This window comes from Malus sylvestris, chromosome 16 (genome assembly GCF_916048215.2).
Source record: "Malus sylvestris chromosome 16, drMalSylv7.2, whole genome shotgun sequence".
NCBI lineage: Eukaryota > Viridiplantae > Streptophyta > Magnoliopsida > Rosales > Rosaceae > Malus > Malus sylvestris.
In genome coordinates this window covers 7,643,161-7,765,056 of record NC_062275.1, presented here as the reverse complement: position 1 = coordinate 7,765,056, position 121,896 = coordinate 7,643,161, and the positions used below count along the sequence as shown (strand labels likewise).

The 121,896-nt window shown below is 38.8% G+C and overlaps 2 protein-coding genes, 10 long non-coding RNA genes and 3 pseudogenes across 22 annotated transcripts; 4 read left to right on the top strand and 11 right to left on the bottom strand.

The window, feature by feature from the left end:
* Positions 1-3,191: 3,191 nt before the first annotated feature.
* LOC126608766 (uncharacterized) lies at positions 3,192-5,579 on the bottom strand. Of its 2 annotated transcripts, none has more exons than XR_007617958.1 (4): positions 5,196-5,579; positions 5,020-5,116; positions 4,351-4,411; positions 3,192-3,425 (listed from the first exon to the last, which is right to left on the bottom strand). It is a non-coding gene; the product is annotated as an uncharacterized LOC126608766 (long non-coding RNA). The 2 variants fall into 2 exon arrangements; XR_007617959.1 differs by having other exon boundaries at positions 3,192-3,394; positions 5,196-5,578.
* A 751-nt stretch (positions 5,580-6,330) lies between these two features.
* LOC126608778 (uncharacterized) lies at positions 6,331-7,598 on the bottom strand. The gene is made up of 2 exons (XR_007617974.1): positions 7,040-7,598; positions 6,331-6,719 (listed from the first exon to the last, which is right to left on the bottom strand). It is a non-coding gene; the product is annotated as an uncharacterized LOC126608778 (long non-coding RNA).
* Positions 7,599-25,346: 17,748 nt separating this feature from the next.
* Positions 25,347-26,017, bottom strand: LOC126608767 (uncharacterized). Its single transcript, XR_007617960.1, has 4 exons — positions 25,947-26,017; positions 25,786-25,857; positions 25,581-25,652; positions 25,347-25,488 (listed from the first exon to the last, which is right to left on the bottom strand). It is a non-coding gene; the product is annotated as an uncharacterized LOC126608767 (long non-coding RNA).
* A 4,442-nt stretch (positions 26,018-30,459) lies between these two features.
* On the bottom strand, positions 30,460-32,186 carry LOC126608771 (uncharacterized). Its single transcript, XR_007617965.1, has 4 exons — positions 31,987-32,186; positions 31,633-31,764; positions 31,450-31,494; positions 30,460-31,365 (listed from the first exon to the last, which is right to left on the bottom strand). It is a non-coding gene; the product is annotated as an uncharacterized LOC126608771 (long non-coding RNA).
* Positions 32,187-33,548: 1,362 nt separating this feature from the next.
* On the bottom strand, positions 33,549-35,112 carry LOC126607878 (NADH dehydrogenase [ubiquinone] flavoprotein 1, mitochondrial-like; annotated as a pseudogene).
* Positions 35,113-49,702: 14,590 nt separating this feature from the next.
* LOC126608773 (uncharacterized) lies at positions 49,703-52,063 on the top strand. The gene is made up of 5 exons (XR_007617969.1): positions 49,703-49,908; positions 50,010-50,078; positions 50,189-50,259; positions 50,850-50,909; positions 51,948-52,063. It is a non-coding gene; the product is annotated as an uncharacterized LOC126608773 (long non-coding RNA).
* A 411-nt stretch (positions 52,064-52,474) lies between these two features.
* LOC126608779 (uncharacterized) lies at positions 52,475-54,355 on the bottom strand. The gene is made up of 2 exons (XR_007617975.1): positions 53,570-54,355; positions 52,475-52,721 (listed from the first exon to the last, which is right to left on the bottom strand). It is a non-coding gene; the product is annotated as an uncharacterized LOC126608779 (long non-coding RNA).
* Positions 54,356-55,132: 777 nt separating this feature from the next.
* Positions 55,133-57,090, bottom strand: LOC126608770 (uncharacterized). The gene is made up of 2 exons (XR_007617964.1): positions 56,957-57,090; positions 55,133-55,593 (listed from the first exon to the last, which is right to left on the bottom strand). It is a non-coding gene; the product is annotated as an uncharacterized LOC126608770 (long non-coding RNA).
* An 11-nt stretch (positions 57,091-57,101) lies between these two features.
* Positions 57,102-58,340, bottom strand: LOC126608774 (uncharacterized). Its single transcript, XR_007617970.1, has 3 exons — positions 57,487-58,340; positions 57,326-57,397; positions 57,102-57,192 (listed from the first exon to the last, which is right to left on the bottom strand). It is a non-coding gene; the product is annotated as an uncharacterized LOC126608774 (long non-coding RNA).
* Positions 58,341-59,424: 1,084 nt separating this feature from the next.
* On the bottom strand, positions 59,425-60,919 carry LOC126608777 (uncharacterized). Of its 2 annotated transcripts, none has more exons than XR_007617973.1 (5): positions 60,767-60,919; positions 60,291-60,480; positions 60,088-60,162; positions 59,832-59,975; positions 59,425-59,670 (listed from the first exon to the last, which is right to left on the bottom strand). It is a non-coding gene; the product is annotated as an uncharacterized LOC126608777 (long non-coding RNA). The 2 variants fall into 2 exon arrangements; XR_007617972.1 differs by having other exon boundaries at positions 60,088-60,157.
* A 24,132-nt stretch (positions 60,920-85,051) lies between these two features.
* Positions 85,052-85,582, bottom strand: LOC126608763 (uncharacterized). The gene has a single exon (XM_050276767.1). The coding sequence runs from the start codon at positions 85,565-85,567 to the stop codon at positions 85,076-85,078; it is 492 nt and encodes a 163-aa protein (XP_050132724.1). The 5' UTR covers positions 85,568-85,582; the 3' UTR covers positions 85,052-85,075.
* A 3,079-nt stretch (positions 85,583-88,661) lies between these two features.
* Positions 88,662-94,765, bottom strand: LOC126608762 (aspartic proteinase 36-like; annotated as a pseudogene).
* LOC126607877 (uncharacterized) lies at positions 93,470-96,076 on the top strand (annotated as a pseudogene).
* A 9,770-nt stretch (positions 96,077-105,846) lies between these two features.
* LOC126608772 (uncharacterized) lies at positions 105,847-107,034 on the top strand. Of its 3 annotated transcripts, XR_007617967.1 has the most exons (5): positions 105,847-106,012; positions 106,127-106,196; positions 106,284-106,427; positions 106,550-106,674; positions 106,758-107,034. It is a non-coding gene; the product is annotated as an uncharacterized LOC126608772 (long non-coding RNA). The 3 variants fall into 3 exon arrangements; XR_007617966.1 differs by having other exon boundaries at positions 106,284-106,674; XR_007617968.1 differs by having other exon boundaries at positions 106,127-106,200; positions 106,284-106,674.
* A 6,120-nt stretch (positions 107,035-113,154) lies between these two features.
* Positions 113,155-115,052, top strand: LOC126608764 (uncharacterized). 7 transcript variants are annotated; one of them, XM_050276769.1, is made up of 6 exons: positions 113,155-113,301; positions 113,439-113,600; positions 113,715-113,787; positions 113,894-113,973; positions 114,096-114,330; positions 114,810-115,052. In XM_050276769.1, the coding sequence occupies exons 3-6, from the start codon at positions 113,759-113,761 to the stop codon at positions 114,829-114,831; spliced, it is 366 nt and encodes a 121-aa protein (XP_050132726.1). In that variant the 5' UTR covers positions 113,155-113,301; positions 113,439-113,600; positions 113,715-113,758; the 3' UTR covers positions 114,832-115,052. The 7 variants fall into 7 exon arrangements, 3 of the variants coding, with proteins under 3 accessions (XP_050132726.1, XP_050132727.1, XP_050132725.1); XM_050276770.1 differs by having other exon boundaries at positions 114,582-115,052; XM_050276768.1 differs by having other exon boundaries at positions 114,424-115,052.
* Positions 115,053-121,896: the final 6,844 nt, after the last annotated feature.

Genomic DNA, 121,896 nt, shown 5'->3' with positions numbered 1-121,896 from the left:
CACATATGTGTGCTGAACTGCAACCCAATAGCAGGAATTCAAAATTGTTGTATTATTGAATGATAAGTACAACTACCAGATGTGATGCCCCCCCACCCCCCCCCCACTGATTTTAATATTTTATTATATAATCACTTGCCATGTGATAAATAAAAAGGTAAATTACATAGTAACCCCTCAAGTTTGCGGTCCATTACAACCTCATACAACATCTTTAAAACATTTCACTTTCATACCTCAAGTACTATTTTATTTCAATATAATACATCCGTTAGATTTTCCAACCATTAATCCGTTAAATGCTAACGTGACTGCCAAATGTGTGCCACATAGCTAATAAATATTTTTTTAAAAACCTAAATCTTCTAAATAAATTAAAAAATTAAAAAAAAAAAAAAAAAACCAAAAACCAAAGCCCACTTCGTCTTCCCGCCCTCCCTCTCCTCTACACACCCCACCGCACCCATCTTCTTCCCCATCTTCATCTTCTCCGCAACCAAAAAAAAAAAAAAACCCCTTCAATTCGTCTTCCCCCCTCCTCCTCCCATCTCTTCTCCCCCATCTTCATCTTCTTCCCCCAACCCCTACCTGCAACCTAGAAGAAAAGAAAAAAAAACAAAAAACAAAACCCAGATCCCGTCCGCCATCGTTGGGTTCGTGAGGTGAAAATGGAAGGAATGGGTGTGGATTTAAGGAGTGGGGTTAGTAGAGGATGGAAGAGGGTGGGTAAGAGGGTGGATGCGGATGCGTCCGACCCTCTACCTGCAACCTAGAAGAAGAAAAAAAAAAAAAAAACTCAGATCCCGTCCGCCATCGTCGGGTTCGTGAGGTGAAAAGAGATTTAAGGAGTGTAGTGTGTAGATGAGGGAAAAGGGTGGGTGCGGATGCGCTCAGGGAAGGTGGGGCTGGGCTGGGCTGGGTTGCAAGGGGAAGAAGATGAATATGAGGGAAGAGAGGAGGAGGAGGATGGGCGGGGTGAGGAAGAGGAATGAGGTTTCTGTGAGGTGGGTGGGGGAAAAAGGATCTGGGTTTGTTTTTGGTGGGGGAGGGGGTTGCGGGAAGATGGATGGGTTTTTTTTTTTTTTTTGTTGAGAAAATTTAGATTTAAAAAAAAAATTAATTTGTTTTGCCACGTGGCACACATTTGGCAGCCACGTCAGCGCTTAATAGATTAATTGATAGAAAATCTAACGGATGTATTATATTGAAATAAAATAGTACTTGAGGTATGAAAGTGAAATGTTTTATAGATGTTGTATGAGATTGTAATAGACCTCAAACTTGAGGGGCTATTATGTAATTTACCCTAAATAAAACCTTAACATTAAACCTTCACATGAAAGTATGAAACTGCAACGCGGTAGCAAGAATCCGAAATTATCGTATTGACCGGCAAGACAACTTCCATATATGATTACATCACCAAAAAATAATTTCACATGATAGTATCATTACATCAAAACCCCCCCCTCCCCCATGATTACATCACCAAAAACAAATGTCACACGATACTGGTCAACTTCCATATATGATTACATCACCAAAACTAATTTCACATGATACTGGTCAACTTCCATATATGATTACATCACCAAAAACTAATTTCACATGAAATTATCATTACATCAAAAACTTACACCACCAAAAACTAATTTCACATGAAAGTATCATTACATAAAAAACTTACATCACCAAAATACATCTAATTTCACATGAAATTATCATTACCCCCCCCCCCCCCAAAAACAAAAAAAAATCCAGCATAGTTATAGTATTGACCAGTAAGACAACTTCCATATGTGATTACATCACCAAAAACATAGTAAACCCCCCCTCCCCCCCCCCAAAAAAAATCCAGCATAGTTATAGTATTGACCAGTAAAACAACTTCCATATGTGATTACATCACGAAAAACATAGTTATAGTATTGACCAGTAAGACAACTTCCATATGTGATGACATCACCGAAAACATTCCCCCCCCCCCTCAAAAAAAAAAACACTAGTTGTAAAGAAAAACTTCCATATGTGATTACATCACCAAAAACATTCCCCCCCCCCAACTTCCACGTGTGATTACATCACCAAAAACATTCCCCCCCCCCCCTAAAAAAAACACTAGTTGTAAAGAAAAACTAACGAGAAGTTTTTAAAAACTTTTAGTTTTAACGTAAATGACAAAATAAAGTTGTAATTGAATAGTACCAGGAGTGACCTTTAAGGTAAAAATATCATTTTCGTTAAAAATAAACATTACTAGAAGTGTTTCATTCAGATTCCCTAATTTTAATAGTTCATTAAAAAAAAAAAGTCTACCTTGATCTTTCTCTCTTACGGTAACTGCAACCTAGAAGCAAGACTCCAAATCTACAAAAGCTACTCTTCGTTTCATTTTCTGAAACTTCATATACACACACACACACACACACACACACACATATATATATATATATATATATATATATATATATATATTGTCATATACTAAATTCAAATTAATTCAACAAGAATGAGATTTGTAAATCTATCTTACTCCTGATAACTTTTTATTATTTATCTCTATCATGCCTCTTATTTAAGTGTTCGTGTTTATTTTTTTTTATTAATTATCTCTATTAAATTTAATAGTATAGATGACCAAGTTATCATGGAATGATTAATGTTGTGTATGTTCAGAAGTACTTTTAAAATGACTGAAACTATTTTGGTGAAAAGTGTTTTAGATTCCAAAAGCACTATAAGTGAAATTTTGGAAGAATCACCAATTATGTACTTTTTGCAAAAAACACTTCAAGTTCTTTTTGAGGATTCACTTACATTTTAACTAAATATTGGTTCTAAAAACACTTTCATTGAAAGCGTCTTTAGTCATTTTCAAAACAATTTCAAACACACCAATATCAATGAATATGTTATTATGATGTTTTGGTTAGTAGTTTGTAATTGTTATTGGCCATTTTTTCTACATTTATGAAAAGCCTCTGTTCACTTGAAATTCAGTGGATTCATGGCTTGTGTTACATATATTAGCCTTTTTGCATCCGCTCATACGGGTGCGAAAGGCTTTTTTTTTTTAAACATCATGGCGCGTTACTTGTGACGTGACACACCCTGATCTGGAATGTTCATTACGACTCCGAATCAGGCTGTACTGGTTGACACCATGAGGGTGACGAAGCCATAAGGTGTAGTGATGTAGAAAAGTAAATAAATTTAAACCTAAAAGTACATAAATATAAGAGTGCACTGTGAGAGGGAATGAACTCATTTCACATGTGATGTCAGAGTATAAGTACAGTACAGTAAGATAAGGTGAGAATTATACCAACGAGGGAATAGTCTACACTAGGATTTGCCAAGAATCCTTATCGATATGAAACTGAGCGGCTAAAACCTGAAGGAGCGCAAAACAAATGTGAATGGGCCTGAAAATAAAATTTAAAAAAAAACCTTTTGAAAACATTATAACCTCTCGCCGTAAAACAAGTATCGTTTTCAAAATATACATACTACGTGTAGTAAGAAAATACCTACTGTAGCCTGCAAAAACACAAGATTGCCATACGTCGCAATATTGCGTAAATGAACATAAGAGTGTGATATCCACACACCCTATTTTACTTCTCACACACCTTTTTTATTTTCGACCGTCAGATCCGATGAATTGAAGAAGATCAACGGACATAAATTATCAAGAGGTATGTGAAAAGTAAAATGGGGTGTGTGGATAGCACACCCCATGAACATATAACAACCAATATCACATAATCTCGCATAAGCACACATATCATATCAGGTGTGCATCGACACATGCTGACACACGAGTTTATGTAGAGGTATTCTGACATGAACATGAATGTGTGTAACAATAATATACGCTCTAGTATTACAATTATGTGAAAACCGGCGCTATGCGCATCACATACGAGTTGGAGTTGCCTATTGCAACATGTACGACAGGACTGACACCTACAATGGATCCAAGGTGAACGTACGGTGCGATGTGCACAGACACGTGAAAGATTAGCCCTAGCTCGGGCGAGTACCAACACCGGTGTAGTAAACAATGAGCAAATAACATAATTATAATCATGCCACAACCATTCAACAATTCTAGTCAATATTATATTATTCATGACCATAAATATAATTAAGGCATCCCCTTATAGTAAGCTTACATGTGCATCACGTATGATTATTTCATAATTTCCCAACAATAAGGCATTTCCTATAAACGTAAGTTTAATCATGGCAATCACGCAGAGAATTTATTAATAATTGTACATATGGAAACTAACCAATATATATATATATATATATATATATATATCAAAGAAAAGACCTGCTCACAAATCATGTCGTCGAGTCGAACCCGCCTCGTAGCATCGAGAATCCTTGCGAAGCGTTTCGCCTAGAAATGAAACCATTTAGGTAAATATAACGTACTAATGTAATTACGCATTTTCGTACAAGGTACGACTAATAAACGAACTATCTTAAAACGGTTGAATTTTGAAAAACGGACGACGAATTTGAAATGTCAAAATACGCTAAGGAGGGTCCTTGGCAAATTTTGTAAAAAATTAAAGGCCAACCCTAAAAAGTCAACCAAGACGCCCCGATGGTCAACCACGTTAAAACTTTAGAATTTCACTAAATGGGTGTCAAAAATGAACCCGGAACGTTGAAATTAACCTAGAAGAGTTTTCGAAACATTTCTGAAAAAAGTCAAACTTAAGGAATATTCCTGAAAATATTCCCAATCAAATTCAGAAATGGGCCGGCTGGCCCAAAATATTGGGCTGGTTGGGCTAAAGATTTGGGCCAAGGATTTTGGCCCGCGTTTGAGCTTAAGGCCCTTTTCTTTTTTTTTTCTCCGGTCGGGTCGACCTGGTCCCTGTCGCGGGTCCACTATTCGTGGGTAGCAAATTGCCGAGCTCCAAACGAGCTCAAAACTCAACCATTTTTCACGAAATCAAAGTCAAAATGAAGCTCGTGAAGTAGGGATTCGAAATATACCAATGGGAGACAAAGCCATGGCCGAAGTTAGCCGGAAATGGCTTACAAAACTCGGATGGCTCGCCGGAAAACTAGGGAGTATTTCCCCGAGGTATTTCTGCACCAAAACACGTTTATTTTTCACATGGTAACTCAGAAACCAAGCTATCTCATCAAGAGGAAGGGAAAGGACGGACCTCGAATCTTACTTAGGCCGTGAACGGCGGAATCACGCCGGAGAAGTTTCACTCGAAACGGTCCTCTCCTCGGTCCGTACATGCCCAGAGAGTTTAGATCTTTAGTGAGGGAGAGAAGGAGAGTCCAGGTGTTGGTTTGGTGGGTCTCGTCGGAGATGACGGCGATATGGTGGAAGCTGGCCTCGGCGCCGGTGAATACAGAGGGAGGAGAGTGCTAGAGTGAGAGAGACGGGAAAGAATAGAGAGGAGAGAGAGGGTTAGAGGAAAATGGGATGTCGTGGCAGCACGAGAGGTGAGTGAAGAGAGGGACCTCCGGAAATGTGTGGAGGAAAGGGACACGTGGCAGCAAGAGAGTGGTCCAAAAGTTTTAAAAATAAAAAGAGGGTGTTAGGAAGAGAGAAGGGACACGGTACTGGCAGGAGTGGGGTGTGGGCAACAAAATATCTCTATACATATACCAAATCGCCCTCCAAATTTGTAAAATTTCCATCAACTTCAAATTCGATTTCGCTTGTGTCCCCGTGTTCGTATAATCGCATACTACGCAATTACGCTAAAAGAATACGCCACATGTCACTCTAAATGATGATCAACGGAAGTTGAAATCCTTGCCTCTAGGGGCATTTTCGTCGAATCATTCTTTTAAAATTTATAAAATCGTAAAATTAAGCACGAGTTGTCACATGACCAACGAATTTTTTTTTAATTATAAAGACAATTTTATAATTATAGCTCACTACGTGCGTACAATGTTTTAAGTTAATTTTTACATTTACATTTGTCAAAAGACATTTATTTTAATGTTTTTAGTTAACAAATAGTATGAACTTTTGCACCGTTAATGATTTATTACGAGATGCCCAACGTACAATGTTTATTGTTTTTACATTTGTACTTGACCAAGTATATTTCCAAGCAAACTCAAATGATATAGTAGGGCATGGTAAACAACGATATTAAGGGAGCATTTTTGCTCACCCATGTGTCATTTCATCTAACTGTAATTATGTAAAATGATACATGACGGATAATTAGATGTATGGTAAGCGTACACCATAGTCTATGATGGTGAGCAAAAATGCTCTCCGATATTAAGCAAACCCCACTTGAAATTCAAAGGAAATAGACACATTAGTAAGTCCAATAACCATCCAATAAAATCTTGAAATTAAAAGGGATGGCATTGCAAATTTGCAATGGATTGGGCAAGCACGGCATACCGTCCAATTAGGGGTCTTGTGAAGACAAATGTCTTATAATTATTGGCTGTCATATAATCACCGTCACGTTAGTCAAAGTTGTTAGAATATTTGTTTGGCTGTTAGTTGATTAATTAGTTACGAGTGCAACTCACAAATGTAATTTGGCCAGTCATATTTACAGAATATAGAGCATTATTTCTCTCTAAACTTCTCTCTGGTTGTTCATCTTTCTCAATTCTTCATTATTCGTTAATTTTCCCCAATGTAGTTAACATCCTGCTTAATCTTCTTGAAAGAAGCATGAATGCAATAAGCAACATCTCTGCATCAAACAAAACACCCCAAATGTAAAACTCACATCTTTGGATCAAAGTTGAACCGCCCATTGGATAAAACAACGAATCTGAATAATTTGAAAATTTAGAAACTGACTTCTGAGATGTCTCTCTTTGGGAGGGCACTCGACAGTCGACATGGTTGGTGGCTTTGACTATCGCAACATCCAAATTCTATTCTTAGAAAACAAACTTAAATCCAAAAATCATAATCCAATTCCTTCGGATTACCAAAATCTAATCTTTATTGTTTTCTTCTAATTAGTTAAATCAACGGAGATTAAACAAAAGGGAAAGGAATTGGTACCGCGTAAATCTCTGTTGACGTGGGCAAGGCCGACTTTTGGAGTCCTTGAGAGCACCGTAACCATTCCACGTCTGAAGCGTCCCCATTTTTCTCTGCTTCTTCTTCTACTGTACCACCCCAATTCCTCCACGGTTTAAATTACTCTCTCTCTCACTACCATTTTCTCTCTATACAAGAAGAGACAGTGACCTGGCTGGTAGATCAACCTTGAAAATTTATTATCCAATAATTAAGCAAAGGTTTTGAAGAATTTATTATTGGACCTCCAAAAGCTTTGGCGCATTTGACAACCTTGAGGATGATGGTGATGGGCTTTCCTCCTTCTTCATCTCACCTTCGTCTCCCTTCTTCTTCTCACCCCCGTCGTTGCTGGCAGCGTTGTCGCCTCCATTGTTGTTGCTGCCGCAGTTCTTCTGCATTAATCTAAGAACAAACACAAACTCATTAATCCAAACACCACAAAACCCAAAAGCATAGAGAGAGGGAGTGATTGAGATATTAAGAAAATAAAATGGGGTTTGAATGGGTTTGAATTCGAATAGGATATGGGGAACTGTCGTACAGTTTCCAATTGCCAACGTGGAAACCTGGGAGAGGGAGTGAGATGTCGAAGTGAGGTGTTATCAGGTTAAGACATTCAACACACTGAAAGTCAAATTTTATATTGAATTTCGCAGAACTAGCAGCCTTGTCTTTAGGCTCTAGAGCCCGAAGGCAGAGACATATTCTTTTCCGGACACAGTCGCAAGATTTAGAAGTCATCAGTGCGCTCAACGCCCTATCAACATTTATTCACCTCCCCGCTGAGCTTGGGCGACGAGTTGGCATGTTCCGCATTCAACCGAATGACGTAGTTAACTTATTAGATATTCAGCTTATGCACCACGTAAGCTAAGTAGTTTTTAGAATCAACAAAAGAAAAACAATTTGCACATCACCAATTGTTAGGAAGCTCTAGCAAACATTTTCGGGTGAATTTAAAATATATTTTTTGGGACTTTGTCCTAAAAAAATAGGGAGAACGAAAAGTTCGCGGTAATGTTCATTTTAACGAAAAACTATATTTTTACACTAAAAAGTCAATCCTGGTACTATTTATTTTACCCTTTATTTTGTCTTTATCATTAAAACTTAAAATTTTCAAGCTCTTTTCATTAATTTTCCTAAAAAAATAATTTGAACTCTCGTTTTTTATGATAATTGTGTTTGTTTCTCGGGAAATGAGAAAAAAATGGATGTGAAATTGCATCAAGATTCTTGTTGAAACTGATGCTGATAGTCCAGATTGTTATTATTTTAAATATTAATATTGTTATTTGTTTGAAATCATAGTGTGCTGTAATTGACAAGAAATTGAGCAAAATCGACATTTACGAGCATTTCGATGTTATGCAACAACAGCAGCAAGGGAGGGACACTTGGAGATACCGATAAGTTAGGGAAACTAAATTTATATGTTAAATTTTGAAAAATTAAAGGATATAAAAATTGATTATTGGTAAATATGAGTTCGAAAAACCTAAATGAGCTCTTAACAATAATTTAGAGAGGATTTAAAAAAAAAATCAACTATAATCATGCTCCATAACCGCCTCCTAGGATAGGAATTCATCTAGGAGCTCTTGCGCTCCATATATAATGCTAACTGATTTAATATTATTTTGAATAAATAATTAATTCTTATTAGCTAATGATTAAGTCATAGCTATTTTAACTCACTAAAGTAGGAAGTATGTTTGTAGTACAGCTTTTTTGAATATCATCCTAAACTATCTCTAAAAGAGGTGTCAAATTTTATACATAAAATTTCATTTGACAATTTATGTGGCACTTTAACATTTTTAAAGCTCTGCTCTTCATCCAATATATCAAATTAACTCATTATTTTATCATATTATTTTCATAATTTCTGTTTTATATTTTAATTTTTATCTATAATATGTCAACTTAAACTATTATTTTATTACATTATTATTATTATTATTATTTTCATAATTTCTGTTTAAATTTCACATATAAAAATAATTTATAATAAAAATTATATTAATTAACAATGGCGTACAAATACAAATAATTCAGCAAAAGAAAACTTATCAATCGAAAATAGAATAAATAAGTACGGTGGGATGTCGGTCAGCAAAGTAGTTCGTTTGACAAAAAAAAAAAAGGTTATTCGTTTTACGTAGCACGTCACAAAGGACGTCTGTTAAAGTAATTCGTTTGACAAAAAATGCACTTTAGGTTTAGGATCTGTGGGGTGCGTTTGGTACGCAGACGGGACGGGACGGGACGGGACGGAATGAAGGTGTAATTTTTTAAAAAGATATGGGGTATATTTGTCTTAAAATGGTAAAACATTGTATTCCACAGACGTGGAACAAACCCGTTCCAGGGGGGGGAGGTGGAACGCAAAAACACCCAAAATTTGTCCCGTGGAACAGCCTGTTCCACCCATTTTTGGCGCACCAAACGCGGGACGGAACGCCTCATCCCGTTCCGTTCCGTCCCGTCCCACGTACCAAACGCACCCTTGAAGCACAAAGGGATAACTGTTCAAAAGGTAATGACAAAACAAGCATCGCAGATGTTTCTGGAGTTGAAGCAGCACAAAGTTATTCGTTTGACAAAAAAAAAAGCACAATTGTTGCAAAGCCATTCGTCAAACGGTCGCATCAAAATCCATCAGCACATCATTGCATATATCGTTGGTAAGCAATGGAACAGATGAACCACCTGGAATTACAGCAAGTAAGTTGTCCCATCCGCCCCTCAGACCTCCACAGTGCCTCTCTAGTAACTCTTTCAAGGGTATGTTCATTTCCTCTTCAACAGTGCAAGGCTTGTTCACATGGCCCGAGATTCAAAATAATTGTCCCTGAATTGTTCTTTCTCCCAAAACTGGCAAACCACTCTGGTCCACGCCTTATTATGGTGGGAGAAACAGCCACCGTTTCCACATTTGTAACAGTGGTGGGACAGCCATATAAACCTGCATTAGCAGGGAAAGGAGGCTTCAATCTTGGCTTCCCCTGTTTCCCTTCAAGGCTCTCCAGAAGCGCTGTTTCTTCACCACAAATATAGGCACCAGCATCAAAGTGGATACGAACATCAAAATCATAACCAGATCCACAAGCATTTTTTCCTAGTAATCCAGCTGCATAGGCTTCATTTCTAGCTTTTACAAGGTTTAACCGTTCATTCACATATGCGAGAACGAGATTGGGGGAGAAGAAGCGAGAATGCTCAGGTGGGAAATGAAGGAGAGCTCCAGTAAGCGGACCTCATCTCATACGCTGAGAAGGGTAAAATGGACCATCCAGTTAATAATGATCAACATGATTTAATGAGGTCTGTGATGAACGGTTGAGATTGAGCGGTTGCGATGTGGACCTTTTTGGTTAAATTAGGTTGGGCTTTTAATTTTATATGAATCATGGTTTTATTCGTGGGCTTTGGGTTGAACGGTTGGGGTTTTATAAAGAATGTTATTATGTCCACTCGCTTGTTTAATTTTCCACCTCAGTTTAATTTCTTGACTTGAGATTCACATTCTCAAGTTTCAACACGTTTTTCACATGTGACATCGTTTAGCCTACCATGTGAATAACACATATCAAGTGACGTGGAAACACGTGTCGTTGAGCTCAAGACTCAGGTTTAATCTCTCATACCAAAAAATAAGTTGAGGTTCCAAAGAAAATTTACATTCTTATAAGTACATTTAAGGTCCCTTTAATTCCCATGTGCAATTCACACTCTCAACACTATAAAGGAACTTTTAATGAAAAGGGCTTGAACTAAAACTATTTTAACCAAGAACCACCTTATACTTTTTTTTAAACCAAAAACACCTCACAATCAACCAAAGGAACAGAGACTCCCAATTTTACATGGGCTGTAATTACAGAGCCCAACATGGACAAAAATAAGTCCCCAAAATCATCCCAATAGAAAGAAAACCTAGCCCATATTGAATTAAATGGAGGATTAACAACCCTCGAGGTTTGAGCCCGCTGTCAAACGTATGTGAGCTTTTAGTCAATCCAACCCGAGCTTTGATACACCCCAAACCTTTTTCTAGTATTCCAATATACCCCTGAACGTTGTGATATTTACTACTGTGTTTTACTACTACATGATGCCCTTTTGTTTGGCACCTTCCAAATCACAAGGAATTATTTGAGCTTCCTTTCCCAGCCACCTCTCCAGCTTTATCCCATATCGATTAACATAATTTCAGCATTAAGATGTTGACTGATTGCTTTTGTTTTGTTATTTTGTTATTTTCTATTTTGAATGTATAATTCTCTTCTGATAGGTGAAAACTGTTGTCTTGCTAGTGCTATCATATTAGTGCTTTTTTTATTCCTTATCGAAAAAATTAGATCACTTCTAATATTTTTTTGGAAATTATATAATTAAACTAATCATGTGTTTAGTGTTTCTAGTACTAATAAACATTTGTTCGTGTGGTATTTTCAGTATACTCGTTTTATAGTAGGTTTATTAAGACTACCATAAGTTTGCAACACATTGGGATTGACTATATCATCCATAGTATTGTAATTAAATTAGTGGTAATCTATAGTATTCTGGTTTAGTTTCAGAAATAATATGTGTTATTTTGCTATAATTTCATAAATAGTATAGATTATTTTGGTTCAGTTTCAAAAATAGTGTGGGTTAATTTGATGTAGTTCCATAAATAATGTAGGTTATGTTGGTTAAGTTTTAGAAATAGTGGAGGTTATTTAGCTATAGTTTCAGAAATATGGTGGGTTATTTTGCTGTAGTTCCAGAAATAGTTTGGGTTATTTTGGTTCACTTTCATAGATAGTGTGGTTATTTTGCTGTCGTTTCAGAAATAGTATGAGTTATTTTGTTGTCTTTCCAGAAATAGTATGGGTTATTTGGTTCAGTTCTAGAAATAATGTGAGTTATTTGGCTATAGCTTTAGAAATAATGTGGGTTATTTTGATGAAGTTTCAGAAATAGTGTGGATTATTTTGCTGTAGTTCCAGAAATAATGTGTATTATTTGGTTCAGTTTCAGAAATAGTTGGGTTATTTTGCTATAGTTTCAAAAATAATGTGGATTATTTTGCTGTAGTTCCATAAATAGCTTGGGTTATATTGGTTTAGTATCAGAAATATTATGGGTTATTTTGGTTTAGTTTCATAATAGAAACCATTGTAACATCCCACATTGACCAACGGAGAGGGGATGATGTGCCTTATATGTACATGCTCCCCTCCCTATAGCACAAGGCCTTTTGGGAACTCATTGACTTTGGGTTCTATCGAAACTCCAAAGTTAAGGGAGTTCAGGCAAGGGCAATCCTAGGATGGTGATCTACTAGGAAGTTCTCGTCTGAGTTCCCAGAAACAAAACTGTGAGGGCGTGGAAGGGGCCCAAAGCAGACAATATCGTGCTACGATGGAGCTGGTCTGCGATGTGACATAATGGTATCAGAGCCACTTTGCCGTGTGGTGCAAGTGTGCCGACGAGGACGTCGGGCCCCTAAGAGGGGTGGATTGTAACATTCCACATCGACCAACGAATAGGGGGTGATGTGCCTTATATGGACATGCTCCCCTCCCTATAGCACGAGGCCCTTTGGGAACTCACTGGCTTCGGGTTCCATCGAAACTCCGAAGTTAAGCAAGTTTAGGCAAGGGTAATCCTAGGATGGGTGACCCACTGGGAAGTTCTCATCTGAGTTCTCAGAAACAAAATTGTGAGGGTGTGGCCAGGGCCCAAAACGGACAATATCGTGCTACGACGGAGTGAAGACTGGGATGTGACACCATTGTTCAGGTTCGTAATTTTCCTTTCCTCAATTGTGTTTGGTTACCGAGAAAATGTATACGATGTATATTATGTAAGCCATTGTTCAAACACAAAAATCATTTATTTTTATTTGATTAGAAATGATTTGGTTGGTCCATAGTTAGTTCAAGTTCGCAGTTTGGTTCGGTTACAGGATTCGCTAGTAACTTATAGTATCATTCACAATAGATGAGACATAGATAGTACGATATTTGATTCATTCTAAATTTGTTAAAGAATGTAAATTGATTTGTATATAAAAATGTTTATAATTATACATTTAAAATTCATTTAATGTTATTCTAACATTTTTGAAATTTATTTAATGTTTAGTTTTTTCAATTTTGCTAGTTTAGCTTTTTAATCATTATTTTATTTAATATTCTTATTAATAAAATAATTAATTCATTTATGAACATTTTATTTCCCTCGGTAAATGCATTTCCTGTTCTCTCTTTCTCTCTCTTTCTCTGACCTTTCTCACTTTCCCCAACCTCTCATTTCCTCTCCTTCACCGATAGCCACAAGGATGAATTGGAACCTGCTCAGTATGAAGCTCTTCTCAAAGTGAGCGAGTAAGTCACCTCAGCTCTTGCAGAGATAATCGTACTTGTAAGTCTCTCTGTAATTTGGTTGATGAGAAAGTCTCCCCGCCAACCACAAGGACAACATCGACGAATTTTATGGTGACCCATGTGCGTTTTTCATTTCTTTCTTCAACTTTTTTTGTTTCAGTTTTATTTTTATTAAAAATGAAAACTAAAAGTAGTTATCAAACAAAATTTCAAAATTTTCAGGTGTTCATAAACTAAACGAAATAATTATCAAACAACCCTTTATGGAAAAGGAGAAACTTTGGGCTCCCATTGGAGTTGAGTTTTGTGAGCTAAAGCAGTCCACCATTGTTTGAATCTTTTGAAAGTTTAAAAAGTTTATTGAGTTGGCAAGGGCAAGAATATTCTTATTAGTCGTCTGATAACCATTTCATTTTTAGTTTTAAGTTCATTTAAAAAAAAATTGAAATCTGATTTGGTAAATATTTTCAATTTTCATTTAAAAACTGAAAAATTGAAAGCAATTACCAAATAAGATTTGAAGTATAAAAACTAAAAATTGAAAATGAAATAGTTATCAGACACCCTCTTAAAATTTTTATGAGAGGGAGGATAAAATGATAATATCAATATGAGTAAGTGTAGCATTATTCTTTAATAAGACACAAGGACGTTTAAGTGTGGGGATTAGAGTTACGATTTTTGATGATTTTTTTATACAACAATATTTCTATATTTCATAATTTAAAATTATGTATTCCGTATTTCGACAGTAACTGTGAAATCCCGTTCTCAGATTTCATTATTTAAAATTATGTATTACATATTTCGTATTCATAGTTTTGACTCTTTTATATTTATGGCGTATTTGATCCCTACGTATTTGTCCACTTATCTTTACATAATTGGATAGTACTCATCGATATGAATGCGTGGGTGCAAATGGAAAGTGATTCGGAATTATAACGAAGATTTTATGAGATTTTGAACGTCGAAGATATTTTGATAAATTGATAATTAATTTGACATGTGATATTTTTGTCTAACCATTGGCTGAGTGCCACGTGGGCACCCAAAAATTTCTGAAACCCTCTTATCTCCTCCCTTTTCTCTTTCGTTCTCTCTTTCTCTCGAGAGTTCTCCCACTCTGTCTTGGCTCTCCCTTTCTTCCCGTGAAACAAACCACCACCACAAAAATTTTGGCTTGTTGAACACCAAAACCACATTTATCTGCATGCCCTCACCACCATAAACTCCGTTGTGATTTTTGTTTCATTGAAAATGAACCCGAAACACGAGTTCGAAGAACAAGGTTTTGGGCCGAGAGTCGAGACTTATAAGCGTGATTCATATAATTTTTCAGCCATCTTTTGAATTCAAAACAGGTATAAATCGATTCCTCTCGTCGATTAGATAAATTTTCATGTTTGGATAGTGTGATTTGGTTGAAAAATGAGAAAGTTATAACGATTTAAAGTTTGCCTAGTTTCCGGCGAAACCATAAGCTTCCATATCATTTTCGACCAAACCACGTCGAGTTAGCCGTCAGTAAAGGTACCAATCTATTCACCTCGTTCCAAGCTATGATTTTCTTTTTTGAATCACTCGATTTTGTTGAGTATTGATAAAGTTATGGACGTTTAAAGTTTGCCCAGAAATTCTGGCGAGTTACCAGATTTCCCGCGGACAGCCGTTTTTCAGGCCATTTTTCTGCCAACTCCGGCCACCATTTAGGCTTCAAGCATATATAATATTGTTCTACAATTCTCTAGCTTCGTTTTGGTATATTATTAGACTAATTTGGTTGAGAAACGAGTGAGATATGGAGTTCTAAATATTGCCAGAAAATCTGCAGAATCTGGTGACCGGATGAAAGGTTGAAGAAGAAGGATATTCCCTGCATTGACCATTGACTTTTGTTCATTTTTTTTCGGGTTTTGGCCAGGACCTATCGTAAGGTTTTTCAACGTTCTGAATCCATTTTTGACATCTGTTTAGGGAAATTTTAATGTTTGAATGTAGTTTCATAGTTGATCGGCTAAATGACTGCCACTTGAATTTGTGATTGGCGGAGATTCGACCGTTGGATCGCTATGAGATTTTAGTTTGTTGTTCTATGAACATAATGTGGACCTTAGAAGGTTACGAATCTGAAATCAGATATGTGGATATCTCGAATTGAATTGCTAGGGTTGTGGACCCGACTATTAACCTTTGACCAACTGTTGACTTTTGGTCAACTGGTCCCAAATCATTCTAGAATGTCCTTGGGGATGTACTTTATGTAAGTTACGTGGTTTATCACTTGGGTTCTAAGACGAGATTTGATATTTGTTTTAGGCGACGATCGGATGAAAACGCCTCGATATTTGAGCTAGGGATTCGTAGTGCGGGCTCCAAGTGAGTGACTTTAATATATGTGATATTGGTGATTACCTTGTTTTCGTAATTGTTATCCTGTGTGGATATGACTTGGTTTTATAAATATATTTTCTATTGAATTGTTATTTTTAATACTTAGTCATCAATTTATGTGTTATGAAATGAGATTTGACGTATATATTTGAAATATGGTTGATTTGTATGATTGACATGTTGTGATGAAATGTGAGGGCTAGTAGTAGACTGTTAACTCATTGTGATGGGGATTTGTTGCTTCGATATTGTTTAATTTATCGCTTCGTTGATTCGTTCTAAATTTAGTACTTGTGCTTTGTTTCACTTCGTTAAGCCTTTGTAAATTGAGTAACTTGTGCCTTGTCTTGTTTCTTTGAGCTATTGTATATTATGGTTGTTGGCCTTCTGCTCTGTTCAGTTGAGTGATTCGGAACTGGGTTTCCACTGGGGTTCCGTTGAGTGGTCCGGTTCCCTGCTTCGTCTGGATTCTATTGAGTGGTCCGGAATCCCTCGTGATCAGATTTCATTGAGTGGTCTAGAATCGTATCCAGCTTGGATTTCGTTGAGTGGTCCGATATACATTGTACTCCACGATTTCGTTAAGAGGTTTGGAATCCCTTCTTTTCTGCGATTCCGTTGAGTGGTCCGGAATCGTATCCTGGTTTGGATTCTGTTGAGTGGCCTGGAATCCCGTTTAATATTATGGTTCCATGGAGAGGTTCGGAAGCCGATTAATTGCTTTGTTGATTCTTCAGATTAAGTTTAGATTGAGATAGCTTCAGAGATGTAGGCTTTAGCCAAACTGTGTTGCTTTAGCCCTGCATTTTGGTGTATTGTACGAGTTATTGATTGATAACCTTGTGTTTGATTTCAGATGAGCCGTTGGATGTCTGGGTGACTTCTTCGGGATTTTCAGTGACTTGATTATGATTTCATAAACTATGATTTTATATTTGACATTTATAAATTGAATTGATGGTTGGTTTTTAATAGTATCACATACGTAGAATTATTGTCACTCACACGAGTTTTGCGGCTTACCTAGGTTATTGTTTGCCCGTTGCACCATTCCCATGGTGTATGGGCGATTGTGCGAGTTTTAGTAGATACGAGGAGTTTTGGGGTAGCAGATAGAGTTCAGAGAGCTTGGAGTGTTATGTTACTCCTATACTTTCCTTAAAAAGATGTGATTATTGTTATTTTCAATTAAGTGTTTGAGTTTGTATTTCCTAGCATCCCCCTATAGTTTACCGTCACGTGTCGATTTCAGGCGTATCTCGGGATCAGGGCATGACAATAACACAAATATTCAATAAACATTACACTTACATAAATATTCTTACATAAATATTAAAAACAAAATTACACACTTGACCGAATAAATATAGCATCTCATATATTCCAAAATATTAAAATTACACACCACAAAATAAATATGGGCTTGTTTGAAAGTACAATTTAAATGACTAGAAGTTCTTTTAGTGAAAATATTTTTGAATTCTAAAAGCACGTAAAGTAAGCGCTTTAATACTTTTCTTAGATTCACTTGCATTTTTACTATGAATTTGTTCAAAAAAACATTTTCACCAAAAAATCTTTAGCTATTTTCAAAGTACTGCCAAACAAGTTATATAACTAGTCTTACATGAAGGGATCCAAAATATTCTAAATTACACAACACCGAATAAATATAACAAGTATCTTTCATGGAGAGATCCAAATATAAAAAACGTAGCTAGTAGGAAAAGACGACTATTACATTCAAAAGAAGAGGAATGGACTGATACTTAGCTCTCTCTCCATCTTTCTTCTAATCTGAAAATAACATTGGAAATAATTAAAAAAATATAAGTAAGATACTCATACAAAAACAAAAGAAAGAAGTAACATAGCGAACATTCTTTAGATGTAGCTTGTCTAATTTTTTTTGTTGCCAATTAAAGCATTTGTAATTTTTTAGTGTATTTTGTATTTGAGCGACATCAACGACTCATATATTATATAATGTATACGTATTTTAGGTTAGAACTTAAATTTTAGGTTTTAAATTAATCCAATCATTTTCTAATGATTGGGTCTAAAATAAGGTTTAGGTTAAAACTTAAAATTTGGATAATTTTAAAAACATTAAATCCAATGGTTGAGATAGAATATGATCAGTCTAACGGTTAAAAAAAATCTAAAAGCCCACAATTAAATCTAACGGTTAAAAAATTAAAAAATATTTTAATCAAAATTCACCCAAAAACTGTATAATACATGTTTCATAGGGTCCATTTAGTGAAACTTTTTATCAAAATTTAAATATTTTTAGGTTAAAATGTTTATAAAATAAATTAAGATAATCTACATAAATTTTATTTTGAAAAAAAAGTTATTGAATAAAAAGTAGCATAAATTAATTCTTTAATAATATCGGCTTAAATTTTTTACTCAATATCATTAGAGCAAAAAAACTGTTTATGGGTCAAAATTTAAATTTTCTAGATTAAAAATTTTAAATTTTAACCTAAAAATTGAAGATGGTCTTAGAATAATTTTTCATAAAAAGGTTAACATGTCCCACACACATAAATCAAGAAACGGTAATTTCGAAAAAAAAAATTATAAAGAAAAAAGTAAAAAAGTATGAACAGAATTTAAATACCCAAATATTAGAAGTTTCCTGTGACATAGTTCCAAAACAGAATGCAGATGTTAGCTATGACATGGATCACACGGTCTCGCTTGTTAGATATGACATGCATTGCATGGTTCGAGACACTTCGAAATCTTATGTTAAGCAACAATAGGACTGCCATAACAGGATTAAAGGAATAAAGCATAGGTTTATAAAACTGGGGTGCAAGGCTGCAAATCATCGCGAGCTAATAGATAGCCCACACTAAGCCAAGCCCTACCCAAATAACGAAGCGGTATTGAATTGGGTGGTGAGGACAAAAAGTCCAAACCAAACAACAGACAGCGCTGTTGTGGAAATGACAGAGTAAATGTAGAAGGGAGGAAGGCATGGACAATCATTCAATTTGCAGTCGCAACCAACCGCATCGGCGGAGGGAGGTTTGACAAAGTCAAACTGGCTCACAACGATGACAATCAGAATGGTAGCTAAGGTCAAAAGGATGGTCAGAGTCTCGGTTAGATGTGCTTGCGGATTTGAAGGAGGGTTTTGATTTTCAGCGTCCGCCATAGTAGTGGTCAAAAGAGGCAGCTGGGAGCAGAAGGAAAGAATGAGAAATGAGAGTTGCGGTGGCGGTGACGGTGGCGGTGAGGAGGGGTTGATTGATGTAGGGGGTGGGGGCTGCTTTACACTACTGGGTAGAAGGTGTGTGCAAGTGTTTGTAGTATGGTCTGTTTTATACCACTGGGTAGTGGGGTTTATTTATTTATTTATTTATTTATTGGGTCAGAAGCATGCTGCATGTTTAAAAGGAAAAAGGCTACCTTGATGTTTTTCTTTCACATGCGTGCATGCATGCCAGACTGCAACCCAATAGCAGGAATTCAGAATTGTTGTGCATTGACTGAGAAGCACAACTTCCAGATATGATGACATCGCCCCCCACTGATTTTAACATTAAACCTTCACATGAAAGTACGAAACTGCAAGCAGTAGCCAGGAATCCAGAATAGTTATAGTATTACATCCAACCCCTGCCGCGCCCCCTCCTTTTCTCTTTCCTTCTTTACCACACCACCTTTCACATTTGATTTTGATCTAATCCTTACCGTCTCCCTATTGTCTCTATAAAACAATAGAGACGTCCTATTATGTTCTTAACTGGGAGTTAAAAAAAAATAAAAATTGACTTTTGTACTTTATTTTATGTATTCGAAATATATACAAAAAAAAAAAAAAACTGAATTCACGTTAAATCATGAATATATGATCACATCACTCCCCCTCCCCCACTTATGAATGTATGATCACATCAGTCCCCCTCCTCCACTAATTTCACATGACCATGTGATAGAAAACCTTCACGAGGAATCCAGAATGGTTATTGTATTGACCAATAAGACAACTTCCATGTATCATTACATCAACCACCATTCCCCAAAACAACCACTAATTATAAAGGAAAACTAACGAAAAATCTTCAAAAACTTTTAGTTTTAACGAAAATGACAAAATAAATGTATAAATAAATAGTACCAATAGTGACTTTTTAAGATAAAAATATTTTTTTCGTTAAAAGTGAACAGTACCAAAGTGTTTCATTAAGATTCCCTAATTTTAGTATTTCATTTCTCACATACCATGTGATACAAAAAAAACTTTAACATTAAATCTTCACTTTCAAGTTAGAAAAAAAAAGCTTTATAGTCAAAATGGTCCATGAGATTTGCATAACACATCACTTTGGTCCCTGAGATTAGAAATCAATAGAAATGGTCCCTGACATTGTCCACCATCCATTATTTTGGTCATTCCGTTAAAAACTTTGTTAAGTGTCCCAGAGCTTTTGGCCTGAAGTTTGGGCAATTTTCAAAGCTTCGTAACTCAATCGTTTCTTAATCAAATTTTACCCATAATATATCAAAATGAACATAGGAAAGTGTAGAACAAGATTATACATATTTGGAAGCCTAATGGATGCCGGAGATGGCCAGAAAATAGCCTGAAAGGTGACTGGTCCACGGGAAAAATGGAAACTAGCCGGAAACTAGGTAAACTTTAAACATTCATAACTTTTTCAATACTCAACGAAATCAAGTGATTCAAAAATGAAAATCATACTTCTCAACGAGATGAAGATAATGGTATCTTTTTCGATGGCTAATTTGCCGTGGTTTGGCCGGAAATGCCTCCATGCATCATCATGTGTGTTAGCTACCCTTATGAGTTATATTCCTTACATTGTGGCCAATTCCTTAATATCTGCAAAATTTGGAATACTCCCTTCCAGTCTGTTGAAGCTAAGATCTCTGCAAATGAATATGTATACAAATAATCAGAAGTAAATTAAGCAAATCTTAAAAAAATAAATGAATCAACCAGTACGTAGTCTGTTAGTGTGAATAATAAATAGAACACTGTCTGCACACCAAATTCACCATCATGTTTTGGACAAATTTAGAATGTGCTGCTTAACTGAAAGTTACATGTTTTAAAGCTTATTATGTGTAAGGTCAAGCAAACATTTTAAGTCCACAAATCTCAAAGTGTAAGGTCAAACTGCTCATAGTGTTACCAGTTTGTTATACAATATTAGTAATGTTGATGCACAAAATCGGAGGTCTTGGAACAACGTAAATCCGACCGTGAATCTGCAAGAAATGTAAATGACATAAGATGTATCGTGGTTCACCCCAAGGTTTGAGCTACGTCCACACTGATTGTATTTATGTGAGAGTATTTGTGAGGGAGAGAATGTGAGAGCTTTGCTCTAGATAGGAGAGACTTAGGGTTTGTGAGGGTGAGGAGGCCCTTTTATTGAATAAGGGCTCCTCCCCTAATTATATATTTGCCCCTTCCTTTATTACATAATTACATTTAAGTCCCCCGAATATTTATACGAGGTCTAAATATGAGGCCCTAAATATGGTATAAACAGTAGTCCCCCAAGTCTTCAGTCAATAGAGTCTTTTGGCTGGAGACTTGAAATTCAGTCCATGTGTGGGCCGAAGTAACTAGATGCTATCTTGAACTGATGCTCGATATGAGGTAGTGCTCAATCTGAAATGACGCTCAACTAGAAGTAGCACACGCTGCGAGGCTGCTCGGCTCGTGGCTTATGTTGCCTTGGTTGGCTCGGCTTGCGGCGTTTGAAGGTGGGAGAGTCCCTTTTATAGAATAAGGGCTCGCTCCTCAATACATGAATGATGGGCTAGAGTTGATGCTCTCTAATGATGGTGTGGGAGTCCCTTTTATAGAATAAGGGCTCGTTCCTCAATACATAAATGATGGGCTAGAGTTGATGCTCGCGGCGAGGCGGTTGCTCAGTAGGCGGTGATGCTCTCTAATGGTGGTGAGGTAGTCCTTTTTATAAAATAAGGGCTTGCTCCTCAGTACATGAATAATGGGTGCTCTCTAATGAAAGTGAGGGAGTCCCTTTTATAGAATAAGGGTTCCCTCCTCAATACATAAGTAATGGGCTAAGTTGATGCTCGCGACGAGGCGGTTGCTTAGTAGGCGGCGATGCTTTCTAATGGTGGTGAGGGAGTCCCTTTTATAAAATAAGGGCTCGCTTCTCAGTACATGAATAATGGGTGCTCTCTAATGAAACTGAGGGAGTCCATTTTATAGAATAAGGGTTCGCTCCTCAATACATAAGTAATGGGCTAAGTCCCCCGAGTATTTTTCATGAGGTCCAGTTAAGGCCCAATATATGGTACATAATGTAGTCCACCAAGTCTTCGGTCAATAGAGTCTGTTGGCTGTAGACTTCAAATTGAATCCATGTATGGGCCGAAGTGGCGGTTGTTCGGAGACGGTATTTGTATACCCTGCACTGAAGCTTTGTAGGTGAAGCTTTGCAAGTGAAGCTTTGAAGCTGGAGCTTTTGTAAATGAAGCTTTCGAGGTTGGAGCTTTTGTAAATGAAGCGTTTGAAGCTGTTTGACATGAGTGATGCTCATGAATGTTTATGTTGATTGACATGAGTGATGCTCATGGATGTTGTCATGAGTGATGCTCATGAATGTTGACATGAATGATGGTCATGAATGTTTATGTATGATTGTCATGAGTGATGCTCATGAATGTTTATGTATGAATAACATGAGTAATGCTCATGTATAATTTGGAGTACTGATCGTACTTTTGATCACCTAGTGGTGGCATGAAGGAGAGTACATGTTGTACATTTCATCACCTAGTTGGTGGCATGAATGGCTAGTTGCCAAATTATAGTATGGGTTGTACATCTCATCACCTGGTTGGTGGCATGAATGGCTAGTTGCCAAATGATATTAGAGTACGGGTTGTACATTTCATCACCTGGTTGGTGGTAATAGCGGCGGGTTACCGAATAATTTTGGAGTACTGGGCGTACTTTTGGTCTCCTGGTTAGTGGTAATAGCGGCGAGTTGCTGAATAATTGTGGAGTATTAGGTGTACTTTTGATGACCTGGTTGGTGCTATTTTAGGCTTATGGGCCTTCGCTCTCTACACAACATTCCAGCCCATTTATTTTGGGCTTTTTTTTTTTTTTTTACCCTCTGATGGGGTTTATACATATTACCCTCTGATGGGGTTTATACAGATGTCTCCGAAATATAATAAAAATAAATTACATCATTCGGGTGGGGTGTTTATTCCTTGCTTTTGCACTGTTTTTCTGCTGCGCTTTTGCTTTCTCTTTATTTTTCTTTCTTTTGGCAGATGACAGACAAGGGAATAATCTTTTGCTTTTGCTTTCTCTTTCTGCTCCTTCTCTGTCCACCCATGTTCTATGGCCTTGGAGACCATCTGACTTTAACCTTTTAATTGCCATTGCTTTTCTTGCTTTTCTCTAAAATGACAGCTGCTTGGTATCCATAGCTTTTATGACTCCAGTTGGTTTTAACACTGATATTTCCGTGGTAATAATTGCAGCCAAAGTGACAGCTGCTTTCTGCTTTACTTGTTGATGAATGCCTCGAGAAATTGCTGCTTCGCTCCTGGCAAAGCAGAATGTTTGTGGAAGACAGCAATAAAGAAAGCTCCTCCGTTTTGATCATGTGGGACTATCCTCATGCAGCATTCTAATGGAAAATCAGAAACTTCCTCCTCTTGTTCATTGGCTACAGTTGCATGATCATCAGTTGATTGCAATGCATCTTCAACATTTCCACCATTCTCATGCTTTTCTCCCACTTCCATACTATCATTTGCGTCCATTTGTTCTGTAAAGCTTTTTTCAGAAGGAAACATGCTGGGAACAATGACACTTTTACGATATTTTCTGACATTTTTGTGGGAAGCTAACCACCTACCCTTGAACACCGGCCCCAAGATCCCTCTAAACCCACTGTAAAAAAACATAGAATTTAGGGGACAAAATTCGTATACCTTGTTTGCGGTAGGCGAACCGGCCCTTCGAAACCAGGTAAGGGTCCAGGCGTTCTGGCAGCCGCTCGTGATCTCAGCAAGGAGGAGGAGAGTGAGGATGGCGTGGGCCCCATGGCGGACGGCGTAGTAGGTGGTAGTTCAGATCGTGGGGTTCAGGATGACTAACTACAGCTTTCTCACACTCTAAAAAACCATGGATCCCGAAATGGGATATGAGAGCAGGCAAGCTTAAAACTGGGAGAAGATGCACCTGATTTCCATCTTTTGCACACTGAAGTAAGGTGGAAGAAGGCAGATGTTGGTAGTCTCGACAACATCATTTCGAGAAGGTCTTAACCCATCAGACCCGAGAAATGCAAACGGGTTGTGAGAGTTGTGGTGGCAGAGATGCAGGGCGAGCCCACTGAGGGTGCCAGGCATGCCTTGGACGTCCTTTATTCTCACTCTGAGAGCGTTCTGGGCTGTCGCTTTAGTCGTGGGCGGGGCCTCTTCTGGATGGACCAACGGGTGGCTTACATACATACAAAATCTCTCTGCGCACCCAATCTTTTGGTGACTGAAGCTTCTTGTAGTGCTGTCGGCGGAGGTCGGCGAATCATTGAGCTGATCGATCGTGTCCTCAAACAGGTCCTCGCAGACGGCCAGAGCTTTCTCCAGGCGGGCGTCGTTGACCCGGTTCATGACCCGATCTATGACCCGAGAGTGCGGACCTGGTCCATGGCCTGACCCATTCATCATCTTCGTCAGGTTCAAACGCTTCCCAATCTGCCAGCGAGTGCTTAGTGTCGATCCGAACGAGATCGATGCCCCGCGATCGGGCTAGGTCGATCAGCGACCCTGGGATGAAGCTTTGCCGCTTTTTAAGTTTGTCGGACGAAGAAGGTTGGGGTTGATATCTGGCGCTTCAGAAACACACGGAGGTGAAGAAGTTTGGGGTTGATCTGGACCGTTCGATTTGTATCTTTACACCACCAAACACTATTTATCAGATCTCTATATGAGGATACAGAAACAAATAGAGAGAGAAAAAGAGAGGAGATAACATGGTGGCTTGTTGTTTGTGGGGATTTTCTGGGAAAGATTTGGGTTCTTGGTTTCTGCAGATTCATGGCGGTGATGAAAAAAATGAAAGAGAACCGACATAGCTTTTTGTGTTGATTCCCACAGACAGCGTCAAATGTTGATGCACAAAATCGGAGGTCTTGGAACAACGTAAATCCGACCGTGAATCTGCAAGAAATGTAAATGACACAAGATGTATCGTGGTTCACCCCAAGGTTTGGGCTACGTCCACACTGATTGTATTTATCTGAGAGTATTTGTGAGGGAGAGAATGTGAGAGCTTTGCTCTAGATAGGAGAGACTTAGGGTTTGTGAGGGTGAGGAGGCCCTTTTATAGAATAAGGGCTCCTCCCCTAATTACATATTTGCCCCTTCCTTTATTACATAATTACATTTAAGTCCCTCGAGTATTTATACGAGGTCTAAATACGAGGCCCTAAATATGGTATAAACAAGTAATAATCTAGAGCTACAGTGTAAAACCAATTATTAAGACGACCATGTCATGAAAAAATGGAGAATAATAGATAGAAGAATTGCAAAACAGTCAGACTTGTCAAGGTAGAGATATATTCAGGCATTTCTCCGGTTATATTGCAGCTCCTTAACATCCTGCAATTTGAACAACCAATATTCGAAAATTAGTTTTCATCTGCATGCGTTATGCTAATAGAAATATATATAAAACCTAAAATATGGCTCACAATTTATTAATGCCCGTCATGCTTGATAAGTTTGGAAAAGCTGAACTCTCACCGCTTAAGTCACTAATCCTTCTGCAAAAGGTTACAGCATGATAACGTGTTGGAATACAAGTATCTTCATAAATCCATTTTTCTCTCTAAATTAGAAAGACGCAAGGAGATCATGCAAATTAAGATAACTCATAGCTTAGAAGGCAGGACTCACAGATCTGTCATATTATTCAAGGCAGAGAGACTAGATGGAAGGGGGCCTTCAAGATCACTCGCTTGCATCTCTCTGTAAACAACATATTTGATGGGTTTAGGATTACACATGAAAATATTTCAGTTGAGAATTTAAAAAGTGAAAGAAAAGAGATCTCTTACAAAGCCCGGAGGTTTTTCCAACTTCGAAAGTAGTCAGGTATTCTTCCAGTGAAGTTATTACTGCCAATCTGGCTGTAAATAATGCCACAAAAAGCTGAAAGATTAAATGACATAAACTAGTTATAAAATTACGTTATTACCCAATCAAGAAGGCATACAAAATTCTTAAGAATGGTACCTTTATCGACGGCTAATTTGCCATGGTTTGGCCGGAAAACGGTTCGAAATTGGCTAGCTCGAGACCAATACAGCCACTTTTAAGCCTTTTTCCGGCCAAATCATAGCTATTTAGCCATAAAAAAAGGTATCATTCTCTTTGTCTCATCGAGAAGTATGATTTTCATTTTTAAATCACTCGATTTCGTTGAGTATTGAAGAAGTTATGAACGTTTAAAGTTTACCCAGTTTTTGGCGAGTTTTCCAGTTTTCCCGCGGATCAGTCACCTTTCAGGCTATTTTCTGACCATTATCGTAAACCGTTGGGCTTTCCAATGGCATAATCTTGTTCTACACTTTCCTATCTTCATTTTGATATATTATGGGTCGAATTTGGTTAAGAAACGATTGAATTACGAAGCTTTGAAAATTGCCCAAACTTTCGGCCAAGAGCTCCAAGACACGTAACGAAGTTTTTAATGGAATGACCAAAATAATGGATAGTGGACAATCTCAGGGACAATTTCTATTGATTTTCTATCTCAGAGACCAAAGTGATATGTTATGCAAATCTCAAGGACCATTTTAGTTTAAAAGCCCCAAAAAAAAAATCTACCTTGATCCTTCTCTTTCACGGTGCAACTGCAACCTAGAAGCAATATATATATATATATATATATATATACACATATATGTAAATTCAAATTAATTCAACAAGAATGAGATTTGTAAATCTATCTTATTCTTGATAACCTTTTATTATTCATCTCTATCATGCCTCTTATTTAAGTGTTCGTATTTTTTTTTATTAATTATCTCGATTAAATTTAATAGTATAGATGACCAGGTTACCATGTAACGATTAATGTTGTGCATGTTCGGAAGTACTTTTAAAATGATTGAAATTATTTTGGTGAAAAGTGTTTTAGATTCCAGTGAAATTTTAGAAGAATCACCAATTATGTACTTCTTACAATAAGCACTTCAAGTTGTTTTTTAGGATTTCACTTACATTTTAACTAAAGATTGGTTCTAAAAATACTTTCATTGAAAGTGTCTTTAGTCATTTTCAAAACACTTTCAAACACACTATTATCAATGAATATGTTATTATGATGTTTTGGTTAGTAGTTTGTAATTGTTATCAGCCATTTTTTTCTACATTTGTGAAAAGCCTCTCTTCACTTGAAATTCAGTGGGTTGCTACTCGCGACGTATGAAATTTTTATAATTATAGCTCACTACACGCGTACAATGTTTAATGTTAATTTTTACGTTTATACTTGTCAAAAGACATTTATTTTAATGTTTTTAGTTAACAAATAGTTTGAACCTTTGCATTGTTAATGATTTATTATGAGATGCCCAACGTACAATGTTTATTGGTTTTACATTTGTACTTGACCAAGTATATTTCCAAGCAAACTCAAATAATATAGTAGGGCATGGTAAACAACGATATTAAGGGAGCATTTTTGCTCACCCATGTGTCATTTCATCGAACTGTAGTAACTATCGCATTAAATGTAACTTTTTCAATTTTGAAAAAAAATTAACAGTAGTTAAGAAAAATGATACATGGCAGATGATTAGGTGTATGGTAAGCGTACACCATAGTCTACGATGGTGAGCAAAAATGCTCTCCGATATTAAGCAAACCCCACTTGAAATTCAAAGGAAATAGATACATAGTAAGTCCAATAACCATCCAGTACAATCTCAAAATTAAAAGGGATGGCATTGCAAATTTGCAATGGAATGGGCAAGAACGGCATACCGTCCAATTAGGGGTCTTGTGAAGACATATGTCTTATAATCATTGGCTATCATATAATCATTGTCACGTCAGTCAAAGTTGTTAGAATATTTGTTTGGCTGTTAAGGATTTGTTAGTTGATTAATTAATTACAAGTAAGCTTCTACTGTATTCAATATATATGTTAGGAATTGCAACTCACAAATGCAATATGGCCAGTCATATTTACAGAAATATAGAGCATTATTTCTCTCTAAACTTCTCTCTGGTTGTTCATCTTTCTCAATTCTTCATTGTTCTTTAATTTTCCCCAGTGTAGTTAACATCTTGCTTAATCTTCTTGAAAGAAGCATGAATGCAATAAGCAACATCTCTGCATCAAACAAAACACCCCAAATGTAAAACTCACATCTTTGGATCAAAGTTGAACCACCCATTGGATAAAACAACGAATCTGAAAATTTTGAAAATTTAGAAAACTGACTTCTGAGATGTCTCTCTTTGGGCGGGCACTCGACAGTCGACGTGGTTGGTGGCTTTGACTATCGCAACATCCAAATCCTATTCTTAGAAAACAAACTTAAATCCAAAAATCAAAATCCAATTCCTTCGGATTACCAAAATCTAATCTTTATTGTTTTCTTCTAATTAGTTAAATCAACGGAGATTAAACAAAAGGAAAAGGAATTGGTACCGCGTAAATCGCTTTTGACGTGGGCAAGGCCGACTTTTGGAGTCCTTGAGGTACCGTTTGGTACGTGGAACGGGACGGGACGGGATAGAAAGGGACGAACCGTTCCGTCCCATGTTTGGTGCGCTTAAAATTTGTGGAATGGGTTGTCCCATAGAACGAAATTTGGCTAATTTTTCGTTCCGCCTCTTCCCCCTGGAACGATCAATTCCACATTCGTGGAACACAAATTTATAACATTTTATGACAAAATTTCTCCTTATCTTTTTCAATATTTACATCATCAATTCCGTCCTGTTCCGTTTCGTCTTATCCTGTCCTGTACCGTCCTATCCTGTTCCGTCCCGTCCCATCCCGTCCCGTCCCGTCTGCGTACCAAATGGTACCTGAGGAGCACCGTAACCATTCCACGTCTGAAGCGTCCCCATTTTTCTCTGCTTCTTCTTCTACTACTGTACAACCCCAATTCCTCCACCGCTTAAATTACTCTCTCTCTCACTACCATTTTCTCTCTCTACAAGAAGAGACAGTGACCTGGCTGGTAGATCAACCTTGAAAATTTATTATCCAATAATTAAGCAAAGGTTTTGAAGAATTTATTATTGGACCTCCAAAAGCTTTGGCGCATTTGACAACCTTACCGTTTGGTACGTGGGACGGGACGAGACGGAACGGGACGAGTCGTTCCGTCCCACGTTTGGTGCGCCTAAAAATTGTGGAACGGGTTGTCCCATGAGACGAAATTTGGCTGATTTTTCTTTCCACATCTTTCCCCTGGAACGACCCGTTCCACATCCGTGGAACACAAATTTATAATATTTTATGACAAAATTTCTCCTTATCTTTTTCAATATTTACATCATCCGTTCCATCCTGTTCCGTCCCGTCCCGTCCCGTTTCGTTCCGTCCCGTCTGCGAACCAAACGGTAATCGGTGATGGGCTTTCCTCCTTCTTCATCTCACCTTCGTCTCCCTTCTTCATCTCACCCCCGTCGTTGCTGGCAGCGTTGTCGCCTCCATTGTTGTTGCTGCCGCAGATCTTCTGCGTTAATCTAAGAACAAACACAAACTCATTAATCCAAACACCACAAAACCCAAAAGCATAGAGAGAGGGAGTGATTGAGAAATTAAGAAATTAAAATGGGGTTTGATGGGTTTGAATTCGAATAGGATATGGGGAATTGTTGTACAGTTTCCAATTGCCAACGTGGAAATCTGGGAGAGGGAGTGATGTGTTATCAGGTTACGACATTCAGCATATTGAAAGCCGAATTTGATATTGAACTTCACAGAACTAGCAATGTCGTCTTTAAACTCTAGAACTTGAAGACCGAGACCTATTCTTTCCTGGGCACAGTCGAAAGATTTACAAGTCATTAGTGTGCCCAACGCCCCATCAACATTCATTCACTTCCCGGTTAAGCTCGGCCGACGAGTTGGCATGCCCAGTATTCAACCGAATGACGTAATTAACTTATTAGCTATTCAGCCTGTGCAACACGTAGGCCAAGTAGTTTTTAGGCTTTGATATCACCAATTGTTGTTAGGAAGCTCTTGCGAACATTTTCGAGTGAATTTAAAATAATTTTTTTGGGACACTGTCCTTAAAAAATAATCTGAACTCTCGTTTTTATGATAAGTGTGTTTGTTTCTCGGGGAATGAGAGAAAATGGATGTGAAATTGCATCAAGATTCTTGTTGAAACTGTTGCTGATAGTCCAGATTGTTATTATTTTAATTATTAATATTGTTATTTGTTTGAAATCAAAGTATGCTGTAATTGACAAGAAATTGAGCAAAATCGGCATTTACGAGCATTTCGATGATATGCAACAACAGCAGCAAGGGATAGACACTTGGAGATATGGATATTAAATTTGTAGACTAAATTTTAAAAATTAAAAGACATATAAATTGATCATTGGTTTATTACTTAGACGTTGATAAACGGGGCTCATTCATATTAATGACACATCATTTAGATTGCGAATTTAGTCTACAAATTCAATCTCACTAACATTACTCTAGAGATATTGGAGGTGCTCATCAATGGGGGCGCGTCTCAGCAGGCATGTGAGGAGGCTTTGTTGGAGGCAAGCTACTTGGGCAGGGCTAGGTCTTCCGAGATGCTCATGGGATCCGACATGATCTGCCCTCAGGCTGTTGTGCATGGACAAGGATTGTCTGTTGTGCATGCTCTTGCTTCCACTTCCTGCAGAGGCTTTGTTGATTAGTTGACACTCTCATCAAGGTAACTTTTAATCAATGATTAATCGAAAAATCCATAAAGGGTTTACGTGTCAATTAGGGCTCGTCCTTATGTAGGGAATAACCTCTGCTCATAAGCACTTTTAAGTTGTTATGTTTTTAATTGAGTCTACATTGCCTAAAACATGATTGTGGACAGCATAAATAGGTGTGAAGTACAATCAAGGTTACCATAACCAAAATCTCTATGTGTTTTAATTGCTTGAACATATAACTTTTGTTTGGTGACAGTGATGCTATTGATTAGTGCCGGGTGCAATATCAACTCTCAGACAGAATCTGGAGAAACTGCACTAATGATCTGTGCTAGATATAAACACCAGGAATGCATTAAAATCCTGGCTTCAGACGGTGCTGATTTTGGCATGGTGAATGCTACTGGTCATAGTGCAAGCTTCATTGTAGACTCAGCAAGATGGGCTCTTAACTTCAGACAAGCAGTCGTAGACGTGATTCGATCTGGTGAAACTGTTCAATCAAGCGATACTTCAATATTTTCTCCTCGAATGCTTGAGACTCTAGCAAACGATGTTGATGCTTTGAAGAAACTGATTAAGGGAGCATACGTTAATCTCAATGAGCAGGATGAAAAGGGACACTCAGTTGCCATGATAGCCGTAGACGGTGGTTACCTTGAAACTTTCAAATTGCTTACCGACGCTGGGGCTGAAATGAACCTGCTGAATAAACATGGTCAGACTGCTATGGAACTCTTCGATACAAATCAATATGGCGAAGAATTTGAAAGATTATTGTTTAAGAATGCTGCAACACAAAAGGGACTCGATAGTCATGTTGAGTTTTATGGTACGCACGTCATGCAGCACAACACGGGAAAGTTGATTTAGTCTATACATTGATAAACAATGGTTCTGATGTCAATGCTCTTGATGCTGATGGATACAGTCCGTGAGGAGGCCACGCTACGCTGCTTGAGCTTTTGATTTCTATAAGTCAAAGTAGAACGAATTTTAAGTTTCAGGAAGTAAAATGGTGATTTTTGAGTTACAAAGAGCAAAATGAGGTAAAAAATAGTCTTAGGGGCATAGCTAAAAATAAACATTAGGTTAATACTGAAATTAGAAATCAACCTTATTATTTATCCGTAATATTAACCCATAAAATTTAAGAAATAATTCAAAATTTGAAGGACAAAATTAAATACATACCTCGTTGTCGGAGCCGATGGACTCGTTGACGAGCAGATTCGGATGGGAAAGAAAGGTGAGTGCGAGTTGTAGAGAGGAGAAAAGGGTGGGTGGGGTTGCAGATGAGAGAAGGGTGGGGGTTGGGTTTTGGGTGAGCTGGGTCGCTGGGTCGCCGGGGGGGGGGGGGGGGGGGGTGGGATGGGGGTGGGTTGGGGGTTCTGAGTGAGGTGTGTTGCGCATGGGTGGGGGTGGAATGGGGTGACGCCGGGTAGGAGAGGAGAGGGTGACGGGGGGGGGGGGGGGGTTACGGCAGATGTAATGGATTTCTTTTTTTTTTGAGAAAATTCAGGTTTTTAAATTTTTTTTGCCACTTGGCACACATTTGGTAGCACATGACATAAATGTGGCAGCCACGTAAGCACTTAACAAAACAATGGATGAAAAATGTAACGGATATATTATATTGAAATAAAATAGTACTTGAGGTATGAAAGGGAAATGTTTTGAAGATGTTGTATAAGATTGTAATAGACCTCAAACCTGAGGGGTTACTATGCAATTTACCTATTTTTTATTTATTTTAAATTTACTACTATGAGTTTGAAACTATTACAATAATTCACGGGATTCGAACCTGTGATGCATGGGTACAAATCCAACCCATTCACTAGAATATTTGATCACATGCAAATAATTGTGTACAATGATAATGCACATGAAATATGAGTCCGAAAAACCTAAATGAGCTCCTAACAATAATTTAGAGAGGATTTAAAAAGAAAGTCAACTCTAATCATGCTCTATATCCGCCTCCTAGGATGGTAATTCATCTAGGAGCTCTTGCTCTCCATATATAATGCTAATTGATTTAATATTATTTTAAATAATTAATTAATTCTTATTAGCTAATTATTAAGTCATAGCCATTTTAACTCACTAAAGTAGAGAGTATGTTTGTAGTACAACTTTCTTGAAGATCACCCTAAACCATCGCTGAAAGAAGTGTCAAATTTTATACATAAAATTTCATTCGACAATTTATGCGGCACTTTGACACTTTTAAAGTTTTACTTTTCACATAATACGTCAAATTAAATTATTATTTTATCATATTATTTTCATAATTTCTGTTTTATATTTTAATTTTTACCTATAATATGTCAATTTAAACTATTATTTTATTATTATTATTATTATTTCATAATTTCTGTTTAAATTTCACATATAAAAATAATTTATAATAAAAATTATATTAATCAACAATGGCGTACAAATACAAATAATTCAGCAAAAGAAAACTTATCAATCGAAAATAGTATAAATAAGTACGGTGGGATGTCGGTCAGCAAAGTAATTCGTTTGACAAAAAAAAAAACGTTCTTCGTTTTACGTAGCACGTCACAAAGGACGTCTGTTAAAGTAATTCGTTTGACAAAAAATGCACTTTAGGATCTGTTGAAGCACAAAGGGATAACTGTTCAAAAGGTAATGACAAAACAAGCATCGCAGATGTTTCTGGAGTTGAAGCAGCACAAAGTTATTCGTTTGACAAAAAAAAAGCACAATTGTTGCAAAGCAATTCGTCAAACGGTCGCATCAAAATCCATCAACACATCATTGCATATATCCTTGGCAAGCAATGGAACAGATGAACCACCTAGAATTACTGCAAGTAAGTTGTCCCATCCGCCCCTCACACCTCCACAGTGCCTCTCTAGTAACTCTTTCAAGGGTATGCTCATTTCCACTTCAACAGTGCAAGACTTGTTCACATGTCCCGAGATACAAAACAATTTTGTCCCTGAATTGTTCTTTCTCCCAAAACTGGCAAACCACTCTGGTCCACGCCTTAATATGGTGGGAGAAACAGCCACCGTTTCCACATTTGTAACAGTGGTGGGACAGCCATATAATCCTGCATTAGCAGGGAAAGGAGGCTTCAATCTTTGGCTTCCCCTGTTTCCCTTCAAGGCTCTCCAGAAGCGCTGTTTCTTCACCACAAATATAGGCACCAGCACCAAAGTGGATATGAACATCAAAATCATAACCAGATCCACAAGCATTTTTTTCCTAGTAATCCAGCTGCATAGGCTTCATTTCTAGCTTTTACAAGGTTTAACCGTTCATTCACATATTCACCTCTTATATAGATGTAAGCAGCACTGGCCCTCATCCCAACACCAGCAATCAAGCAACCCTCTAAAAGTTTGTGCGGGTCATGGCGCATAATTTCCCTGTCCTTACAGGTTCCAGGTTCACTTTCATCAGCATTGACGACAAGATAGGAAGGACGGCCATCGGATACTTTTGGCATAAAAGACCATTTGAGACCAGATGGGAAACCAGCACCACCACGTCCACGTTGGCCAGACTTCTTCATTTCATTGACAATCCAATCAGCACCTTTAATAACTAGATCTTTGGTTCGGTACCAGTCACCTCGTTTCATGGCACCCTTGAGAAATGGGTCGTGCAACCCATATAAGTTAGTGAAAATCCGGTCTTCATCTTTCAAACCACCAAAATGAGTTTTTTTCGGGAGGTGGTGGAGGTGGAGGTTGAGAAGTACAACTACCAATCCTGCGTACACAACATGGGTGCAGTACGACCAAATGATACTCAGCTGGATTAATGGCTCTATCACGCCGTCTGTGCTCTCGGTTGTGGCTAGCAAGAGGACCTCTCGTGCTACCTGGGAGGCTCTCGAGCAACGGTATGCCTCTACGTCTCAGAATCGCATCTTGTTTCTACGGAATGAACTTATACAAACAAAAAAAGGTGATTTGTCGATTGCTGATTATCTTGATAAGATGAATGCTATTTCTGATAACCTTGCCCTAGCTGGCAAACCTGTGGATGATGATGAACTTGTCCAGATTATATGACGAGCTAAAGCTGCTCTCTGCAGAGAAAGTATACCCTTGATGGGTGCCTACGAATTAACAAGAAGTCAGACTAGTTTATTTCTCCAAAGTGACCTATGCCTATACCATCTACTCTTCAGAGCTAACAAGAAAAACCAAACACAGTTGACATGAAACAACTTCACAGAAACATGCATGAAAAATCCAACATCAAATTACACAACCATAACCATAGTGTAACATTGGTACTATAACAAAGCTGTGGCATATCCGCAACATTCATTTCTTAAAGATTCTACATTTCATGAAGAGGGCAATACGAGTACACGTGCTATAAGATTGAAATGCGGCTTGTACAACCTCAATTCATCATTCCTAGAACATCTTAACCATATATGTGTTCCCTACATTGAATTAACCACATCGCAAGCTACACGTGTTTGACCTGGAAGATAGTCTCACACAAAATTGAACCTAGACCTACATTGAATTAACCCAATAAGCCTAAGAGGACTCCCCGCTATATCCCCACGCGGCTTTTATCCGAACAAAAACATTAACGATGGAGGTGATAAACAATGTAGACCGAAAGACTCGCAATCCATTTGAAGCCTAAAGTCAGAACCTTTCTCCAACCAAGCCTAAGAAAAAAGGGACTCAGCTAATGAGAGCTCCAATACGTATCGAAAACCTAACTAGCTATTCAATATTCGATTTTCTATCCCTTCCCAGATATTTTCCTCAATTTTCCCACCAAAAAACAGATAACAGAAAAAGAAAAAGCAGAAAACCCCATATCAGATCTACTAAATGCTAACTAATGAAATTACAAACACATTGATTGAGAAAACCCTAACAAAATGTCTATGAATATGCCAATTCTATTGATCACTGTGACTGCAAGAAAATATTTTCTCTCCAACCACACATTTTATCGCAACCCGCATTTACTATGTCGAAAAACTTCAGAACTTATGCCTTTGAACCAACTCTGTGAATTGCAATGCCAACAGCTTGAAACTTTCAATAATTCTTTTTTATTTTTTATTTATTTTGTTATAGAAAAGTTACATAAGATCTTGAGTTTGGATAATTCTTGAGTTTGGAAGTGACATAAGATTTTCCAATTTGCACAAAGATAAAAACTTAAGATAAGTGTTAGCGTCTAGATCGGTTAATGATAATATGCTCTCAAACTGGAAACGAAAAACAAGTCAATCACAAAAGTAATTAGCCTAAGAACAGCAGGGTATTTAGATTCAATCCATCAAAATTAAAAATGAGTATTATAAAATTTGAAGAAATTAGGGTGTATATAGAAAAATAATGTGTGTTTTGAGAATGTGGGGTGTGAGAGTATTATGGAGAGGTAAGTGGGGTGTATAAAGATAATTTTTAATTGAAAAAGTAAATGTGAAGTGTATTAAGTATGTGAAGTTTATTTAACAATTTGTGAGATGTTAATATAATAAACCTTAATTTTATATTAATCATGGTTTTATTCGTGGGCTTTGGGTTGAACGGTTGGGGTTTTATAAAGAATGTTATTAAGTCCACTTGCTTGTTTAATTTTCCAGCTCAGTTTAATTTTTTGACTTGAGATTCACATTCTCAAGTTTCAACACGTTTTTCACATGTGACATCATTTAGCCTACCATGTGAATAACACATATTAAGTGACATGGAAGTACGTGTCGTTGAGCTCAAGACTCAGGTTTAATCTCACATACCAAAAAATAAGTTGAGGTTCCAAAGAAAATTTACATCCTTATAAGTACATTTAAGGTCCTTTTAATGAAAATGCCTTGAACTAAGACTATTTTAACCAAGAACCACCCTATACATTTTTTTAGCCTACCATGTGAATAACACATATTAAGTGACATGGAAGTACGTGTCGTTGAACTCAAGACTCAGGTTTAATCTCTCATACCAAAAAATAAGTTAAGGTTCCGAAGCAAATTTACATCCTTATAAGTACATTTAAGGTCCCTTTAATGAAAATGCCTTGAACTAAGACTATTTTAACCAAGAACCACCCTATACATTTTTTTTAACCAAAAAAACCTCAAAATCAACCAAAATGACAAAGACTCCCAATTTTACATGGGTTGTGTTCGTGGCTAGAATTTCTGTTGGGGATATCTCCTAGTCGACGAGCACACAGCTCCCCGAGAGGTTGGCGCCGGTTGATGCTTTCTATCAGGCTTCTGCTTCACTGGCGAGCTTGTCGGGCAAAGCTTGTCGGGCAAGGCTCGTCGGGCAAGGCTGAAAGAGAAGGACATAGTTAACTTTGAAAGGTGCCTTTGTGGGGCCTTAGGTATAGGCCTTGAGGCTCCCAATCAAGATTAACTTTTAAGTGCTCAGGTGTGCCACTGCCATCTTTAGCATGGCAGATGTAAAATGGATGTTGAGTTTTAGTTGTACATATACCTGAGAGGCCGTGTTAGTTATGACAGGTGCCTTTGTGGGGCTTTAGGTGTAGGCCTTGAGGCTTCTGATCAAGAACTAACCCAGTACTCGAATATACGATGTCTGTTTTATTGTTTGCAGAAGTGTTATAACCATTATACTTCTGATTATCCGAGCCCGCAGAGCAGAATGAACCCAAATTGGTGCCTTTGTAGGGCCTTAGATATAGGCCTTGAGGCTTCCCATCAGAATTCCTTCTATACTCAAACGTTCTTCTATAATCATAATATAATAGAAATAAAACTAAGAGATAGATCGATTACTTGCGCCCTAAGTAACTTCGGACTTCTTGTTATCAAAGCTTGTCGTGAATGGGTTAAGTCCACATAAGGTTCTTTTTTATGCCTTGAGGCCAATGACTTTTGAATGATCAATCTTACATGCCCGAAAGCTTAGAACTTAGATTTGGTTTGAACTGTGAAGACATATTCAAATCGGATTCAAGAACTGAAAGAGTCTTTTAATCATCATCTTACTAGAAATAACTTGAATACAACTGGAAGTATATAACATATTGCTAGGCTAATGAATGAAAAGACAAAAACAAAAAGGGTAAGGCAAGGTTTAACCTTTGTCGGGCAAGGCTGGTTCGTCTTGCAACTTCCTATCTTTGTGGTTTATTAAGGGGTTTGAGAGCTTTAGAAAAGGAGGTAGGGAGTTGAGTTTGCAGAAAGAAATCGATATTACAGCAAGCTTAGGACAAGGTAGTAGAGCTAGTATAAAGGCTTTTGATGAGGGTTTATCCCGAAGGGATGAAGGCTTGGGCTGACTACAGCTTTGTTTGAAAGCAAATATGGCTTTTGAGCAGAGTTTGTGCTTGTATTTGTTTGTTTGATTGAGTGTCTATCCCGAAAGGGATGAAGGCTTGGGCTGACTACAGCTTCGTTTGAAAGCAAATCTGACTTTTGAGCAGAGTTTGTGCTTGTATTTGTTTGTTTGATTAAGTGTCTTTATCTCTGATTTCTCTTTCTTCTTTTATAAACACTTCGGTTTGGCCTCATGTAGCAGTAATCTTGCCCGAATGCAGCTTGAAGGGTAATGACTCATCAGCTATTTACTTGTACTGCCACTATAAAGTGCTTTTGGGCTGATTAGTTGGCTGGTCTATACCACTTGGTCTCTAGGCAGGTAAGCAAATGGTGCAAATGATCTGCACCTAGTCAGGAAAGGTCTTTTCTGCCTTCTGGGCTTTGGTTGGGCTTCGGGCTTTCCCTTTTTTTCAGACCTCCTTTTAGGCCAACTCCTGCTCGAGCCTAAAGTTCAAGTTTTAACCCAAACAGTGCCCCATTCAATCAATATTCAGAATGGAACTCCAGGCGCTAATATTGATTGAATAGCTGCATGAGCCTGTACCCTGGTTCTTGGAACTTGTATCTTCTGGTTGAGATCAACACAACCTGGAGTCTCTTAACCTTCCCATGACTCTTGAACTACCTTCTAATATTCCTATAAGTTCCGGCTCAAATCATCTGCAACCTCATCTGTTATCAACCCTGAGCGTTTCTGCATCCGTAATTTTCTTCCTAAAACTGTGAAGTGAGTTCGTCAAGATTCAAGTGGGGTTTCCTAAAACTCATTTTTCGTGAGAAAAAGAGTTTTCATCAGATAACCACTATCTCCAACGCCTTTGGTCAAACACCCTGCTATCTCCAACACCTTTGGTCAGGTGGTTTCTTCATGAAGGCTTCACCATCATGTATGGTAACGGCTATGCTTGAGGATCCTCTACCAAGCTTATCTTGGCCGCACAATCTGATCACCTGATCGGATTCTATCCATGAAGACATTGGAAAACCAGCTGAGACACCATTGCACCCAGAAGGAATTGAACGTAGCACATCGGAATTGAATCTATTGTAAATTTCACCAATTTGTCGAAATGAAATAAACATTATTTTAACAGCTTTGTGTCTTTCTGTCTTCTTGAATGATTGATGAACATACACTGCACTTTAGTATCCTGAAGCCTACTTTACCTTGCATCCTCTTCAATATAACAACCTCTAACATCCCATAATGTAGGACAATATTTTTCAAGAATTTAACATTAATGAGATGTTTCTGCCAATTTCTTTCAAGGTCCGCCAAGTAGTATCCTCCTTTGTCTAATACTCGACTAATCATGAAAGGACATTCCCATGTCGGGCTCCATTTTTTGAAGCCCCTAAGCTGAGCTCCTAGAGGAAGGACTATCTTCCACACCAAATCTCCTTCCTTGAAAGACTTTATCTTCACCTTTTTGTTATAAGCTCGGGCAACAGCTTTCTTCCCTTCCTGAATCTGGTTCAAGGCTTCAGTTCGGGCTACATCTAAGTCTTCGATCCCTTGACACATGGCTTCGATATACTCCTTCATGTACTTCGGCCATTACTCTCAGGGATTCCTCTTGGCCTAAGCATTTCAATAGTAACCCGTCTGGAGTTTTCCTTAGCAGGTCTTTCGCCCATAAGACATACTTAGTTGCTTGCTGTATATTCTTCTTGCTAGTGGGTGAAGAGGGATCCCTTAAATAATGAATGATGGGCGACCTCCAATTTTCCATCTCCATTTCTAGAACCATTACATCCAGACTAAATCCTTTTTCCAGGATAGAAGGAAGGTTTCTTCTTTGAATCTTGACATCTACCCCATATTTCCTTTCCTGTATTGGTATGCCTGAGGCTAATTGCGCCATCTCGTTGGCCGCTAGGTTGGATCCTCTGGGAACATGACTAACCGATATCTCAAAATCCCAATAACTCAGCAACTGCGTGGCCACCAAGTAATATCCGGCCATGGTGATATGTCTGCACTTAAACTCCCCATTTAACTGGTTTATTACCAATTCTGAATCACCAAACACCTCTACCTCCACTGCCCCCAGATCCATCAAGATTTCCAAACCAATTATTAAGGCCTCATATTCTGCCCGATTATTGGTGTTCCCTTGGTAATCTAGGAGAAATGAGTAATAATGATACACCCCTTGATGGTTGATAATTACAATCCCAGCTCCTAAAGCCTTCTGAGTGTAGGAACCATCAAAATATAGCTTCCAAGGAGTAATCCATAAACCAGTCACTCTTCTTATCTCTTGTTGGACCCACTCCTCTTTACCCGAGATACCTTTGCTTGGCAGGATCCAAACACTAGTAACTTTCAGGGTTCCCGGGATATTGATTATCTCATCTTGAGACTCTTAATGCTCCGCCAAGAGGTCAGCAATTGCTTGGCCTTTAACTGCCCTTTGGGGTACATACTGAAAGCTGAATTCTGATAATGCTAGAATCCACTTCCCAATCCTTCCTGTTAGTATTGGCTTTGACAACATGTACTTTATCACATCTGTCTTGGCGATGATGTGCATGTGACAAGGTAACATGTAATGCCTCAGCTTACTGGCAGTAAAATACAGAGCTAAGCACAATCTCTCTACCGGGGAATATCTTGTTTCTACCTCGGTCAGAATTCTACTGAGGTAGTACACTGCCTGCTCTTTCCGGCCTTCATTGTTTTGAGCTAGCAAACTCCCGATTGATTTATCTGAAACAAAGATATATAGCTTTAAGGGTTTTCCCCTTTGAGGTGGTACCAACACTGGTGGAGAAGTCAAATAGGCTTTGATACTGTCGAAAGCCCTTTGGTGTGGTGGTCCCCACTCGAAATTCTCCTTATCCTTCAGTCTTAGCAAAGGAGTCAGCGGCTGAATCTTGCCCGCTAAATTGGCAATGAATCTTCTCAAGAAATTAATTTTGCCTAGCAGCCTCTGGAGTTGCACTTTGTTAGTGGGTGAAGACGACTCCATTATTGCCCGCGATTTGTTCTTGTCCACTTCTACATCTCTTTGATGAACTAGGAATCCCAAGAAATTGCCCGCTCTCACTCCAAACGCGCACTTCTTTGGATTCATCTTCAATTTGTGGATCCTCATTCTTGTCAATGCTTGCCTGAGGTCTATCAGATGTTGCTCTTCTGTCTTGGATTTCACCACGATGTCATCAATATACACCTCCATATTATGGCCAATCAGATCATGAAAGATGACATTTATTGCCCTTTGGTAGGTTGCACCAGCATTCTTGAGCCCGAATGACATGACTAGATATTCATATGCCCCCACATGCCCACGACACCTAAAATCTGTTTTATGTATATCCTCCGGAGCCATCTTTATCTGATTATACCCGGCATTTCCATCCATAAAAGATAAGACCTTGTGTTTTGCTACTGTATCTATGGATAGATCTGCCATTTGCATGGGATACTCATCTTTTGGTGTAGCGCCATTAACATTTCTGTAATCAACACAACATCGTATTGCTTTTGTTATGGCCTTTAAAACGGGTACAATGTTGGCTAGCCACTCTACATATTTGGCTGGCCTGATAAATCCAGCTTTTCCTAGCTTCTCCATCTCTTCTTTGACCTTCTCTTCTATCTCCTTTGACATCCTTCGATGTGTTTGCTTAACAGGTTTATATCCTTTCTTGATGGGCATTCTGTGTTCCACCAAGGTTGATTCTAATCCTGGCATCTCAGTATAATGCCAAGCAAAACAATCTTTAAATTCTTGCAAAAGACAGATAATCTTTGCCCGATCATCAATCTCCAATAAACCATTGATTTGTATTGGTCTTGGATCTTCCTCTGTCCCTAGATCAATAACTTCCAGAGGATTCTGAACTTCTGGTGGTGGCTTATCAGGCTCTGCACACAAAAATTCGACTAGCTCTGGGCTCTCGGGCAGGTCGTCTGGCACATCTAGGTCATATATGCACTCGGCCATTTGGATGGCCTTTTCCAATTCTTCTCTACAAGATTCCTCCCTGCTTTCATCCTGGCTGGTCAAAGCTCCTACCTGCCATTCCTGCTCTTCTCTGTCTAAGAGCTCATTTTCTTGCCTTCTTCTTTTCCCATACACCAACAGTCTTTTAATCAGGGATCTGACTGCCATTACCTGATCCTTCCTTTTTTGTTCTGTCATTGATGATGTAGGGGCGTTGAGATAATACAAGGTCTATCCCACTCCTCTCTAGTAATGAGCATTCCTTGTTCTTGAAGTTTTTGGGCCGTCACCTTGGTAGGGCGACCGTTCTCATCTGCTCCTGACCACTTCAAAATTCCTACGTTAGGATTGTAGAAACTTGCTTCTGCAACACTGGTTGTAGGGAGAAATGGCCGTGATTCGGCCTCTATCATCTCCCAAAAACCTAGTCTCTCTATGCCTGCCTCATGATAAACAACCACTTGTTGATGTAGAATGGAGGGTATAGCAAGACTTTGGTGGATCCAATCTCTTCCAAGTAAGGCTCCATAGGTGGAAGTGCAATCCACCACAAAGAATGCCAACATGATCTGTTTAGACCCCAAATCCACTTCTAAAGGCAATATCCCATGAGTCTTGGTGATAGCACCCGAGAAGCTAAAAACCGTGAGGTCCGTAGGAATAAGATCTTCTGTGCCTCTCCCCAACTTTTTCATTTGTTTGGCTGGCAGTACGTTAACAGCCGCTCTCCTCTATCAATTAAAATTCTTTTGAAAGACACTCATTCCAAATGGGCTGTAACGTATATTGGCAATCGAAATGTTTGGGTAACTGAACACCATCTTATCTGTATAGATCCTTAAAGAACCATCCTTGGATGCTTCATATGACTCAGCTCTTCCCAACTTACCCTTTTCAGTTACCTCAACACTGACATGGGCCATCATTGGCTCAGTTGTCACATAGTCACCTTCCATCGTGGCAGGCTGATTAGGTCTGGCACTAAACATAACGGATAACACATACGCAATGTTGATATGAAAATTGCTAGGCTCTGGCATTTCTTTTTTCTTGCTCCCGATCTGGTCTATGAACTTATCTAACCAAGCCATCGCATCTGCTGGGAGTAGTGGTTCTGGTGCCCCCTCCTGTTGATTCATGCCCGAATACGGTGTTTGCTTTGGAACTTTGCTGAAAGGATCCACTAATGATAGAGAATGTGGTTTTCTTTCAGGCGAAACAGTTCCAAAACAAATGGGCTCTGCCTTCCATCCGGGAGTTGGTACCATGATCATATATTTTTTACTCTTTTTTACTATTAGCCTTTTCCACCTCTTTTTTACTCATCCAGCGGAGCTGACTACTCCCCCCAGATGACGTTTTCTCCAAATTTTGATTCTTGGATGCTTCCGACGTCGCAGAGGTTTTTAAGGAGTTCATGTAGGCTTTGTGTTGCCTTTGGACCCTTCTGACCATGGAGGCTCCCATTTGTTTAACGGGCTGTCCATTTTTCCCAACCACGTACCATTTTCGCCCGAGACGGGCATGGTTATCTTTTTTGACAAGATTTGTTATCCTCTCATTCCTCTTGACTTCTCTTCCCATATGGCCGTACTGAGAGTGCTCTACACCCATCTCTTTCAGCTTTTTGGCATCTTTATCTTCTGCCTCTTCAGAAACTTCATGATTGCGAAATATCTCTGACAAAGCCCTAGGTTGGGAATCGCCTCCTAACCGTTGAAAAACGCTTCGGGAAGTATCCCTTCCCCGCAGTCCGCCTATCTTTCTCATGTGCCTCTTTCTTTTTTTCTTCTTCATTCCTCCTGATTAGTTCATGATCCATGAGGGCTCCTGCGGGTGGTATTTCGAGCTCACACTCGCATTGACATTTACTGCACAGAACCATCCCTTTGATTATGGCTGCTCTTGGATATTTTGGCAAGTTGACCACCCATTTTGTGGGTTTGTCAACCAATCTTCTTTCTTCTTCCTTTGTGACCTTTTCTTTCCCCTTCTCAGCCTAGGCCACACTGATCATATTTATAGGGGCATCTGAGAAGGGATCCGTATGTTTATCCATCACTGCTTCCTCTGGCTGGTTGGTTTTAAGTCTATCTTTTTCCCTATCATTTTTTTCCCCAGGTTGAGGTAAAAATATAGGAATAGTTGGTTTTATAACCAGGTTGGCTTCCCGCCTGAAACCTGCGGAAGCGTTCTCCAGTCTTTATGGCATTTGCAACAAAGCAGTTTGCAAATCTTCTGGTCGTTTGGACATGTTTCTTTTGATCAAATGTATGCTACCGGGCGTGCCAAAACTATGTTCGTGGCTAGAATTTCTGTCGGGGATATCTCTTAACCGAGAGGTTGGCGCCGGTTGATGCTTTATGTCGGGCTTCTGCTTCACTGGCGGGCTTGTCGGGCAAGGCTCGTCGGGCAAGGCTGAAAGAGAAGGACAAAGTTAATTTTGAAAGGTGCCTTTGTGGGGCCTTAGGTATAGGCCTTAAGGCTTCCAATCAAGATTAACTTTTAAGTGCTCAGGCATGCCACTGCCATCTTTAGCATGGCAGATGTAAAATGAATGTTGAGTTTTAGTTGTACATATACCCGAGATGCCGTGTTAGTTATGACAGATGCCTTTGTGGGGCCTTAGGTGTAGGCCTTGAGGCTTCCGATCAAGAACTAACCCAGTACTCGAATATACGATGTCTGTTTTATTGTTTGCAGAAGTGTTATAACCATTATACTTCTGATTATCCGAGCCCGCAGAGCAGAATGAACCCAAATAGGTGCCTTTGTAGGGCCTTAGATATAGGCCTTGAGGCTTCCCATCAGAATTCCTTCTATACTCAAACGTTCTACTATAATCATAATATAATAGAAATAAAACTAAGAGATATATCGATTACTTGCGCCCCAAGTAACTTCGGACTTCTTGTTATCAAAGCTTGTCGTGGATGGGTTAAGTCCACATAAGGTTCTTTTTTATGCCTTGAGGCCAAGGACTTTTAAAAGATCAATCTTACATGCCCGAAAGCTTAGAACTTAGATTTGGTTTGAACCGTGAAGACATATTCAAATCGGATTCAAGAACTGAGAGAGTCTTTTAATCATCATCTTACTAGAAATAACTTGAATACAACTGGAAGTATATAACATATTGCTAGGCTAATGAATGAAAAGACAAAAACAAAGCGGGTCGGGCAAGGCTGGTTCGTCTTGCAACTTCCTATCTTTGTGGTTTATCAAGGGGTTTGAGAGCTTTAGAAAAAGGAGGTAGGGAATTGAGTTTGCAAAAAGAAATCGGTACTACAGCAAGCTTAGGACAAGGTAGCAGAGCTATTACAAAGGCTTTTGATGAGGGTTTATCCCAAAAGGGATGAAAGATTGGGCTGACTACAGCTTCGTTTGAAAGAAAATCTGGCTTTTGAGCAGAGTTTGTGCTTGTATTTGTTTGTTTGATTGAGTGTCTATCCCGAAAGGTATGAAGGCTTGGGCTGACTATGGCTTCGTTTGAAAGCAAATCTGGCTTTTGAGCAGAGTTTGTGCTTGTATTTGTTTGTTTGATTGAGTGTCTTTATCTCTGATTTCTCTTTCTTCTTTTATAGACACTTCGGTTTGGCCTTTTGTAGCAGTAATCTTGCCCGAATGCAGCTTGAAGGGTAATGACTCATCAGCTATTTACTTGTACTGCCACTGTAAAGTGCTTTTAGGCTGATTAGTTGGCTGGTCTATACCACTTGGTCTTTAAGCAGGTGAGCAAGTGGTGCAAATGATCTGCACCTAGTCGGGAAAGGCATTTTCTGCCTTCTGGGCTTTGGTTGGGCTTCGGGCTTTCCTTTTTTTTCAGACCTCCTTTTGGGCCAACTCCTGCTCGAGCCCAAAGTTCAAGTTTTAACCCAAACAGGTTGAATTACAGAGCCCAACATGGACAAAAATAAGTTCCCAAAATTATCCTAATAGAAAGAAAACCTAGCCCTTATTGAATTAAATGAAGGATTAACAACCCTCGAGGGTTAAGCCCGCTGTCAAATGTATGTGAGCTTTGAGTCAATCCAACCCGAGCTTTGATATACCCCAAACCTTTTTCTAGTATTCCAATATACCCCTGAGCGTTGTGATATTTACTACTACGTTTTACTACTACATGATGCCCTTTTGTTTTTTTTGTTTTTTTTGGTAATCAGAATGCCCTTTTGTATGGCACTTTCCAAATCACAAGGAATTATTTGAGCTTCCTTTCCCATCCACCTCTCCAGCTTTATCCCATATCGATTAACAGAATTTCAGCATTAAGATGTTGACTGATTGCTTTTGTTTGTTATTTTGTTATTTTCTATTTTGAATGCATAATTCTCTTCTGATGGGTGAAAACCGTTGTCTTGCTAGTGCTATCATATTATTCCTTATCAAAAAGATTAGATCACTTCTAATATTTTTTGGAAATTATATAATTAAACTAATCATGTGTTTAGTGTTTCTAGTACTAATAAATTTTTTTTCTTGCGGTATTTTCAGTATACTTGTTTTATAGTAGGTGGTTCGTTTATTAAGACTACTATAAGTTTGCAACACATTGGGATTTACTATATCATCCATAGTATTGTAATTAAATTAGTGGTAATCTATAGTATTCTGGTTTAGTTTCAGAAATAATGTGTATTATTTTGCTATAATTTCATAAATAGTATAGATTATTTTGGCTCAGTTTCAAAAATAGTGTGTGCTAATTTGATGTAGTTCCATAAATAATATAGGTTGTTTTGGTTAAGTTTTAGAAATAGTGGAGGTTATTTAGTTGTAGTTTCAGAAATATGGTGGGTTATTTTGCTGCAATTCTAGAAATAGTTTAGGTTATTTTGGTTCACTTTCATAAAAAGTGTGGTTATTTTGCTGTAGTTTCAGAAATAGTATGGGTTATTTTGTTGTAGTTTCAAAAATAGTATGGGTTATTTTATTTGGTTCAGTTCCAGAAATAATGTGAGTTATTTTGCTATAGCTCCATAAATAATTTTGGTTAAGTTTCAGAAATAGTGTAGGTTATTTTGCTGTAGTTCCAGAAATAATGTGTATTATTTTGGCTCAGTTTCATAAATAGTTGGGTTATTTTGCCGTAGTTTCAAAAATAGTGTGGGTTATTTTGTTGTAGTTCCATAAATAGCTTGGGTTATTTTGGTTTAGTATTAGAAATATTATGGGTTATTTTGGTTTAGTTTCATAATAAAAGCCATTGTAACATCCCACATCGACCAACAAAGAAGAGGTGATGTGTCTTATATGTACATGTTTCCCTCCCTATAGCACGAGGCATTTTGGGAACTCACTGGCTTTGGCTTCCATCGAAACTTCGAAGTTAAGCGAGTTCGGGTAAGGGCAATCCTATGATGGGTGACCCACTGGGAAGTTCTCGTCCGAGTTCCCAGAAACAAAATTGTGAGGGTATGGAAGGGGCTCAGAGCGGACAAAATTGTGCTATGGATGAGCCGGTCTGGGATGTGACAAAATGGTATCAGAGCCACTCTGTTGTGTGGTGCGAGTGTGCCGACGAGGACGTCGGGCCCCTAAGGGGGTGGATTGTAATATCCCATATCGACCAACGGAGAAGGGGTGATGTGCCTTATATGTACATGCTCCCCTCCCTATAGCACGAGACTTTTTGGGAACTCACTGGCTTCGGGTTCCATCAGAACTCCTAAGTTAAGTGAGTTCGGGTAAGGGCAATCCTAGGATGGGTGACCCACCAGGAAGTTCTCTTCTGAGTTCCCATAAACAAAACCGTGAGGGCGTGGCCGGGGGCCCAAAACGGACAATATCGTGATATGGTGGAGTCGAGATTGGGATGTGACATCATTGTTAAGGTTCTTAATTTTCCTTTCCTCAATTATGTTTGGTTACCGATAAAATGTATCCGATGTATATTATGTAAGCCACTGTTCAAACACAAAAATCATTTATATTTATTTGATTAGAAATGATTTGGTTGGTCCATAGTTAGTTCAAGTTCGCAGTTTGGTTCGTTTATGGGATTCGCTAGTAACTTATAGTATCATTCGCAATAGAGGAGACATAGATGGTACGATATTTGATTCGTTCTAAATTTGTTAAAGAATGTAAATTATTTGTATATAAAAATGTTTATAATTATACATTTAAAATCCATTTAATGTTATTCTAACATTTTTAAAATTTATTTAATGTTTAGTTTTTTTCAATTTTGCTAGTTTAGCTTTTTAATCATTATTTTATTTAATATTCTTAGTAATAAAATAATTAATTCATTTATGGACATTTTATTTCCCTCAGTAAATGCATTCCCTGTTCTCTTTTTTCTCCCTCATCTCTCTCTCTCTCCATCCCTCCCTCCCCTTTCTCACTTTCCCCAACCTCTCCTTTCCTCTCCTTCACCGACAGCCACAAGGATGAATGGGAACCTACTCAGTATGAAGCTCTTCTCAAAGTGAGCGAGTAAGTCACCTCAGCTCTTGCAGAGATAACCGTACTTGTAAGTCTCTCTGTAATTTGGTTGATGAGAAAGTCTCCCCAACAACCACAAGGACGACATCGATTAATTTATGGTGACCCATGTGCGTTTTTCATTTCTTTCTTCAACTTTTGTGTAATTGATTAGAGATGCACCCAACTCACCACCGAATCGCCAAATTCCGTGAAATCCTAGATTTTCCTAAATTTATAGCATTGTAAGAGTGAGGATTCACGAAGAAATTGGGGAGATGGAGAAATAATTATCAAATGACCCTTTAAGGAAAAGGAGAAACTTTGGGCTTCCATTGGAGTTGAGTTTTGTGAGCTAAAGCAGTCCACCATTGTTTGAATCTTTTGTAAGTTTAAAAAGTTTATTGAGTTGGCAAAGGCAAAAATATTCTTATGAATCGTTTGATAACTATTTCAATTTCAGTTTTTAGTTCAATTTAAAAAAAAATTGAAATCTTATTTGTTAAGTATTTTCAATTTTCATTTAAAAACTGAAAAATTTAAAGTAATTACCAAATAAGATTTGAAGTATACAAACTAAAAATTGAAAGCGAAATAGTTATCAGACATCCTCTTAAAATTTTTATGAGAGGGAGGGTAAAATGATGATATAAATATGGAGTAAGTGTAGCATTATTCTTTAATAAGACACAAGGACGTTTAAGTGTGGGGGATTAGAGTTACGATTTTTTATGATTTTTTTTATACAACAATAGTTTTATACTTCATTATTTAAAATTACGTATTCCGTATTTCGACAATAACTGTGAAATCTCGTTCCCGGATTTCACTAATTAAAATTACGCATTACGTATTTCGTATTCTTAGTTTCAACGCTTTTATATTTACGGCGTATTTGATCCCTACGTATTTTCCACTTATCTTTATATAATTGGATAGTACTCATTGATATGAACGTGTGGGCGCAAATGGAAAGTGATTAAGAATTATAATGAAGATTTTATGAGAATTTGAACGTTGAAGATATTTTGATAAATTGATAATTAATTGGACATGTGATATTTTTGTCTAAAAATTGGGTGAGTGCCATGTGGGCACCCAAAAAATTCTGAAACTCTCTTCTCCCCTCTTTTTTCTCTCCCGTTCTCTCTTTCTCTTGAGAGTTCTCTCATTTCGTCTCGGCTCTCCCTTTCTTCCCGTGAACAAACCACCACCACCACGAAAATTTTGGCTTGTTGAACACCAAAACCACATTTATCTGCATGTCCTCACCACCATAAACTCTGTTGTGATTTTTGTTTCATTGAAAACGAACCCGAAACACGAGTTCGAAGAACAAGGTTTTGGGCCGAGAGTCGAGACTTATAGGTGTGATTCAGATAATTTTTCAACCATCTTTTGAACTCAAAGCAGGTATAAATCGATTCCTCTCGTCGATTAGATAAATTTTCATGTTCGGATTGTGTGATTTGGTTGAAAAATGAGAAAGTTATAACGATTTAAAGTTTGCCCAGTTTCCGGTGAAACCGTAACCTTCCAGATCATTTTTCAGCCAAACCATGGTGAGTTAGCCATCAAGAAAGGTACCAATCTGTTTGCCTCATTCCAAGCTATGATTTTTGTTTTTGAATCACTCAATTTTGTTGAGTATTGATAAAGTTATGGACGTTTAAAGTTTGCCTAGAAATTTCAGCGAGTTACTAGTTTTCTCGCGGACAGCCATTTTTCAAGCCATTTTCCTGCCACCATTTGGGCTTCAAGCAGGTATAATCTTGATCTACAATTCTCTAGCTTCGTTTTGGTATATTATGAGTGTAATTTGGTTGAACGAGTGAGATATGAAGTTTTAAAGATTGCCAGAAAATCTGCAAAATCCGACGACCAGATGAGAGGTTGAAGAAGAGGGATATTCCCTGCATTGACCGTTGACTTTTGTTAATTTTTTTCGAGTTTTGGCCGGGACTTATCTTATGGTTTTTCGACGTTCTGAATCCATATTTGACATCCGTTTAGGGAAATTTTAATGTTTTAATGTAGTTTCATAGTTGATCATCTAATTGACCGCCACTTGAATTTGTGATTGGTGGAGATCTAACAGTTGGATTGCTATGAGATTTTAGTTTGTTGTTCTATGAGCGTAATGTGGACCTTAGGAGGTTATGGATCTGAAATCAGATATGTAGATCTCTCAAATTGAATTCCTAGGGTTGTGGACCCGGCTATTAACCTTTGATAACAGTTGACTTTTGGTCAAATGGTTCCAAATCATTCTAGAACGTCCTTGGGGATGTGCTTTATGTAAGTTACGTGGTTTATCACTTGGGTTTTGAGACAAGATTTGATATTTGTTTTAGGCGACGATCGGATGTGGATGCCTCAATATTCGAGCTAGGGATTCGTAGTGCGGGCTCCAGGTGAGTGAATTTAATATATGTGATATTGGAGATTACCCTATTTTCCTAATTGTTATCTTGTGTGGATATGACTTGGTTTTATAAATATGTTTTCTATTGAATTGTTATTTTTAATACTTAGTCATCGATTTATGTTTATGAAATGAGATTTGATGTATATATTTGAAATATGGTTGATTTGTATGATTGGCATGTTGTGATGAAATATGAGGGCTAGTAGTGGACTGTTAACCCATTGTGATGGGGATTTGTTGCTTCGATATTATTTCATTTCCTGCTTCGTTGATTCGTTCTAAATTTAGTACTTGTGCTTTGTTTCACTTCGTTAAGCCTTTGTAAATTGAGTAACTTGTGCCTTGTCTCGTTTCTTTGAGCCGTTGTACATTATGGTTGTTAACCTTCCGCTTTGTTCCGTTGAGTGATCCGGAACTGGATTTCTACTGGGGTTTCGTTGAGCGGTCTAGTTCCCTGCTCTGTCTAGATTCTATTGAGTGGTCCGGAATCATATGCAGCTTGGATTTCATTGAGTGGTCCGATATACATTGTGCTCCACGATTCAATTGAGAGGTTCGGAATTGTATCCACTCAGATTCCGTTAAGAGGTTCAGAATCCCTCTACTCCGCGATTCCGTTGAGTGGTCTAGAATCGTATCCTAGTTTGGATTCCGTTGAGTGGTCTGGAATCCTGTTTGGTATTATGGTTCCGTGGAGAGGTCTAGAACATGATTAGTTGCTTTGTTGATTCTTCGGATAAAGTTTGGATTGAATTAACTTCAGAGATGTAGGAATGGTCGAAATGTGTCGCTTTAGCCCTTCATTTTGGTGTATTGTATGAGTTATTGATTGATAACCTCGTGTTTAATTTTAGATGAGCTGTTGGATGTCTGGGTGACTCCTTCGTGATTTTCAGTGACTTGATTATGATTTCATAAACTATGATTTTATATTTGACGTTTATAAACCGAATCGATGGTTGGTTTTTAATAGTATCACATAGTAGAATTATTGTCACTCACACGAGTTTCGCGGCTTATCCAGGTTATTGTTTGCCCATTGCACCATTCCCATGGTGTATGGACGATTGTGCGAGTTTTAGTAGATACGAGGAGCTTTGGGGTAGCAGACAGAGTTCAGAGAGCTTGAAGTGTTAGGTTACTCCTATACTTTCCTTAAAAAAGATGTGATTATTGTTATTTTTAGTTAAGTGTTTGAGTTTGTATTTCCTAGCATCCCCCTACAATTTACCGTCATGTGTCGATTTCGGGCGTATCTTGGGATCGGGGCATGACAGTAACACAAATATTCAATAAACATTACACTTACATAAATATTAAAAACAAAATTACACACTTGGCCGAATAAATATAGCATCTCATATATAGAGATCCAAAATATTAAAATTACACACCACAAAATAAATATGGGCTTGTTTGAAAGTACAATTAAAATGACTAGAAGTTCTTTTAGCGAAAATATTTTTGAATTCTAAAAGCACTTAAAGTAAGCGCTTTAATACTTTTCTAGGATTCATTTGCATTTTTACTATGAATTTGTTCAAAAAAATATTTTCACCAAAAGTTCTTTAGCTATTTTCAAAGTACTTCCAAACAAGTTATATAACCAGTCTTACATGAAGAGATCCAAAATTTTCTAAATTACACACCACGGAATAAATATAACAAGTATCTTTCATGGAGAGATCCAAATATAAAAAACGTAGCTAGTAGGAAAAGACGACTATTACATTTAAAAGAAGAGGAATGGACCGGGCATTTTGCTGATAATTAGCTCTATCTCCATCTTTCTTCTGATCTGAAAATGACATTGGAAATAATTAAAAAAATATAAGTAAGATACTCATACAAAAACAGAAGAAAGAAGTAACATAACGAACATTCTTTTGATGTAGCTTGTCTAATTTTTTTGTTGCCAATTAAAGCATTTGTAATTTTTCAGTGTATTTTGTATTTGAGCGACATCAACAACTCGTATATTATATATACATGTATACGTATTTTAGGTTAGAACTTAAATTTTAGGTTTTAAACAAATCCAATCATTCTCCAATGATTGGGTCTAAAATAAGGTTTAGGTTAAAACCTAAAATTTGGATAATTTTAAAAACATTAAATCCAACAGCTGAGGTAGAATATGATTAGTCTAACGGTTAAAAAAAAAAAATCTAAAAGCCCACAATTAAATCTAATGGCTAAAACAATTTAAAAAATATTTTAATCAAAACTCACCCAAAAATTGTATAATACATGTTTCATAGGGTCCATTTAGTGAAGTTTTAACTTTTATTGAAATTTAAATATTTTTAGGTTAAAATGTTTATAAAATAAATTAAAATAATCTACATAAATTTTATTTTGAAAAAAGTTACTGAATAAAAAGTAGCATAAATTAATCCTTTAATAATATCGGCTTAAAATTTTTACTCAAAATCATTACAGCAAAAAAATTGTTTATGGGTCAAAATTTAAATTTTCCAGGTTAAAATTTTTAAATTTTGATCTAAAAATTGAAGATGGTCTTAGAATAATTTTTCATAAAAAGGTTATCATGTCCCACACACATAAATAAATAAATAAAAGGGAAATTTCGAAAAAAAAAATTATAAAGAAAAAAGCAAAAAAGTATGAACAGAATTTAAATACCCAAATATTAGAAGTTTCCTGTGACATAGTTCCAAAACAGAATGCAGATGTTAGCTATGACATGGATCGCGTGGTCTCGTTTGTCAGATATGACATGCATTGCACGGTCCAAGACATTTCGAAATCTTATGTTAAGCAACAATAGGACTGCTAGAACAGGATTGAAGGAATAAAGCATAGGTTTATAAAACTGGGGTGCAAGGCTGCAAATCATTGCGAGCCAATAGATAGCCCACACTAAGCCAAGCCCTACCCAGATAATGAAGCGGTATTGAAATCGGACGGTGAGGATAAAAAGTCCAAACCAAACAACAGATAGCGCTGTCGTGGAAATGATAGAGTAAATGTAGAAGGGAGGAAGGCATGGACAATCATTCAATTTGCAGTCGCAACCAACCGCATTGGAGGAGGGAGGTTTGACAAAGTCAAACTGGCCCACCGCGATGACAATTAGAATGGTTGCTAAGGCCAAGAGGATGGTCAGAGTCTCGTTTAGATGTGGTTGCGGATTTGAAGGAGGGTTTTGATTTTCAGCGTCCGCCATAGTGGTGGGCAAAAAAGGCAGCTGGGAGCAGAAGGAGAGAATGAGAAATGAGAGTTGAGGTGGCGGTGACGGTGGCGGTGAGGAGGGGTTGATTGGTGTAGGGGGTGGGGGCTGCTTTACACTACTGGGTAGAAGGTATGTGCAAGTGTTTGTAGTATGGTCTGTTTTATACCACTGGGTAGTGGGGTTTATTTATTTATTTGAATATTGGGTCAGAAGCATGCTGCATGTTTAAAAGGAAAAGGGCTGCCTTGTTTTTCTTTCACATGTGTGCTGGTATGCCAGACTGCAACCCAATAGCAGGAATTCAGAATTGTTGTGCGCCTATTGACTGATAAGCACAACTTCCAGATGTGATGACATTGCCCCCCCACTGATTTTAACATCAAACCTTCACATGAAAGTATGAAACTGCAAGCGGATCCAGAATAGTAATAGTATTACATCGACAACCCCCCCCCCCCCCCCCCCCCCCCCCAACCACTAATTTCACATGAAAGTATGAATATCACATACCATGTGATAGAAAACATTCACGAGGAATCCAGAATGATTATGGTATTGACCAGTAAAACAACTTCCATGTATCATTACATCAACCACCATCCCCCAAAATAACCACTAATTATAGAGGAAAACTAACGAAAAATTCTAAAAAACTTTTAGTTTTAACGAAAATAACAAAATAAAAGTGCAAGTGAATAGTACCAGGAGTAACTTTTTAAGGTAAAAATATTTTTTTTGTTAAAAGTGAACTGTACCAAAGTGTTTCATTAAGATTTCCTAATTTTAGTATTTCATTTTCTCACATACCATGTGATAGAAAAAACTTTAACATTAAATCTTCACTTTCAAGTTAGAAAAAAAAAAGACTTTTTAGCCAAAATGACCCATGAGATTTGCATAACATATTACTTTGGTCTCTGAGATTAGAAATCAATAGAAATGGTCCCTGAGATTGTTCACCATCCATTATTTTGGTCATTCTGTTAAAAACTCCGTTAAGTGTCCCAGAGCTCTTGGCCTAAAGTTTGGGCAATTTTCAAAGTTTCGTAACTCAATCGTTTCTTAGTCAAATTTGACCCATAATATATCAAAATGAAGATAAGAAAGTGTAAAACAAGATTATACATATTTGGAAGCCCAATGGATGCTGGAGATGGACGGAAAATAGCCTGAAAGGTGACTGGTCCACGGGAAAAAATGAAACTAGCTGGAAACTAGGTAAACTTTAAACGTTCATAACTTCTTTAATACTCAACGAAATTGAGTGATTCAAAAATGAAAATCATACTTCTCAACGAGATGAAGAGAATGGTATCTTTTTCGATGGCTAATTTGCCGTGGTTTGGCCGAAAGTGCCTCCATACATCATCTTGTGTGTTAGCTACCCTTATGAGTTATATTCCTTACATTGTGGCCAATTCCTTAATATCTGCAAAATTTGGAATACTCCCTTCCAGTCTGTTGAAGATAAGATCTTTGCAAATGAATATGTATACAAATAATCAGAAGTAAATTAAGCAAATGTTAAAAACATAAATGAATCAACTAGTACGTAGTCTTTTAGTGTGAATAATAAATAGAACACTGTCTGCACACCAAATTCACGATCAGGTTTTGGACAAATTTAGAATGTGCTGCTTAACTGAAAGTTACGGGGGCGTTTGTTGTACCGGACTGTCTTGGACTGGACTAGCTTCAAGGATTAAGTTGGACTGACTTAGACTAGACTAAGCTGGATTAATTTAGTGAAGTGTTTGGTGCAGTGTCGGACTAAAAAGTAGGATAATTAACAAAACTGAAAAATTATATTATTTTAAAGCATATCTAGAATATTTTATATTAATTCTTCCTCTTTTTTTTTTTTTTCTTCTGGAAACCCTTTTTCTAGAATGCTCCATCTTCTCTGCCTCACCACTCCCCCTTTTTTCTCCATCCGTCTCAATCCTCTCTGCCTCTTGATTGTTTCCTTCAGCCATCTGTTGCTTTCATGGAATCCCGTTTGCAAAAAAATCAACCAACGCAACACCTTTCAAAATCCCACCTCCTTTCATGCAATTCCCCAGTTCTTACTAATTACCATTCCATTTTCTTTTGTTTTCTCTTTCAATTTTCTCGCCAACCAAACACCTTTCAGATTATGGTTCGCTGAAAACAGAGTCAAAAATTGAATTCCCGCAACGGAACGCGACTGGTGGGGGAAGAATCAACGGAAGCAGAGTGGTTGGTAAGTGAAAATTAAGGGTGTTTATGGGAGAGAGCGATGTATGTATGTGTGCGATCTGAGATACCAAAAGACCCAGATCGTGGAAGGCCCCAAATCACCGAACCCAGATGAAAAAAATCCTTATTTTCGAGGATTGAGATCTTGTAAGTTGGAATGATGCACAAGGTTTGGATGAGGAAGAAGATGAAAATGGATGTGGGAGCGGAGAAGAAGAAGCAGGGGCGAAGCGAAAGAGGCTGAGCGGAGATGGTCTTAGCGAGTCCCGTGGTTTGTGGAGGGTCTCGCTAAGAACTTCTAGCGAGGCTTCTAATCCACGCGAGTCCCCTTTAGTCTCATTTAACTTAGTCCCAATACAAACCAAACATAGGACTGTAGTCTAGTCTAGTCCAGTCCTAGTTAACGAGGCCAAACAAAAGCCCCTACATGTTTTAAAGCTTATTACGTGTAAGGTCAAACATTTTAAGTCCACAAATCTCAAAGTGTAAGGTCAAGCTACTCATAGTGTTACCAGTTTGTTATACAATATTAGTAATAATCAAGAGCTACAGTGTAAAACCAATTATTAAGACGACCATGTCACTAAAAAATGAAGAATAATAGATAGAAGAATTACAAAACAGTCAGACTTGTCAAGGTAGAGATATATTCAGGCATTTCTCCGGTTATATTGCAGCTCCTTAACATCCTGCAATTTGAACAACCAATATTCGAAAATTTGTTTTCATCTGCATGCGTTATGCTAATAGAAATATATATAAAACCTAAAATATGGCTCACAATTTATTAATGCCCGTCATGCTTGATAAGTTTGGAAAAGCAGAACTCTCACCGCTTAAGTCACTAATCCTTCTGCAAAAGGTTACAGCATGATAACGTGTTGGAATACATGTATCTTCATAAATCCATTTTTCTCTCTAAATTAGAAAGACGCAAGGAGATCATGCAAATTAAGATAACTCATAGCTTAGAAGGCAGGACTTACAGATCTGTCATATTATTCAAGGTAGAGAGACTAGATGGAAGGGGGCCTTCAAGATCACTCGCTTGCATCTCTCTGTAAAGAACATATTTGATGGGTATAGGATTACACATGAAAATATTTCAGTTGAGAATTTAAAAAGTGCAATAAAAGAGATCTCTTACAAGGCCCGGAGGTTTTTCCAACTTCGAAAGTAGTCAGGTATTCTTCCAGTGAAGTTATTACTGCCAATCTGACTGTAAATAATGCCACAAAAAGCTGAAAGATTAAATGACATAAACTAGTTATAAAATTACGTTATTACCCAATCAAGAAGGCATACAAAATTCTTAAGAATGGTACCTTTATTGACGGCTAATTCGTCATGGTTTGGCCGGATAACGGTTCGAAAGTGGCTAACTCGAGACCAATACAGCCACTTTTGAGAAATTTTCCGGCCAAATCACGGCTATTTAGACATAAAAAATGTATCATTCTCTTCGTCTCGTTGAGAAGTATGATTTTTTTTTTTGAATCACTCGATTTTGTTGAGTATTGAAGAAGTTATGAGCGTTTAAAGTTTACCCAGTTTCCGGCGAGTTTTCGAGTTTTCCAGCGGATCAGTCACTTTCAGGCTATTTTCCGGCTATTTTCGGAAACCATTGGGCTTCCCAATGATATAATCTTGTTCTACACTTTCCTATCTTCATTTTAATATATTATGGGTCGAATTTGGTTAAGAAACGATTAAATTACGAAGCTTTGAAAATTGCCCAAACTTTCGGCCAAGAGCTCCAGGACACTTAACAAAGTTTTTAATGGAATGACCAAAATAATGGATGATGGACAATCTCAGGGACCATTTCTATTGATTTTCCATCTCAAAGACCAAGGTGATATGTTATGCAAATCTCAATGACCATTTTAACTAAAAAGCTAAAAAAAAAAATCTTCCTTGATCTTTCTCTTTCACGGTGCAACTGCAACCTAGAAGCAAAACTTCAAATCTACCAAAGCGACTCTTCGTTTCATTTTCGGAAACTTCATATATATACATACACACACATATATATACATATATATATATATATATATATATATATATTGTCATAAACTAAATTCAAATTAATTCAACAAGAATGAGATTTGTAAATCTATCTTATTCTTGATAACCTTTTATTATTCATCTCTATCAAGCCTCTTATTTAAGTGTTCGTGTTTATTTTTTTATTAATTATTAATTATCTCGATTAAATTTAATAGTATAGATGACCAGGTTACCATGTAACGATTAATGTTGTGCATGTTCGGAAGTATTTTTAAAATGATTGAAATTATTTTGGTGAAAAGTGTTTTAGATTCCAAAAGCACTATAAGTGAAATTTTAGAAGAATCACCAATTATGTACTTCTTGCAATAAGCACTTCAAGTTCTTTTTGAGGATTTCACTTACATTTTAACTAAAGATTGGTTCTAAAAACATTTTCATTGAAAGTGTCTTTAGTCATTTTCAAAACACTTTCAAACACACTATTATCAATGAATATGTTATTATGATGTTTTGGTTAGTAGTTTGTAATTGTTATCAGCCATTTTTTTCTACATTTGTGAAAAGCCTCTCTTCACTTGAAATCCAGTGGGTTCATGGCTTGTGTTACATATACTAGCCTTTCTGCATCTGCTCATGCGGGTGCGAAGGGTTTTTTTCTTTTTTATTTATTTATTTATTTTTAACATCAAGGATCGCTACTCGCGACGTATGAATTTTTTATAATTATAGCTCACTACGCGCGTACAATGTTTAATGTTAATTTTTACGTTTATACTTGTCAAAAGACATTTATTTTAATGTTTTTAGTTAACAAATGGTTTGAACTTTTGCACTGTTAATGATGATTTATTATGAGATGCCCAACGTACAATGTTTATTGGTTTTACATTTGTACTTGACCAAGTATATTTCCAAGCAAACTCAAATAATATAGTAGGGCATGGTAAACAAGGATATTAAGGGAGCATTTTTGCTCACCCATGTGTCATTTCATCTAACTGTAGTTAACTATCGCATTAAATGTAACTTTTTCAATTTTGAAAAAAATTAACAGTAGTTAAGAAAAGGGATACATGACAGATGATTAGATGTATGGTAAGCGTACATCATAGTCTATGATGGTGAGCAAAAATGCTCCCCGATAGTAAGCAAACCCCCCTTGAAATTCAAAGGAAATAGATACATAGTAAGTCCAATAACCATCCAATACAATCTCGAAATTAAAAGGGATGGCATTGCAAATTTGCAATGGAATGGGCAAGCACGGCATACCGTCCAATTAGGGGTCTTGTGAAGACAGATGTCTTATAATCATTGGCTGTCATATATTCATTGCCACGTCAGTCAAAATTGTTAGAATATTTGTTTGGCTGTTAAGGATTGTTAGTTGATTAATTAGTTACAAGTAAGCTTCTACTGTATTCAATATATATGTTAGGAATTGCAACTCAAAAATGTAATTTGGCCAGTCATATTTACAGAAATATAGAGCATTATTTCTCTCTAAACTTCTCTCTGGTTGTTCATCTTTCTCAATTCTTCATTGTTCTTTAATTTTTCCCAATGTAGTTAACATCTTGCTTTATCTTCTTGAAAGAAGCATGAATGCAATAAGCAACATCTCTGCATAAAAAGAAAAACACCCCAAATGTAAAACTCACATCTTTGGATCAAAGTTGAACAACCCATTGGATAAAACAACGAATCTGAAAAATTTTAAAATTTAGAAACTGACTTCTGAGATGTCTCTCTTTGGGCGGGCACTCGACGTGGTTGGTGGCTTTGACTATCACAACATCCAAATCCTATTCTTAGAAAACAAATTTAAATCCAAAAATCAAAATCCAATTCATTCGGATTACCAAAATCTAATCTTTATTGTTTTCTTCTAATTAGTTAAATCAACGGAGATTAAACAAAAGGGAAAGGAATTGGTACCGCGTAAATCGTTGTTGACGTGGGCAAGGCCGTCTTTTGGAGTCTTTGAGAGCACCGTAACCATTCCACGTCTGAAGCGTCCCCATTTTTCTCTGCTTCTTCTTCTACTGTACCACCCCAATTCCTCCACCGCTTAAATTGCTCTCTTTCTCACTCAGTAGCGGATGCAAGATTTCAACCTCGGGTGATCCTAGTATAAAATATTTAAAGATTTTATAAACGGAAATAGTGTGTAGTGGGTAAAATTTTTGCTCTATTTTTTAAATGAACACTTCGTTGAGCACTTTGTGTACATGGGCATCCCAATTCCTCCACCGCTTAAATTGCTCTCTCTCTCACTACCATTTTCTCTCTCTACAAGAAGAGACAGTGACCTGGCTGGTAGATCAACCTTGAAACTTTATTATGCAATAATTAAGCAAAGGTTTTGAAGAATTTATTATTGGACTTCCAAAAGCTTTGGCGCATTTGACAACCTTGAGGATGATGGTGATGGGCTTTCCTCCTCCTTCATCTCACCTTCGTCTCCCTTCTTCTTCTCACCCCCGTCTTTGCTAGCAGCTTTGTCGCCTCCATTGTTGTTGCTGGCGGCAGTTCTTCTGCATTAATCTAAGAACAAACACAAACACATTAATCCAAACACCACAAAACCCAAAAGCATAGAGAGAGGGAGTGATTGAGAAATTAAGAAATTAAAATGGGGTTTGAACGGTTTGAATTCGAATAGGATATGGGGAACTGTCGTACAGTTTCCAATTGCCAATGTGGAAACCTGGGAGAGGGAGTGAGGTGTTGAAGTGAGGTGTTATCAGGTTACGACATTCGGCACACTGAAAGTCAAATTTGATATTGAACTTCGCAGAACTAGCAACTTTGTCTTTAGGCTCTAGAACCCGAAGGCCGAGACATGTTCTTTCCCGGACATAGTCACAAGATTTAGTAGTCATCAGTGCTCCCAAAGCCCTATCAACATTCATTCACTTCCCGGTTGAACTCGGCCAATGAGTTGGCATATGCTTCGTCTGCGAAGTCAATTATCCAACGTGGCTAGCAAATGTTGTCCTTGTTAAGAAGAATCCGACCAAGGAAAGTCTCCTACTCCAAAAGGTCTTGTGGAGAATGTGTGTCGATTACACCAACCTAAACAAAGGATGCCCGAAGGATAGTTTTCCTCTTCCTCTCATAGACAGACTTATAGACTCTACAGCAGGGTGTGAACTTCTGAGCTTCATGGATGCTTACTTAGGATACAACCAAATCCTCATGAACCTTCTAGACCAAGAACACACAGCCTTCACTACTGACAAAGGACTATATTGCTACAAAGTCATACATTTCGGCCTAAAGAATGCAGGAGCGACTTATCAGAGACTGGTCAATTCAATGTTCGCCGAACAGATTGGGAAGAGCATGGAAGTTTACGTTGATGATATGCTAGTCAAGAGCAAACATGCTGACCAACACATCACCAACCTATCTGAAACTTTCACCATTCTGAAGAGGTATCGAATGAGGTTGAACCCCAACAAATGTGCCTTCGACGTAGGCTCTGGAAAATTCTTATGTTTCATGATAAACCAACAAGGCATTGAGGCTAATCCCGAGAAGATCAAAGCAATCCTCGATATGAAGGAACCGGTAACTTCAAAAGACATCCAAAGCCTTACTGGCAAGGTGGCAGCCTTAACTAGGTTCATCTCTAAGGCCACAGACAGATGTGCTCCTTTCTTCAAAACACTTAAGGGAAGTAAGAAGTACATTACATGGACTGATGAATGTGCTGAGGCATTCAAGAACCTTAAAGACTACATGAGTAAAGCCCTTCTGCTATCCAAACCTAAGGTTGGTGACACTCTCATTATCTATCTGTCAGTATCGGCTTCAGCAGTAAGTTCCGTTCTTATTCGAAATTATGGTAATGCCGAACGGCCTGTCTACTACGCTAGTAATGCCTTACAAGATGCAGAGACATGATACTTCAACATTGAGAAATTGGCTCTAGCATTGGTTATGTCTGCTCGAAAACTTCGCCCTTACTTCCAAGCACACTTCATCATCGTGCTTACCAATCATCACCGTCGACGGATACTCCAAATTCCTGACACTTCCGGACGAATGATCAAATAGGCGATAGCATTGGGTGAGTTTGACATCTTTTACCAACCAAAGCCAGCTGAAAAGGGCCAAGCAATGGCAGACTTCATCGCCAACTTCACATATCCTGTTGACATTGTTTCTATGCCTAAAGAAGTGGTTTCATTAGCCTCGAAAGCTCAGAAAATAGAACCAACAGCTCCAGCATGGAGTCTATATGTTGATGGCTCGTCCAACCAACAGGGTTGTGGAGCAGGACTAATCCTTACGACCCCTGACAAAGTGGCGATGGAGTATGCTATTCGTTTCAAATTCAAGGCGTCAAACAATAAGGCCGAATATGAAGCCCTCCTAGCAGGCTTATGTTTGGCCAAACACCTTGTGGTTAAACGAATTGATATCTTCAATGACTCCCAATTGGTGGTTAACCAGGTCACCAACAACTTTGATGCTAATGATAGCTCTATGGCAACATATCTGGCATAAACACAATTGTTGCTCCAGCACTTCCACTACCAGATCACCCAAATTCCTCAAGCGGCAAACAGTCATGCAGATGCTTTGGCTCGCCTCGCCTCAGCGGTGGAAGACAAGATTGGGAGAAAAATTCAAGTCGAATTGTTGGCAGCACTAAGCACCATGGCTGCGGAAGTATGCAACTTACAACAAGGGGATAGTTGGATTACCTTGATTTATAGATTCCTTGCTCATGGCACCCTTCCAAATGACAAAGTCCAAGCTAAGCAAATTCGATACAAGGCTACCCGTTACTTGATCATTAATGACCAACTCTACAAATGGGGTTTTAACTTACCATACCTAAGATGCCTTACACCCGTAGAGGTGGAAACTGTCCTTCGGGAAATACATGAAGGAATCTGTGGAGATCATGCTAGATCTCGATCCCTAGCACACAAGGTTTTTCGCCAAGGATATTACTGGCCAACAGTCCACCAAAATGTCATCAGAATATCCCGCTCATGTGATAAGTGTCAACGCTGCGCAACTATTCCTCACTCTCTTCCCGAGCCGCTCACTCCCATGATCAGCCATTGGCCCTTCGCCTAATGGGGACTTGATTTGATCGGCCCAATGCCTGCAGGGAAGGGCAAGGTCCGCTATGCAATCGTTGCAGTTGACTACTTCATAAAGTGGACTGAAGTAGAACCCTTGGCAACCATTACTAAGGCAAAAATAGAAGACTTCGTATGGAAGAACATCATTTACACATTCGGCATTCCCAATGCGATAGTCACTGATAGTTCGACAACAATAAGTTCAGGATGTTCTGCTTTAAGTTCAACATCAACTTATGTTTTACCTCCCCAGCTCATCCCCAGTTTAATGGACAAGTTAAAGCCATCAACAAAATAATCAAGCGAACTTTGAAAACCAGCTTGGACAAGCCTAAAGGTTGTTGGCCATAATTTGTACCCCAAGTTCTTTAGTCATACCGCACTTCGTATCGGACATCAACAGAAGAAACCCTATTCTCACTTGCCTTTGGTACAGAGGCAGTTGTCCCAGTTGAGCTTGAGCAAGCAACGTTCCGAGTCCAGAACTACGTGCAAAGTGAAAATGATAAATAACTTACCCTTAACTTAGATCTAGTCGAGGAACACAAAAACCAGGCTCACTTGAGAAATGTCGCCTACAAGCAGCGCATCTCCAACTACTATGACTCCAGGGTCAAACCTCGTTCTTTTAAAGTGGGGGACTGGGTATTGAAGAAAAGATTACTCTGCGACAGAGTCCCGAGTGAAGGAAAACTTAGTCCAAACTGGGATGGACCGTTTGAAGTTGTTGGCATCAGTCACCCTAGCTCATACAAGCTTAGAAGCTCTGATGGCAAGACCCTTGGCCATCCATGGAACGATGATCACTTGAAGTACTATTACAAGTAAATTCACATTGTACAAATGTTAAGCTTCAACCGTTCGACATCCTATGTAACGAAGACTATTTGGCATGAATTCAATAAAGAGGTGATTTAGACAACTCGGTCCTAATCCTCTTACATTCCTAGCAATGAAACACTAGGGTTCAAAGCTTCGACATAAATGCTTCCAACAGGAAATCAAGTCTAAGTATATGTCAACAAGACTATACAAATAAACAAACAATACTGGACAGAACTAGTATATCCAAGTTATGGCTTATATCTAAACAAAGGATTTACTCAAACATAGCCAGGCATTCATCAATGATAGTGCAAATACTTGGTAATTAACAACAAACTAGTACATCCAGAGTACATAGCACAAGCCACACAAACAACAAACTAGTACATCCAGAGTACATGGCACATGCCACACAAACAACAAACTAATACATCCAGAGTACATGGCACAAGCCACACAAACAACAAACTAGTAGATCCAGAGTACATGGCACATGCCACACAAACAACAAACTCGTACATCCAGAGTGCATGCAGAAAAATAGGGCACTACGAGTCATCCTCATCTGAGGTCGAACCCCTGACAATATCACTCTGCGTTTCAACCCTCATCATCATCACCACCTTCATCAGCATCTCCAGGACCATCCTCACTCTCTTGAGACTGCTCACTGATACTAGCCTCATTATCAGAGTCATCATCACTATTAGGATCAACTGCGAGGACAAAGGCTTCACCCTTTTGTCGGTACTCATCCATCTCATCACTGTACTTTCGGATAATGCTTCCATTGTCATAACGCTCAAAGACGGCCATCCTTTTCCTTTTCTCAAAATTAGCCGCTCGGATGCAGTGAAGTCTAAAAGCATCGTGAAAGGCCTGGGAACCTAAGAACTCCTGCACAGCAGCATCCCTCTCAGTTGGGATACTCATCTTCAGCCCAGAAACCTCAACCAAGGCACTATCCAACTCCCCTTTAACCTTGGAAATCTCAAGGATGGTTGTCTCCAACTGTTCCTTAGTCGCTTCCAATTGTTTCTTGAGCCTCACGTTCTCACCATTCCGCCTCTTCAAACTCTTAAAGTTTTCATCCTTAAGGTGGATGGCATCAGCCAAAGCTTTGCTCATTTTTCTAACGTCATTCGCAAGCTGCTTATTCTCTTTAAACTTTGCTTTGTACCGCTCGACTTCTCGTATTTTGTCATCGTACTCGGTCATGACCTACATGACAAGATAATCGTCATTACCAGGAAAAAGAGGGGAGAAAGCAAAGAAATGACAAAGTAACACTTACATAAGAAGATAGCCTCATCATCCGGTCACGATCTAATTTGTTCTCATCTAGCGGCTCTCCAAGCTCATCAACAGTGGATCGACGTCCTGCCAGGCAATTATTGACATACCTAAAACTACTTGGCTGCATGGCAACCTTCAAGTCCTTCCAATGAATGCTGACAACCTCTTCCTTGTACTTTCTTTTACGGCTACAGCTAGGGCCATCTTCTTGGTCAGTAGACTCCATGATTGATGGTAGGAAGATGAGGCAACAGTCGTCTCTCCTCCCTTGCAACTATGGTAGCAGCACACCCGATAGCCTCAGCTTCAGCCTTCTTTGAGACAGCAATCTTGAAGACCTCATCTTGCAACTTAGGTTTAAGGGTTGGCCTCACCCGGTGCTTACGAGCTCATTTGTGAAATAAAATGTCGTCTACGGGAACTAACATGGATGCTTTCCCTTTCTTGGCATTAGTCTCCATTTTCTTGCCCACTTTCTCCACTGAACAAGAAAAATCAAAGTAAGGAATGCAACTTTGTAAAAGAAAGAGGGGGCGAAATGAAAGACACAACTTACTTGCTCGTCTCTGGCACTCCGACACTAAGGGCTGGAAACCGTACTTTTGAAATAAGGGTGGTAGCTTGCCCAAATGTCTATCCTCTTTGGGCACCCTTAACACCTTCTCTATGTCAGCTAGCTCCCGTCCAGACAGCTTGATGGTCCCTCGCGTCACTGCATGAAGAAAAAATGTTAGAAGCAAAAGAAAATCACAACAAATAGCAAATAATGTAAACAATGGATACATTACAACCTACAGTCTGGAAATGAGTAGGAACATGTCGCTCAGGCGTAACACCTTTAGCATACTCCCAATCATTATAAAGAAAGCACCAATGGTTTTTCCAAGTGTAGTACGCCTTTTTCTTACCAAAGACAATACGCTCTCTCTCACTCCGACATGCACACTCGGCATACCCAGTGCATGCTTTCACTGGGCACATCTTATAGCAGTAGCGCCATTGATGAAAGGAAGGCTCACCTAACCCACATTCCATCCAAATAATATAAAACCCGATCAAGGTATCAAGACAGTGTGAAGCAAAACCAATTTATGATGCCAATAAGAACTTCATCAATGGAGGGCAACCACAATTCTCAAAAGTTTCACACACTCTTGATCAAGACTGTGTGAAGCAAAATCAATTTATGGTGCCAACAAAAGCTTCATCAATTGAGGGCAACTACAATTCTCAGACCTTCGAAGCAAATTCAATTTATATGGTTCATCCAAACCTTCGACTACTACAAGGTGTGGCTTGCATCACAATCTCTTGCTCAACAGTGTGGAAGCACAATTTGTATATGTTGTCTCTCCCACATTTTCAAATTTCTAGTTTCCAAAAAAAATAAAAAATAAAAAATAAATTCAACAAAGCTTCATCAATTGAGGGCAACTACAATTCTCAGACCTTCGAAGCAAATTCAATTTATATGGTTCATCCAAACCTTCGACTACTACAAGGTGTGGCTTGCATCACAATCTCTTGCTCAACAGTGTGGAAGCACAATTTGTATATGTTGTCTCTCCCACATTTTCAAATTTCTAGTTTCCCAAAAAAATAAAAAATAAAAAAAAAATTCAACAAAGCTTCATCAATGGAGGACAACTACAAATTCTCAAAAGCTTCACACTATCTTGATCAAGATAGTGTGAAGCAAAATCAATTCATGGTACCCAACAAAAGCTTCAACTCCAAAGCTTTAACTCCAAAGCTTCATCTACAAAGCTTCAACTTCAAAGCTTCACCTACAAAAGCTTCAACACAAAAGTTTCACCCACAAAAGCTTCAACACAAAAGCTTCACCCATAAAAGCTTGGCCCACAAAAGCTTGACCCAAAAAAGCTTCACCCACAAAAGCTTCACCCACAAAAGCTTCACCTACAAAAGCTTCACCCACAAAAGCTTCACCTACAAAAGCTTGATCCACAAAAGCTTGACCCACAAAAGCTTGACCCACAAAAGCTTCACCTACAAAAGCTTCACCCACAAAAGCTTCACCTACAAAAATTTGACCCACCAAAGCTTCACCCACAAAAGCTTCACCTACAAAGTTTCAACACAAAAGCTTCACCTACAAAGTTTCAACACAAAAGCTTCACCTACAAAAGCTTCACACTATCTTGATCAAGATAGTGTGAAGCAAAATCAATTCATTCAAAATAGTGTGAAGCAAAATCAATTCATGGTGCCCAACAAAGCTTCACCTACAATGCTTCAACACCAAAGCTTTAAAATATATATTTTTTTTTTTCAGAAATTCGAAAATTCGAAAATTCGAAAATTCAAAAATTCGAAAATTCGAAAAAATAAAATTGCCTAGGCCTCCTTTTCTTTGGGCCTAACAACTTTCATAACAAATATATATGAAGAATGAGTTTTGGGCTACCACTTAGAAATGAAATGCCTCATTCGTCAACTCCATCGACCGAAGACTTGGGGGACTCCTACCATATGCTACTGCACCTTGATACTCGGAAGTCTCACGACCAAGTAGTGACTTAGATTTTTCAAGTCTCCAAACGAGAAGTTTTCCTCACTCGGGAAATTAAGGGAGCACTACCTCAACCTACATGCTTTACTCATAAAGCTTCAACATACAAGCTTCAACAAAAGAAAAAATTCAAAGAACTTAGTGAAGAAGGCCTTGGTGTATTTAACACAATACGTTGAAATGAAGCAAATCTTGTTTATTGATATCTCTGATAAGTTACAAATATGTACATATACATAAATCAAAATAAACAAACAAGAGGGAGCCTTTACAAAGGTTGCTCATGTTTGTAGCATAGTCATGTGCAAGCATGTGTAACTGTTTATTCTCATGCTTGAGCCCTCTGATCTCCTGTTTGAGACTTATCACTTCAGTCTCCAATGTTCAACTTGGCAGGTTCGAGCAAATAAGTGTTGGGCCATGTTAGACACAGAACCTGCACACTGAACACTGAGAGCCAGAGAATCATTAACAGCCAACTCATCAGACCGTTTGGAAAGTAGTCTGTTATCTTTGGGAGTGAAAAGGTTCCTGGCCACCACCGCAGCGGTCATATCATTCTTCATCATAGAGTCCCCAACGATAAGAGGACCAGTAGGGGATAAGAAAGATGGGCGCCATATGTTGTCTTGAGAAGGCATGGCTGCCTCTTAACCAAAGTTCAAGTCAAAACGACGGTCAGATGGGCCAGACATTCTCAGAAATGATGAAGGAGAAATGAGGTGCAATACATCTCTGAAGTAAGGGGAAAATTCCTACAAACAATAACTCTCTTAATGTACTCCTTGCACACAATTGGTGCCCTGATAAAAGAAGGGCAATAGGGCCGTTGGTTCAAAAATCGAAGAGGCACCACTCTCCGGATTCCGAAGAGGCACCACTCTCCGGATTCCGAAGAGGCACCACTCTTCGGATTTCGAAAAGGCACCACTTTCCACATGCAACATCAGCTCCTTGGGTACCACAGATAACATTGCCAAAGATCTCTGACAAAGTTTAGACACATAAATTTTGAAGGTCCAGCTACCCTATTATTACCCACAAAGGTAAAGGAACAACATCATTGCTTGATAACTAGAAAGTCTCAATGTGTTTCAACCTCCATGCTCCGTGGCAAGGCAGACTAGCAAAAATGCCCAACCTTTACTCACATTCAAGAAAACACTCCCAACAGGATTACTTTATCAAAAATCGAAGAGACACTGCTTTCTGAATCTCAAGAGTCATACTCCCAACATGATTGCTTTCTCAAAAATTGAAGAGGCATCGTTATCTGAATCTCGAGAGTCAGATCCCCGACAGGATTGCTTGTTCAAAAATTGAAGAGGCACCACTCTCTGAACTTCGAGAGCCAGATTTCCTTGGATAAAGCTTGTCTGCAATCTTCACACGCAACATCAGTTTTCCAGATACCACAGACCACTTTTTCAAAGCACTCTGACAAAGTTAAAACATGTGAAGCTTACAGCTCCCACTACATTGCTTTGATCAAGAAGGGTAAAGGAATAGCATTATTACTTGCTCAAAAATCGAAGAGGCACCGCCCTCCGAATCTCGAGAGCCAGACTCCCAACAGGATTACTTTCTCAAAAATCAAAGAGGCACCGCTCTCCGAATCTCAAGAGCCAGACTTCCAACAGGATTGCTTTCTCAAAAATCGAAAAGAAACCGCTCTCCGAATCTCGAGAACCAGATCCCCGACAGGATTGCTTGTTCGAAAACCGAAGAGGCATTGCTTTCCGAACTTTGAGAGCCAGATTTCCTTAGATAAAGCTTGTCTACAACTCTCACACGTAACATCAGCTTTCCAGATACCACATACCACTTTTTCAAAGTGCTCCAACAAAGTTAAAACACGTGAAGCTTGCAGCTCCCACTACATTGCTACGACTAAGAAGGGTAAAGGAATAACACTACTACTTGTTGTTAGGGAGACTCCTATATATGTCGACCTCCATCCTCCACAGCCAGGCAAACCTGCAAATAAAAAAAATGCTCAACTTTTCTTCACATCCAATAGGACACTCTCAGCAGAGTCTCTCGAAATACTCAGCTTATTTCCCTCCCGATAATACATCTGCAAAAAAGCCACACCAGAGCAAGAGTATCTCATATCATCAGGGTTAAAAGCAAGAGTATCACATATCATGTTTTTTTCCTGTCTTTTCCTTTGGCCTTATTCTTACCTGCAAGACAAGGAGAAAGAGAGCAATCAGTCAACACTTGGAATCAAGCTTCCAGTCAGGAACTGATTGCCTAGAACCCCTTGCCTGATTACTTACCTGGCATTGCTCTCGAGTACTCATCTTCAAAATTTTATGCTTCCAGAGAAGATACCACATCTGCCTGAGGAACAGATAGGGCAAGTAAGAAGGATACAAGGAAGCATGTGGAGACAAACGTAACAGAACACGTGCCGATATATCCACTACTTTGTCAACAGCAAAAGTATCCCATATCATCAGGGTCGAATGTACTCTAGATTTAGTGGACTTGTTTTGACCTTCAAATTCTTTAGTCGGCCTTATACTCTGAAGGGAATCAGAAAACCCTCCAGCCCAGTTCAAGAATAAGCCTGTGGAAAGTTACTTCTTCAAAAGAAAAAGTATCTCATATTATCTCTTCTCCATTTTCTTCTCCTTATCCTTGGTGCTATTTACGACACAAGGAGAAGGAGAACAATCAACCGGAAGCCAAAGTCGAACCTCCGATCCAGGTTGCTTGCGTGGAAGTCTGATTGCTTACCTTGTATGTTACCTCCTTCGGCAAATCTCCTAGCTCGGCGACTTGGGGGACTCCTACTATAAGGTTTGTATCGCACTTGACCAAGCATGAAACTACAAGTAAGCTTCAAGTGAAATTGATACATTACCTTGTGCATCTTCATCGGTTAAAGATACCACCCCTGGATAGAAGAAAAGTACTTCCAGAGAAGATGCCACATCTACATATGAGACAAATAAGGCAAGTGAAAATGATACCACACTTCAGTACTTAGAAGTTTCATAATTACTCAATGGCTTGGATCTTGCAAGTCCCCAACCGAGGAGTTTCCTTCACTCGGGAACTTAGGGAAGCACTGTTTGTACCATATTTGACCAATCCCGAAACTACTAAGCACCGGTCAACGTTATACCATCAAGGACCCAGAAGAGTTTCCCTCCAACCAGGAGGCCAATCACAGAGCGACACGTGTCGACATCAGAAGCCAATCATAGCATGACACGTGTTAACATCAGAAGCCAATCACAACACAACACGTGTCAATGTCAGAATGAAACTAGAAACTCTCTTCTATAAATAGAGATCATTCTCTCACAATATTTCATAATGTCATTTTTACTAAATCATTCACTTATACTCACTAAATGAGAGCTTGAACCTATTTGTGTAAACCCTTCACAATTAATGAGAACTCCTCTACTCCGTGGACGTAGCCAATCTGGGTGAACCACGTACATCTTATGTTTGCTTCCCTGTCTCTATCCATTTACATACTTATCCACACTAGTGAGCGGAGCAATCTAGCGAAGGTCACAAACTTAACATTTTCTGTTGTACCAAAGTCCCCACTGATTTTGTGCATCAACAATCATGGTTCTGAATTTCTTTGTATCACTTCATATGCATATGGCCAGAAGCATATTCACGAGAAGTTGGAACGCTTGCCGAGTGGGTTGTACATCATAACCATTCGCGGCATAGAATCCCATAGTGTGGCCGGCCCTATGCCTGAGTTCCCAGACACTTTGTTGCTTTGGCATGATTGTTTGGGTCATCCTAGATGTGACATGATGTGCCGTATCCTTAAATCTTCACACAAGCATAAGTTACATCCCTATGTTGGACTCCCACCATGCAAAACGTGTTCTTTATAGAAGTTGAATACTCAACCCTCATATACAAAGATTCTTCACGACCCCCATAAATTTCTTCAAAGGATTCAAAGAGACATTTGTAGACCTATCCAACCAACCTGCGGACCATTTAGATACTTTATAGTATTGGTTGATGCATCGACAAGATTGTCACATGTTTTCTTGTTGTCCACACGCAACATCGTGTTTGCTAAACTCCTAGCTCAAATCATTAAGTTAAGGGCTCACCACCCTGATTATCCAATCAAGTCGATTCGACTGGATAATGCTGGAGAGTTTACGTCATAGACTTTTGACAATTATTGCATGTCAGTAGGGATCAATATGGAACATCATGTACCCCATGTTCACACCCAAAACGACCTGGTAGAAGCTTTCATAAAGCGTCTTCAATTGATAGCTCAGACTTTGGTTATGCGAACCAAACTGTCGGTATCTGCCTAGGGCTATGTAATATTGCCCGCAGCTATGTTGGTTCACCTGAGGCCCACCGTTACCCAACCATATTCACCATTACAGTTGGTCACTGGATACGAGCATGACGTCTCGCATTTACGGGTGTTTGGGTGTGCCATTTATGTGTCAATAGCGTCTCCGTTACGTACCAAAATGGGTCCTTAGAGAAAAATGGGAATCTATGTCAGTTATGATTCACCATCAATTGTTCAGTACTTAGAACCCTTGACAGGAGATCTCTTTACCACACGTTTTGCGGATTGTCACTTTGATGAGATAGTCTTCCTGTCGTTAGGGGGAGATAAGTATGTGAATGTTCCTGTAAAATGCCACGAATTGTCGTGGTATGCTCGCACTATGTCTCATTTAGATCCTCGCACTGCCCAGTCTAAAATTAAGGTGCGTCAAATTATAGATCTTCAGAGCATTACTCAAAGCATTCCGGATACTTTTAATGATCTAGCAAAGGTGACAAGATCACATATACCCGCTGTAAACACACCTGCAAGGATAAATGTACCCCGTGTACGTCAACAACCCGCCTGGGAAGGTTGGACCGCCCCTGAAGGTGGGGAGGCCGTACCCTCCACGCGGCAAAGTACATTGGCGGCTAGCTAATCATCTGCTCCGACCCTGAAGCGTGGCAAACCCCTTGGTTCAAAGGATTCACAACCCCAGAAGAGGAAAATGGCACCAACTAGTGACCCTAGTTTGAATCCAACCATCATTCACTCATCCGTTCCAACGCATGAAGTTATTCTAGATTACGGTGATGCTTCAGATGAAACATGTCGGCCTCTCAAAAACCGCTAGATTTCGGTCTACTACACAGTATTGGATGAGGTTTGGAATAGGAATGAGATGATCGTCGATGATGTATTCTCGTACTCAATAGCTACTGACATCATGCTTAGTGATGACATTGAACCATGTTTCGTCGATGATGTTTTATAATATAGAAAACTTCATTCTAATCCTTGGCAAAGATGACTTTTAGACTAAAATCATGAGTAAGATCAAAATGTAATTTAGTCCTTTGGTACGTTAATAACCTCGCTAAAGCTAGGGCGTCACCCGTAAGTGGCGCGCTGTGTGGCCCGAGCACAGTGATAAGTGAGCAAGGGTCGCTGTATCTCCATCGGCACCCGGATGCAGTGTTAAATGAGCAAGGGGGCCATAGAAACTTCTTTTCGAACGACTCCACTCAAAGTTGTTTGGGAGCATATGCTCCTATCAACTTTACCCGGGACACACAAAAGAAGTACTTTGATCCTATTAGACGGGGGAGGGTGAAGAAGCTAGGACAGAAGGGTAGAGTTCAAGAGAGCAAAATGCGTTTAGGAACGTGGAATATAGGAACCTTAACGGGAAAATCTATGGAAGTAGTGGAAGTTATGGTGAGGAGAAGGATAAATATTATGTGCCTACAAGAAACTAAGTGGGTTGGTAGTAAGGCAAAGGATCTAGAAAACTCAGGGTTTAAACTTTGGTATTCGGGCACAAATAGAACGAGAAACGGTGTTGGCATCATCGTGGACAAGACCTTGGTACAAGATGTTGTAGATGTCAAGAGGGTAGGAGATAGAATCATGGAAATCAAGATTGTAATAGGACAAGAACTTATCAATGTGATTAGTGCGTACGCACCTCAAGTAGGGTTGGATACGAGTTCGAAGGAGAAATTTTGGGAAGATCTTGGAGACTTGGTGCAAGGAATTGCTCAGACGGAGAAGTTATTTATAGGAGGAGATTTAAATGGACACGTGGGCAGGGAGACAGGCAACTATGGAGGTTTTCATGGTGGCCATGGTTTTGGGGAGAGAAACGAGGATGGGGAAGCTATCTTGGATTTTGCAATGGCATATGATCTCTTCTTAGCCAACACCTTCTTTAAGAAGAGAGAAGAACATGTGATCACCTACAAGAGTGGGTCGTCAAAAACACAAATAGATTTTCTTCTAATGAGGAAAGGGGATCATATAACTTGTAAGGATTGCAAAGTTATACCAGGAGAGAGCGTGGCTAATCAACATCGCTTGTTGGTGATGGATGTACATATCAAAAGAGTAAGACAAAAGAACAAGACTTGGAAGTGCCCAAGGACTAGATGGTGGAATCTAAAAGAAGAAAAACAAGTCATTTTCAAAGAGAAGGTAATCACCCAATGTGTGTGGGATAGAGAGGGGGAAGCTAGCCAAATGTGGGATTCCATGGCTAGTTGTATCCGAAAAGTAGCAAAAGAGGTATTAGGAGAGTCCAAGGGCTTTGCCCCACACCAAAAGGAATCTTGGTGGTGGAATGAGGAGGTACAAACAAAGGTGAAGGCTAAGAAGGAATGTTGTAAAGCCTTATACAAGGAGAGGACCGATGAAAATGGTGAAAGGTATAGAAAAGCGAAGCAAGAGGCGAAGAAAGCTGTCAGAGAAGCTAAGTTAGCGGCTTACGACGATATGTATAAACGACTAGATACCAAAGAAGGAGAGTTGGATATCTATAAACTATCTAGAGCAAGGGAAAAGAAGACAAGGGACCTAAACCAAGTGAGGTGCATCAAGGATGAGGATGGAAAGGTTCTTGCTACAGAGAACGCGGTTAAAGACAGATGGAGAGGTTATTTTCATAATCTTTTCAATGAAGGACATGAAATGAGTGCTTCTTTAGGGGAGTTGAGTAACTCAGAAGAGTGTAGAAACTACTCTTTTTATCGTCGAATCCGGAAGGAAGAAGTGGTTGTAGCTTTGAAGAAGATGAAGCATAAAAAAGCAATAGGCCCAGACGATATACCAATCGAAGTGTGGAAACTTTTGGGAGAGACAGGTATAACATGGCTCACTGACCTTTTCAATAGGATTTTGAAAACGAAGAAGATGCCAAATGAGTGGCGAACGAGCACTTTGGTGCCTATCTACAAGAATAAGGGCGACGTACAAAATTGCATGAACTATAGGGGTATTAAGCTAATGAGTCATACAATGAAGCTCTGGGAGAGAGTCATTGAGCATAGATTGAGGCAAGAGACACGGGTTTCGGACAACCAATTCGGGTTCATGCCAGGGCGCTCAACCATGGAGGCAATCTATCTCTTACGAAGATTGATGGAAAGATATAGAGATGGGAAAAAGGATTTACACATGGTCTTTATAGATTTGGAAAAAGCGTATGATAGGGTCCCAAGAGACATTCTTTGGAGGATTTTAGAGAAGAAAGGAGTACGAGTAGCATATATCCAAGCTATAAAGGATATGTATGAAGGAGCAAAGACTGCCGTAAGAACTCATGAAGGACAAACCGAAAGCTTTCCCATAACTGTAGGATTACATCAAGGCTCATCCTTAAGTCCTTACCTTTTTGCGTTGGTAATGGATGAGTTAACAAGACATATTCAAGATGATATTCCTTGGTGTATGCTTTTCGCAGACGATATAGTGTTGATAGATGAAACTCAGGAAGGGGTAAATGCAAAGCTTAACCTTTGGAGAGAAGTGTTGGAATCTAAAGGTCTTCGCCTAAGCCGATCAAAGACAGAATATATGGAGTGCAAGTTCAGTGCAAATGGAGGCCAAAACGAGTTAGGGGTGAGAATCGGAGATCAAGAAATACCAAAGAGCGACCGTTTTCGTTACCTAGGATCTATCTTGCAAAAGAACGGAGAATTAGATGGAGATCTCAACCATAGAATACAAGCTGGATGGATGAAGTGGAAGAGTGCATCCGGCGTGTTATGTGACCGCCGTATGCCACTGAAGCTTAAGGGAAAATTTTATAGGACGGCAATAAGGCCGGCGATGCTGTATGGCACAGAATGTTGGGCGGTGAAACATCAACACGTACACAAAATGGGTGTAGCGGAGATGAGGATGCTTCGTTGGATGTGTGGGCACACAAGAAAGGATAAGATTAGGAATGAGGATATCCGGGGTAAAGTAGGAGTAGCCGAAATTGAAGGAAAGATGAGAGAAAATCGGTTACGGTGGTTTGGACATGTGCAAAGAAGGCCTACTGACGCTCCGATTAGAAGATGCGACGATGGGACAGAGGTTCAGGGCCGAAGGGGTAGAGGAAGACCTAGGAAAACTTTGGAAGAGACTCTAAGAAAAGACTTAGAGTACTTGGATCTAACGAAGGACATGACACAGGATCGAGCACAATGGCGTTCTAAGATTCATATAGCCGATCCCACTCAGTGACTTGGATTTTCCAAGTCTCCAACCGAGAAGTTTTCCTCACTCGGAAAATTAAGGGAACACTACCCCAACCTACATGCTCCACTCAGAAAGCTTCAACATACAAGCTTCAACAAAAGAAAATTCAAAGAACTTAGCGAAGAAGGCTTTGGTGTATTTAACACAATACGTTGAAATGAAGGAAAGCTTATTTATTGATATCCCCGATAAGCTACAAATATGTACATATACATGAGTCAAAATAAACACACAAGAGGGAGCCTTCACAAAGGTTGCTTAGGAGAAGTCTCAGCAGTCGGTAGAGCCCCAGAAAGAGAAGGCACCGGAGGGGGATCATTTGGAGCCTCAGTACTGGACAGAACCCTAGAAGGAGGAGGCATCAGAGGTTGATCATTTGGAGCTTCATTACGCGGTACAGCCCCAGAAGACGAAGGCAATAAATGCCTTTGGAACAAACCTACAAATCTCTGATGATCAAGTAAAACCTGACCATCAGTTTCCTTCATCTGGTCAAGCTTCCTCTTCATGTTTGTAGCATAGTCATGTGCGAGCCGGTGCAACTGTTTATTCTCATGCTTGAGCCCTCTAATCTCCTGTTTGAGACTCATCACTTCAGCCGCCAATGATTCAACTTGGCGGGTTCGAGCAAATAGGCGTTGGGCCATATTAGACACAGAACCTGCACACTGAACACTGAGAGCCAGCGAATCCTTAACAGCTAACTCATCAGACCGTTTGGAAAGTAGTCTGTTATCTTTGGGAGTGAGAAGGTTCCTGGCCACCACCGCAGCGGTCATATCATTCTTCATCACGGAATCCCCAACGGTAAGAGGACCAGTAGGGGAGACGAAGGATGGGCGCCATATGTTGTCTGGAGAAGGCGGGGCTGCCTCTTCAACAAGGTTCAAGTCAAAACGACGGTCGGAGGGGCCAGACATTTTCAAAGGTGTTGAAGAGAGAAGAGGTCGGACAAATCAAGATCTTAGAAGTGCAAGAATGAAGCTTCTACTGGTGGAGATTCAAGTGTGCTTTGGAACTTAATGTCAGCCCTTATAAAAATCTGCACTCGACGGAGCTTCAGAAATCGAAGAGGCGCCTGCTCAGAAATCGAAGAGGCGTTTGCTTTCTCAAAAGCTGGGCTGCTTAGAGATCACGAGGGTTGATCTCAGAAATCTAAGAGGCGTTTGCTTTCTCAAAAGTTGGGCTGCTCAAAGACCACGAAGGCTGGTCTCAGAAATTGAAGAGGCGCTCGCTTTCTCAAAAGCTGGGCTCCCCAGAGACCACGAGGGCCGATCTCAGAAATCGAAGAGGCACCTACTTTTCCAGCCTTGTCAGCACCTGTCACGCGCACACTCAGCTTTGCGGAAATTATGGGCATTCTGTCGAAGACTTCTGGGGAAGTAGAAAACACATGAATCTTACTGTTCAATCACCCACTTCCCACACGCAACAATAGCTCATGGGTACCACAGAAAACTTTGCCAAAGTTCTCTGCCAAAGTCGAGCACGTGAAGCTTGCAGCTCCCACTACATCGCTCTGACCAAGAAGGGTAAAAGAATAGCAAAGAAACAGCACTAACAAAGTTTAGACCCATAAATTTTGAAGGTCTAGCTACCATATTATTACCCACAAGGGTAAAGGAACAGTACCACTGCTGGATAATTGGACAGTCCCTGTGTGTCAACCTCTGTGCTTCGTGGCAAGGTAGACTAGCAAACATGCCCAACCTTTACTCACATTCGAGAAAACACTCCCAATAAGATTGCTTGCTCCAAAATCGAAGAGGCACCGTCCTCCGAATCTCGAGAGCCAGACTCCCAACATGACTACTTTCTTAAAAATCGAAGAGAGGGTAAAGGAACAGTACCATTGCTGGATAATTGGAAAGTCCCTGTGTGTCAACCTCTGTGCTTCGTGGCAAGGTAGACTAGCAAACATGCCCAACCTTTACTCACATTCGAGAAAACACTCCCAACAAGATTGCTTGCTCCAAAATCGAAGAGGCACCGCCCTCCGAATCTCGAGAGCCAGACTCCCAACATGATTACTTTCTAAAAAATCGAAGAGACACTGCTCCCCGAATCTTCGAGAGCCAGACCCCCAGCGTGACTGCTTTCTCAAAAATCGATGAGGCATCGTTCTTCGAATCAATCGAAGAGGCGCTCGCTTTCTCAAAAGCTGGGCTGCTCAGAGACCACGAGGGCCGATCTCAGAAATCGAAGAGGCACCTACTTTTCTAGCCTTGTCAGCACCTGTCACACGCACACTCAGCTTTGCAGAAATTATGGGCATTCTGTCGAAGACTTCTGGTGAAGTAGAAAGCACATGAATCTTACTGTTCAATCACCCACTTCCCACACGCAACAATAGCTCATGGGTACCACAGATAACTTTGCCAAAGTTCTCTGCCAAAGTTGAGCACGTGAAGCTTGCAGCTCCCACTACATCGCTCTGACCAAGAAAGGTAAAAGAATAGCAAAGAAACAACACTAACAAAGTTTAGACACATAAATTTTGAAGGTCTAGCTACCATATTATTACCCACAAGGGTAAAGGAACAGTACCACTGCTGGATAATTGGAAACTCCCTGTGTGTCAACCTCTGTGCTTCGTGGCAAGGTAGACTAGCAAACATGCCCAACCTTTACTCACATTCGAGAAAACACTCCCAACAAGATTGCTTGCTCCAAAATCGAAGAGGCACCGTCCTCCGAATCTCGAGAGCCAGACTCCCAACATGACTACTTTCTCAAAATCGAAGAGAGGGTAAAGGAACAGTACCATTGCTGGATAATTGGAAAGTCCCTGTGTATCAACCTTTGTGCTTCGTGGCAAGGTAGACTAGCAAACATGCCCAACCTTTACTCACATTCGAGACAACACTCCCAACAAGATTACTTGCTCCAAAATCGAAGAGGCACCGCCCTCCGAATCTCGAGAGCCAGACTCCCAACATGATTACTTCCTCAAAAATCGAAGAGACACTGCTCTCCGAATCTCGAGAGCCAGACCCCCAGCATGATTGCTTTCTCAAAAATCGAAGAGGCATCGTTCTCCGAATCTCGAGAGCCAGATACCACAGACCACTTTTTCAAAGTGCTCTGACAGAGTTAAAACATGTGAAACTGACAGCTCCCACTACCGTGCTATGACCAAGCAGGGTAAAGGAATAGCATTACTACTTGTTAGGGAGACTCCTATATATGTCAACCTCCATCCCCAACGGACAGGCAGACCTGCAAAAATGCTCAACCCTTCATCATATCTGAGAGGGCACTCCCAACGAAGCCTTTCGAAATATTCAGCTTTCTTTCCCCCCGATAATACCTCTGCAAACAAGCTATACTAGAGCAAGAATATCTCATATCATCAGGGTTAAAAGCAAGAGTATCCCATATCATGCTTTTTCCCTGTCTTTTCCTTTGGCCTTGTTTTTACCTGCAAGACAAGGAGAAAGAGAGCAATCAGTCAGCACTTGGAATCAAGCTTCCAGCCAAGAACTGACTGCCTGGAACCCCTTACCTGATTACTTACCTGGCATTGCTCTCGAGTACTCATCTTCAACATCTTATGTTTCCAGGGAAGATTCTGCATCTGCTTGAGGAACAGATAGGGCAAGTGCGAAGGATACAAGGAAGCATGTGGAGACAAGCGTAACAGCACACGTGCCGATACATCCATTACTCTGTCAAAAGCAAAAGTATCCCATATCAGCAGGGTGGAACGTACTCTAGATTTGATGGACTTGTTTTGACCCTCAAATTCTTCAGTCGGCCTTATACTCTGGAGGAAACCAGAAAACCCTCCAGCTCAGTTCAAGAATAAGCCTGTGGAAAGTTACTTCTTCAAAAGCAAAAGTATCTCATATCATCTCTTCTCATTTTTCTTCTCTTTATCCTTCATGCTGCTGCAAGATGGGGAGAAGGTGAACAATCAGTCGGAGCTCTGATTGCTTACCTTGTCTGTCACCTCTTTCAGCAGACCCCCTAGCTCGGCGACTTGGGGGACTCCTACTACATGGTTTGTATCGCGCTTGACCAAGCCTGAAACTACAAGTAAGCTTCAAGTGAAATTGATACATTACCTTGTGCATCTCCACCAGTTAAAGATACCACCCCTGGATGGAGGAAGAGTACTTCCAGAGAAGATGCCACATCTACCTATGAGACAGATAAGGCAAGTCAAGACGACTCCACACTCCGATACTTAGAAGTTTCGTGATTACGAGATCATTCTCCCACAATATTTCTTAATGTCATTTGTACTAAATCATTCACTTGTACTCACTAAAGGAGAGCTTGAACCTATGTACTTGTGTAAACCCTTCACAATTAATAAGAACTCTTCTATTCCGTGGACGTAGCCAATATGGGTGAACCACGTACATCTTGTGTTTGCTTTCCTATCTCTATCCATTTATATACTTATCCACACTAATGACCGGAGCAATCTAGCGAAGATCACAAAAAGCGACCGTTTTCGCTACCTAGGATCTATCTTGCAAGAGAACGGAGAATTAGATGGAGATCTCAACCATAGAATACGAGCTGGATGGATGAAGTGTTAGAATGCATCCGGCGTGTTGTGTGACCGTCGTAGGCCACTGAAGCTCAAGGGAAAATTTTATAGGACGGCAATAAGGCCAGCGATGTTGTATGACACAGAATGTTGGGCGGTGAAGCATCAACACGTACACAAAATGGGTGTAGCGGAGATGAGGATGCTTCGTGGGATGTGTGGGCACACGAGAAAGGATAAGATTGGGAATGAGGATATCCGAGGTAAAGTAGGAGTAGCCGAAATTGTAGGAAAGATGAGAGAAAATCGGCTCCGGTGATTTGGACATGTGCAAAGAAGGCCGAATGACGCTCCGGTTCGAAGATGTGACTACGGGACAGAGGTTCAGGGCCGAAGGGGTAGAGGAAGACCTAGGAAAACTTTGGAAGAGACTCTAAGAAAAGACTTAGAGTACTTGGATCTAACGGAGGACATGACACAAAACCGAGCGCAATGGCGTTCTAGGATTCATATAGCCGACCCCACTTAGTGGGAAAAGGCTTTGTTGTTGTTGTTGTTGTTGTTGGTACGTTAATAACCTCATTTATTAATTACATTTTGATTTTTTAATAATTTATCTTTTTCTTCCTTATTTTAATGTATTAATTTTATTTCATTATAATTATAATTTTCATTTCATTTATCGTAATATATTTTATAGTAAACATCTAGATAAACTAAGTTTTGTTATACAATATATTTCGATGTATTTTGTCTTCTTCATTTAGGTACGTTAAATTCATTATAATACATTTCGGCATACACATTTAGGTACATACATTTCGATACAAACATTTAGGTACATGAATTCAATATAATGCATTTCGGTACATACATTTCGATGCATACATTTCAGTAGACACATTTAGGTACACACATTTCGAGACACACATTTAGGTACATTAACTTAATATAATACATTTCGGTGCATATATTTCAGTACATACATTTTGGTACATATATTTCAGTACATACATTTCGGTACTAACATTTAAATACATTAAAATAATATAATACATTTCGGTACTAACATTTAGGTACATTAATTGAGTTTTTCAAGTTTGAAGAATGTTAGATAAAATTAATAAATTTAAAAAAAAAACTTTTTTTGGTAAAAAAATAAATTAAAATTTGTATATTAATAAATTAAAATATTTAATGAGAGACATTAAATAAAATGCAATTAATTATTTTGAATTAAGGACACATCAAGGGACTATGATCAATATATAATCTAACACCAGGTTTAATTTAAATTTCAATCTTCTTGAAGGATTAAAGTTAAAATTGTGAATTGCTTTCTTGATGGAACAATTACAAAACGGAACTTAGTGCATTTTTTAGCATTGAACCCTCAAGACTGTTCAGCAACTATAAATAAGTTGGTGTTATTTATTATTTATTCAAATAGTCCTCACATTTGTAACTTGTGTGGTTTAATAGGACCACACAAATAGTTTATATAATGTGAGAATTAAAAACTTTTGATTCCGGGGTTTCCTTATGCTCTTCCGAGTATGCAGATGGGGCGGCAGACGTTACTTTCACCACTTCCTTGGGACAAACACAGAGACCAGCTGCGCTGCATTTGCATTTGGCGGGGTTATCGCAATCTTTAGGTGTTGTGCACAGACCAGGTTGCCAAAGATTCGCTGCTTCGACTCCAAGTTGCGCACCTACCACAAATATTTCCTTAATTATTAATTAGAAATATCACATGCATAATACAATATATGTGGCAAGTTGCATAATTTTACAGAGAAAAGTCGACCAGGGAAATATGATAAAAAGGTGAATGAGTGAAAAAAAATTATATGAGCAAAGTATTTTACCAGCAGATGCAACTAATAAAGCAACGAAGAAAACCAGCTTGAGCGAACCTTTATCCATGTTTCAAATTTTTGATACCAGAGAAAAGTGATTATGATTGTTGTGCGCTTGTAGTGCGGTGCAAAACTTAATTTATGAGTTGCTATGCTTCTCTAAATCTACGAGTAGTTGAAATTGAGAATTGTTTTCAATAACTTTAGGTCTTTGTAATGTTGGAGTAAGCTGAGTATATTATTGTAATAATTGCATATCTGTACACGTTGGTTCAACGAATCGTCTCATGCATGAGTTTTGCAAGTTTTACAATTTGTCAAACATTAATAGTAAATTAGTTGGCCCGAATCAGATTCCGAACTATATTAGTTCTATTTCATGCCTTAAATAATATGGTGTCTAAAATTAGTCAGATCTTGAGTAGCTATAAATTTAATTTCTATGCTAATTGTGTTATATGAGATCAAATCTTTTGCAATTAAAATGGGTGTAGGCTCTATCTAATTCCAATCATTGATTGATACGTGTCTAAAAAAAATCTTAACTTTATTGTATAAACTTAATACATGTCAAACAATAATTGGTGTCACACAGAGACCACATATTTTGGATGCAGAAGATTTGATCTCGCATTATACGCTATCCAAACTTATAACTATATATATGCCGTGTTTGAAATTTCTTTCCTATCTATACACAGATAATATATGTTTTCTGTCATTTGACGGAAAAGGCTTTAGATGGTTTATGGTGATCATGTTTTTCAAGGTGCAAATCACTTCAGAGTCTATGCATGCAATTGGGTCGATTTGGCTTTCTGGCAAAGGGAGTTTAGGGGTTTTTCGGAAAGACCCTTTTCTCTAACTTTCTAATGTGCCGCTTCAGCTTTGTTTTCATGAATTTGTTCATACTATCATGTCAATGTTAGGTTCATGCTACTTGGAATGTCTACTTTGTTTCGGATGTGAATGATGAGTGGGTTCTTCTGATTTCTCCAGTGATCATCATTAACATAGAATTGCAATTGAAATACATATTTCACCTTCTTTTTCTGTGCTCTTCAAGGTTATTGATGAATGCAATATATTTTTATTTTACTAGTCTGAACATAGATACATCTTTCTGTTGCGTCAGTTTTTACCTATAGTTTGGTGGTTTAATTAACAATTTCAAGTATGTGTGTGTAAGATCCCACATCGTTCAGGGGTGTGGATCTTGTAAACCTTATATGTATATTTCAATCTCTACCTAGCATAATGCCTTTTCGGAGCTCACTTGCTTCAAAGTTCATCGGAACTCCGAAGTTAAGCGAGTTCGGGAGAGAGCATTCCCAAGATGGGTGACCCACTAGGAAGTTCTCGTGTGAGTTCCCAGAAACAAAACCGTGAGGGCGTGGTCGGGGCCCAAAGCAGACAATATCGTGCTACGGTAGAGTCGAGCCTAGGATGTGGTGGGGGTCCGGGCCGGGATGTGACAATTTGGTATCAGAGCCAATCCCTAGTCAGAAGTGTGCCAACGAAGACGTCGAGCCCCTAAGGGGGGTGGATTGTTAGATCTCACATCGTCCAGGGGAATGGATCATGTAAGCCTTATAAGTATATTCCCATCTCTACCTAGCACGAGGCCTTTTGGAAGCTCACTAGCTTCAGGTTAGAGGCCTTTTGGGAGCTCATTGGCTTCGAGTTCCATCGAAACTCCGAAGTTAAGTGAGTTCGGGCGAGAGCATTCCTAGGATGGGTGACCCACTGGGAAGTTGCTCGTGAGTTCCCAAAAACAAAACCGTGAGGGTGTGGTCGATGCCTAAAGCGGACAATATCGTGCTATGGTGGAGTCGAGACCAGATGTGGTGGGGGCCCGGCCCGGGATATGACAGTGTGTGTGTGTGTGTGTCTATATATATATGGGATAGGATCAAGGGAAAGATTTTGACAAATATTTTTACACTTCTTTTTAACCTTTAGATTTTATATCATCCAATGGTCCTAATTAAAAGTGATGCGGAGGATTTGAATTAATAAATAACATAAATGATGACAACAACAACAACAAAGCCTTTTCCCACTAAGTGGGGTCGGCTATATGAATCCTAGAACGCCATTGCGCTCGATTTTGTGTCATGTCCTCCGTTAGATCCAAGTACTCTAAGTCTTTTCTTAGGGTCTCTTCCAAAGTTTTCCTAGGTCTTCCTCTACCCCTTCGGCCCCGAACCTCTGTTCCGTAGTCACATCTTCGAACCGGAGCGTCAGTAGGCCTTCTTTGCACATGTCCAAACCACCGTAACCGATTTTCTCTCCTCTTTCCTTCAACTTCGGCTACTCCTACTTTACCTCGGATATCCTCATTCACAATCTTATCCTTTCTCGTGTGCCCACACATCCCACGAAGCATCCTTATCTCCGCTACACCCATTTTGTGTACGTGTTGATGCTTCACCGCCCAACATTCTGTGCCATACAACATCGCTGACCTTATTGCCGTCCTATAAAATTTTCCCTTAAGCTTCAGTGACCTACGACGGTCACACAACACGCCAGATGCACTTTTACACTTCATCCATCCAGCTTGTATTCTATGGTTGAGATCTCCATCTAATTCTCCGTGTAGCGAAAACGGTCGCTTTTTGTGATCTTCGCTAGATTGCTCCGGTCATTAGTGTGGATAAGTATATAAATGGATAGAGATAGGAAAGCAAACATCAGATGTACGTGGTTCACCCATATTGGCTACGTCCACGAAATATAGGAGTTCTCATTAATTGTGAAGGGTTTACACAAGTACATAGGTTCAAGCTCTCTTTTAGTGAGTACAAGTGAATGATTTAATACAAATGACATTAGGAAATATTGTGGGAGAATGATCTCGTAATCACGAAACTTCTAAGTTCCGGAGTGTGGTATCGTCTTGACTTGCCTTATCTGTCTCGTAGGTAGATGTGGCATCTTCTCTGGAAGTACTCTTCCTCCATCCAGGGGTGGTATCTTTAACTGGTGGAGATGCACAAGGTAATGTATCAATTTCACTTGAAGCTTACTTGTAGTTTCAGGCTTGGTCAAGCGCGATACAAACCATGTAGTAGGAGTCCTCCAAGTCGCCGAGCTAGGGGATCTGCTGAAAGAGGTGACAGACAAGGTAAGCAATCAGAGCTCCAAGCAATCAGTCCCAGATCAGAACTTTGATTTCGAGTTCCGGCTGATTGTTCACATTCTCCCTATCTTGCAGGCAGCATGAAGGATAAAGAGAAGAAAAATGAGAAGAGATGATATGGGATACTTTTGCTTTTGAAGAAGTAACTTTCCACAGGCTTATTCTTGAACTGGGCTGGAGGGTTTTCTGGTTTCCTCCAGAGTATAAGGCCGACTGAAGAATTTGAGGGTCAAAAAAAGTCCATCAAATCTATAGTACGTTCGACCCTGCTGATATGGGATACTTTTGCTTTTGACAGAGTAGTGGATGTATCGGCACGTGTGCTGTTACGCTTGTCTCCACATGCTTCCTTGTATCATTCTCACTTGCCCTATATGTTCCTCAGGCAGATGCGGTATCTTCCTTGGAAGCATAAGATGTTGAAGATGAGTACTCGAGAGCAATACCAGGTAAGTAATCAAGTAAGGGGTTCCAGGCAGTCAGTTCCTGATTGGAAGCTTGATTCCAAGTGTTGACTGATTGCTCTCTTTCTCCTTGTCTTGCAGGTAAGAACAAGGCCAAAGGAAAAGACAGGGAAAAAACATGATATGGGATACTCTTGCTTTTAACCCTGATGATATGAGATATTCTTGCTCTAGTATAGCTTGTTTGCAGAGGTATTATCGGGGGGAAAGAAAGCTGAATATTTCGAAAGGCTTCTTTGGGAGTGCCCTCTCAGATATGAGGAAGGGTTGAGCATTTTTGCAGGTCTGCCTGTCTGTTGGGGATAGAGGTCAACATATATAGGAGTCTCCCTAAATGATGACATGGAATATAAATAATCATACATAAATAAAATCTGCAAAACATAGGAGGGAGGGATGAAGACCTCCATTGATTTCGTGATTGCCCAGAACAACCAAATTTGGTCTTTGTTCATGACAATTTGACCAAATGGAATAAAGAGTGATAATTACAACTTAAGAACTATCTAAAATTGAAGATATCAAAGTTTTACCATAACCCAGTTCTCACCCAAAATGCTAAGAATGAAGACTTAATTTAGGGTTTAAGTTTGTTTATTTAACAAAAGATTCAAGAGATTGAGTGATAACTTGATATGCTTTGTGTGCTTTGGAATATTGTATGAATCAAACTAAAGTAGCATTTAGTGAACGTGTTGGAAACTTGTTTATCATGACATTGGGATTAGGTTTTGATGAACAAGTTATATCCTCTATAATTTTTGGACGGTGCTCTTGCAATTCAAGAGTTAAAACCATAAGCACTTCTATAATTAAATTCCACTCTTATGTTTTTCTTAAGAAAAATCTATTGGTTTCATTGCACATATATATATTAATCAATTAGAATCTACGGGATATGGGGTTTCAGAAATATGGAATTTGAAAGAAGAAGAGGAAGAAGAAGGATTGTTGATTTTTTTTCTCCTTACATGATTCTTTTTTTTTTTTTGTTTTTTTTTTGAAAAAATAAAATTACTTAAATTAGTTTATTTATCTATTTCAATGTCACTGCCATGTCAACGAGAACAATTTAAGTTTTACTTAGGGACCGCTAGATTAAACTAGATCTAAAGGTTGGAAAGAACTGTAACAATATTTGTCAAAATCTTAGTAAAAGGGTTTTCTCATGTTTTTTTTTAATAGATCAATTCAAAACCTTTTAGCATCAAAATTTTGACGTTACAGTTTTAAGAAATGAATAATTATTAGTACATAGAGGCAACTAATTATGACGTTACAATGCCAGCATCCTAGCACACATCTAATGAGAGGCAACAATCCACGACACTGAGTTAGTTGCACTTATGGATTGCTTTCTTGAAGGAACAATAACAAAACGGAACTGAGTGCACTTTGTAGCATTGAACCCTCAAGACTCTGCATCGTCGACCATTTAGCGATTACTTGAGCATTATGTCAAATATCACGGGGATTCTTTTTGTTTTGCACCACAGTCATGCTTCCGACAATTGACTCTCCTTGACATACTGTTAGCACATCTTCCAGGTACAGGATTGTTTGCTTCCAGTGTGTAGACCATGATCTTGGCCCTGTGGAGAAGCCCATCAATTTATTGACACTTCGTAAGCGACAGACCAAAATAGGCTACAAGAGCCTGAATGAAATCATCATCACGTTCAGCAACAAGCTTGAAAGGGACCCTGAAGGAAGCATCTCCTGGAGTCATCTTAGATATATCCATTGTCTTGAGTAGCTGACTGTTTGTAAAAATTTGGTTTTGGTCAACGGTGTCCACAAGGGGCTCCATCATGGCTTGCTTCTTGATGCAGCTCATGTCAAAGCCATAAACATTGTTCCAAAGTTCTATTTTGTCCTCTTTGTAGTCTGCGTCTCTCTTTTCTCATGTTCTTTTGTTAACCTGCTCATTACTCTAATGATTTGAGTGGTGGGTTTTTTTTTTACTGTAACTCGATAGGTTCAATATTAAGGAAAGTATTTCAAACACGGAAGGGGCGAATTAAGATGACTTGGAAGAATGAACTGAAACAGAAAATTATAATACAAGTACATAATGCTTCAATTTTTGTATTTGAGTAATTTCAGTTTCACTTGCATTAGGTTAATTTGCTATCTCGAAGAGGAGGATAGAAATCAAATCCCAAAGATTTCTATCTCAGTGCACATAACATACAAACTTGAATGCTGAAAGCTGTGTAAATCACATATACAGAATGAACAAATGCATCAAGAGGAGCACAATCCCAGTTTTTAGCAGCTTGATTAGTGTGTCTCTTGATGAGCCACTGCTTCCACTTCGGTGTGCTGGGTGAAAAGGCGTAGAGAAATTCACCGGAGATGCGCCTGAAAAGAAATATGACATTAGTGAGTATTTAACCATAAACTCAACAAACAACTAAGTTTGTATGGGAAGGAAATTAGAAAGAAGAAAAGAGTAGTTTAATTAGACTTACAGTTGTAATTAGCCCAACCGAGTTGTTGACGGGCTAAATCATATACCACAATCTTATCCCTTAGAATAAGATCTGCAATACAAGTTACAAAACAACTACTTTAAATATAGTAATTGTAATAATAATAATAATAATAGCATTAAATATTGTAACATTTTTCTGAAATTTTCACGGTAGTGTTAGAGGCCTAACCTCCTAACACTGTCAAGCCTCGGCTTGCCCCATGAGCTTTCTTGAAACCTAAGCACCACATAGCAGCACCAACCTGTAACCAATAGAATAGAACAAACCATTCAGTTTACACATTCCATACAATCATTAGTACGATGATATTCATTTGCTCTGAACAAATAGCATTTTTTGTTTCTTTTGGTTAATTCGGAAGCCTCACATGAGATCCTGAATATAGCAGGTAGTCTTGTGGTTTCAAAGTCATTGACACACCAGCTGCAAAGTGGAGTGTGACCGAAGGAAATGACTTTCCCAAACTGAAAGGTTAATGGAAATACATTATGTCTTGGTTTTTCTTTTAGAATGAGTGACTCTGTGTGAAAAAGAGAGAACTAACCTGGTGTAGATCAGATAACATTGCGACTCTCCTGAAATGATCAGAGACACAAAGTTGGAAGCTGAAGTTATCTGCACAAGCAACAAAAACAAAATCAGCTCCGAACAAAGAATAGAGATATTGCACAACCACACACTCAAGAACGGAAATGATTTAAAAGTTAAAAAAGAATAGCAATTGACAATGGCAATCAAACAAAGTAAACAAACATACTGCATGGACAAGAGGTTCATATGCCTCTTCTACAAAAAAAGCCAACGTGGTTCCCGTGTCAACTAAAGTAGCACGCTCATCTGATGTTCTGAAAGTTGCTGGATCAATGGGCAAGATTTGTCCATTGACTGCAATGCTTTCAAGATTTATTGCATAATAAGACTTTCTGAAATAGTAATTAAACTAGTTATATTAACTCAAAAGATAAAATACTCATCAAATTTTCAATTAAACAAAAAAGTTCAAGGATATAGTGCTTACTTGGGGACAAGGGGAGTATACACAATACTCGGCTCCAAAATCTCCCCAAGTACGAGTATACCTCCACCATTTCCATCTCCCTTTAAACAGTGAGAGAAGACACTCGGAGTTATCCCTCGAGAGGATAACTGTGATATGACAGACAATGGGCCTTGGCTTAATCCCAATACCCCATTGAGTGAAACCTCAGTCCTAGCCAAAAGACCGGACACCGTGGTAGCACACCTGTTTCCAAAAATATCAAGGAAATAATGTACTCAGCATCATCATCTTTTGCTACTAGCTATGTGGCAACACTACCAGGCAAAGTACACTAAATATATATATCTCAATTTAGCATTAATTCTAACAATTAAGCTCTAATAAAGAGATGCTGAGAATTTTCAATTTTAGCCAATTAATAATAAACAGATGCTTGAAATTTTACTATTTAGTTTACGCACCCAAAAATAATGGGTGTTGAAGATCCATGTGCAACTTGAGAGTGCACTGGAATCATATCAAAAGAAAACTCATCTGATACGAAATAACCGGTGGTTTCTGCTCCGCCCGTATACGGAATATTATACTCGCACTGGTTGCTATCGTCAGAGCAATGTTTGCACCTTCGGTCCGAACAAGGGAGCAGTCCCGCAGTAGAGGAATTGTCAGTCATAGAGACTAATGGGAGTCTGTTAAACATGTTAAAGTACACTTAGGAAAACGAAATAACAGATAGAAGATTAGCATTGAAACAAAACTCCGGTAAACATGTATATAGTCAGTCATGATCTCAATTCAAGAAATAAATTACACTTCAAAACTATTAGCTACGTTGAAGGATTTGAGAAAATGAAGAAGAAAAGAGGAACCATGAAGCAAGAAAATGAAAGGCTCTGTATTCAGTAAAATGAAACCAGGGATCGTCACAAATCAAATGAGCTGCAGAGCTATTTATACAGCTATAATCTAAGCTTTACTTAGCTCGGAAGCCTTTAACTATGTAATCTCTCCTAACAAACATTTATAGCCACTCTAACGATAAGGCCATATACAACAAATCACTTATCACTATCCCCCAACCCCCAGATAAAACAAATCTCAAATGGGGAACCCCAGTTTTGAGATTAGCACAATGTCTCACAAACACAGGGCTATGCAATCCTTTGTTGGAATGTGACCTGTGGGCATGTACTGAACAATACCATCATCCTTCTGAACATTACGGCTGATCATGATGTGTGGACAGATCCATTTTTGAAGACAATGGACAGTTTGGAAGATCTCTTAATTGGTTCTGATTGTGGGAAGTGGATGTATCGAACAACATATGAAAAACTACCTCTACTTTTAAACCAACAAAAGGTGGCTCTGCTAAACAGAGGACTATGAAGTCCCAACATCTCTGTAGACTTTTGGTGGACGTTCACCAAAACAGCTACTATTTACAGGAGTTGTACGCCTTGAAATGGAGCCTGTTGATTTCTGGACTGAGAACTGGATGTGTTTGTGGACGGAGAAGGAAAGGGTCTCGTGGACTATTCGACAAAACTATAAGCATTAGGCATTGAAACTAGATCTTGTGGTTGAGGATAAACAGGAGCAGTAGGCATGTAGCTTGCAGGATTACCCTTCATGGGATTTACATGCTCATAACATGGGATTTAGCATTTGAGAAAATGAAAAGAATAAAAGAGGAATAGGAAGTAAGAGAATGAAAGGCTTTGTGTTCAGTAAAATGAAATCAGGAATCGTTACAAATCAAATGAGCTATTTATACAACTACAGTGTAAGCTTACTTAGCTAACAAGTCATAAGCCCTTAACCAATTTTTTGTAACCTCCTAGCAAACACTTGTAATCACTCTAATCACCTGGACCAATTACACAAGGCCATATACAACCAATCACGTAAGGACACTTGCCAATTAGTATACCAATATCTATGACAACAACCACCAAGGTTTAACCCACTAAATGGGGTCGGCTACACCAACATCTATGACAATAGACAATTAATTTTGTACCAGTCTCAAAATGTCTCTAAACCGTTTAGCAACGGTTTAAACTGGCAAAACTTAAAAACGTTAAAAAATAGCATACAACGAAAGAAAAACAAAACAAAAAACTTACCCCAAGTCCAGTAAATAGAGGGCATACATTGCAGGAACTGCAGGAAACCCAGAACACCTCACTGCCGGTGTCAATCAACACATAGAACTCTCTTGGTGGAGAGCCTATTTTCACCTTCGTCAAATAGACCCTAGATTCATAAATCATGCAAGAAAACTAGTCATTAACTTTCTATACAAGTATAGTTTTAATAAACCTAATTAGAGACTAAAATACAAGAGAAATATGATATAAGAACTTGCTATAGTTATGTCTCAGAAAAATTATGCATGGTACTACCTCAAATTGCTACCTTCTACAAATTTAAGACAAAAGTTATATATGAGTAGAATATCATAAGGTAGTGCCATAAATTGCTATAATTATGTCTGTTCCTATACAACAGCTTCCAAGAAAAAAAAAAAATATATATATATATATATATATATTATATAGGTTCAACTTCCAGCATCAAATAAGTAAATTAATGTCATGCAGTTTGAAGCAAGAAAACCCAAAAACTTGATTACCCGGCCGCTAAACCTTACCATACAAATTTTACACGTACGGATAAATAAATAATGAAAAGATTACCCGATGGGAGAGTGGATATGCTTTGGGAAGGCGACCGACAATTTTACAACACCACCCAAAAACTGGTGGTGCCTGACTGTGTCCTGAGCTTGGAGCTGCTCTAACTCGACACGGTGATTCATCGGAAATGCTCTATGTAGATGAAAAACATTTCCGGCGGAGACAACAAAGATAGAAATGACAACCACCAAGGCAAAAAGCACGCAGGCTCCCATTCTGCTAAGCATATGAAAAATTATTCAACCTGAAATGTAGTTAAAGGGGCTATGGGTGCAGTTACTCAGTGACCATAAAGCTAGCTAATGAATTTAATATCGGGACAAAGATAGATTACGGTGGTTGTGTGCTTGTTCCTTTTTTCATATATAGGAAGGTTCTTATTTCTTCTTCCTCTGAGAGAGAGAGAGAGAGAGAGAGAGAGAGAGAGAGAGAGAGAGAGAGAGCATGAGAAAAGAAAAAGGCCCGGGAAAAGTTTCTTATTTTAACTTCTCTTGTATTTTGTTGCTTTATGTTTGTGGGTGCACAAAGTGTACAATTTTCTCCTGCAGCAGCCTTGAAGAGCTTAATAAATGGATTGGATTGGAGAGCTACCTTTAAGCCCAAAGTTGACAAGGGTCACTACTTTTGGGGTCCATTATTTTCCAGAAATGTCAATTGAAGCTTTTAAGCTTCTTTTGTTAACCCTAAACAGAAACAGGCCTCCTCCTCTTCCAGTAGTACTTGTGTAATAAAGGGAGAACTCATTCGAATGGGGGCCTGTTTGTATGTATTTGCCTCGTGTGCTGCTGTTTGTATGCTTTTGAGCTTTTGTTTTCCTCTTCGGCTTTTAAGGATTGACGACATTTTCAGTATTCCTACTTCACTTCCCTTTCCTTCCAGTTAAAAATTGAAACCTTGCTTCTAGCATACCGTTTTACTCTTTCGCTGTTCACGTATGTATACAAACTACCAAACCGGAGGATCGCATTAGTTAATTCACATTTGATTTGTTAATTATACGGATTATCCTTCATTAGTTTAACCACATGTTACTTGTCAGATGCTGATGCAACTGACAGGGCGCTGCTTCAATCGTCTAAGCCATTCCTGCACACTATTGTTTACTGTAATGCGTTTATTTCCGCTTTGTTAGCCAGCAGATTTCTGTTGCCAGACTCCACTTGCAGGTTTATACCCTAACTCATCGGCTAGTATGCGTACCTTTATAGTCATACACTTCATATCTAACGTTACGTACCTTTTGGGGCCAGAACAGATATAAAAGTGAGCCTTGGGATGTAAATACAGGAGAAGAGTTTCGGGTGGGTGCAGGACTAGCCGAGGCTTACAGTATGACCTGGTATGCTGTGGAGTATTGTGATGCCAGCGGTGCTATCTTGCACAAGCTCTTGCAACACCACTCTCCTAACATTCCTCACTTTGGGAGGACTCTCATTCACCAAGCCATCTTATGTAACAACGAAAGAGCGGTAGAGGTTCTGTTAAATTGCGGTGCAGAGATGGAAGTTCCAATTAAGACAACAAATTCAGAAACTGGCTGCCCGTTCGCATGGTGTCACGACTTGGATTAAATAAGATTCTTCAATGATTGATTGGTGCCGGGTGCAATATCAACTCTCACACAAAATCTGGACCAACTGCACAAATGATCCGTGCTAGTCTGCTAGATATAAACACCAGGAATGCCTTAAAATTCTGGCTTCGGACGGTGCTGATTTTGGCCTGGTGAATTCAGCTGGTCAGAGTGAATGCGTAATAGCAGAGTCAGCAAGGTAGGCTTTTGGCTTCCGACAAGCAGTTGTAGATGTGATTTGATCCGGTGAAATTGTTCAATCAAGCGAGACATCAGTATTTTCTCCTCAAATGCTTGTGACTCAAGCAAATGGTATTGAGGCTTTGAAGAAACTGATTGAGGGGGCAGACATTGATCACAATGAGCAAGATGAAAAGGGATACTCAGCTGCCATGATAGCTGCAAAGGGCGGTTATCTAGAAACTTTCAAATTGCTTATCGATGCTGGGGCTGACTTAAACCTGCAGAATAAACGTGGCCAGACGGTAATGGAACTATTTGATACAAATTAAAACTCTGAAGAATTTGAAAGTTGGTGCTTAAGAATGCTGCACCTCAAAAGGTACTTGATAGTCCTGTTGAGTTTTATGGGACTCTACATCAGGCAGCACAACACGGCCCCACAGATTTTGTTCATACATTTGATAAGCAGGGGCTCTGATGTGCTTCTGATGCCGATGGATACACTCCGTTGATGTTAGCAGCAAGAGGAAGCCACTGTGCGAGCCTTTGATTTCTTTAGGGGCAAAATGCGACATTGCGAATGCTAGATACGAGACAGCACTCTTGCTTGCAAGGAAAAGTAGGATACACAAGAAATCAAAAGATCTTTACCACATAGGGCTCCACAAAGTCAAATCCAAGAACAACATCAGCCAATTTTCCTTCAAAAATTCACAAACCAACAATCCAAACAAACATCAACCACATTCTTCAGATGATCAAAAAACACAAAACAAAAGAAAATTGATTGATTGATTAAACAATTAATTGAAATTCCAAACGGGAGCTTTCTCAATCGAATTGCATAACTCACAGCACCTGATCCTGGGGTTCAGGCAACGGAGGGGGGTCTGAGCCTTCACTTTGCGGTTACCTGGCTGTTGAACCACCTCCGAGTGGCCTCTCCGTGGTTTACAAGAGTGCGAATGAAATAGATAGAATAAATTTACAAATTTGCAGAGGTTAACGATTCCGAACCCAATCATTCAATCACAAATTAAACAAATTTACGAGATTGGAAGCAAAATCAATGAAATTGATTCAGCGAGTGCACCGTTTTCGAACCTGAACTTATTGAATCAGGCATCGCGGCGGTGACCCACCTAACAATGAAGGGATTGCTGCAAATCCTTTTAGAAATCGCTTGCAGTTGCAGACATTCGAGCGTTCAAAGAAGAAGCCATGGAGAACTCAAAGAATAAAAGGGAGGTGAAGGCTTCGAACTCGCGCTCGCGTTCGCCGTCGGTTTCATTGGAATTTGGGAGATAATTTAGTAGAACAGTCCTTTTTTAGTGCAGAGGATTTTGCAGAGTTATCTGTTCGCTGGAATTTGGAGGTGGTGGTGGTGGGATGGGAGCGTGGCTTTCCTTTTCTGGGTTTGAATCGCGGCAGTTTGGAGATGGAGATGGCAGCATTGAGGTTGATACCAGAGAGACTTGAGTTGACAGTATTATGTTGAGTTAGGTGAGTGGACAGTGTCACAAGATAAGAGAGGCCACATTCTTTTTCAGGAATGAGGATCTCCCTCTTGTAAGAATTTCGAGAATTTTTTTAATAGTGTTTGTTCATTATATATTGTGGATTAATTTTTGTTGGGTATTATTTTTGTTCAATTTTAAATAAAAAAATTAAAAAAAATTTCTGATCGCACAATGTATAATAAACGAACACGATTAAAGAATTCCAAAATTCTCACAAAGAAGATTCAAAAAAGATTCTATTGGCTTTTTTAAGTGTAGAAGATTTGATAAATAAGACACAAAGCCGTTTAAGTATGAGTGGATTAAGATGTATGATGATTTTTTTTATATAACGATATTTTATATTTAACGAAAAAGAGATAATCTACATTAACACAAACATTCAATAAACATTACATTTACAAAAATATTAAAAACATAAATACACAGATCCAAAATATTAAAACAAAAAATTAAAAAAAATCCAAAATATTACAATTACACACCATAAATATAACAAGCCTTGCATGGAGAGATCCAAAATATTAAAATTACACACTTCAGCAAATAAATATAACAAGTATCCAAATATAAAAACGTAGCCGGTAGGAAAAGACTACTATTGTTCTAATACATTCAAAAAAAGAGGAATGGACCGAGCATTTTGCTGATAGCTAAGCTCTCTCTCCATCTTTCTACTCTGAAAATAACATTGGAAGAGAAAATAATTAAAATATATATAAATAAGATATACTCATACAAAATACAAAAGAAATAAGTAACGTAACAAACATTTGTTTAGTTGTAGCTAGTCTAATTTTTTGTTGCCAATTGTAGCATTTGTAATTTTTCAGTGTATTTTATATTTGAGCAACATCAACAACTCGGATATTATATATGAGTGCATTTTTGTTCACCACCATTAGTGTGGTGTATGCTCACCACTCTATTTATCATCGTTAGATGAGTTTGAATTTTGAGATTTGTATTTATCCACTACACGAATCTCAAAATTCAAACACATTCAACGATAATAAATAAAGTGGTGAGCATACACCACACTAAATGGTAGTGAGCAAAAAGACTCTTTTTTATGCAAATCATAGTTAGTAAAATATGGAACACTTGTGGTGCATTGGTATCATTCGAGAGTTTTTTTTATTTAAATGTGTATACGCGCATAATATATGTATCAATAATTTTCAGGCCAGAAATATACCCTAAAAAAGATAAACATGAATTAATTAAAATGATTTTTTTTATTTTGACAAAAAAAATGATTTTTTTATAAAATAATTATAAGAAGAACGCATAAATCACTTAGGTTTTAAATTAACCTTTGGGTTAAAACATAAATTTTTGTTTTAAACGAACCCACTCATTTTTCAATAGTTGAGTCTAAAATAAGTTTTGGGTTAAAACCTAAAATTTGGGTAATTTTAAATACAATGAATATAACGGCTGAGGTCGAATATGATCAAAACCACGGTAAAAAAAAGATCCAACGGTCCAAAATTAAATCTAAAGGCTAAAACAATTGAAAAAAATATTTAAATCAAAATTTACCCAAAAACTCTATAATACATGTTTCATAAGGTCCATTTAGTGAATTTTTAACTTTTCTCGGAATCTAAATATTTGAATATTGAAATGTTTATAAAAATAAATATGATAATCTTTATTTTGAAAAAAAATACCAAAAAAATTAGTCTAAATTCATTCTTTAATAATTTGGGCTAAAATTTTAACCAGAACAACTAGAGCACACAGACTGTTTCTGAGTTAAATCTAGATTTTCTAAATTAAAAATTTTAAATTTTAACCAAAAGTTAGAGATGATCTTAGAATGATTCTTTCAAAAACAAAGGTTAATATGTCCCACACATATTAATCAAAGGAAAACTAATGAAAATGGCTTGAAAACTTTGAGTTTTAACGATAAGGACAAAATAAAGGGTAAAGTGAATAGTATCAGGATTGAATTTTTAATGTAAAAATGTGGTTTTTTGTTAAAGTAAATAGTACCAAAAATTTTTCGATAAAGTTCCCATTAATCAATCAAAAAAAAATATAAGAAAAAAGCAAAAAAGTATGATCAGACTTTAAATACCCAAATTTTAGTAGTTTAATATGATGTAGTTCCAAAAGTCAGCCATGACATGCATCGCCTGGTCCCAGTTGTTAGATATGACAAGGATAGCCCGATCCCAGTTGTCAGATATGACATAGATCGCCCCATCCTGGACATTTCGAAATTTTAGGTTAAGCAACAAAAGGACAGCTAGAACAGGATTGAAGGAATAAAGCATTGGATTATAAAATTAGGGTGCAAGGATACCACGCAACACGAGCCAATAGGTAGCCCACACTAAGCCAAGCCCTACCCAAATAACAAAGCGATATAGAAGTCCGGCGGAAAGGACAAAAAAGTCCAAACCAAACAAAAGACAACGCTGCCGTGGCCACTACAGAGAATATGTAGAAATGAGGAAGGCATGGGTAGTTATTCAGTTTGCAGTCGCAACTAGCCGCATCGGCGGAGAGAGGTTTGACAAAGTAGCTCGAATCCACCCCACAGGAAACAGAATGGTAGCTAAGGCCAAGATGATGGTCAAAGTCAAGTGTGTTTGCGGATTTGGACGAGGGTTTTGATTTTCATAGTCCGCCATGATGGTGGTCGAAAGAGGCAGCTGAGAGCAGAAGGGGAGAAATAAGAAATGAGAGTTGAGGTGGGGATGGCGGTAAGGATATGTTTGAGTGCTGTTAGGGAGTGGGGGCTGGGGTACTATTTATACTCTTTTTTCCTATGTGTGGTCAAAGCATTTGTCTTTACTTTTGCCTTTGCTATCCACGAAATTGGATCCCCACAAAATGGATTCCGAGAGGATCCTTTTTCCGCTTGCCATCCATCCTACTGGGTTCGAGATGATCCTTTTTCCTCTTGCCATCCATCCTAATGGGTTACTTTTGCCATCCCAGATCCCCCAAATACTGTAATGGGAACCATAAATCATAAAAGGTGAACTTTGTGGAGTCAAAAATATTCACTAGGCGACATGTGGATTTTTGGACAAAAAAGGACAAAAATACCCTTGAGGCATACTAGGATTCCTACGCGCGAGCAGCGGGCAATCATCCTCAACCAAGTAAAAAATGCTCCAAAAAAGAGGTAAACAATTCAAAGTCTATCTAATCAAATCCCTTTTTGCAAGGTAACCTCCAAAATAATGTTAATTGGTTAATTAATGGATTAATTACCCAATTAATCCATTAAATATCAATTAAATCATCCAATTAACCACCAAAATATATCTCATTCAACCCTAAAAATAGGCAATGGCCGGCCACCTCCCTTTCTTCCTAACCTTTTTCATTTTTCTCCATTTTATTACTCCATTTATACAAATAATCAATTTTGTAACCACCAATTTATTCTTTAGGGTTTAATTAGCCAATAAATTGACCAATTAAACCAAAATCATAACCACAAAATCCCTTCAAGGCTGGCCACACCTTGAGGGAAAAGAGACAAGCCTAATCCTATAAATAGGCTCCTATTTTCACCAAAAATTCATTCCAACACTTTGGCAAAAATCCCAAAATTCTCTAAACACTATTTCTCTCTAAATTCTAACTTTGGCATCGGAGATTCTTCGGCCAAAACCCCCCCATTCATCGTGAGCGCGTGAGGCTCTTGGCCTTAACCTAAGGTGTTAATTGTTTTGTAGGTGCAAAATTGTCCAAGATCAAGGAAGAAGAAATTTGCATCCACAAACTTGAAATACAATGTGAAGCTTCCAAGACATTCGTTGAGCAATGGTAATCCCTTGCATAAAATGACAGCTTCAAAAGGTGCCTCTATTCTTCTCAGACGAAGTCTCAATTAGATTTATGCTTAAATTAAATATCAACCTTATTATTTATCCGTAATTTAAAGTCATAAAATCTAAAAAATAATTCATGCAATTAAATATCAAATTTTGTCACTTAGTACTACGGTCTAGTGATATTTCTCTTCACTTGTAAGTGATATTTCTCTTCACTTGTAAGTGAAAGGTCTTAGGTTTGATTCTCGCCAATGACAAATTTGAACCACATTATTGTTAGTCCATTATGAGGCTAAACCTACCTCTTCCCTCTTAGTGTAGATAATATCGTTTATTAAAAAAAAATATCAAATTATATGCATACTCACAAATAAATACAACGACAATACACGTGAAATATGAGTTCGAAAAACCTAAGAGCTCCTAATTAGAATTTAGGTAGGATTTCAAAAAAAATAAACCCAATTATTCTCCAGTTAAAGATGAGGACATTCGAGGTAAAGTAAGAGTGGCCGCAATTGAAGATCAGATGAGAGAAAATCGGTTAAGGTGGTTTGAAAATGTGAACCGAAGACCTACAAATGGTCCGATTAGAAAATGCGACAATGAGACGAAGGTTCAGGGCAAAAGGGGTAGAGTAAAGACCTACAAATACTTGAAAATAGACTTTAAGAATAGATATGGAGTACGTGGAGCTAATGGAAGCTTTGACGTAAAAATGAGTGCAGTAGCGTTCTATGATTCATATAGTCGGCCTCACTTAATGTGATTATGCAAATCCTTATTGGGATTCTATAATATTTTTTAGATAGTTTCTTGATTGTAATTGTATTCCTTCGGGACTAAGATTATATCTCCCTAAACACTATAAACAAATGCGTAGTGGGTTAAGATAACATACACCACAAAATTCACCAATTTTCTCTTCTCTCTCTTGTTGCTGGCCTCCTCTCCATCTCTTTATAATACCTTAGTAAAATAGCCCTAAAACAAGTTATCAGCATGCTCCCGCTGCTGCGTTAAGGACTTTGAGGTGGTTATTCTACAACTAGCATTCAAAAGCTTTCTTACCTTCAAGGATTGTGACATTCACACTACTATTCTTAGTTGTTTTTTTTTTTTTTTGTCTCAGTTTCATATCTGAACTTAAATTTGTCTGATACTTTAATACTTATGTTAGGTTTTCCGTCAAATTTTCTATTAAGTGATGATGTAACATAACTTTGGCCCACCATGTTTGTCAAGAATTATCACTAGACACTGTGGCTTGGATTTACAAGAGATTCTCTCGTCCACGTGGCTAGGGATGAGCAACGGCTATGGTGGGTGGGTAACCGTAATTATTTACCCATTTACCCTTTTTTTTTACTCGTCTACACGTTTTTTATCCATTTATATATACATTTAACATGCATTTCCATATTTCAATCATTTAAATCCTCATACCATTTCAATGCAGAAAGTTTAGGATATATATATAATTTATACATGTACATAAGTTAAAAAAAAACCACTTTGATACGAGCATCAAGTCTCAACAATGTGTATAGCAGTGTTCCTATGGCAAGGCCACCCACTTTACCCTTTCCTTCTCTTGCAAAACAGAGATGAATATCACAACAGGCAAGTTTAAGAATTAATCTACTTTTATCATGTCATTAGGAGGTATTGGGGTTTACAATAAAACTGATCATTTTTGTCATTAATAGGCAAATTTAATAATGCAACATGTCATTAAATCAAAAGTAGGCAAAAAATAATATGTATCACATGTCCTATATGAACTAATAAATTACTTCAAAATTCGATTTTGTATCGTCCACGAAGCGTCAATAAAATGAGAAGTGATAGCCATAAACCCTCTCTTTTGATTACTTGAAGAGAACCGACTGTTTTGCCGTAGATGAGATATAGGATAGCGAGGAGAGAGATGAGCGACAAGATTCTGAGATATGTCGAATAATTTTAAGGTTTTTTTAGTTTTTTTTCTTATTTTATATATATTAGAATAAATGGTAAAATAGGTATCCATTTATAACCGCGGGTAATACCCATAACTGTCTATTTAAATTTCACGATTAAACGGTTATACCCATAACTGTTTATTTATTTAACTAGCCACCCTTAACTGTAACCATTAATTTTAAATGGCCGGGTAACCATAGTTACCTATAGCCGTGGATATTTTGCCCATCCCAACACATGGCAAACATGGTTGGTCAAAGTTATACCATGTTACCACTTACGGAAAACTTGACGGAAAACCTAACGGAAGTAATAAAGTGTTAGAAAAACTAAAATTTAGGTATGAAATAGAGAAAAAAAAAACTAAAATAGAAATGTGCGAATGTCACGATACTTGAAGATAATAAAATAAAAATTGTTAAAAAAAATAAATTTCAAATTCATATTGGCAGCATCATATCTAGGTAGAAGCAGAATGTCTCCCACATTAATCCAACACTCGATCCTCAATAACTTTTGTATGACTTTTGACCATAACACCAGCATTTAAAAAATCTTCAATAAAAAAATTACCCTTACTCCTAAGCCATATTAAACAAAAACCTATTCTTATTAAATTTTCATTTGTAAGTCCAGCATCATTCCACCAATCACCAACTCCAGAAATACAGTCTAGACAACGGGGCCCTTCCCTTTCCGATTGGACTGACTCGGGGAAGGGTTAATCTCCTCCGGAGCATGCCACACCGGCTTTTCTCCGTTTGTTAGATTTTTTTATTTTTTTTACATAATTGATAATGTGAAATCAAAGCGAAAAACTTTTTTACCTAATTCAACCCTTTTTTCTTTATTTGAGTCTTTTCGCACATTGTCGGCTAATCAACAAATGTGTGCGAAGGGCAAAAGACTTTGTGATTCACGCCAACAATACTCATTTTGTGCTTACTTAGTACTTGCGCTAAGGATAAAAAAGCTTAGTATAAAAAAAATAAAAAAACACTTTTCTATGAGTAGCAAAGCTAAAAAGCTAATTTAGATCGATACTCACCCAATCCTGCATTAACAACCCCAACCAAGAGGAATGAAAGCTCATCAAGAGCTGCATTAACCCCAACCAAAAGGACTTGGTGACCCAATCAGGAATTGGAAATCACACTAGGGACTTAAATGAGTCCCAAATGTCCACAATAGGGACTCGATGCTGGCTAAGGTTGAGAATTGTTTGATTTGAGCCATGAGACCAAAAGGTGACTGGTGATTAGGGGTGGAATTTTTTCCCGAAAATCCCGAACCGTCCCGATCCCGTCCCGAAATTTTCCCGAAAAAATCCCGAACCGAATTTCCCGAAACCTTCGGTACCCGAAACCGAACCCGTCCCGAAAGTTTCGGGTTGGGATTCGGCCACAGCTTTGAAAGCTTTCAGTAATCCCGAACCGAACCGATTATTATATATATATTTATTTATTTATTTTTAATTTTTAATTAGAAATTAATTGAACCGTTGGATTTGTTAAAATCAAATCCAACCGTCCATTGAGTTAGGTTAGGTCATTTGTTAGGTGGGTGTTCTTTCTCTCTCAGACTCACTCTTGCTCTCTCGCTCACAGTCCCTCTCTCACAGACTCACACAGTTAGTCGGAGCGAACCCTCTCGCTGTCTCCTTCCTCTCCAGACGTAGTGTCCTCTCACGCTCGGTCGTGGTCCTCTCCAGACGATATCCTCTCGCACTTGCTCTCCCGGCTGAAGTCCAGTTTCGTCTTCGTCTTCTTCTTCGTTTGAATCCCACCAGTTATTTGTGATTGCATGTAAGGTGTTTGTCTAATTTCCTGATCTTTGATTTGTTTATTGAGTTTTGTTTTATTTTCGTGTGGAATTATGATTGCATGTAAGGTGTTCGATGATATTTCTGATGCCCTGCTATTATTTCTTTTGTTTTGTTAAATGTGTCAATGGAGAATTGTGATTGCTTGGAGGGTGTTTGATAAAGTTTCATAGTGTTTTGTTATAGGTGTCTATAGAGAATTGTGATTTCCTGCAAGGTGTTTGATAAATTTCCTGAGTGTATTGTTATCGTTTCGGTTGTTTGGTTTTATGTGTCCATGGAGTGTCCACATTTCCTGTGAGGTGTTTGATAAATTTCCTCAGTGTTTTCTTATCGTTTGATTCGTTTGGTTTTCTCTGTCCATGGAGTGTTGTGATTGCCTGTGAGTTGTTTGATAAATTTCCTCAGTGATATGTTACTATTCCATTTGCTTTGTTCTTAATTGCCCGCAAGGTATTTGATAAGTTTCCACAGTGACTTGTTACTTCATTTATTTTGGTTTATGGGTTCATGTAATTCAGGTTGGTTTTGTTTGGAATTGCAGGGTTTTAGCTAATGGCAGTTTGTGATACTTAATGGCAGTTTGTTTTTAGCTAATGGTAGTTTGTTTTTAGCTCAGATTTTCAAGTTTCCACAGTGACTTGTTACTTCATTTATTTTGGTTTATGGGTTCATGTAATTCAGGTTGGTTTTGTTTGGAATTGCAGGGTTTTAGCTAATGGCAGTTTGTGATACTTAATGGCAGTTTGTTTCAAGCTAATGGCAGTTTGTTTTTAGCTCAGATCTTCCCGAAAGTGTTTATAATATAAACTATGTTTTCCTTTTGGATTGTAACTTAATCTAAATTCATTTGGAGTTTGGTTTGTAAAACCTAACTTATTTCATTTTGGTTGCATGCACTTTTAATTAACTAGTTTGGTAGACAATTTGGAAGTTTGGTTTGTAAAACTTAACTTATTTCATTTTTGTTGCATGCACTTTTAATTAAATAGTTTGGTAGATAGACTTGTTAGTTGCTTCCTTTATATGAAAATTGAAACATGTGGTATTGTGATATTTGTGGTGAAATTGAAACAGGTGGGCTGGGCAGTGACTGTAACCTTAATTTTTTTTTTTTTGGGCAGTGGCTGGCTGCAATCTTAAAAGCCCAACATTTTGGGCTTCAAGGCCCAATCCCGAAGTATCCCGAAAATTCCGAAACACTTTCGGGAATCCCGAATTTCGGGAAATGCACATTTTCGGTTCGGTTTCGGGATATAAAATCCCATCCCGAAATGTTTTGGTTTGGGATTTGGGAAAGGAGTTTCGGTTTGGGATCCCGACCCGAACCACCCCTACTGGTGATGATGGCTTCCCAACACTTTGTCTTTGTTACTTGCCACTTAACCAACTAATCACAGTACAAGATTATTATTATTATTTTAATAAAGCGAGAAGGAGAAGTAAAATCGGTTAGAATCGAACTGCCAAATCGGTTATTTTTTTCTAAACGATAAGGTTTTTTTTTTACTTTTATAATTATAAAAAAAACTAACGAAAAGTTCTCAAAAACTTTAGTTTTAATGAAAAATGATAAATAAATGTGTAAGTGAATAGTATCATGAAAAGTAAAAATATGATTTTTTGTTAAAATTAAATAGTATCAGAAGTGTTCCTTTAAAACTCTCATATGTACGTGACTTTTGTTTTCGGTATTCATAAAAAATATTCTTAAAAACATGAAAATAGTATTCACACAAAGAAAGCACAACGATAGTCCCACCTCACTTAAAAGTCCCAGGGACCCAGCTGTGTCCGTGCATCATCGGACTGACAAAGTAGAGAGATTTTTCAATGTTCCCGTTATACGAAGTGGTACATCACGTATTCATATATAAATAGCAGGTTATGTGTGTTAAAAGGTTAATAACTTAAAAATTAAATTTTTTTACCATTTAATTAATAAATACACATGATGTACCATCCATTTCCGTCACAACTAAAAATTTTCCGACGAAGTGACACCAATCTTTGTACCTCTTGACAAATAAGAACTCATCACCTACAGTAGTTCCCACAATTACGATGCTCAACTCATCATCCATCTTCTTCAATTTCTCCGCCAGTAGATAAGAAATTGCACAAAATAAAAACAAGATACTATTTCTTTGAAAGTTGCAGCAGGCATTGACTATGAGACTTGTACTGCAAAAAATGAAGGTGGTTCCACGAGAAGCTGAGAAACTGAACGTAAATAATGCTGGGTTTTTGGCACAGAAGCGTCTTGCTCGCGGATTGAGGCTCAATCACCCTGAAGCTGCAGAGCTCTCATAGCCACACAGGTGTGTTTTTAGCTCCAAAACTTGACCTTTTTATCAAATTTACAAACTTGGAACGGATTTCGGTAATGGGTTTTGTAAAGGAAACGTTTTTGTTTGATGTGTTTGTGTTTGTAGATTTTGGAGTTCGTTCTAAATGGCGATAAATCTGTGGCGGAATTGATGGACATTGGGAGGCAACTGTTGGGTAGGTAATGGTGTGAACTGTGAAATTTGATCATTTGCCCTGTTTTTGTAGATGGAATGTTAATTCTGGATTCTGATTGTTGAATAGCATCTGGGTTGCCTTCCTTTTTACCCAGTCAACCAATCTTGTATCCCTAATTTCGCCTGGTTGCTCAAGATTGATCAGCACAGTACTTTTTCAAACAGGAAACAAGTTCTTCCCGGTGTTCAATATCTTTTGGATATGGTGCAGGTATTATGCTCATTGAGGTTGTTTGCATTTGCTTCGAAAAGCCTTAAACATAACGATTGCTGCTGAAAACTTCTCATAACCCTGACATAACATGCTGCCTAAAATCATTTTTCTCGAGTAAGATATAAATGCAGGTCAAAGGGACTTTTCCTGATGGGAACAAGTTAATCGCCATTCACCATTCACGATCCAATTTCTAGGGATAACGGAAATTTGGAACTAGCTTTGAGGGATTCTTTTCTTCCTGGTAAGGGCTTTCGGATATATTAAGTTTCGGATGACTTCTTTTGGGACCTATTATGGGCACTTATGCAATAATATTTTCTGCAGTACCCTCACTAGACAAGTTTCCTGAAATGGAAGATGGTGAAATTCCCGGTGCAATTATCTATGGATGGTACTGTTGTGCTTAATCATGGAAGGAATGTTGGCGTGAGTCAACCTTGGGTTTAAGGAATATGGATATATTTTGGGTATGAAATCATGTAATCGATGTCCTCATATATTTGGGATTCTTATTTCCTATTTCATAGGAGCTTGCAGCAGTATGTATAATCCTCTACATGAGAAGAATAAAGTAATACACTTTAAGGTTTGTGTTTGTCAAGCATAATGAAAATGTCGCGGCTCACGCTGTTGTCTCATATGTTGCTTTACATGGAGGTGCTTTCCGTTAGGATGCTCTTGATCTGAAATTTTTATTTAATATTCTTGCGAAAGATGTAAACGTATCTATTAAAATCTAATAAAGTTCACCTTTTGACAAAAAAAAAAATATTTAATATTCTTGTGAAAGATGTAAACGTAGTTATTAGAATCTAATAAAGTTCACCTTTTTGACAAAAAATAATATTTATTTAATATTCTTATGAAAGATATAAACGTATCTATTAAAATATAATAAAGTTCATCTTTAGACAAAAAAAATAAAAAATAAATAAATAACCTATCATTACAATTCTAACTTGGCATGAGCAGGTTCTACCTCTCTTCCCGACTCAAAACCTTAGAGCCGATTGAACCATTGCAATCCGAAGCAAGGGAGGCATCAGATATATCCAGTTCTTCTGGAAATTCTGAAACAAGACAAACAAACGAGAGAAAATTAAAAAATTAAAATTAAAAAATTAAAAAAAAAGAGAAAAAAACAACAACATAAACCCAGAAACAAAAACCCAACCCACTGCAATGGCTGATGAAAAGCAAACTCATGTGTTGGTGCCTGGAACGGCTGTAGCTGCAGCGAATGGATCAGAACAAGAGAAAGCTTCTGTTGCAGCAGCCCAAGTTGAGCCCAAAATCATGAGGCACCCCTTGGTAATACTATTTTTCATATTTAAATGGGTTTATTTTTATCATAAATAGTAATTCACCCACACCATCATGATGTGACAGTGACGCATAAGTAGTGTTTTTTTTTTAATCACAAAGGATCTTCGAAATTCATTCACCTTATATTTGAAATAAAAAATTCAATCAATCTGATCCTAAGAATAGTTGTCTCAAATCAATGTTCTTATTCTATCACAATTTTGTAAAAATTATATTATGTGTTGATGTGACATATAATAGGTCTTACAAGTCTAATTAACTTTAAAATAAATTAAAATTTTAATTTATGTTTTCGATATTCATAAAAAAATTCTTAAAAACAAAAACAAAATATTCACCCAAAGAAAGCAGAAAGAAAGTGCTACTCTACATCTTCCTTGTTTACACAAAGAGAATACTAACAAACATTCATATATTTCATAACCGTCTTCCTTCTTATACAAGCTGACCATTTGTAGTCGTTCTCTACTAACCTTCTAACTAACCAACTTCTTACAACAATTACCAATCAAAAGATGCCACCTGTCCGAGCATCCTAACAATACCCCCCCTTAAAACTGGTCTTACAGATCAACATAGTAAAATTCTGTAGAAAAAATTACAACACAAAACTCAAACAATTTGCACACACAGAAAAGTACAACATAAAATTTCAAAGATCAACAATTTCTGGAAACTTGATCTTCAAATCATTGTAATTCTCCCAAGTAGCATCCTCCTTGGAGTGATTTTACCATTGCACTAGAACTTCAGTCACTGCAAAGTTGCCTTTCTTTACCATTCGTTGATCACAAATTTGAATGGGAACATCTTGTAATATACCAGCATCAGTAATAACTGGCAACGAAACTGTGGTCTGCATATGTTCTCCCAAATGTTTTTTTTAAACAGGACACATGGAACACCAGATGCAACTTAAAGTGATCTGGAAGTTTGATCTTATAAGCTACATTGCCTATCTTAGCTAATACTTGGAATGGCCCATAGAAGCGAGGTTGAAGCTTGTGAAAATGATCTGCTGCCAAGGATTTGTGTTGGTAAGGCACTAGTCAGAGATAAACCCAATCCCCCACGGCCAAAACCCTCTCAATCCTCTTTTTATCCGCCTGAACTTTCATTTGACATCTGGCCGCCTCCAAATTACTCTTGAGTAAAGATAAAATGCTATTCCTCTCCTTCAAGCATGGCTCCACTGAGTCTACTTTGGTAGTACCAATTTCATAAATAGGTACAAGAGGAGGAACATAACCATATACTGCTTCAAAAGGTGTCATCTTAATGGTTGAATGGAAACTAGTATTGTAACTTCACTCTACCCAAGATAACTAAGGAACCCATTTCTTGGGCTGCAAGGTGCAAAAGCATTGCAGTAAGTCTCCAAACACCTATTAAGAACCTCAATTTGCCCATCAGTTTGTGGGTGATATCCCGAACTAAAACAAAGCTCAGAACCTTGGAAGTGAAAAAATTCCTTCCAAAACTTGCTCATAAACACTGGATCCCTGTCACTGACTATGGATTGTGCATTCCATGTAATTTGAATATGTTATCCACAAAGAGTTGAGCTACCAAGGAGGTCAAGTAAGGGTGATTCAAAGCAGTGAAATGTGCATATTTAGATAGTTTATCCACGAGTACCCAAATCACAGTTTTCCCTTTGCCGGGAGGGAGATTGGTGATGAAATCCATTGATATGTCAAACCAAACCTTAGATGGAATAAGTAATGGCTGCAAGAGTCCAGCAGGTGACAGGGTCTCATACTTATTTTGCTGATAAATAGTACAACTCGCCATTTTCCTTTTAATGTCCTTCTTTATTCCCTCCCAATAAAATGCTTTGGAAATCCGTTTATAAATCTTTAAAAAAACCTTCATGGCCAGCTGCACGACTAGAATGAAATTCAGTGAAGACCTTATCTCTCCAATGGCTTGATGGGCTTAATACAATTATGTGTTTGTATTTCAAGAACCCATTATCCAGATGAAAACGCAAGATACCAATGGAAACATCATCACTCTAAGATTGTAGTAATTGTTGAGACTTAGCAATAATCCAATAGTCTTTCTCAGTATACCTTCGTAAATCATCCAACCAAGAAGAGTAGGGGTAAGAAATTGCACTGATAGAATTGATAGTCTGAGAACTAACAATGTCATGGGACACCCGAGATAATGCGTCTGCAGCTTGATTGTCACACTCATTCTTATATTGTATCTCATAGTCAAAACCAAGAAACTTGGTAACCTACTTTTGTTGGAAAGAGGTATGAGTTCCTCCTTCCAAAAAATACTTCAAACTGTGGTGATCAGTTTAAATAATAAAATGATTCCCTACTAAGTAAGACTGCCACTTTTGTACTACATGTATAATTGCCAACATCTATCTCTCTCATAGGCTGATAAAGCTTGGTTTCTTGGGCAAAGAGCTTTACTGGTAAACGTTATTAGTCTCCCTTCCTGTTGTAACACAACTTCAATCCCATGCCCGGAAGCATCACTTTCAATGACAAAAGGTTTATTAAAATCTGGTAGGGCTAAAACTTGGGGTGAAAACATTGCTTGTTTAAGATTGTTAAAGGTTATCGTAGCTTCAGGAGACCATTTAAACCCATCTTTCTTCGTGAGAACCGTGAGAGGACTTACTATCTTCCCAAATTGAGGTATACATTTTTTATAATAACCTGTTAACCTAAGGAAACCCCTTAATGCCTTAACTGATGTAGGCGTGGGCCACAGAGCTATTACTTCTAATTTTGCAAGGTCAGCAGATACACCATGTTTAGACACTATATGACCCAAATATTCCACCTGATCCTTACCAAATGCACATTTGGACAGTTTAACAAATAAGGAATGCTGCTGCAGAGTTTCAAACACCACGTTCAAGTGTTGCAAATGTGAAGACCAAGAAGTACTATAGACCAAAATATCATCAAAGAATATGAGAATGAATTTCCTTAAGTATGGTCTAAAGATTTCGTTCATGAGGCATTGGAATGTGGCCGGTGCATTTGTAAGTCAAAAGGGCATAACCACATAGTGCCCATCATGTGTTCTAAAGGTTGTTTTCCCCACATCTTGAGGGTGCATCCTTATCTGATGATAACCTGCCAGTAAATCTAACTTGGAAAAGAATTGTGCACCAAATAACTCATCCAACAATTCATCAATAAGAGGAATAGGAAATTTGTCCTTAATTGTAATACTATTAAACCCTCTGTAATCCATGCAGATTCTCCATGTACTATCCTTTTTCCTAACCAAAATAACAGGAGACGCATATGAACTGTTGCTTACCCTTATGAACCCTGATTTCAGAAGATATTTCACACACTTTTCGATTTCTGTTTTTTGCACAGGTCCATCTCTATATGGTTTACTGTTTGGTGGAGAGCTGCCCTCAATCAAGGGAATTCTGTGGTCTTGAGTTCTATGAGGAGGTAGTGCATTTGGTGGAAGAAACACCTCTTTAAATGCTGCCAATAGGTCATTTAACTCCAACTGTTGATGATCTGTAAGGTTCATAGAATTGGAACTTGTAGTGTTTGACTCCATATTATGCAAGAACATGGGTTTAGTTTCCAATTGGTAGAGTACTGCACCCACTATAATCTCTTGCTGCAATAATTTTTGCATTTGTAAAGCTAAAATATCCTCAAAAGTATTACTAACATTTGTAGGACTTGTGATGCAAAAGGTCCTAGAATCCTTGGAAAACTGCATATACAATTTATCAAAGTCCTAGAGAATAGGACCAAATGTTCTCAACCACTGAATTCCTAGTACAATATCACACCCCCCCCTAATGGAATAGCATACAAGCCCATGACAAATTGGAAATCCTGGATCCTGACAGAAACTTGAGCTAAGGTACCTTTGGTAGCTACTTTTCCCCCATCAGCAATCTTGACAATAAACAAATGCTTAGTATCCAATTGTGTTCTTAACCGTTTCACCAATCCAACATCCGCAAAGTTATGAGAACTGCCAGAGTCAATCAATATACTAGTTGGGCAATTTTTAATCGAGCCACCCACCTTCATAGTGTTAATGGAAGGTCGTGCAGGGGTACCAAACAATGCACAGGCAGTTATCTTAGGTTCCTCATTTTCTAAACCATCAATATCATCACACAGAATCCTGAACATCAATTACCAATAATTGTTTCTTCTCGCAGGCATGACCTTGAAAATATTTCTCTTTACAATGAAAGCAAAGACGATTTCTTCGACAGTGATCTACTTCTTCAGGTGTCAATCTCCTTACATTACTAGTTATTGCCCGAGTCTCATAATTTGCATTAGGATTAATAGTGTGCAAAGGAGATCTAAAAGTTGGTTGAACATAACGAGTCTTAGGAAAAGATTTCACCTTAAGATTTGTAATCTTGGCATCCAATTGTTGAGCAAAGGCAGAAGCTTCAAGCACATCTCTGGGTCTCAAGATCTTGACATCATGTCGCAGCTCTAGTTTAAGACCTCCCACAAAGCATGATTTGAGAATTGCAGGACTGATGTCTCGAGTTCGATTGGATAATCGCCTAAATTCCATTACTTAATAACGCAAAGTTCTCGTCTGCTTCAAATTGACCAAACTCTCTGCATAATCATCCAACTCAAAATGACCAAATTCTTGGCATATGACCCTTGTGAAATCACTCCAGTGCGGAAAGTTTTCCAAGCACCTCGCCCATTGAAACCACTGAAGTGCATCCCTTCCAGATGGAAGGATGCCATTTTCACTTTCTTGGACTCTTCGATATTAAAGAAATCGAAGTAGTGGTCTGCCTTATAAACCCACTTCATTGGATCTTTGATACTGTTAAATCTTGGAAAATCCATCTTCAAGAATGAAGGACGAGTAGATTGATTGAAGTTCAGCCCAATTTCTTGGTGATTGGAATTAAGATTCATCATTTCTTGGAATTGGGGATTGCTACGAGTGGCTTCTAACGATTCCCCCACGGACCCACCATTCAATTACGTCATTAGGGATTGCAACTGAAGCAATATCAAATCCTAGGTCGATTTGAAATCCGCCTGAAGTGCTCGAAATTTCGACCGATTCGATCAGAATTCCTCCTGAGACTTTTGGAATTCTTCGAACTTGTCTTCGAGGCTGGAAACTCGTGACTCCATGGATTTACGCAAAGCTTGTCGCGTCATGCAACAATGAAGGATTGAGAGATCAAAATGGCTGGCTCGATACCAATGTTAAGATCTTACTCTACGTCTTCCTTGTTTACATAGAGAGAATGCTAACAAATATTCATTTATTTCATAACCGCCTTCCTTCTGATACAAGCTGACTATTTGTAGTCGGTTCTCTACTAACCTTCTAACTAACCAACTTCTTACAACAATTACCAATCAAAAGATGCCACCTGTCAGAGCATCTTAACAGAAAGTCGCACCTTTCTGACCAAAAAAGAAAAAGAAAAAGAAAGAGAAAGTCACACCTCACTCAGCAAACCCAGTGACCCAGCTGTGTCCGTGCATCATCGGGCTGACGAAGTGACACCAATCTTCGTATCTCTTGACAAGTAAGAACCTATTTCATCATTTTCAGTAGTTCCCACAATTCCGATGCTGAACTCACTATCCACCTTCTTCAATTTCGCCGCCAAAAGATAAGAAATTGCACACAACAAAAACAAACAAAATACTATTTCTTTGAAAGTTGCAGGCATTGACTTGAGAGTAAGGACTCCCAAAAATGGTGGTGGTTCCACGAGAAGCTGAGAAACTGAACCTAAACAATGCTGGGTTCTTAGCACAGAAGCATCTTGTGCGCGGGTTGAGGCTCAATCGCCCTAAAGCTGCCGCTCTCATAGCTACACAGGTGTGTTTTTTGCTCCAAACCTTGGTCTTTTGTTCAAATTTACAAACTTTGATCGGATTTCGGTAATGGGTTTTGTAAAGGAAACGTTTTTGTTTAATGTGTTTGGGTTTGTAGATTTGGAGTTCGTTCGAAATGGCGATAAATCTGTGGTGGAATTGATGGACATTGGGAGACAGCTGCTGGGAAGGTAATGGTGTGAACTGTGAAATCTTATCAATTTGCCCTGTTTTTATATAGGGAACTTTAACGAATTTGTATTCCTAATTTCGTACCTCTCGGAATCATGTGTTTAGTTGCTCGAGATTGGTCTGCGTATTTCTTTTTCAAACAGGAAACAAGTTCTTCCTGGTTTTCAATATCTTTTGGAGTGCAGGTATGATGCTCATTAAGGTATTTTGCATTTGCTTCGAAAAGCCTTAATCATAATCACTGCTGCTGAAAATTCCTCATAACCCTGACATAACATGCGGCCTAAAATCATTTTTTATGAGTAAGATATAAATGCAGCAGTAATGGAGGGACAGTTGGAGATATTGGAGGTGCTTACCAGAGGCGGTGCATCTCAGCCGGCATGCGAGGAGGCTCTGTTGGAGGCAAGCTACTTGGGCAGGGCTAGGTCCGGAGAGATGCTCATGGGGTCCGACATGATCCCCGCCCTCAGGTGGCTGTGCATGCTCTTGTCTCTGCTTGCTGCAGAGGCTTCGTTGATGAAGTTGACACATTCATCAAGGTAACAGTCTTTTAACATCATAAATTAATCAAAATTCCCTTATGGTTTTAAATTTTAGCAAGCGCTTATGCTGAAAGTGCTTTTCTAACCTAGGAGGACTTGTACTAAGCCTACAATTGCCTTAAAGTATGCTTCAGCATAAATAAGTGTGATGTACAATCAAGGTTGCCATCACCGAAATGTGTATGTGTTGTAATTGCTTGAACATTTAACTTTTGTTCCATGAAAGTGATGCTATTTCTTGGTGGTAGTGTGAGGTGATGCCGATGCAACTGACAGGGAGCTGCTTCAATCGTCTAAGCCATTCCTACACACTAATGTTTACTGTAATGTGCTTATTTCTGCCATTGTTAGCCAGCAAATTTCTGTTGTCAAGACTCCTCTTGCAGGTGTATCCCTAGCTCATCGGCTAGTATGCATACCTTTATAGTTATACACTTCCTATCTACTGTTACATACTTTCTGGAACGAAATGACAGGCTGGAGCCAGAACAGATATAAAAGTGAGCCTTGAAGGCTGGTCCTGGGATGTAAATACAGGAGAAGAGTTTCGGGTGGGTGCAGGACTAGCCGTGGCTTACAACTTGACCTGGTGTGCTGTGGAGTATTTTGAAGCCACCAGTGTTATCTTGCGCATGCTCTTGCAACACCACTCTCCTAACATTCCTCACTTTGGGAGGACTCTCATTCACCAAGCCATTTTATGTAACAAGGAAAGAGTGGTCGAGGTTCTGTTAAATTGTGGTGCAGATGTAGAAGTTCCAATTAAGACAACAAATTCAGAAACTGACTGCCCCGTTCACATGGTGTAATGACTTGGATTAAATAAGATTCTTCAATGATTGATTGGTGCCGGGTGCAATATCAAATCTCAGACAAAATCTGGACAACAACAACAACAACAACAACAAAGCCTTTTCCCACTAAGTGGGGTCGGCTATATGAATCCTAGAACGCCATTGCGCTCGGTTTTGTGTCATGTCCTCCGTTAGATCCAAGTACTCTAAGTCTTTTCTTAGAGTCTCTTCCAAAGTTTTCCTAGGTCTTCCTCTACCCCTTCGGCCCTGAACCTCTGTCCCGTAGTCACATCTTCGAACCGGAGCGTCAGTCGGCCTTCTTTGCACATGTCCAAATCACCGGAGCCGATTTTCTCTCATCTTTCCTACAATTTCGGCTACTCCTACTTTACCTCGGATATCCTCATTCCCAATCTTATCCTTTCTCGTGTGCCCACACATCCCACGAAGCATCCTCATCTCCGCTACACCCATTTTGTGTACGTGTTGATGCTTCACCACCCAACATTCTGTGCCATACAACATCGTTGGCCTTATTGCCGTCCTATAAAATTTTCCCTTGAGCTTCAGTGGCCTACGACGGTCACACAACACGCCGGATGCACTCTTTCCATCCAGCTCGTATTCTATGGTTGAGATCTCCATCTAATTCTCCGTTCTCTTGCAAGATAGATCCTAGGTAGCGAAAACGGTCGCTTTTTGTGATCTTCGCTAGATTGCTCCGGTCATTAGTGTGGATAAGTATATAAATGGATAGAGATAGGAAAGCAAACACAAGATGTACGTGGTTCACCCAGATTGGCTACGTCCACGGAATAGAAGAGTTCTCATTAATTGTGAAGGGTTTACACAAGTACATAGGTTCAAGCTCTCCTTTAGTGAGTACAAGTGAATGATTTAGTACAAATGACATTAGGAAATATTGTGGGAGAATGATCTCGTAATCACGAAACTTCTAAGTATCGGAGTGTGGTGTCGTCTTGACTTGCCTTATCTGTCTCATAGGTAGATGTGGCATCTTCTCTGGAAGTACTCTTCCTCCATCAGGGGTGGTATCTTTAACTGGTGGAGATGCACAAGGTAATGTATCAATTTCACTTGAAGCTTACTTGTAGTTTCAGGCTTGGTCAAGCGCGATACAAACCATGTAGTAGGAGTCTCCCAAGTCGCCGAGCTAGGGGGTCTGCTGAAAGAGGTGACAGATAAGGTAAGCAATCAGAGCTCCGACTGATTGTTCACCTTCTCCCCATCTTGCAGCAGCATGAAGGATAAAGAGAAGAAAAATGAGAAGAGATGATATGAGATACTTTTGCTTTTGAAGAAGTAACTTTCCACAAGCTTATTCTTGAACTGAGCTGGAGGGTTTTCTGGTTTCCTCCAGAGTATAAGGCCGACTGAAGAATTTGAGGGTCAAAACAAGTCCATCAAATCTAGAGTACGTTCCACCCTGCTGATATGGGATACTTTTGCTTTTGACAGAGTAATGGATGTATCGGCACGTGTGCTGTTACGCTTGTCTCCACATGCTTCCTTGTATCCTTCGCACTTGCCATATCTGTTCCTCAAGCAGATGCGGAATCTTCCCTGGAAACATAAGATGTTGAAGATGAGTACTCGAGAGCAATGCCAGGTAAGTAATCAGGTAAGGGGTTCCAGGCAGTCAGTTCCTGGCTGGAAGCTTGATTCCAAGTGCTGACTGATTGCTCTCTTTCTCCTTGTCTTGCAGGTAAAAACAAGGCCAAAAGAAAAGACAGGGAAAAAGCATGATATGGGATACTCTTGCTTTTAACCCTGATGATATGAGATATTCTTGCTCTAGTATAGCTTGTTTGCAGAGGTATTATCGGGGGGAAAGAAAGCTGAATATTTCGAAAGGCTTCGTTGGGAGTGCCCTCTCAGATATGATGAAGGGTTGAGCATTTTTGCAGGTCTGCCTGTCCGTTGGGGATAGAGGTCGACATATATAGGAGTCTCCCTAACAAAAGGAAGTAATGCTATTCCTTTACCCTGCTTGGTCATAGCACGGTAGTGGGAGCTGCCAGTTTCACATGTTTTAACTCTGTCAGAGCCCTTTGAAAAAGTGGTCTGTGGTATCTGGCTCTCGAGATTCGGAGAACGATGCCTCTTCGATTTTTGAGAAAGCAATCATGATGGGGGTCTGACTCTCGAGATTCGGAGAGCAGTGTCTTTTCGATTTTTGAGGAAGTAATCATGTTGGGAGTCTGGCTCTCAAGATTCGGAGGGCGGTGCCTCTTCGATTTTGGAGCAAGCAATCTTGTTGGGAGTGTTGTCTCAAATGTGAGTAAAGGTTGGACATGTTTGCTAGTCTACCTTGCCACGAAGCACAAAGGTTGACACACAGGGACTTTCCAATTATCCAGCAATGGTACTGTTCCTTTACCCTCTCTTCGATTTTGAGAAAGTAGTCATGTTGGGAGTCTGGCTCTCGAGATTCGGAGGACGGTGCCTCTTCGATTTTGGAGCAAGCAATCTTGTTGGGAGTGTTTTCTCGAATGTGAGTAAAGGTTGGGCATGTTTGCTAGTCTACCTTGCCACGAAGCACAGAGGTTGACACACAGGGACTTTCCAATTATCCGTACTGTTCCTTTACCCTTGTGGGTAATAATATGGTAGCTAGACCTTCAAAATTTATGTGTCTAAACTTTGTTAGTGCTGTTTCTTTGCTATTCTTTTACCTTTCTTGGTCAGAGCGATGTAGTGGGAGCTGCAAGCTTCACGTGCTCAACTTTGGCAGAGAACTTTGGTAAAGTTATCTATGGTACCCATGAGTTATTGTTGCGTGTGGGAAGTGGGTGATTGAACAGTAAGATTCATGTGCTTTCTACTTCACCAGAAGTCTTCGACAAAATGCCCATAATTTCTGCAAAGCTGAGTGTGCGTGTGACAGGTGCTGACAAGGCTAGAAAAGTAGGTGCCTCTTCGATTTCTGAGATCGGCCCTCGTGGTCTCTGAGCAGCCCAGCTTTTGAGAAAGCGAGCGCCTCTTCAATTGATTATGAGAACGATGCCTCATCGATTTTTGAGAAAGCAATCATGCTGGGGGTCTGGCTCTCGAGATTCGGGGAGCAGTGTCTCTTCGATTTTTGAGAAAGTAATCATGTTGGGAGAGTGGCTCTCGAGATTCGGAGGGCGGTGCCTCTTCGATTTTGGAGCAAGCAATCTTGTTGGGAGTGTTTTCTCGAATGTGAGTAAAGGTTGGGCATGTTTGCTAGTCTACCTTGCCACGAAGCACAGAGGTTGACACACAGGGACTTTCCAATTATCCAACAGTGGTACTGTTCCTTTACCCTTGTGGGTAATAATATGGTAGCTAGACCTTCAAAATTTATGGGTCTAAACTTTGTTAGTGCTGTTTCTTTGCTATTCTTTTACCCTTCTTGGTCAGAGCGGTGTAGTGGGAGCTGCAAGCTTCACGTGCTCAACTTTGGCAGAGAACTTTGGCAAAGTTATCTGTGGTACCCATGAGCTATTGTTGCGTGTGGGACTACTTCCCCAGAAGTCTTTGACAGAATGCCCATAATTTCTGCAAAGCTGAGTGTGCGTGTGACAGGTGCTGACAAGGCTGGAAAAGTAGGTGCCTCTTCGATTTCTGAGATCGGCCCTCGTGGTCTCTGGGGAGCCCAGCTTTTGAGAAAGCGAGCGCCTCTTCGATTTCGGAGATCGGCCTTCGTGGTCTTTGAGCAGCCCAACTTTTGAGAAAGCAAACGCCTCTTCGATTTCTGAGATCAACCCTCGTGATCTCTAAGCAGCCCAACTTTTGAGAAAGCAAACGCCTCTTCGATTTCTGAGCAGGCGCCTCTTCGATTTCTGAGCAGGCGCCTCTTCGATTTCTGAAGCTCCGTCGAGTGCAGATTTTTATAGGGGCTGGCATTAAGTTCCAAAGCACACTTGAATCTCCACCAGTAGAAGCTTCATTCTTGCACTTCTAAGATCTTGATTTGTCCGACCTCTTCTCTCTTCAACACCTTTGAAAATGTCTGGCCCATCCGACCGTCGTTTTGACTTGAACCTTGTTGAAGAGGCAGCCCCGCCTTCTCCAGACAACATATGGCGCCCATCCTTCGTCTCCCCAACTGGTCCTCTTACCGTTGGGGATTCCGTGATGAAGAATGATATGACCGCTGCGGTGGTGGCCAGGAACCTTCTCACTCCCAAAGATAACAGACTACTTTCCAAACGGTCTGATGAGTTAGCTGTTAAGGATTCGCTGGCTCTCAGTGTTCAGTGTGCAGGTTCTGTGTCTAATATGGCCCAACGCCTATTTGCTCGAACCCGCCAAGTTGAATCATTGGCGGCTGAAGTGATGAGTCTCAAACAGGAGATTAGAGGGCTCAAGCATGAGAATAAACAGTTGCACCGGCTCGCACATGACTATGCTACAAACATGAAGAGGAAGCTTGACCAGATGAAGGAAACTGATGGTCAGGTTTTACTTGATCATCAGAGATTTGTGGGTTTGTTCCAAAGGCATTTATTGCCTTCGTCTTCTGGGGCTGTACCGCGTAATGAAGCTCCAAATGATCAACCTCTGATGCCTCCTCCTTCTAGGGTTCTGTCCAGTACTGAGGCTCCAAATGATCCCCCTCCGGTGCCTTCTCTTTCTAGGGCTCTACCGACTGCTGAGACTTCTCCTAAGCAACCTTTGTGAAGGCTCCCTCTTGTGTGTTTATTTTGACTCATGTATATGTACATATTTGTAGCTTATCGGGGATATCAATAAATAAGCTTTCCTTCATTTCAACGTATTGTGTTAAATACACCAAAGCCTTCTTCGCTAAGTTCTTTGAATTTTCTTTTGTTGAAGCTTGTATGTTGAAGCTTTCTGAGTGGAGCATGTAGGTTAGGGTAGTGTTCCCTTAATTTCCCGAGTGAGGAAAACTTCTCGGTTGGAGACTTGGAAAGTCCAAGTCACTGAGTGGGATCGGCTATATGAATCTTAGAACGCCATTGTGCTCGATCCTGTGTCATGTCCTTCGTTAGATCCAAGTACTCTAAGTCTTTTCTTAGAGTCTCTTCCAAAGTTTTCCTAGGTCTTCCTCTACCCCTTCGGCCCTGAACCTCTGTCCCATAGTCGCATCTTCTAATCGGAGCGTCAGTAGGCCTTCTTTGCACATGTCCAAACCACCGTAACCGATTTTCTCTCATCTTTCCTTCAATTTCGGCTACTCCTACTTTACCCCGGATATCCTCATTCCTAATCTTATCCTTTCTCGTGTGCCCACACATCCAACGAAGCATCCTCATCTTCGCTACACCCATTTTGTGTACGTGTTGATGTTTCACCGCCCAACATTCTGTGCCATACAGCATCGCCGGCCTTATTGCCGTCCTATAAAATTTTCCCTTAAGCTTCAGTGGCATACGGCGGTCACACAACACGCCGGATGCACTCTTCCACTTCATCCATCCAGCTTGTATTCTATGGTTGAGATCTCCATCTAATTCTCCGTTCTTTTGCAAGATAGATCCTAGGTAACGAAAACGGTCGCTCTTTGGTATTTCTTGATCTCCGATCCTCACCCCTAACTCGTTTTGGCCTCCATTTGCACTGAACTTGCACTCCATATATTCTGTCTTTGATCGGCTTAGGCGAAGACCTTTAGATTCCAACACTTCTCTCCAAAGGTTAAGCTTTGCATTTACCCCTTCCTGAGTTTCATCTATCAACACTATATCGTCTGCGAAAAGCATACACCAAGGAATATCATCTTGAATATGTCCTGTTAACTCATCCATTACCAACGCAAAAAGGTAAGGACTTAAGGATGAGCCTTGATGTAATCCTACAGTTATGGGAAAGCTTTCGGTTTGTCCTTCATGAGTTCTTACGGCAGTCTTTGCTCCTTCATACATATCCTTTATAGCTTGGATATATGCTACTCGTACTCCTTTCTTCTCTAAAATCCTCCAAAGAATGTCTCTTGGGACCCTATCATACGCTTTTTCCAAATCTATAAAGACCATGTGTAAATCCTTTTTCCCATCTCTATATCTTTCCATCAATCTTCGTAAGAGATAGATTGCCTCCATGGTTGAGCGCCCTGGCATGAACCTGAATTGGTTGTCCGAAACATGTGTCTCTTGCCTCAATCTATGCTCAATGACTCTCTCCCAGAGCTTCATTGTATGGCTCATTAGCTTAATACCCCTATAGTTCATGCAATTTTGTACGTCGCCCTTATTCTTGTAAATAGGCACCAAAGTGCTCGTTCGCCACTCATTTGGCATCTTCTTCGTTTTCAAAATCCTATTGAAAAGGTCAGTGAGCCATGTTATACCTGTCTCTCCCAAAAGTTTCCACACTTCGATTGGTATATCGTCTGGGCCTATTGCTTTTTTATGCTTCATCTTCTTCAAAGCTACAACCACTTCTTCCTTCCGGATTCGACGATAAAAAGAGTAGTTTCTACACTCTTCTGAGTTACTCAACTCCCCTAAAGAAGCACTCATTTCATGTCCTTCATTGAAAAGATTATGAAAATAACCTCTCCATCTGTCTTTAACCGCGTTCTCTGTAGCAAGAACCTTTCCATCCTCATCCTTGATGCACCTCACTTGGTTTAGGTCCCTTGTCTTCTTTTCCCTTGCTCTAGATAGTTTATAGATATCCAACTCTCCTTCTTTGGTATCTAGTCGTTTATACATATCGTCGTAAGCCGCTAACTTAGCTTCTCTGACAGCTTTCTTCGCCTCTTGCTTCGCTTTTCTATACCTTTCACCATTTTCATCGGTCCTCTCCTTGTATAAGG

Bases quoted from the DNA above. Each gene is read 5' to 3' on its own strand.
- LOC126608763 (XM_050276767.1), bottom strand. From the start codon at position 85,567: ATGAAGTGTAAAAGTGCATCTGGCGTGTTGTGTGACCGTCGTAGGTCA.
- LOC126608764 (XM_050276768.1), top strand. From the start codon at position 113,759: ATGGACATTGGGAGACAGCTGCTGGGAAG. The intron at 113,788-113,893 runs GTAATGGTGTGA...TCATGTGTTTAG, and splicing joins GGGAGACAGCTGCTGGGAAG to TTGCTCGAGATTGGTCTGCG. The intron at 113,974-114,095 runs GTATGATGCTCA...TTTATGAGTAAG, and splicing joins CAATATCTTTTGGAGTGCAG to ATATAAATGCAGCAGTAATG.